Source organism: Onychomys torridus, chromosome 21 (assembly GCF_903995425.1).
Source record: "Onychomys torridus chromosome 21, mOncTor1.1, whole genome shotgun sequence".
NCBI classification, from domain to species: domain Eukaryota; kingdom Metazoa; phylum Chordata; class Mammalia; order Rodentia; family Cricetidae; genus Onychomys; species Onychomys torridus.
In genome coordinates, this window is record NC_050463.1 from 39,097,135 (window position 1) to 39,208,771 (window position 111,637).

The window sequence follows — 111,637 nt, forward strand, 5'->3', positions numbered from 1 at the left end:
AGGTTAAGCACTTGCTTCACAAGCCTGACGTCCTGAATTCGATCCCTAGAACCTAGGCAGAAAAGAGAACAGACTCCACAAAATTGTCTTCTGACCTACACACACACACACACACACACACAACATACACACAATAATAGTAAATACATTTAGAAAATAATAATAATAATGAGCTGGGCAGTGGTGGTGTATGCCTTTAATCCAGCACTTGGGAGGCAGAGGCAGGCAGATCTCTGTGAGTTTGAGGCCAGCCTGGGCTACAGAGTGAGTTCCAGGACAAGCTCCAAAGCTAAAAATGAATGAATGAAAGAAATAAAGGAAGGAAGGAAGAAAGAAAGGAAGAAAAGGAGAGAGCTGACTCCACAAAGATGCCCTCTGATCTTCACAGGCAGGCTGCAGTGTTGTGTCCACACAGGCTTCCCCATACAATATAAAGAAATGTAAAAAATATTTTAAAGAGAAAGTGAAATTATTGGGTGCTCAATAGAGAAACAAGCCCTCTTCTCTTGAGGGACTAGGGGCTTGACAGGCATCCAAGAGGCAGACAGACAGGGAGAGGGCTACAATGGCAAACTTCCATTTTCCTCACACTCCTGACTTGATACAAAGGCCTGAAGGCCTGGCAGCCTTTCTCTCTTACTAGCCTGACAGTTCAAGGCCAGATGTTCACCCCAAAGTTGTGGGCCCATCAGCCTCCCTGTCTTTATTCAAACTGACCGGCCCTGCATTAGAGAAGGAAGCCGCTCAAAGACCCTTAAAACCCCCAGCCCTCAGGCCAGGTAGTGGCTCTCTTCTTTCTCTGTCTCTCTCTCTCTCTCTCTCTCTCTCTCTCTCTATATATATATATATATATATATATATATATATATATATATATATATATATATATCAACTGGTTCTGTCTGCTGTGTGTAAGATTTTCCCTGCTGCTCCCTGTTGTACTCAAGATTTGTCCTGCTTTTTAACTCTTAACAGAGAAAATGAACCTCATCAATACCCCTTGATAGTGACTTATAACTTTGTCTCCCCCCCACCTTTTTTGTTTTGTTTTGTTTTCTGAGACAGGGTTTCTCTGTGTAGCTTTGGAGCCTGTCCTGGATCTCACTCTGTAGACCAGGCTGGCCTCGAACTCACAGAGATCTGCCTGCCTCTGCCTCCCAAGTGTGCTGTGGATATCGCTCTGTGTAAATAAAGTTCTGATTGGCCAGTGGCCAGGCAGGAAGTATAGGCGGGACAAGAGAGAAGAGAATTTTGGGAAGTAGAAGGCTGGGGGGAGACACCGCCAGCCGCCGCCATGAGAAGCAACATGTAAAGACACTGGTAAGCCACAAGCCATGTGGCAAAGTATAGATAAGCAGAAATGGGTTAATTTAAGATAGAAAAAGTAGATAACAAGAAGCCTGCCACAGCCATACAGTTTGTAAACAATGTAAGTTTCTGTGTGCTTTCTTGGTTGGGTCTGAGCGACTATGGGACTGGCAGGTAAGAGAGATTTGTCCTGACTGGGCCAGGCAGGAAACTCCAACTACACAAGTGCTGGGATTAAAAGGCGTGAGCCACCACCGCCCGGCTGCAGCAAGCATTGGTAACCCCTGACGCATGGCTCTGTCCTTCTTTCTTTTTCAGACAGGGACATGTGCAGCCCAGGCTAGCCTCCAACTTGCTATGTAGCTGAGACTGACCTTGAACTTCTGATTCTCCTGCCTCTACTTCTGGAGTATTGAGATTACACGCATGCTTCCATGCCAGGCTTATGGGGTGCTGAGAATCTAACCAGGCTTCATCCATGCTAGGAATGCACATAGCCCTCTTTACCCTCTCCTTTCTCTTTGATTCCATACAGTCCAAAAGTCACTGGGTGACACGCATGCACACAACTGGACATGTGCCGAGTGTGGTGGCGCATGCCTATAATCCCAGCACTTAGGAGGCAGAGGCAGATAGATCTCTGTGAGTTGAAGGCCAGCCCAATCTACATAGCAATTTCAGACCACGGAGAGATACATTCAAAGGTGCGTAAGGACCTGCATATAAGAGTATAGAGCTGTGACCAGAAGACAGACACCTAGATAGAACGGTCCTAAGATGTCTGTGCCCAGGTAATAGCAGGGGAGTGTCCCTGCTGGAGGGCAGTCTGGCCTGGGGTGTGGGAGTCAGAGTGGGTGAGGAGGAAGGCTTTTGCTCGTTGGGACAGCTCAGCAGAGAGTGAGAGTCCAGTAGTGTGTGAACGGCTTCAGCAGAGTGTGGGAGGCAATCCAGCATGAAATCTTGGAGCCTGACCAGAGCCTGGGGCAGCAGGAAGCAGCCAGGATGAAAGGGAAACTGTGTCGTCAGCAAAGCTCAGACACTGTGGCCGTGGAGGCTGGCTGCTTATCAGGACCAACATGAAGGTGATAAGAAAAGATGGAGACGCAGGCTATGTCTTCATCCCAAGGTGAAACAAACTGCCCAGCTCAGCATAACACAGTGTCCAGCACAGCCAGGAGGACCAAGACTATCCGGACCACAAAGTTGGCCCCATACCTGTCCATGTGGTCCAACACAACTGCAGTACCAGATGTGACATGTGATGGGGTGGTACTGGAGCCAATCGGAAATATGATGGATGCTCGGCAGGTCAATTTCCCTCCTCCCGAGTGTCCTGCTTTCTTTTCTTCTGTCCGTCTCAGAACCCTATGAAAGGCTGTCTCTGGCTGAGCAGAGGCAGGCTTCTGGGCATCCTTCAAGAGCCAGTGACTACAACAACGTAAGGGAGTCGGAACCAAGAGATGAACAGTGAAGTCGCTCATCTCGAAACCTTGATTCTCTGTCTGTCTGGCCCTGTCCTAGACCTCCTGTGTCAATGAATGGGTACGTGGTAGCTCAAACCAATTTCCAGAAAGAGAGGTTTTAGTACAAACTCCTACTATTTACTTTCTACCAGTGTTGGTGTAGAACTAATGGAAGAGGATTCTGGGCTTAAAAAATAAACTTCAAGCCGCCATTAAGATAGAAAGCCAGAATTCTCCCAAATGAGCATGTGTACAGAGATGTCATGTATGTGGGCTGGCAGGATGGCTCAGTGGGTGGAGGTGCTTGGGGTGGGGCCTGATGACCTGGAATGGATGTGCCGGAAGGAAGGCTAAGGCCTGCAGGTTGGTACAAGGAGAGATGCTTACACTGGGAGTGGTGGCTCAGACCTATAACCTCCAACCCTTTGGAGGCAGAAACAAGAGGAAAGACACAAGTTCAAGGCCAACCAGGGCTACATCATGAGTTCCAGGCTCGCTGGTGCTACACAGATAGATTCTGTCTCAAAGCAAACAACAGTCAAAAATACTGCTCATACCAAGCCAGGCGTGATGGGTGAAGGAACCGGCACAGGGATAGCAGAATTCAGAGAGAGCGCTACAGTGGATGAAGGATGAGGTCAGTGTAGACAAGGCCAGGACTAAGTCCACGGTGCACAGAGGAAGGATTTAACATGAGCATGTCACTCCAGTACAGAACCCATAATGTCAAAATGTCCTGTTGCAGGAGTATGAGGTACACAAGGCTAAAGAGCACTTGAAATGTGGTTCGGACAACTGGGAAATTGTATTTTTTCAAGTGTTTTTGTCAGAATATATTAATCATACATAATAATGGGTTTCATTATCATAGTTTCATATTTTATAATGATGTTTCATTCCTATTCATCTCTGTTACCATTGCTTGTCCCCTCCATTCCCACTGACCCCCTTTCTCTTCCCAGCTAGCCCACCTTTAAGTTTCGTGCCTTTTTAATGACCAAGTGAGCTTCCTTAGGGCTGCATATAGAAGTACTGATGAGGGTGTGTTTACAGGTGCAGGAGCACCTTACCAGATGCTACACCACTAAAGAAAACGTCTCTCCCTACCCCTATGAACCACTGACTTTGTATAAATATACAAGGAAGCATGGGCTCCCATGAAGCTCTCTCCCCTCCGTGTCAGGATGTTGATGGACCCAATCTGTGCAGATCTTGTGCAGGTAATCATCAATGTTGTGAGTTCAAGAGTACAACAACCAGACTGGAGAGATGGCTCAGTGGTTAAGAGTACCGACTGCTCTTCCAGAGGTCCTGAGTTCAATTCCCAGCAATCACATGGTGGCTCGTAACCACCTGTAATGAGATCTGGTGCCCTCTTCTGGCCTGCAGGGACACATGCAGACAGAGCACTGTATGCATAATAAATAAAGAGTACAACAACCCTGTCATGTTTGGAAGTCAACATTTCACACCACTTTCTTCTAGCTCTTACATTTCTCCTGCCTTTTCTTTCTCAGTGTTCCTTGAGCCTTGGAGGAGATTATGTAGATGATCCACTTATGGCTGATGGAGACGATCCAGTGGTCATTTATACTCAGCATGCTGACCTGTTATAGGTCTGACCCTGCAGTTACTGATGTCCATCCACTGCAGAGTGAAGCTTTTCCTAGGTTTTGTTTTTTTGTTTTTTGTTTTTTTTTAAGAAGGCAATATGATGAACACATCATATCCATTTAGCAAAACAACAGCACTAACTTCCTTATTAGGGTCTATGGCCTCCCAGCCTTTGCCAGTTTTACAGTACAAGATGTGAATTCTCAGCCGGGCGGTGGTGGCGCACACCTTTAGTCCCAGCACTTGGGAGGCAGAGGCAGGCGGATCTTTGTGAGTTCCAGGCCAGCCTGATCTACAGAGCGAGATCTAGGAAAGGTGCAAAGCTACAGAGAAAAACCCTGTCTCAAAAAAAAAAGTGAATTCTCTCCTGTGGAGCAGACTTTAAAGGGGGGGGGGGCACTTGGTTACTCCCATAACAGACTTGCCACTGTGGCACCAGCAGCTAAATCTTTTCTAGAGGATTGGTATTGTTGCATGCAGGGTCTGAAGTTGAATAAGATTGTTGACAATAATTCTTCTCCAGCAGCCTGCATAGCATCCCCTAGCACTATGAGGGCTGGATAACAAGGAGGACACTCCCATTCCAGTTCCAACTTTATTGTTTTATGTCCTGCGCCCAGTGGCACATGGTAACTTCAGCAACAGGGTCTCATAAGCCAGTTTTGATGAGCAATCAATCATGGTGGCAATTGCTTGTAAATTTTTTATTTTATTTTATTTTTTTTGGTTTTTTCGAGACAGGGTTTCTCTGTAGTTTTACGCCTTTCCTGGATCTTGCCACCACCACCCGGCTTACTTTTTAATTTTAATTAAAATATTTAAATAGGCACAAATGTCTAGTGCAGTAGTTCTCAACCTGTGGGTTGTGACCCCAAAGACCATCAGAAAACAGGTATTTACATTATGATTCATAACAGCTAAATGGCCGGGTGGTGGTGGCGCACACCTTTAGTCCCAGTACTCAGGAGGCAGAGGCAGGAGGATCTTTGTGAGTTCCAGGCCAGCCTGGTCTACAGAGCAAGACCCAGGAAAGGTGCAAAGCTACACAAGAAAACCCTGTCTCAAAAAACTAAAACCAAACCAAAACAAAAAACAGTAGCTAAATTACAGTTATGAAGTAGCAATGAAATAATGTTATGGTGGGGGTTACCACAACACCAGGAACTTTCCTAAAGGGTCACAGCGTTAGGAAGGTTGAGAACCACTTGTCTGGTGGCTACCATACTGGACAGTGAGTGCAGTTAAATAGAATTTGAGGTTACTGTTTGATTATTGGAATGCTGTGTAGGGTTTCTGTAATCTTCAAGTCTCTCCGACAATTCTAAGAATATTTTCAAGCAAAATAAATGAAATTATTTCTATAAATCAAATTTGCACAGCTCTTGAGTCCCATGTAGGCAAGTCAAATGTACTCAGCTGCTAAGTGTACTTTGTCTGGTGGTATCTGGAATAGGCAAAGGACATGTAAAATTGCCTCCAGACGGACATTAGTAGAGCACAGTGATGACCAGCTGCTAGCTGGCCATGTGTTGCTCATGTTGTGATGCTTCCCAGGGATCAGTCCCAATCTAAACCCTTCTACAAAGGCATTCCACAAACGCTCATGGATGGATGCTAGAAAATGTGGTCTTGTTCAATCCAGATCAGCACTCACGAGGTTTCCTAGTGCCTAAAACACAGAAAGGAGGAAGGAAGTGTGAGGAAAGTAATAAACAGACAGGAAATGAGGACAAGGAATGGAGCCAGTGGGAAAGGAAACCTCTTGAGTCAAGAAAACTGATTTCTAACGCTTCCCGGATGAGGGCTTATTACTGCATAAACAACCTGCAAACATGAAAGACCAAGGACTGGGAAGTCCTCTGTGATCCATAAACCCACAGGAAGACGGGATATGAGGTAGGTGGGTCCCAGTGCACATCAAAGCCTAGACCACAAAAAGAAACCTGGATGATAAACTGGGAGAGATGAGGACTTCCAGGAAAATCCCAGGAAAGGAGAGGGAGCTGGCTACTCAGGTTTCTTTCCAGTTTGTTTGTTTGTTTTAGTTTTTCAAGACAGGGATTCTCAATGGGCAATGGTGACACACTCCTTTAATCCCAGGACTCAGGAGGCAGAGGCAGGCGGATCTCTGGGAGTTCCAGCCCAGGTGGAACTATTCTATTCCATTGATTTTTCTGGCTTGTGTGTGTGTGTGTGTGTGTGTGTGTGTGTGTGTGTGTGTGTGTGTGTGTGTGTGTGATCATGAATGCGTGGAGAAAGAGAACAACTTGCATGAGCTGGTTCCTTCTTTAAATCATGTGGGTTCCATGGGTCAAGCTCAGGTCCTCAGGGTTGGTGGTAAGTGCCTTTACCCATTGAACCCACTTCACCAGTTTCTGTGCAGTCTTCTAGCTGTGGTAGGCTGAGGCGCGCTGGCTGTGGCTGCTCTGATGCTCTTCCTCCACTTATCCCGCCCAAATGTGACAGACTGCGTTTGCCCTCACAGGTCAGATTGTTGTCCTTCCTACTGGCTCACTTCGGACTCAGGGACCCTCAGAGTTTCTGGTACTGTGGGGAGTTCTGAGGGACATGAACATCTGGATATTCACACTCCAGTTTGTCAACTGCATGGTGCCAACCACGTTCACCCTGTGCTCCTCTGCCCTGCCCCTCTTTGTTGCTGTCCTGGTTCATGACTCTGCAGTGAGGGCACCTTGTGTCGTCCTCCTGGGACAGAGTCACTCAGGAAAATAGCAGCGTCTGTACCAAGAAGGCTGTCTCCAGTGTTTCCAAAGCTGCTGACTGGAGGCGCCGGAGGAGCTGGCCTCTCTTTAGAAATGCCCCTGATTTTGTGTATTATTTTACCACTTCAGTGCTGAAGCAACCCTGCTTGTAACACCCAAATGTCAGACCTCAGCAGCCTGTGACTGCCAAGTAAAGTCTCAAATGTAAAGCAGATGGAAAGCCTGCCTTGAAATAGCAGTGATAAAGCCCAAATCAGTCTCCTACCCCTCTCTGAGGTGGAGGTTCAGATCAATAATTCCTCCTTCAGGAACTTTGAGGCCCAGGATTTCCTTTTCCTCCCTCAAGCAGTTTCCCCGTTGGGGAATCTGAACCTCAGCCACACCCACAGAGCCAGACTGCAGACCCTTTATCCAGCCTTATACCTCCATCGGGTTCCCTCCAAAGTACCTGCAGGAATACACTCAGAAAAATCCAAGTCTTGTCCTTACACAAGCGAGGCCCCTGAAAACCTGTAAGATGAGAAACTCTTCTTTAGGTCTGAGAGCAAAGGCACCATATCTTAGCGCTTCTGTTGTGATAAAGCACCATGACTAAAACCAAGTTGGGGATATGCAGTCCATCACCAAAAGAAGTCCCGGCAGGAACTCAAGCAGGGCAGGAACCTGGAGGCAGGCGCTGATGCAGAGGTCACAGAGGTGTGTCCCCTGTTGACTTGCTCCCCATGGCTTGCTCAGTCTGACTTCTTATGACCCCAGGACCAGCAGCCCGAGGGTGGCACCATAGTGACTTGAGTCCTCCCACATTCATCACCAATCAAGAAAATGTCCCACAGGCTTGCCAACAGGCCAGTCTGGTGGGGGTGTTTTTTTCAGTTGAGGCTCCCTCTTCCAAAATGACTCTAACTAGTGTCAAGCTGACATAAAATTAGCCAGCACAGATCACTAGAGGTGACCTGAAGTCATTGTCTCTGCTTACTTTCTCTTGTGGAGACAATACCAGCCTTGCTAGGCTGTCATAACCAGAACTCAGGATGGGTTGAATGGACCAGGCAAGGGAGTGGCCAAATTCTGGAAATGAGATCATATCAGCCTTCGAGTGCTCTTAGCCTCACCCAGTTGTTTCAAATGTACATGCAAACCTTTACAGGTGATGTCACCTCTCCAGCCTCCAGGGAGCCATCACACAATTTCAGCTATTCCCAGTGGGTCCCATGCCTAAGGTGAGTGGTTTGAGCTGCCATGCTTCTAGGAATGTTCAGTGGATTCTCCTGTGGCCTCCAGTGAGACCTCTGCTACTCCCTATGCTGGTCCTGAGTGAGCACCAGGGTTAGTGGCTGGACTCCATTTCAAATGTCAACATGCTCACTGATAATATGCCCCTTGTTCATCTCTGCTGGAGGTCCCCTTCAACTACAATCCTGGCTGGCACCCCAAAATACCCTACCCCATAGAAACACATCTTGCTAGGCTGGAGACATGGCTCAATGGTTAAGAGTACTGACTGCAGCCAGGTGGTGGTAGCACACGCCTTTAATCCCAGCACTCGGGAGGAGAGGCAGGCTGATCTCTGAGTTCGAGGCCAGCCTGGGCTACAGAGTTCCAGGACTGGCTCCAAAGCTACACAGAGAAACCATGACTCAAAAAAACAACAACAAAAAAGTACAGACTGCTCTTCCAAAGGACTCAGGTTCAATTCCCAGCACCCACATGGCAGCTCACAACTGTCTCTAACTTCAGGATCTGACAACCTCACACAGACACACATGCAGGCAAAATACCAACGCAAATGAAATAAAAAAGTGAGTAAGTTGTTTTTTCAAATGGAAATATATCTTGTATCATTTTCTGCATTTCCACTTGAGAGAGTTTTCTTAGCTGTAGCAAGCCCCAAACCAGTGCTAGGGGAAGACTTTCGAGACATCAGTAGACAGAGGTCTCTGTCTAGAGAGCCCAGGGCAGTAGGTTCTGGATACATTGGTCAATCTGTCAAGGAGTTAGAAATAGTTGGGGGATGGGTGTGAGGGATTCCCATGGTGATGAGAAGTGATGGGAACCTACAAGGGCTGCTCGGATCTCCTTGGCTCCCCAACAGCCTTGAGGGCACAGAGAGGAAGGAGGTCTCTTTGCAGCTGCCTCCCGCCAAGGAAGAGAGGGGAAGACTGGAAACGCTCTTGAGCTGACAGGCACCCTTCCTGGGGACACCCGGGGAAGGTATCTCAGGAAGCTTCATCTCCCGAAACAGTCCTTATGTGGAGCTTGGTACACAGTAGCTATGCAGTAAACATCTGTGGAGTGGCGGACTCGAAAAGTAAGGTCTGCGCCATTGCCTGGCAAAATAGGCAGCAGCATCAACACTGTGTGTTGAAGGGTTGACTTCACAAGAAGTCTCAGCTTGTCCTGTTCGGTTGTTGCAGACTTCTTCAGGAGACAGAGTTTGGGAGTCCCCGTGAGTCTCTTGCCCAGCAAGACTCCCGGTCTTACCCTGTCACACGGATTCTGGTGACTAACTCTTAGTGCCTGCCCGCACTCCCCAAGCAGCATCTGGAACAGTTCAGGGCTTCATCTCTCCCCTAGCCCGGCCTCTCTTTCCCAAAGCAGCTCTCCTCTGTGGCTATGTGGTGAGATAGAAGCCAAGGCAAGCTTCTAGCCTCAGAGGGACAGAGGCCTGAAGCATATGTGCTGTAGAGGGTACAAGCTGTGTCACCAAAGCTCTTCGCCCAGAGAGAGTTAGGATGAGTAGATGCCTTCTTCTGACGCATTCATTCATCATTCATTCATTCCCTGATGTCCTGCGTTCAGTGCCGTCTGGAAGATGGAATACAACAAGGGAAGAAGAACATTTCCTCTGTTGTGGCGCTTCATTCTAGTGCTGGAACCGTGGAGGAGCCCCCAAACAGCTTGACCACACAGCAGCCATGAGTGGCAGGCAACACCCAGATGCAGGAAAAGCCTTAAGCTGATACCACTCAGGGATGAGGAAGTACCTGACATCCCAAACATTCCAGCCATTAGATAAGGCGGCCAGATGTCCCTGAGTCTAGCACACACCTGTTTTTGTTTAACAGATACCCCTAGACAATTGTCAGCCAATCAGGGTCCTGGACCCTGGAAATCCCCTCACACCAACCTCTGCTATGATAAAAAAAAAATCCATCCCACCTGAGCTTGGGGCTGTCTGCTCTCACCTTTGTGGCAAACAGACAGAGAGACCAAGCTCGGAGCTTGAAGAGAATAAAGGCTCTTTGTGGTCTGGGTAGTGGTCTTTTGAGGGTCCCCGTGATCTGGGTGTAACAGGAACAAAACAGTAAACAGATAAACAACATTTCAGGCAGTGATAAGTGCTGAAAAGTAAAACCCATTGTCTAATTAGACAATGGGTATGGGTTTAGACAATGGGTATGGAATGACAGAGAAGGATGTAAATAATGATGTGCAATCGAGGGAGGAGCATTCAGGGAAGGTATTTTAGACACAGTACATCTGAGCAGAACCCTAAGGAGTTGAGGAATAAATAGCATGTGGGTCTGGGAGGGAAGAGAGCCCGGGCCAAGGAAATACCCCACGGTTATTCTGAAGCAAGAGTTCCTGCTGTGTTTAAAGAGTAGCACACACCTGGTGTGGCTAAAGTCAGATAAGGGATTTGAGAAGGAGCAGGGCGCCAGATCATCAGGGCTGTGGTAGAGATTCTAGACTTCCTGCCAGTGACACCCAGAGCCATTAAAGGGTTCCAGGAGCACAAGTGAACTCCTTATATAAAAGGAGCACACTGAAAGCCAGACAGCCAAAGGCAGAACTGCATCGTCTCACTCATATGTGGAAACTAAGAACAAAAACAAGTCATCTCCCAGAGTAGAGAGTAGAGTAGTGGTTGCCAGAGGCTAGGAGAGAAAAATGTAGGAAGAGGTTGGTGTGGGCTCGTAGTGAGAAAATGAAGGGGCTAGATAGATGGTTCCGTGGTCAACAACACTTGTCCTTGCAGAGGACCCAAAGTTAAGTTCCCAGAACCTACTTGGAGGGTTTCTCTGTGTAGCTTTGGAGCCTGTCCTGGAACTCACTCTGTAGCCCAGGCTGACCTTGAACTCACAGAGATCTGCCTGCCTCTATCTCCCAAGTGCTGGGATCAAAGGCATGCACTGCCGCCTCCACCACCTCCGTCGCCACCACCACCACCACTACCCAGTGATATATGTTTTTTTAAAGAAAATTAAATCTATTGCATATTTCAAAACATCCAGAAGGAATTTGAATGTTATCACAAAGAACTGGCATATCTGAGGTGACAGATTTGATAAAAACCTTAGTTTGATCCTTATATGGTATATGGCTGTCTCAACGTATCACGTTGTATCCCACAAATAAATACTGTGTCAAACTAAAAAGAAAGTAAATGTTATATCCAAAATAAAAAGTCATTAGAAGAAATCCAAAGAAAACTTGGTATAAAAAAAGGGCTGTTGGAAAACATGGTAATGGCCAGAGAGATGAATCAGCAGGTCAAGGTGCCTGCTGCCAAGCCTGTCAGACTAAGCCCTACATGATAGAAGGTGAGAACCATCTCCTACCATTGTCCTCTGACCTCCACATATATATTACATGCATGGGTCCACACATATACAAACACACACACAAAAAAAATAAATGTACTTAAAAAATTCTTTTGAGATAAGGTGTCTTAGTTAGGGTTTTTATTGCTGTGAAGAGACACCATGGCCACAGCAACTCTTATTAAAAACCATTTAATTATTTAATTGCAGGTGGCTTACAGTTTCAGAGGTTTAGTCTACTATCATCATGACCAAACATGGTGGGGTCCAGGCAGACACGGTGCTGGAGAAGGAGCTGAGAGTTCTACATCTTGATCCACAGGCAGCAGAAGCAACTGTGTCACTGGGCATAGCTTGAGCACAGGTGACCTCAAAGCCCACCCCACAGTGACACACTTCCTCCAACAAGGCCACACCTACTCCAACAAGGCCATACCTCCTAATAGTGCCACAACCTATGGGGACTATTTTCTTTCAAACTACCACATAGGGTCTCACTCTGTAATAGTGGCTGGCCTGAAACTCACTATGTAGACCAGACTGGTCTTGAACTCACAGAGATGCACCTGCCTCTGATTAAAGGCCAGTGCTACCATAATACCAGCACTCATGAGGCAGAGGCAGGCAGATCTCCAGGACATCCAGAGCTATGTTAGGAGACCTGTCTCACAAAACAAAAAACAAAAACCCCCAAAACTGTAAAAAGAAAAAATATTTTAAAAAGTAAAAAATAAGTAAGTTAATTAATCAAAGGGAAAAGAAACTGGGTATGGTAGCTCATAGTATAAGAGCCTATACTCCTAGCACTTAGGAAGTGGAAGCAGGAGGGTTAGAGTTCAAGGTCATTTGAAGCTACATAAGGAGTTGGGAACCAGTTTGGGCTACCTAAGACCCTGTCTTAAGAAACACAAAAGAGTAAGACATGCTTCTGCTCACTGCCTGCTTCCCATCTGTCATACCATTGACAGCTTCTTCCATATTCTCCCATCATGATGCCATCCACCATGAAGTAACATGTCCAGGGAGGCCGGCAGGGAGGGCCAAGCTGTTTTCACATTTATCCTCCAAAACTGAGAGCTAAACAAACTTCCTTCTTTACAGATTACCCAGTTTGGACATTCTATGATAGTGAGAGAAAACAGACTGATAGTATGTTCTAGGAAGAGCTACTTTCTTTTCACCAATGCACAGGAAACCATGAATACTGAATCTGAACCTGCTGTCTAACCAGGAAGCTTTCAATATTACATATGTATTTTTCTAGTAAGGGTACATCTCTAGTTTAATGACAAAGCAAGAAAGCACGTGTTTTGAAAGTGTCTGTTCCTGATGGTGTAGAATATAGATGATAGCAGGTAGCTTTTCCTTGAAATCATCAACTACTTAATTCCTAAGCATATGACTCCCTGACTCACCTCCTCACAAGCTGAGAATCACCCCAATGGTATGCAATTATAATCTGGAAGTCACAAAAGTGTGGTACATCTGCAATGATATGGGGACTTTTGGTCAACTTTTGCTTCTGCCCTAGTGAGAGATATTAAATAAGGTCATGTGTAGTTAGAGTTTCCCTGCCTGGCCCAGTCAGGACAAATCTCTCTTACCCGCCAGTCCCACAGTTGCTCAGACCCAACCAAGAAAGCACACAGAAACTTATATTGCTTACAAACAGTATGGCTGTGGCAGGCTTCTTGTTATCTATTTCTTCTATCTTAAATTAACCCATTTTTGTTAGTCTATACTTTGCCACATGGCTTGTGGCTTACCAGTGTCTTTACATGTTGCTTCTCATGGCGGCAGCTGGTGGTGTCTCTCCCAGCCTTCTACTTCCCAGAATTCTCTTCTCTCTTGCCCCGCCTATACTTCCTGCCTAGCCACTGGCCAAACAGCATTTTATTTGTACAGAGAGATATCCACAGCACTCCCCCTTTTCTTTTTTTTGTAAGGAAGGTTTTAACTTTTACATAGTACAATTACATATAACAAAACAATTATCAAGCAAGAATTACAGTTACAATATTAAAGAAGATATCCTATCTATCTTATATTTATGAGTCTAAGGTCTTATATCTAATGTATCTTTTATCATAACTGAGGAAATTATAACTATCTAGTCTTCAACCACATCAAAGACCTCAGAAGGATATAATATTACCTGAGAACCGGGAGAAGGATGTAAGCATTTTTCAGGAGTCTTGCAAGAGTAGACAGAGACAGCTGGCAGTCTGGACAGTCACCTAATGTTCCTTTGTAAAGTTGGGGCATTTGTCTTCAGCCCACAGAGCTAGAGTATCTCGGTCACTTCTCTCAGTGTCCTGTAGAATGTCTGGCAGTTTCCCCTGTGAAGCAGGAACCTGAAGGACCATTTTGTCAAGCAAAGTTCAGTGGTCATCTTTCTATGGGTCCTGTATGTCCAGTTGATCGAGCAGTCCAGGCAAGAACAGTTTCTTGGCCAAATGGCTATTTTTGCAAGGTGAAGATAAACTCCATATGAAGTGTCTTCAATGCCCATCCTCCTCTCTGAAGTAAATTGGTGCTGCCAGGAGCAGACATGTCTCACTGTCCAGAAAGTCTAAATTTTAAAAGTATTTTAAATGCCATATTCTGTAGGTCTTAGAAGTATTTGAAGATTACCTATCTATTTGAAATATCTCTATGTATATCTAGAAGACTTAACTAACATGGCTACGAGTATGATTATCATAGATGACTAATTATTAATCTATTTTTAATTATCCATTTCAATTTAAAATGAGCTGTACAAACATAATACCTTAAACAGGAGTAGAAATATACACACAGTATAACAAAATTAACTTTAAGTTTGTATCAATAGACTAAAATCTATACCAATGTAAAACATTTTAAATGAGTTGTTGCTCTTTTAGAAGTAAGTTCATTAATCTACCCTTTCATCCTATTATATCTATATCATATCCCCCTTTCTTCTTTAGAGTTTCCCTGCCTGGCCCAGTCAGGACAAATCTCTCTTACCCGCCAGTCCCACAGTTGCTCAGACCCAACCAAGAAAGCACACAGAAACTTATATTGCTTACAAACAGTATGGCTGTGGCAGGCTTCTTGTTATCTATTTCTTCTATCTTAAATTAACCCATTTTTGTTAGTCTATACTTTGCCACATGGCTTGTGGCTTACCAGTGTCTTTACATGTTGCTTCTCATGGCGGCAGCTGGTGGTGTCTCTCCCAGCCTTCTACTTCCCAGAATTCTCTTCTCTCTTGCCCCGCCTATACTTCCTGCCTAGCCACTGGCCAAACAACATTTTATTTGTACAGAGAGATATCCACAACAGTCATGGATTTCCTGTGTCTAAAGTCTATCATTTATGTTTTAAGGTGAGGAAAGCTATGCTCAAATGTAGATGGTATATTCTGTATCACCAGCCAGCTCCCAAATAACCACACAGAGACTTATTATTAATTATAAATGCTCAGCTGATAGCTTAGGCTTATTTCTTAACTAGCTCTTACAACTTAAATTAATCCATTTCTATTAACTTACTTGCTGCCACGTGGTTCATGTCTTGTTACCTCATCTTGTACATGTTCTTCCTCCTCTGTGTCTGGCTGGCAACGCTGCCCTTCTTCATCCCAGAGAGCTCTCTACCTGTCTGCAAGTCCTGTTTAACCTCTTCCTGACTAGCTATTGGCCATTTAGCTCTTTATTAAACCAATGAGAACAACACATCTTCACAGTGTACAAAAACGATTGTTCCACAACACTCTATTGTGAAGAGGAGCAAGCATCTGCCCCTAAGAAACAATAGTAAGTTAAGAAAAGGTTTGAATGAAAAGTGTCCTCCACAGACTCATGTATTTGAACACTTGGTCCCCAGTTGGTGAATCTGTTGGGCAAGGCTATAGACCCTTTAGGAGGTACAGTCTTGGAGGAGGTACATCACTGGGAGGGTGGGCTTTGAGGGTTTATAGCCTCACCTTGCTTCCTGCTGGCTCTCTGATTTCTGTGTGATATGGAGATGTGTTATTTCAGCTTCCTGCTCCTCCTACTTGTTGCCCCCTCCATTATGGACTCTTCCTTTGGGAACGTAAACCAAAATAAACTCTTCCTTCTCCAAGTAGCTTTTAGTTATGGTGTTTCATCACAGCAACAAGAGTGACTAACTGAATAACCCACTCTATCCCTGTATATTTATACCCAGGAAATTCCCTCTGGCTTTTCCTCTAATCAAAAGACCTCTTCATCAAAGGGTACTACAACACACGTAATTACAACAGTGCCGGTCTTGTGCACAAACCTGCCATAGCTTATCTGAGCTAGGATAACTGTTCCCAGAACCCAAACACTGAGATCCAGATACATACAGCAATACTGCATATCATGGTGGAACAGTGGACAGTCAGTGTTTAGCTAACAGTGGAGGCATTTTTGTGGCTGAGGTTTTGGGCATAAGAGTGGAATTCAAGTTAGCCACCATCAGCCATGGGTATAAAGATGTGGTAGAACTACATCAGGATGGAAACAAAACGTTGGGAGAACTCCTGTACCTGACACTGACTGTTTCAGCTGGACAAGAAACATATTCAGTGTCTCTTCGGCTCATTCGATGACAGTGAGCGTTAAGGCATTTCTTCAATTTAGAAATGAAAATTTGGTATAAATCAAGACTCTGCCAACATAGGAAGGCTGACAAAACTAGGCTGTCTTGGAAAAGAGGGGAGCTTATGGTAGCGATGCATTGGCAGGCTGTGAGCTCTTGCTTTATTGCAGAATCAGAATCGGGTTCAAACATACCGAGATGCTATGAGGAGCTGCCTCAGCAAACATGGCAGATGTTACCCTAACCTGACATCTACCAGGCTACTCTTGGTTGGCAGAACACACCAAGGCCCATGGGAGTGGAACAGACCCATAACTGGGTGGCCTAGACGCTGACAAAGAGTGTTCAGAGGATTTCTATTGAGTGATCAGGAAATCTGTTCCCCAAGAATTCAACTTAGCACTGACTAAACTCTTATTCCCCATGGCCAGAGTTTCTTCAAGCTAACGAGAGATGCCTCTGTTACTGGAGATTTTGGAATATGAACCTGCACCCTGGCAGTCCTAACAAGCTAGATTCAACCACTCACCCTCAATTTGTCAATTAAAAAGACAAGTTGTAGTGAGAAGCATAGAAAGGAAACTCGTTCAATGTCATCATAGCTGGAGGAGGAAGAAATAAAGAGGAACAGTGACCCTAAGTCCATCCTCCAGGTATTGATGGGAGGTTCAGGTTTATAGGAGACAAATGGTATGCTTACATCAACAATTCTGGTAAAGGCATTGTCTTGGCCTCTGATCTAACCTGAAGGTGGTCTGACGAGATGCCAGACTATGAAATCTCTTCCAGCGAGACAAGTTCCTCCTCTGACTGGTACTAAGGCTCCAGCCTTTCCTTTGCCCTAGCACGAGATTGCTGGAGAAATTCCAATGTCTTGGGAGCCACTGTCTGTAGTCTGATAGCCAAAGAGAGAGAACCATATGGGTCTCTATTTAGAATTTGTTCCCTCCTCCAAGATGCTTACAGCTTTACTAAGTACTGTACTGCAACTGCAGACCTCACGGAAAGATATACTGGTCCAGATGAGTAACACAGCTTTCAAAAGTGTTTTACTTGGGGCTGATGAGATGCTTGTCACCAAACCACATGACCTAATTTTGGTTCCCAGAACCCACATGGAGGAAGAAGAAAACTGACACCCACGAGTCCTCAGACAGTCACGTGCCTACCCCTCAAATATAGGAATAAATGTAGGTTAGAAATATTTTAATTGCAATTTTTTTTTTGTTTTTGTTTGTTTTTTTTGTTTTGTTTTTTGAGACAGGGTTTCTCTGTGTAGCTTTGTGCTTTTCCTGGAACTCACTTGGTAGCCCAGGCTGGCCTCGAACTCACAGAAATCCGCCTGGCTCTGCCTCCCGAGTGCTGGGATTAAAGGCGTGTGCCACCAACGCCCGGCGGCAATATTTTTTTTAACAGCAAAAAGGTATATTAGATCTGCCTGTGGGGAACTTGACTGGCAAGAATATAGAATCCAGAAAACAGTGGCCCTTCTATTTGACTGATGGGCAGAAGGGCAGGAAGAACACATTACAGGACGACAAAGATCCCAACCTGAAAGGAGTACAGCCAGGCTGGGGATGTACTTACTTGGTGTGCAGAGTGCTTGGCTAGCATACACAAAGCCCTGGGCTCCTTCCCCAGCTCGTTGTTAACTGGGAGTGATGGTGCATATCTGTAATCCTAATACCAGGGAGATAAGGGCAGGAAGTTCAGGAGCTCAAGATTATCCTTAGCTACTAAGTGAGTTCCTGGACAGCCTGGAACACATGAGACCATCTCTCTAAATGAATAAATATACAAAATGCTTGTTTAAAGAAATCAAAGGAGGCCGGGCGGTGGTGGCGCACGCTTATAATCCCAGCACTTGGGAGGCAGAGGCAGGAGGATCTCTGTGAGTTCGAGGCCAGCCTGGTCTACAGAGCTAGTCCAGAACAAGCTCCAAAAGCTACAGAGAAACCCTGTCTTGAAAAACCAAAGGAGAAAAAAAAAAGAAAGATAGAAATCAAAGAAGGGTTGGGGACTTAACTCAATGGTAGAGCACTTGCCTAGCAAGGGCAAGGCTCTGGGTTCCGTCCTCAGCATTGGAAAAACAAAACAAAACAAAACAAAGAAGCCGGGTGGTGTGTGGGAGTCCATGGAGAGACCAGCTCCAACCTGCTCCCAACTTTTGAAGGGTTCTTAGGTGAAAGAGAGAGGAATGAGGAAATAGCAGATAGAAAGAGAGATCTAAACAATAAGAAGAAAGACAGGAATGCAGGATAGCTTTGGGAGTGCCTGGATCAATACCCACCAGCTTCGTCCTTTATTCAAAAGTGCTTTTTATAATATTGCCAAGGGGAGAGGTAAAAGACCTCCCCCTTGCAAGATCAAAGCACACTGTACAGCCCAGAATAGACCCTTTCAAACACCTGGTAACCATGCTCATGGCCAAATCATCCATTATGCAGCCTTGCTGGGTAAAGCAAACTCAGATTCTCTGACCAAGTAATTTGTCACTAGGAAGCCTCTGTGGACTCCCACAGACCCCCCTTCTTAATGATGTAAAGTGAGGGTAACAACTCTATTCAGATCTGAATCAGGTCCCCACAAGAGCTCTCAAGTAGCTGGATTACCATGGCATCACTCCAGCTCCCTTTGGCTGTCATACTTCCCAGTAAAGGAGCAGAGGATGACCAAGATAGATGGCCTTTTGGAATGGGTCTAAGATGTCTGTAACAGTCTTGGCTGCACCAAGCCTTTTTTTTTTTTAATCAATAAACTCCTGATACAACCACATCAAACCTAAGAACTCCTTAGCATCACCATTAACCTTAACAGGTTAACATAATTCTAGAATGAATATTACTATGCATAATTACAATTTTCACAAACTTACATCCAAAAGCAATGTCTCAGTAGAACTATGTACACTTTACAAACTTTAGCAAACATCCAAAAGCAGTTTCTTAATAGAATTATACAAAATATAGGGTACATCAACACAAGTTAACATTAATCCACTCAAGGAACAAGAAAAAAATTTTGTTTAAATTGAAGAGGCTGAGGAATATTAATTTCCCCTTTTCCTTATAATGTTTTAAGCTGCATCTTGAGCCTGGGTAGAAAAAAAAACAAAAACTTCTCTATTTCTACCAAACAGTTCCATTTTTTACACAAACAGTTCATGAGTCACCACAGTTAATAAAGCATGTATGCCTACACCAAACAATTCATAAGTCATCACAATTAATAAAGTCTATATGCATGAGTGAATTCAAAATTGCCCCACTGCCATTGAATCACTACTGTCCATCCCATTTCTTAAATCTGAAAAGTTCAAAAAGACAGTTCTGGTACAAGTCTTACTCGAAATCAGGGCCTGGCTTGTCAGCTGCCCTGAAGTCCTTCTATAGCAGTCCAAGTAATAATGACCCTGAAGCAAACAGCTCCAAATATAGGGTGGGGATATGACACAACTACTCTACTGTAAATTACTTTATATTAAACGTTCACCATATTCCTTGACCTAAAGCCTATATTCCTCAAACTAAACTTCACAAAACTTTTATGACTAACTTTAATAGAGAGAGAGAGAGAGAGAGAGGGAGGGAGAGAAACATAGACAGAGAGAGATACTTGCTGCAGCCTAACTTTAACTACTTTGCTTTATATTTACAATTTTACTCCCGAAGATTAGAATATCACTGCTTCCTTTAATTAATTAATTAATTAATTAATTAATTAATTAATTAAGGGCATGCCCCCTTAACCCATTGTGTTCCTTCTCTTTGTCCTCTGTATCTGAGTCCCATGTTCAGGACACCATCTGTGGGAGCCCGCTCCCACCTTTTGAAGGGTTCTTAGGTGGAGGAGAGAGGAATGAGGAAATATCAGATAGAAAGAGACTTAGCTGATGAGAATAAATACAGAAACACAGGCTTGCTTTGGGAGGACCTGGATCAATACCTGTCAGCCTTCTCCTTTATTCAGAAGGGCTTGTTACAACATGCAAAGGGGAGAGGCAAAAGATCTCCCCCTTGCAAGATCAAAGAACACTATACAGCCAAGTGCAGACCCTTCTAAACACCTGGTAACCACACCCGGGGCCACATCATCCATTATGCAGCCCTGCTGGGTAAAGCAAGCTCAGACTCTCTGACCCTGAGTAATTTGTCACTAGGAAGCCTATGTGGGCTCCCTCAGTGGTGGCAGTGGTGGCACACACCTTTAATCCCAGCACTTGGGAGGCAGAGGCAGGCTGATTTCTGAGTTCGAGGCCAGCCTGGTCTACATAGTGAGTTCCAGGACAGGCAAGGCTACACAGAGAAACCCTTCCTCAAACAAAGAAACAAACAAAAGCAACAACAACAAAAACAAACAAATAGAAGAGAAGAAACATATTCTAAGAACAAAGGTGCTCTGCACTAAAACATGTGCACAAATGTTTATTGTTAATAATAGACAAGGTAGAAACCACCAAAATATTCATTAGTTGATGAATGACTAAACAAGATGTGAAATATCCAATGCAATAGAATATTATTTTCCCAATGAAAGGAATGAGGTGCCTCTGACATGGACGAACCTTCAAAAACTCAAGTGAACCAAGCCAGTAACATGAAATCATTAATAACTGCATTTTAATAAAATACATAAGTCAGTGATCTATTTAGATGAAAAGTATTATAAACGGTGGTGTACAATTGTGATCCCAGAACTTTGGGGTGCTGAGGTAGGAAGATCCCAACTTTGAGACCTGTTGAACTACACAGTCTCAAGAAAAACTAAAGGAAGCCGCTCTTTAGTGGTTGCTCAGAAGTAGGAGGAGGGAGAGGTGAATGGTAGCATGAAGATTACACACTTTCTCTTTGAAGTGGTGAAAATATTCTAAAAATGGCTGTGGTAATGGGTACACACATTTGCAGACATAAACAAACAAACAAACAGCGAGGGGCTAGCTAGAGAGATGGCTGGGGGCTAAGAACACTGACTGCTCTTCCAAAGGACCTGGGCTTAATTCCTAGCATCCACACGCCAGTTCGCAGCTCTCTGGAACTCCAGTCGCAGTCCAGGGCACATGTGGCATACAGACATGCAAGCAAGCGAAATATCCACACACATAAAATAAATAACAATGTCAAAACGTGCAGAATAGTAAATGTTAAATGGATAAATTATAAAATATGTAAATTCTATCTCCATAATTCTGCTTCAAAATTAGAACTAACAAGGTTGTCTACAAATCTAAGTACCGAATAATATGCAGAAAAATTGTTAATAAGAGCATGGGGATATATATATATATATATATATATATATATATATATATATATATATATACTCACACACACATACATATAAGAAATTTATTTATTTATTTATTTATTTATTTATTTATTTATTTATTTATTTATTTATTTATTTATTTATTTATTTTGAGCTGAGGACCTAACCCAGGGCCTTGCGCTTGCTAGGCAAGCGCTCTACCACTGAGCTAAATCCCCAGCCCCTGGGGAAATACATTTTACTGAAGGCAAAATTAAATCTCATTTTCCAGGGCTGACGAGATGGCGTGACACTGAAGAGGGCTCATTACTTCCACAAAGCACCCTGGTTCGGCTCTCAGCACCAACACAACCATCTATAACTCTAGTTCCAGTGGATCTGACGTTTTTTGGCCTCCATGGGTTCCTGCATACATGTGGTGCACATAAACACGGACAAACACACATATAACTAAATAAATAGATTTTTAAAATTACATTTTCTGCAGATGCCTACACGAAAGAGACATTCAATACTATGATTTCAATATGATAAGTTCCAAAAGAGGATGTATAATCAAGTCATTGGTTATTGTATATTAATTGATTATTGGTAGTCACATTGATTATTTTACTTTTCTGTTCACCGTGGTGCTGGCTTCCATCGCCAGGGCCTCATGCATGTTGGGTAAGTACTCTTTCATTGAGCTTGATCTCCAGATCTTTTTTTGTTTGTTTGTTTTTTGAGACAGGGTTTCTCTGTCTAGTTTTGGTGCTCTGTAGACCAGGCTGGCCTCAAACTCACAGAGATCTGCCTGGCTCTGCCTCCCGAGTACTGGGATTAAAGGCGTGCGCCACCACCACCTTATTTATTTATTTATTTATTCATTCATTCATTCATTCATTCATTCATTTATTTATTTATTTAAAGACTATTTGAGACTAGGCCACTATGTAGCTCAGACTAGCCTTAAATTTATCATCTTCCTGTCTCAGGCTCTAAGGAATCTGGGATTACAAGTATGTATCACAACGCCCAGCTGCACACAAATGATTTTAACAGAGACAACTTAACACAGGAATTAGTTACACAGGCATCCAAGAAATGACAAACAGAACGGGTCAGTGAAGAAATGTAACAACTGCAGCAAATACCGACTCTCCTGGGGAAACAAAAGGAGGCGGACATTATCTGACCTGAGAACCTAGGAGGATGAATTCCATGTAATAGGCACAAGGATTCCTAAGGAAGGGATGGTCTGGATATTGCTGTAGCTCAGGATCTTGCAGATGTAACCCTGGGTCTGAGGTACTGCCTAGCCTCTGCTTAGTCTTAAGGAAGTACTCTGAGCTAGTTCTAGGAGTGTGCAAAGAAGTTGAAAACAGGAAGCTACTGCTGCAGCTGGGCTGCTGCTGTGTTGTTTGGGGGTCGTTCAGACAGAAGTTACATGCAAACAAGCAGCAGCAGCAGGCTTCTCTTTTCTCCTGGCTTCCAGCATCTCTTCAGCTACCTACCACCCTCAGAGCCTGACAGGTAGCGAGCGGCGAGCTCGCTGGTAAAGCTTGCATAATGGCAACTTCAACAGTGCAAGCTTAGAGCTGAGAGCCGAGGGACTCACCATCCATCAGAAGTGCCTTGATCACAACCACAGCACGAGATGAAAAGAATGAACTGCATAGCTGAGGAAGCCTGAAAAATCAAAACATTGCTGCAAGTCAACCATGCACCACAGCGTGGCTTGGCAATGACCACTTGCTAATTCACAAACTGAGCGGATGACCTGGAGGAAGGCTTGGTTTGATCAGAGTGAAATCAGAAGGCTGACGCAATTAGCAAGAAACTGATCTGCACAGAGGACAAAGGCGTTTACAATAACCAACTCCTGCCTTGTGTGGTGGTGCCTGTCGGTGATCCCAGAATTGAAGACGTGGAGGCAGGAGGATCAGGAGTTTAAGGCAAGCCTTGTCTATGAGTTGAGTTTGAGACCAGCCTGAGCTACAAGAGATCCTGCCCATAAACAAACAAATAAACAAACAGATAAATAAATAAATGTGAAAATAAAACATGAGTGAATGGACCAGTTTTGAATTTCTGGACATCTTTATAAAGGGCTTGTATTAGTAGTATTTAAATTCTTAATTTTATGTGTATGGGTGTTTGGCTTGCATGTATATCTGTGTGCCATCCCTGGTGTCTATAGGGTTTCTCTGTGTAGCCATGGCCATCTGGAACTCACTTTGTAGCCCAGGCTGGCCTTGAACTCAGAGATCCTCCTGCCTCTGCCTCCCAAATGCTGGGATTACAGGTGTGTGCCACTACCAGACGGTGAGGTACAGATTTTGAACCATCATCTGGGTGATGGGACTCAAACTCAGGTCCTCTGGAAAAGCAGCAAGTGTTTTTAACTGCTGAGTCATCTCCTCCATTCCTAGCTTGTCTTATTTTTATAAAGATAACAAAGTTATAAAATGAATTTACAAGACGCTTCACAAACAGTCCGGGGGGCATTTGCATAGGGAATATTAAGATGAAATTGTGTTCTAAGATGTAATCTGCCTAAGTTGATGTTCCTCAATTATAACTGCACATTATAACCACTGAGGAGCTTTTAAAAAATACCAAGGTCTAGGCTCCAGCCCAGACCCATTAAGCCAAAATCTCAGAAGTGGGACTTGGGAATTGATATGCGCTAAATGTTCCCTGAGGGATTGTGATGTGCCACTCTGGTCAAAAACCACTTGAGTCAACAGGTCACATGGATGCAAGGCACACGGCTGTAAAGTCGAGACACTCCATTCTGTCCTAGCTACAAAAGCAGTCACAACCAGAGCTAGGGAAGAAGGAAGAACAGACACTGAATGGGCGATGGGCGATAGCAGCCTGGCCCAAAGCCTGGCTTCCCTTGTTGTGATATAATGCCTGTCAGCAGGAACCAAGAAGGCAACATGTGTTTTTGTTTACATTCTGTGTGTGTGTGTGGGGGTGTGTGTGTGTGTGATATTTTGTTTGTACTCTAACAAAAAAAAAAAATTGCCTGAAGATCAGAGGACAGAGCTAGTCACTAGATGAAACATAGAGGCCAGACAGTGGTGGCACACACCTTTAATCCTAGCACTTGGGAGGCTGAGATCCATCTGGATCTCTGTGAGTTCAAGGCCATGCTGCCCCTACATGAGATTAATCCAGTTTAAAAGGCAAACTGAGCCAGACGGTGAAGGCACACACTCTTTAATCCCAGCACTTGGGATCTCATGCCTTTAATCCCAGCACTAGGAAGGTTGAGACAGGAAATGATATGGCTGGGCAGAGAAAGGCATATAAGGCGAGAGGAGACAGAACCCAGTCCTTTCGGCTGAGGACTCAGAGGCATTCAGTCTGAAGATTCGTGGAGACAGGATCTTCCCCTTTTCGGCTGAGGAGTTGGTGAGGTGAGAAGTGGCTGTGACTTGTTTCCTCTGATCTTTCAGCATTCACCCCAATATCTGGCTCTAGGTTTTTATTATAAGACCAATTAGGTTTCGAGCAACGTGTGGGCGGGGGTGGGGAAGACTTTCTTTCTCCTCCCCACCCATGCTGTGAGTTGGCACCTCATTGTATATTGCTGATTCCAAACGGATAAGGCACACCCCTTACAGAAGCCATTTCTAGTGAGCATGATGGAACTATTGTGATTAGCTTACTAATGCTTCTCAAACATTACTGTGCATAGGTATTGCTTGAGGATCCTTTTAAAATGCAGATTCTGATTCAGAAGGTCTGGCCACGGGCCAACTTTGGCATGTCTAACAAGCTCCCAGGTGATTAGAGAGGCTGGTTGAGGTGTCAATTACAATGTCCGTCTTAACTGCCAAGCACACGAGATGTTTATATTAGCTGAGGAATACATTCTTTCCTTGTAGGTAACTCTAAGGAGAAGCCAATTATAATCACAAGTGCTTAATGAGCATGGCAGATTGCAAAGCATATGTGAAGGCCCAAAATCAAGAAACAGCTCACTGTGCACCGAGAGATGGGCTAAGGCAGAGTCAGAACACTAAAGGGTGGCCTTTACTGTTCTTAAGAACACCAAACCATAAGAGATTCTCTCTGAAAAAGAACTCTTCTGAGTCCAACCAGTATGGGAAACACTGCGTTCTATATCTCTCACTTGGGTATTTACCATGGCTATTTTGATTTTCAAGATGCTGAGTTTTCCTGCAGTAAAGAAACCTTTCCTCAAATAGATAACAACTGGTTGGCAGGGCAGGGTGTATAATATAGGGGATGCAGTACAAAATGAAAACTAGGGGTTGCTCTTCCAAAAACCATTAAGATTTTGTAGATGGTGTCAAGAACCTTAGACCAACTGCAAAGACCTTCTAAGTGAGGCCTTGCCCTAAGGCTCAGAAAGCCAGTACTGCTCGTGAAGAAGTTAGGATTAAAGGGGCAATGACTAGAAAGCCTGTACATATTACAAACACAGACAATAACTATAATATAAATATGGGTTTGGGGTAAGACTCTTGGTTGCACAGAAACTCACTGGACCCAACTTCAGCAAGAAGGACAGGAGGAAGAGGAGCGGTAACAATAATAATTCATTATTAAGGTTTTTCCGCGCAAGTTTCTCAGACTCCAAGTGCTTAGGCAGTCAGCCAGGCACCAAAACAGGCCGAAGAGAAACTTCCACACTGCAGAGAAACACTGCCACAACTCTCTATTCAAGAGGTTCTCCATCTACATCCTCTTGTAAGCCAGTCTCCAAGAGACTTTCTAGGGGTGGGGAGTGTCTCTTTATCCCAACTCTATTTTCTAAGGAAGAGGCTCTGATGGTTCCATCTAATTTGACCTAGACTAAAGAGACCTTCGTTGAGCTGGACAGCGGTGGCACACGCCTCTAATCTCAGCACTCAGGAGGCATAGGCAGGCAGATCTCGGAGTTTGAGGTCAGCCTGGTCTAATAGTGAGTTCTAGGATAGCTAGGGTTACCCAGAGGAGGGGGGTTCAATAATCTAACTCTGTGTCCCAGTATCCTCTACAGTTGATTTGGAATGCACAAGGATATGTTTTTACATAGACAAGCAAAACATGTCCATCCCATAATAACTTAATTTGGGATGCAAATTTTTTTGACAGGGTATCACATGCAGTCCCAGTTGGCCTCAAATAGGAGACTTTCCTGCCTCAGCCTCCTGAGTGCTGAGTTTACAGATGTGGCCAACCTGCATAGCCTGGGGATATTTCTTTTCTTGCTTTCTTTCTTTTTAAACATAAAAACAGGTTATAATTCAAAAGTCCAGGGTTATTTTAAACAGTAAAATATGTTCTCTGTAGAAAATAGTAAAAATGATAACATTTCCCAATAAGCCCTTTTAAGCTAAATGATAGCTGAATTATACATATAAATATTGATTAGATTCTGGGATACAAAAGAAACCTAACTTCATCTGTTCAGAGAGCTATCTATGTTTTACTTAAGTTGTGTAAGTAAGATTCCTATTCACCTTCCCCTTCACTGTTTGATTTACAGCAGACATTTTCCTATAACCTATAATCTAAAAAAAATTTTAGCCTCTCCTCCTGAAAGTACGGCCAGCATTTTCTTTCATCAGCTTGATACAGTACAAATTCTTATCCTAATAGTGAAATGTTTCAGTAAAGCTTGCCCAGTCATCCTAGGGTCTAGCCTCCCTGGATCTGTGGGTTGCAGTCTGATTGTTCTTTGCTTTACATCTAGTATCCACTTATGAGTGAGTACATACCATGTTTGTCCTTCTGGGGTTGGGTTACCTCACTTAGGATGATATTTTCTAGTTCTATCCATTTGCCTGCAAATTTCATGCTGTCATTGTTTTTCTCTGCTGAGTAGTACTCCATTGAGTATATGTACCACATTTTCTTAATCCATTCTTCAGTTGACGAGCATCTAGGTTGTTTCCAGGTTTTGGCTATTACGAATAATGCTGCTATGAACATAGTTGAGCATGTATCTTTGTGGTATGATTGAGCATTCCTTGGGTATATGCCCAAGGGTGGTATGGCTGGTATGGCTGGGTCTTGAGGTAGATCAAATCCCAATTTTCTGAGGAACCGCCACACTGATTTCCACAGTGGTTTTATACTCCCACCAACATTGGAGAAGTGTTTCTTAATGGAGGGAGGGAGGGAGGGAGGGAGAGAAAGAGAGAGAGAGAGAGAGAGAGAGAGAGAGAGAGAGAGAGAGAATGTATTCTGGATGGACATGCTGCTGGAATGGACATCCAAGATGGGATGCCTGAAGTAGGGATCTGAGCACCATGAGTTGAACTGAATATGTGTGATGGATGGCAGTGAGAACTTATTGCACCAAATGAGACCAATGACGGGAAGGCTACCTGTCAAGTGGGGCTTGTATTAGTGGAGAGATGGGAAGGAACTGTCTGCAGCAGTATTTGGGGAGTTAAAAACCTCTGAGGCTTGGCGATTTAATTTATGTGGGGAGTGGAGGAAAGCAGGAAAAGTAGAAGTCATTTGGGAGTGTATTGATTATGAAATTGCTAACTGGAGACAAAGTAAGGGTCCAGGATAGGGTGCAGATAGAACTTCAGTTCTTAGCATGTTTGGGCACAAGACTGATACTCAAGTGGGAGCCTGGAACTTGGGCAGGAGGTGAAGACTTATATGGTGCTGAGATTTGGATGTATCTCCAAATGTTTATGGGTTGGATTTATTTATTTGTTTGTTTATATAGGGTTTCTCTGTGTTGCCTTGGTTGTCTCTAGACCATGCTGGCCTCAAACTCATAGAGATCCTAACTCATAGAATCCTTCCAAGTGCTGGGATTAAAGGTGTGTGCCACCACCGCCCAGCTTTGGGTTGGAATCTTAGAATCCAGTACAGTCGGGCAGTGGTGGCACACACCTTTAATCCCAACACTCGGAGGCAGAGCCAGGCCGATTTCTGTGAGTTTGAGGCCGGCCTGGTCTACAGAGCAAGTTCTAGGGCAGGCTCAAAAGCTACACAAAGGAGCCCTGTCTTGAAAAGCCAAAAAAAAAAAAAAAAAAAAAAAACCACCCAAAAAAACAAAACAAAAAAAAACCCAACAAAAACAATAAACCAAAACCAGTACAACAGTGTTGGAAAGTGGGAGCCTAATAAGAGGTGGGATTAAGGACTTGGGGAGATGGCTCAGTTGGTGAAATGCTTGCTGCAGGTGCAGGGCATTGTGGCAGCGCTAGGCAGGCAGAGACGGGATTCCTGCGACTCACTGGCCAGCCATGTCAAATTGTTGAGCTCCAAGCTCAGTGAGAGACAAGGTGGAGAGCGTTTAGGGAAGAAACCTATGTCCATCAACTTCTGGCCTCCAAGCGCCATGCACACACATGCGCACCTGCACAAACAAAAATATGAATGTACCTTTTTAAATAAGGTGGGATTAGTTTAAAGGGCCCCCCCTTCATGACTTAGTATCAATATTAAGGGAGTGGGTTATAAAAGGAAGCTCAGCCCTTCCTCTCCTGTTCTATTGTCCGTTTGCACCTCACCATGGGATTACACAGCACCAAGGATCTTGCCAGAGAGTGGTACTTTAGCATTGGACTTACTTCCTAGTCTGCAAAAGCTTACGAAACAAATTTCTTTATAAATTACCTCACTTGGTATTCTGTCAAAGCAACACAACACTAAGATAAATTTTAACCTGAGTCCGTTTTTTATAATGATAAAAATCCACACAGCTCCTGTGTTTAACAGGCACTAGGAGACATCACATGAACAAAACACACATAGTCCCTGGCCTGGTGGAGCTCACAGCTGCCCAGAGAAGACATTAAAATCGGGCAATTCCAAGGCCCTGGATATTTATGAAGTACAGAAATGTCAAAACCAGCGGTAAGCCCTTAAGAACCAGTCCCACACGTGCCCATGCTCTCCAAGAGAGCTGTGATAGGGAGTGGTCCCAATGACTGTGACCGAATCTTTGGAGTCATTGCTGTTCTCTGCAGATTTCAAGGAAGCCCATGCCTCACCGGGGCAGGTCTGGAGTCGGTCAACTGGCGACAAGAAAACATTTCGTCTGCTACTTAGATCAAGTTAGTTTCCTTTGTGCTTACACAGTATCCGGGTCTCATCACTTGCTGGGAGTCGGCAACACCTGCCCACTTCTGAGAAGTCACTAGGAGACTAGACAGTAGACAAGACATTTGCGGGCGTGCAGTTTTTCCCTCCTGCATCACCAACATCTGGATAAAAAGGGAGCTAAACGGCGGAACGGTAGGGGCCAGCATGCCGGAAGCGAAGCGCGAGACGGACCCCAAATTCGGGGGCGTGGGCAGCGAGCGGTGCTTGCGGGCACAAGGCAGTCGGAGGGAGAACAATGAGATCTCCGGGAGGGAGAAGAGGATGGATAAAACCTAGCCTCGAACAGAAAAAAGTCAGGCTTTTTTTTCTTTTCTTTTCTTTTCTTTTGCAAGATCCACCAGACGAGGCGTGGATCCGCCCCGGGGAGCAGGGCTCCACCGGGCGAGCGCGAAGCCCCAGCCCTGAACCTACAAGGCAAAACGCCGGGGAGGTGGGTGGGTGGGTGGGGAGTGAGTGCACGCCCGATGGCGGCCGCACGCGCGAAGAGGAGCGCCGCGCCAGTGCGCAGGCGCGCGCGGGGTGGGGGGTGGGGGGTGGCGGCGGGTGGGCGGGGCCTCGGCCGGCCGAGCGCGCGGCGCGCGGGGAGAGAAGCTGCTACGCACAGCCCGGGAGAGGCGCCGCGTCTGGGTGAGCGCGGCCCGCCCCCCCCTCCTCTCCGCCCCTTTTCTCCCGCAGTGCTTTGCGCGCGGCCGGTGGGCGGGGGAGGGAGGGGAGGGGAGGCGGCGGTGGCAGCCATGTTGTTGTGAGTCTCTGTGCCTCACCCTCGGTACTTCGGTGGTTCGGAGGAGGAGGGGGGGAGGAGAAGAAGGAGGTGGGGTGGGGGGGAGGGAGGTAGGAGGAGAAAGAAGACGTCGCCGCCACCGGAGGCGGAGGGGGAAGGACGGAAGGACGGACGGACGGACGGACGGACGGCCGACCGACCGAGAGCGTCGCCGCCGGTGCCCAACGGTCGGTGTCCCCGGCTGAGGCAGCGCGGCCGCGGCAGCAGCAGCAACAGCAGCAGCAGCCCTGTAAGTCAGCCCGTGCTTCAGCTCCGTCTGGTCCGTGGGGCGCCGCGGGGGGCCGGCCGGCCGGCTCCGGGCTTTGTGTGGCGGCGGCCTCCCCGGGAGCAGGCCTCCCTCGAGGCGGGAACAGGCCCAGGCCCGGGCCCCGGCCCGGCCCAGCCCGGCTGTGCGGCGGCGGCGGCAGCGGCGGCGGCGGCGGCTTTGCGGCCTGGGGCCCGGCTCGCACAATGCCGGGGGAGGGGAGCCGGAAGGGGGTGTGCGCCGGCGGGGGAGGGGGACGAGCCGCTCGCCGCTTTCCCGCTTCCTTCCCGCGCCCTGCGCCCTGCGCCCTGCGGCCGCCTGGCTAAGCTCGCTGGTCGGTCGGAGCCGACCGGCCCCGCTTCCCTCGCCGGCCTTAGTTAGGGACCAAAGAGAAAGCCGTGTGTGTAGGTCTGCCTTCCGGCCTCCGGCCAGCCGCTGGCTTCCCCGCCGTCTGGAAGCGGCAGCACGGTGGAGCTAAGAGGAAAGCGTGCGAGTTGGAAGTGGGTGAAGCGGGAAGGAGTGGTTTTAGGAAAACGAGTCTTGGGGTGGTGGGATGGGGTGGGTGGGGAGGTGGGGAGGGGTGGCGGGGGGTCGCGGGGGAGGGGTGCGGAGGGTGTGTTCCCCGAGGCCTTGCGGGCGTCCGGGAAAAACCTTGGCGTACCGACGGGGATGAGAAAGGACCTCATCAGGACTTGGGAGGATTCGACCTGTTCGGGTGCCTTAGTAAGGAACATGGTGGTTTTTTCTTTCTTTCCTTTTTTATTGTTAGAGGGACGTCTTTCGATGCTCGGGAGAATGTGTAACTTTCAAGCCGACTTGAAATATTTGAGCTCTAGTTTGGTGTGTGAACACGGTCCGATTTGGGGGGTCGGAGCGGGGGGGGGGGGAGTAAACTGTGCCTAGGTGGTGCCCAAACACGTGTAAAGTTAGTGCTTCTTTGCAGGAACACAGCCACAGAAACCCTGCTTTTCTTCACTCAGCCTTTTTATCCTGTAACACGTTTGAACTTTTGGGGAAGGGAATGGATTGCGGACATTTTATGTGCAAGAAGCCAAAATGTCTTGACAGTTCCTTCGGGTTTTAAGAAATCTGGACTGGAGGCAGAGGTTTTCTGTGAGGGTTTTGGGGGGGAATGATTTTAGATGCTTAACAGGATCTAATGCCCGGAAAGGATGCAGTGTGTTACGGAAGCATTCTAAGGAGTTACCTTGGCGTGTTAAAAGCTTGTTCATGGCTTAGATTCGTGACTCTTCACCATGTGACCGAGTGAATTGCAGGATGATATAGGATATTCTGGCCAGGAATCCTGTTTAAAAACACAAAGATGGATATTTTTAATTGGTTAATAATAAGCCTCTTGCTAGTCTAATATCTTGCTTTTTATAAATGAGTTACGTCATGTGAACAAATAGTTGACGGCATTATTATTTTTTTTTTTGCAATTTTCGGGGAAATTAAGTTTTGTAGTGCTGTCTTGGTGTTTTGGAGCACAGCACTTCCCCACGAAAAAGTTAAATAACTTTTTGTTTTTCAGAAACTTGCTGCAGTGTTGAGGGTTTTTGTTTTATCTTTCTTATTTTGTGTCCCAGTGTAGCCACTTTACCTTAAGTGGCTTTGCCGTGAGCACTATGAGCATTTTCAGACAATCTAAGCTGTTTAGTTTTTAATGAAATTTCTTTGTCTTGAGTCCAAAGTTCCTTTAGGTGGTTCAGTATTTAGTAAGATTTTAAAGTAACTTTTTCTTAAAAATTGTATTACATTTTTACTGAACTTTCTTCCCGTGTATTTTTGTTTGTGGCACGTCTGGAGGTCAGAGGACAGATGGTGGGTATCGCTTCTCTCTTCCCACCATGTGGATCCCAGGGATGGAACTCGGGTGGTTAGGCTGGAAGCAGGCCTCTACTGCCTTGCCTGCTGAAGATTTTAAAGTAACTTCTTAATAAGAGTACAAAAACGTGAATTTTCCCTGAACCTTTTAAACTTATTAATCTTTCTAGTGTTGAGATAATTTGTCTTTTAAGTATGTATTTACCCAAGTTATCAGAAATACTAAGCGATTTAGGCCAAGTGTGACATCCAGAACCAATCTTCTCATCAACCAAGACTGCCTCTGTGTGTGTGTGTGCATGTACTTGTGTAGACAATAGTGTTGTAGGAACTTGAGACCTTGTGCATACAAAGGTGAGTGCTCTACCACCCAGGTACATAGCCTGCCTCCTTTTTATGTATGCTGAGCATAGTAATTTGAAATGGAAGTTGGTTCGTGTATCTTGTCCCACAACATCTTCATGGCTAATTTAGAATTTCATTGGTTTCTAAAATGGAAATGTCTTGTATTTTTCGTATTTGTAAAGCCTATATTTATCTGAAATACAGTATTTGAATACTCAAATCTCACATGCTTTGTTTGACTTGACAATCATCCACAGCTTGACCATTTTACCAACAGGTTAATAAGATTGCACTTGCAGGTGGGTAAATTCGCTTGAGACATTAAATAGATATCTTATCTCATTTTTAAGAAGGCATAAAAACTGTCTGGCTTACACTTACTGACTTTTCTCCTTGTTTGTCTACTAGGTGAATTGTAAGAGGGAATTAAAAACAATGCTGAACCCATTCCTTTTTCCTGAGTGCCCGCCCCCTGCAGAGAATGTGTTCTACCTCAGGAGACCAACCAGGATAGACAGCTTCTTTCTTTTTTTTTCTTTTTTGGTTTTTGAGACAGGTTTCTGTGTGTAGCTTTGTGCCTTTCCTGGAACTCACTTGGTAGCCCAGGCTGGCCTTGAACTCACAGAGATCCGCCTGCCTCTGCCTCCTAAGTGCTGGGATTAAAGGTGTGCGCCACCACTGCCCGGCCATAGCTTCTTTCTATAGCAGAGGACAGTGGTTGTCTACTCTTTAGTAGTTGTTCAATGTTGCCTATGTGTTGGGTTAACTACGCCTTCCAGTGTAGCTTTATCAGTAATATTGTTGGATTACTATCAGTCTAACTTGCCTCCGTTCAGTAGGTTCTGAATGCTGGTGCTGTAGAAGAATGTTGAAACTATAATGGTCTGATAGTGCTATTTATATTGACAAGTCAATTTTTCAAAAATTATTTTGCTTTGTAGTTGAAACGTGATCTTAGGTGTATTTTCAAACCTTTCTAGTGCATGGAACACTAGAATTACATAGATAGGTGCATGGTGATTTTTCTTAATTCTTTTAGAAAATAGTATATATTTAGAGATGAGGTAATACTTTTTCTTTCAATAATTCAAGAGATTGAACTTATAAATGAGAATTTAGGATTTGCCTAGTTAACAAGTATCACCTTATAGAGAGTCATTTTAAATTTTAACAGAATTCTAGACACTTGTCTTCATTGACTTTTTTAAATGAGTAGTTTTTTTGTTTGTTTGTTTGTTTTTGGATGCTTGCCTGACTCCTTTTGAGTCTAAAGTGGCTTAAGAAATTAAAAGTGATTGGATTTTCAAGAATTTTGACAAAAGGATTTTTTTTTAAAGTTAGCCCCATTCTGCAAGTTTAGTCTCAATCCATGTCACTTATTTTCACTTTTCTTCTATTCTTTTGTGGAGGGATAAAAGACTTGAGTACTGAGAAACATCCAGATGTGTCCACCTGATGTGCCTGTCATACTAGCTGCCAACTACAGAAAAGTGAAGTAATTTCAAATGCAAAAAGGTGTCAGTATGTTTTAATTAACTGCAAGCGGGACAGGAAGAAACAAGATCATTATCACCTACTTTCTGGCAAAGTATGTGCTTGGGCTCTACACTGATCCCCCCACATTTGTTTCCTGGAAAGGATTTAGTGTACTTGGCTAGGTTCTAATATACTACAAGACCATCTACTCAGCACTGCGTATCAGACATGTCCAACTCTTGGCCCATCGCTGCATGCCATCAAGATTAGCTGTGGATGCTGCTGAACGTGAAACCCTAAACTCACTTAAAAACATTATGAAATACTTTTGTGTAGTTCTCAAGTATGAATTTCATAGATGACAATGTTGTGTCATCGTGTCAAAAGTTTGGATATCCTTGGAATAAAACCTTTAACTGAGTGCCAACAAATATATGACGTGTTGGGATTGGGAAAGTAGGAGAGTATTATTTCTATATTTATAGTCCTTAAGAAAAGCCTGGTTTCTGTTGTAGTTAATTTGCCAAGAGTAGGAAGTTCTTTTCTTTGTGTGTATGTTCGAGTGTTTGAGCACAGAAATGAATGTGCCACAGTACATGTGTGGAGATAGGAGGGTAACATTGGGTATGAGTCTTTCCACCTTGTTGCAGTTGGGGTCTCTTGTTTGCCATTGCATACAACAGGCTTGCTGGAGTTTTAGGGGTTTCTCTTGTTTTCATCTCCCACCCACCATAGGACCATTGGGGATCTGAACTCAGGTCCTTACTCTTAAGTGCTTTACTGACATCTTGTTTTTCCTTTGGCACCATTTCTGAAAGACAATTACTAGGGATAAATGAGTCTTAACTAAGGTACAGTTGGTTTTATTCAGACAATACAGCTAAGTGATATAGAGAGGCAGAGTGAATCTATCTATAGCCCTGTAACATGCAGTCAAGTTGTAAAGTAGAGAAACAATAGACTGAATTATATGATTTTTGTTATCAAAAAAATTAAATGCACCAGGTACTGATGGCGAGTGCCTTTAATCCTAGCACTAGGGAGGCAGAGGCAGACGTTACCTCAGGGTTCAAGAGTAGCGTAGTATGCAGGGCAAGTTGCAGGACAGCCGGGGTTACACAGAGAAACCCTCCCTGTCTCCAAAATAATAATAATTAGAATAATAATAAGATACAGGTAGGAACTACTTGAACTTCTCCATACTATTTTACATGTACTTTAAAAAAAAAAGATTTATTTATTATGTATACAGAAGAGGACACCAGATCTCATTGCAGATGGTTGTGAGCCACCATGTGGGTGCTGGGAATTGAACTCTGGACCTCCGGAAGAGCATTCAGAACTCTTAACCTCTGAGCCATCTCTTCAGCCCCTATCTGTACTTTTTGTTGTTTTGTTCGAGACAGGGTTTTGAGACAGCCTTGGCTATCATGGAACTCATTCTGTAGACCAGGCTGGCCTCTATCTCAGAGATCTACCTGCCTCTGCCTCTGAGTGCTTCGATTAAAGGCTTGTGCCACCACCGACTTTTATCTGTACTTTTGTGATTAAATAGAATATATTTTTGTAGTAAAATCTGAATCTTGAAGTTAGAAGTTAGTGGTCTAGGTTTTTCCTACAGATGTTCTCTTGTATTTGGGGGGTGGATGGGGTGGAGTGGGGTAGAAAGTAAGTGTAGGACTTTAACCTAGGTTGGTCTGGAACCTCCAGAGAGTATGACTTTGAATTTAAAATCTTGCCTCTGTCTATTAAGTGCTGGGATTACAGGTAAACTGCTATGCCTGGTTTGGACCTTTTAATTGAAGCACAATTGTAATTGATTGTCAGTGAATGGAGACTTCAGTGCTTTCATTTTAAATTGTGTCTTCTACACCAGCAAAAAAGGAGTATTAACATGATTTTTAAATGGTCTTATTAATAAAATCTCAGGGCCAGATAGTAGTGGGGTGATAGCTGAGAGATCAGAGAGAAAAAACAAGCCACAGCTAACCTCACCTCACCAACTTCTCAGCCTATCCTGTTTCCTCAAACTGGAAGCCTCTGAGTCCTCATCCCAGTGGATCTCAGCTGATCTGCTGCTAAAAGCTTAAAAGGCCTCTAGTTCCTTGTCCTCGGGCCTTATAAGTTTCTGCTTCCTGCCATCACTTACTGGGATTAAAGGCATGTCACCATGCCTGGCTGTTTCCAGTGTGGCCTTGAACTCAGAGATCCATGTGGATTAAAAGACTCCTTTTATTCAATTCAAAGATTTGTACAAACCATATATTTTATACTATTTCATGAACCATAATAACATTTAGAGCATTTTAACTGTTACAAAGTGGTTATAAGGTTACAAACCATAATGTTTATAATGTTAAATCAATATTTTATTTAGCCTATATGGAAAAGTTAGTATACATATAAAAACATTCTTTTCTTTTTTTTTTTGGTTTTTCAAGACAAGGTTTTTCTGTAGCTTTGTAGGCTGTCCTAGACTAGCTCTGTAGACCAGGCTGGCTTTGAACTCAACAGAGATCCACCTGCCTCTGCCTCCCGAGTGCTGGGATTACAGGCGTGTGCCACCACTGCCCGGCTCATTTTTCTTTTAAGTTGTCTTGATTATATTATTTTAACATTTACATAAAACATTATGATAGGAGATAGAGAGCTAGCTTAGTCAAGTGCCTGGTTTATAGGCATGAAGATCTGACTTTGGATTCCTGGACAGCCCATATAAAAAGCCAGGCATGGTCATGGATGTCTATGACTTCAGTTCTGGGGGTGGGTGGAAACAAGCTGATTACTGAAAGTCATTGATGAACTTCAAGTTAAGCTCTTGCCTTGTCTCAGTACATAAAGCTGGAATGCCAAGATACCTAATATCTGCCTCTGGCCTACTAACAAGTACATACAGCCCCCACACAACATAGTACATAGACAGAAAAGGCTGTGGTGGTATTGGGTTAAAGTCTATAGGATTCTCAGCCTTCAATGGGTGAACCGCATTGACTGAGATTAAGCCATGTGCTCAGAGCCTAGAAAAGTTACTGAGTGTGGGAGAACAATATGACTTAAACGTATTGAACAGGGAACTTATTTCAAAGAAGAGAGTAAGTAAGTAGTCTTTTTGAGCCTGGTAGTGTGACATCTGCCTGTAAGCCCAGTACTTTGAAAGTGGAGGCAGGAAGATCAGGAATTCAGGGTCATTATTGCCTACTAGGGAATTTGAAACCATCCTGGGTTTCATGAAACCATGTTTTGTCCTATCCCCCCAAACATACACAATGAAAATTTTAAAAGAAAAATCTTTTAAACTGCATATTTGGTATTTTTCTTGATATAATGAATGTTTATTAGTACATATAACTTTAATTTTAATGTTTTTTAAGAGTCGGTGGCCTTTTGTTACTGTTAAGTCATTTTTTTTTTCTGTTGAGTTTGGGTTGTTCAGTTAAGCACTACTGGGTAAATAGTTAATTCTGTTCTATTAATGCTGCTGTTTGTATGAGGCAAATTCCCAGAAGAGAAGCTTAGGTCTGAGGATTTTTATATTGATTTTTAAACAAAGTGGCTCATTGAGGTAGGCAATTAATACTCTAGGAGGCCCAAATGTTTCAGTTTTGTGGATTCATGTATTCTTGGTCTTTTTTGTTTTTTTTCGAGACAGGCATTCTCTGTAGCTTTGGAGGCTGTCCTGGAACTCGCTTTGTAGACCAGGCTGGCCTTGAACTCACAGAGATCCACCTGCCTCTGCCTCCTGAGTGTGCCACCACCGCCTGGCGCTTTTTTTTTGAGCTGAGGATCGAAACCAGGGCCTTGAGCTTGCTAGGCAAGCGCTCTACCACTGAGCTAAATCCCCAACCGTATTCTTGGTCTTGTGTTTCTTTTTGTTGTTTGTTTAGTTTTGAGGCAGAGTTTCTCTTTATCCCTGGCTGTTTTGGAACTTGCTCTGTAGACCAGGCTGGCCTTGAACTCAGAGATCCACCTGTCTCTGCCTCCCAACCACTGTGATTAAAGGCATGTGGCATCGCTGCCCGGCTATGTTTGGGACTAAAACAACTTTAATTGGAAACCTACGCTGTTTGATTCCTTCCCTCTTGAAGGATTTGCACATAAAGAGAGAGAACTGGTAGATAAGATGCTGTCCAGGTGACTTTTTTTTTTCTATTATCAGCTTGATACAGTACAAATTCTTATCCTAATAGTGAAATGTTTCAGTAAAGCTTGCCCAGTGATTGGACAAAACCAAAACTTACTATAAGCCACAATCATCCTAGGGTCTAGCCTCCCTGGTTCTGTGGGTTGCAGTCTGATTGTCCTTTGCTTTATATCTAGAATCCACTTATGAGTGAGTACATACCATGTTTGTCCTTCTGGGGTTGGGTTACCTCACTCAGGATGATATTTTCTAGTTCCATCCATTGGCCTGCAAATTTCATGTTGTCATTGTTTTTCTCTGCTGAGTAGTACTCCATTGAGTATGTGTACCACATTTTCTTAATCCATTCTTTAGTTGATGGGCATCTAGGTTGTTTCCAGGTTTTGGCTATTATGAATAATGCTGCTGTGAACATAGTTGAGCATGTATCTTTGTGGTGTGATTGAGCATTCCTTGGGTATATGCCCAAGAGTGGTATGGCTGGGTCTTGAGGTAGATCAATTCCCAATTTTCTGAGGAACCGCCATACTGATTTCCACAGTGGTTATACAAGTTTGCATTCCCACCAACAGTGGAGGAGAGTTCCCTTTGCTCCGCATCCTCTCCAACATTGACTGTCCTTAGTGTTTTTGATCATAGCCATTCTGACAGGTGTAAGGTGATAGCTCAGTCATTTTGATTTGCATTTCTCTGATTAAGGTTGTTGAGTATTTCTTTAAATGTCTTTCAGCCATTTGTGATTCTTCTTTTGAGAATTCTGTTTAGCTCTTTAGCCCATTTTTTAATTGGATTGTTCAGTATTTTGATGTCTAGTTTCTTGAGTTCTTTATATATTTTGACATTAATCCACGCACATATGACAAAGCAGCCAAAACTATACAATGGAAAAAAGAGTATTTTCAACAAATGATGTTGGCATAACTGGATGTCATTATGTAAAAGATTACAAATAGATCCATATCTGTCACCATGCACAAAACTCAAGTCCAAGTGGATCAAAGACCTCAACATAAATCCAATTACACTAAACTTAGTAGAAGAGAAAGTAGGAAGTAGTCTTGAATGCATTGGCACAGGGGATCACTATAACACCAGCAGCACAGACACTGAGCACAACAATTAATAAATGGGACCTCCTGAAATTGAGAAGCTTTTGTAGAGCAAAAGACACAGTCGGTAAGACAAAAAGAGAGCCTACAGAATGGGAAAAGATCTTCACCAACGATCTCCAGGTGACTTTTACAGTGTAAGCTAAAGATAAGGACAAAGATCTTTTTAAGAGAGTCAAGGGGTTGGGGATCTAGCTCAGTGGTAGAGCGCTTGCCTAGCCAGCGCAAGGCCCTGGGTTTGATCCTCAGCTCCAAAAAAAAAAAAAAAAAAGTCAGTTACCAACTTTGTTAGCATTCCATAGCTGTGCCAAATTAATGGAAAGATTTATTTACTTTCAGGGGTGTTTTATTCCATGATGGGTTGTTTCTTTGTTGCTGGACCTGTGGAGAGGCAGCAACTTCATGGTAGAGGAGTACCATTGACTGGCAACTTAGGAAGCTGAGCAGAATGGAGAGGGAAGGGACAGGAGAGGAAGTAAGTCCTTTAATAGGCACTTTTTGAGTTGCCTGCTTTTTCCATTAGGGTCCACATTTCTTTTTTTTATTATCTTTTTTTTTTTTCCCTTGAGACAGGGTTTCTCTGTAGCTTTGGCACCTTTCCTGGAACTCACTCTGTAGTCCAGGCTGGCCTCTTAACTCACAGAGATCCACCTGCCTCTGCCTCCTGAACGCTGGGATTAAAGGCGTGCACCATCTCGCCCAGGAAAAAAAGATTGTTCTGATTTTAGAACTTTTACCAGTGTCACACCTAACAAAATTTGTTTTCTCAAAGAAAGCATTTTGTATTTGGTTGGCTTGACTTATTGCTAGCCAGCTTTTCTTGTGTCTACCTTTTGCTTCTGGGCTTTTCCTTTTCTCTTCTGTATATCTTATTTTCACTCTTACTCCGTGACTGGCTGGCCCCTGGTGTCCTCTCCTTGTTCTCTTGCTCTTTCTTTTGCTCTTTTCTCCTTCCATTTATTCTTTCTGCCTGCTAGCCCCAACCTCCCTCCCTCCCTCCCTCCCTCTCTCTCTCCCTCTCTCTCTCTCTCTTCCCCTCTCTTACCTAGCTATTGGCTGTTCACCTTTATTAGACCATCACATTGGAAGCTAGCACTCATTGAAGTATGTTGATCTCTGTAGTATTTTTTTCCAAAATAAGCACTCTTTTGTTTCTCAAATAAAACAATTGCAAGAATGAATGCCTTATAATATGAAAGACCAATGACAAATACAATTCTTGGGTGGTTTTTTTTTTTTTAAAGTGGGTTTAATGTTCCCATTATTTGCATTTATGGAAATGTATGTTTTATTTTGCCTTCTTGAGGGTTTGGGCTCTGAGATGTAATCTTCAAGGAGCTATAACATTTTTATGTAGAAACATTTAATAGGTTTTTAATTCAGTGACAGTGGTGGACTAGAATAAAAACATTTAATTAGATGATTGGTGCTAATATCATTTTTGAAGGAGATTTGTGGTTTCTGGGTCAGTAATATGTAAGTAATGTCCCTTGTCTTCACATTTACTCTTTGTTCATCCAGCATTCTTTAACTCCCACAAATAGATGATGCAGCACACTTACGTTGCTTGTATGTCAGTATATTTAGATGCAGTGATACTTAGGCAGTGTTATACTGGTTCACTCTGGTTACGCACTGCACAGATTCAGAGTTTGTAGTCAATTAGACTAGGAAACTATCTGATGTTCACAACTGAGTCACCCAGCAAATATTAGGTAGGGTAGGCCCTGGCGGAATCTCTGTCACAAAGTGTAGTGCAGGGTTATCACAGTCTTCCTGCATTTTTATTTTATGTTTTACCTTTAAAGAAGCTTACAAAAACATGTGTTTGTGGGTAGGTGCACATGTTAGACACGTGGAAGTCAAACAATTTGGGAGTCATTTATTCTTCTACCATTTATGTTCTGGGGATCCTTGGCAGAAAATATCTTCACCCTCTGAACCATTTTCCTGGCCATTGTTTTTGGTGGTGAGTTAAGACAAAGCCTTAGGTAGCCCAGCCAGCCCTTGACCTGGTTGTGTAGCCAAGAATGACGACCTTGAATTCCTGATGCTTCTGCTTAAGTGCTGGGATTAGAGGCATATATATACCCTCTGACAAGCCCAGCTTCAAAAAGAAAACTTTTAAAAGACAGACCCGGGGGCTGGAGAGATAATGGCTTAGCAGTTAAGATCATTTGACTGCTCTTACAGGTCTGGAGTTCAATTCCCATCAATCACACATGGTGGCTCAACCATTTGTAGTGGGATCTGATTCCCTCGTGGTGTGTATGAAGACAGGGCACTCATACATACATATGTGAAAAAAGATAAGGTCTCACCTTGTATCCATGTTAGCCTGGGACCCACCATGTAATCCATGCTGGTCCTTGTCTTGCAAGCCCTCGTGCTTCAGACTCTCAGGTGTTGGAATTATAGGTATCAACCACCTTTTGTGACCTTTATCCCCCCTCTGTCCTTTTAGATTTGAAATCCTTTTATCTATTTTCAAGTTTTACTGACCCTTCTGTTACATAGTCTGTTAGTAATTGACATTGAAAGTTACTTTTCAGTTCTAGTATTTCCATTTGGTTGTTTTTCTGGTTTCTCTTGAAAATTTGTATTTATTATCTTTGTTTCTTTTTCAGTCCTTTGATAAAAAAGCAACTTCAAGGAGAAAGGTCCTCCTCCCCTCCCCCAAGACAAGGTTTCTTTGTGTAGCCCTTGCTGCCCTGGAACTTACTGTGTAGACCAGGCTGGCCTTGAACTCAGAGAGATCTGCCTGCCAAGTGCTAGGATCAAAGGCTTGTGACACTATGCCAGACTTGAGAAAGGATTTATAATTTAACTCAAAAGTGTATAGTATAGTCCACCATAGTACTAGAGGAGTCAAAGCATCAGAGTAAAGCAGCTGTTCTCATGATGCCCACAGTCAGGAAGCAGATAGAGATTCTAGTGCTTAGCTCCCTTCCTCCATTTTCTGTAGTTCAGGATCAAAGTCAGTCACACTTGAATTAATGCAATCAAGATAATCACCCATATATCTTCTCAGAGGTCCATTCTAGAGTCTGTCAAGTTGTCAATACTAATTATCAGATTCACTTAGCATGTTTTTTCTTCATCTTGCACAGTTGATAGATTAAGTTATCTTCTAATTCTGTCACGAGTTATCTTGATGTTGGTTGATTGTTATGTCAGAAACACAGAAAAGCATGTTTGTGTCTTTCCACAATGTCAGGCATTATTTAACAGTAAATTCACAGAGCATGAGGGCTTTTTAATGGCAGCAGTTTGCTTTCCTTGATAGCTCTGGCTAAGGTGAACACATTCTTTTATTACAATCTTATTAGCATTAATTGTCTATCCATATGTATGTATGTATGTATGTATGTATGTATGTATGTATGTATGTATGTTACAGAATAGCTGCCAAGGTTAAAGAGGCAAAGTTTGAAGGAAAGAGGCCTGAGAGGCCAAACATGATAGGATTGCCAGAGTCTGTTTATAAGTAAATAACCACAGTTGGAGAAACTGCTGGCTGCTAGTTGCAGTCAGGCTGCAAGGTCAGAGGGAGCTGCAGGAGTGTAAGGTAAACAAAGCTAAGGGCAGGATTGGGTCTAGATAAATGAACGGGCAGGTGAGTGAGTGGCAGGTCCAGACGGGTAGGCAGATGGCAGACCTTGTCAACAGAGGGGCAGAACCAAGCTGAAGACCCTAGGAAAATGGAGAGTTCTCTGCCTGTTGGTCTCCGCTCTCTCTCTCTCTCTCTGTCTCTCTGTCTCTCTCTCTCTCTCTCTCTCTCTCTCTCTCACACACACACACACACACACACACACACACACACACGTCATTGGGAGATTGCGATCACAGAACTAGGTGTTTGTTTCTTTATCGTGTCCAGGTGAGGCAGTTAGACAGACTCTTGTCTTGGTCTGATGTATTTTTGGCTTTGCCTTTCTTGATGTGGTTTTAATAAGCCCATATGCCCTTAATAGTTGGAATTACCCAGATAAATGTATCTGGTGTTACTCTCTCTACTCCTGGACTAAGTCATTTATTAGTTTGCCATGTGGGTGGTGCTGGACAGATGGTACCTTTTATGTGTCTGTCTAGGCACACAATGCCTCAAAATGGAGTCAAAAGCTGATTGTGGTGGAGCTGTGTGCATGGTCTCTCAGTACTTGGGAGGCAGATCTGAGTTTCAGGCCAGTGAGGGCTATACAGTCAAACCCTGTCTCTACAAACCAAAAGCTGTTTTTGTGATATAGAGTCTCTTAAGGTTAGGCACAGTGTGAAAACTGATTTTTGTTTGTTTTTCGAGACAGGGTTTTGCTGTGTAGCTTTGGAGCCTGTCCTGGAACTCACTCTATAGACCATATGACCTTGAACTCACAGATCCACCTGGCTCTGCCTCCTGGGGTTAAAGGCATGCGCCACAACCACCCGGCTCAAACACTGATTTTTTTAAAAAAACAATACAGAGCAACATAGGTTAGGGCACAGCCTGATTTCAGCACTTGTCTTTAATTGTTTTTTTCTTTTTCATGTTCTAGTTTTTTCATAGGCTTAATAGTATGGATTTCAGGCTTTATGCTTGATATATTGAGAATTAGATTCTGTTGTGGAAAATGTTGGATTTTATTTTGATGTAACTCAGTCTAAATTCCTATGATTTTTGTGGTCAGTGGCAGAAATCTGCTTAATTCTTATATCCTTAATTGGCCCTCTTGGAATCTGTTCTAGTTCAGGGTCATCTACATATGTATTTTAATTTAAATGCAGAGTTTGTGTTCTTTCTGTGATTCCTCCTCTTTTACAGCAGCTCTGGTTGCTCCAAACTGTTGTTATTTAGTTCTTTAGGGCTAAATGAGAGTGAGGTTTGCTGTAGGAGTTTCTAAGCCCATCTTGCTTATCTTTGGACAAAACCAGCAAGCAAAAGAAACTATTGGAAGGCAAAACAATAAAACTCTACTCTGGATCTTACTTTTGAGTGTAGGCTCTCAGCTTTTTTTTTTTTTTTTCCTATTACCTGTAAATAGTTTTGTTTTTGTTTTTTAGTCTGAAGTTAATAGTAGAAAGGTTTGGGTCTGATTGAAGTTGACTTCTTCCTTACTAGGAAACATGAGATCCACTAAACTGACAAGTAGAATCATGTTTGAGTTTATTTCTCTTTTCTGTAGTTTTTTTAAGTAATCATAGTAAAAGCTTATTGAATTAATGAGATAGAATGAAATATTCACTTAGTAAGAACTCTATGAATATAGTGTTTCTACCAAGTCAAAAAGCTTATTTGCTCTCTAGATCCATATGTTACTATTCTATTTTCGTAATTTGTCTATTTTGTGTGTGCTGGAGCATTTCATGTAGTGGGCTATCAGGAGGCCAGAAAGAGGATATTGGATCCTCTGGAGCTTCAGATCTAGGTGGTTGTGAGCTGCCTGATGCTGGTGCTGGGAACATTCAGTTCTCTGGTCCTCTAACTTTAACTGCTGGGCCATCTTTTCAGCCCCTGATGCTCTTTTACTAGCTGACTTGAGTGCTTGCCTACCTACCACTACTGTCTGATTTAGTACCCACAACAAATCTTTATGGCAGCTCTTCATATCAGAATATAGAGAAGAAACATCACTTTGTCCAAGAGTTCTACAACTACCTGATATCTGAAGTATAGTTTGTTTTATTTATATAATATCTGCTGCTTGGTTCTGGAAACCTAACTGGGGCAATGTGGGAGTAAAGAAACTACACATGCAGCCCACCTCTGTTGGTTCTAACGAAGGGCATCTACTAGAACTCTGGGAAGTTAGCCTGTTGATTATGTACAGCACAAGGAGGAAGGGTTAGCTAGCCTCCTAGGAGGTCTCTGTAGGGAAGCAGTCCTCTGAGAGGAGGAAGCTGTGGCTAGTTTGTGTCCATACTGACTGCTCAGTGGTAGTAAACACTGAAACTTGGACCAGAAGAAGCTTAGCTAGCCATTATCCTGGTTCTGAGGAATTGGGAGTCCATGACATTGCTGTGCCCGTGCCAGCAATACACATTGACTCAGGACCTCATCAGCTCCTCACAACTATTTAGTGGAGTCCTTTCCTTCCATCCTGTAGGTCCAGGTTTGGTGGCAGGCTTCTTCACCAGCTAAGATATCTCTTTGTAAGCCACATAAACGAGTTTGAGCTTTATCTTTAGGGATGAAAATACAGGAGTCACATGACCAGAGTGGTTTCAGAAAGATTATTTGGAGATTAGATTGCAGAATGGAAAGGTAAGAAGATTGCAGGGTTTTGGATAAAAGGTGATATTCTCAACTAGGGAGCTGGAAAACAGATTGAGAAGCAGGTAAGATTGCTTTAACTGGACTTGGTAAATGATGAAATTGGGTGTAAGAAAAGAAGTAAAGGAGAGCAAAATTGAAACTTTCTGTGGTCCATTCAAGGAAATAGAGAATGAGATAATTGGGAGCTTTTGGGGATCAGAGGTTTATTTATAAATAGAAATTTGGTGGGTGTGACATCCACCGCATCTAGATAACTTTAGAGATTGTTCACAGTACAGGACGGAAAAGGGTGCCACAGAACGACACGGAATGCTAAGATTTAAGAGATTGGGCTGCTGGTGGTGGGAATCCATGAAGCAGTAACTAGAATCCTAGGAAAGCAAACCTAATTATCATAGGCACAGGGTAAGACAGCAGCATTGCAGGAAGGAGTGTAGTTAGTGCTTGCTTTCAGTGAGTCAAACCCTAGAGGTTTTGGAGGAAGAGAATGGGGTGTGTGTGGGTGGGGTAGATAATAGGATTTTCCAATTGAATTTCAAAGCTGTAAGTTTGGAGAAGCTTTGCATGCTTTGTTTTTAATTCTTTAGTTTCTAGTTGGAGGAGGCAGGGGACCAATAACACATTGTCACATGAGAGAGTGATCAGCCCTTAAGAATGGAAGGGCTGGGCTGGAGAGATGGCTCAGAGGTTAAGAGCACCCACTGCTCTTCCAGAGGACTTGAGTTCAATTCCCAGCAACCACATGGTGGCTCACAACCACCTGTAATGAGATCTGGCGCCCTCTTCTGTATACATAATAAATAAATAAATCTTTAAAAAAAAAAAAAAAGCCAGAATGGAAGGGCTGAGAAGTGCTTTCTTGAGGAAACCACGACAAATACTGTAGTTAATTCACTGTAGATGAAATGTTTTCACTTGAAAAGTGAATCACTATTTAATTATTTTGCTAAATATTTACAATGAAAAAATTTTACATTGGATGAGATTTACAAATAAATGGTGAGAATTTTTCAAAAATCCTAACAATCTAAAGTAATATAAAACTATTGCACAGTAGTAATTATAACACTAAAAAGAGAAATGCTTTAATGCTTGAACTCCTTGGTTTTTTTTTAACTTTGTTTTCTATTGTTGCACAAGAACGTGTAGTGGTCTGTTGGTACACAGAATTATTTTAAACACTCTTATCCATTTCAGTGTAGTTTGATCTCATGTAATTTATTTGGGGAAACCTATTTTCATAGAAACATCTGTTCTTGTGTGTTTTGGAATGCAGCAGTGTTAGTTAATACCCATACAATATAATTAATGCTTTGTTAAAATTCCTGCTAACTTTCAGTTTTTGTTATTTACCAGGTTTGATCTGTGGATGAAATGAATCATGATTTTCAAGCTCTTGCATTAGAATCTCGGGGAATGGGAGAGGTAAGAACTCATCAATACTAAAAACTTAGTTTAATTTTAATCTTTGAATCATTTAAGTTTAGTTTTTAAACCATAAATGTTGGAAATAGTAGTTACAGTTTTCACACATACAGGTTTTTTTTTTTTTTTTTTTTTAAACCCTTGAAATTATGTACTTGTGTAGTTGTGATTATTATTTTTTTTTTGGTTGCTTATTTTGTAACTTATATCCAGTAAGTAATTATTAGCGTGCTTATTTGTGTTGAGGTGATTTTGATTGGCTTGGTTAAATAATGTCTTAATATTTTGGTAATGAACCGTATAATTAGAATTAGCTCTGTTCAAAAGAATAAATCCTATTCTGCCATTTTATATATGTATGCTGTTTGCTTTAGCTATGCTTGATTGTTACTGTCCTTTCCCCCCAAATCTCTCTTGTTCACCGAAGATATTTGCTTAATAAACTTCTAATCCTGTACAAGACTCGACTGAAAACACAATATCTAGTGTCCCATTGCTGTCTGCATTAGAATTAATTACTTCCTCCTCTGACTTCTCATTTAGTTCTTTAAAATATTTTCATTGTGTTACTGATTACAGTTTGTTTTGTATTTGTCTCCTATAAATTGCTAGCTTTGAATGCTTAGCATATTAGGTACTCTACAATTTTGAATGGATGTTATCTTTTCTATTAATCTGTGGTTTTCTTTGGGTCACCCAGTTAACCATACCATTATGTATTTTAAGGCATCTAAAATACTTAGTTTTCCATATTCCTATTGAAGTTTAGAAAACTTTGATAAAAACTCTTGTGGACATATCTTTGTTGTTCTATATTACACATTCAAGTATGGACTTTGATAATAGAAAATAACAGTAAACAGACCTAAGATGTATAATTAATTGCTTGCTCCTGGAGATTATTTTACTTTAGTAGATTAGAGACCTTCATGAGACTCACTCCATCCAATGCTGTGCTCTTCAGATGCAGAAAGAGAGTCCAGTCACTCCTTTGGGCCACAAGAGGGCACCCTGCAGCTAGCTAACCCTCCCTTTCTTCAGAACAGCGTTTTCCAAAGAGTTTGTCATTTTCAGAGGACTGATTTAAGGGTGAGTTAAGGTGCTTAAGCTAAGTATTGCCAAAATAAATTTGTTAGTTCAGTACATAAGGTAAATTCTAATCTGGGCCCTAAGAAAAATTTGAGAGAGGGAATACTTTTTTGCTCTTAAAAGAAAGCCTATATCTTGTAGCATAATGGCTGTTGAGGCATTATTTACACTCTAGTAGACCAAACAGACAGTTGAAAGGGCTTTTTTGTTTTTTACCTGCCATTTGTTTTCTTTGGTTTTTAGAAAGTAGAATAGCATATCTTAGCAGCAGGTCTGCGGGCACTGTAGAACATGGCTGTCATTCTAGCATTTGTGGGCCAAGGCAGTCAAGTCTTGAGCTCAAGGCAAGTTTAGGTAGGAAGGCCCTATCTTAAAATATTTAGAGTAGCCTGGCGGTGGTATATGCCTTTAATCCCAGCACTTGGGAGTCAAGGGCAGGTGGGTTTCAGTGAGTTCAAGGCCAGCCTGCTCTACAGAGCAAGTTCCAGGACAGGCAAGACTGTTAAACAGCGGAACTCTGTCTCAAAAAACCAATATATAAATAAAATAATGCATTCCTGAAGTGTTTCTGTCTTCTGTCTGTGACAGACTTGAACTTGATTTTTGTAAGAGTGAATGAGAACCCTACATTAATTCTAGGTTCAGTTCTTGCATGTGTATTAGAGATTTATGTACAAATTGACTCTTCTATTTGAAAATAACATTTGATAAAGCTAAATATACCTTTGGTTAAAAATTATGGTCAGAAGCAGTGGTTGAATAGACAAGATTTTGGTAGGTTAGTTGGGTTGAATAGTTAACTAAGCTGAATCCATTCTTTATTAGTAGACACATTAGATGGGCACAGCCAGAGTGCTGAAGGGCCTTAATTTCCTGCTGTCAGTGATCTTCACCCAGTAAAAATACAATTTTAAATAAGCAGGCTTTGCCTTTTTTTTTTTAAGCAGTTTACCAATTAATGTTGCTACCTCTAAGAGACAGCTAAGCAACCTGCTCAAGTCTCTGTCTCTGGGCTCTCTCCCACAACCTTTCTGTCTCTCCTCATCTCACAGCAGCAGGGAACCTTCGGGATTTCCTTCTTTGCCTGTCTCTCTCTCACCAGTCCTCTCCTCCTTTACTGACAGGTGAGGTGCTTGTTTGTTTTATTCCAGAATTCATTCGTTGGAATAAATTAAAGCGGCCTGTACTCTCTGCTCTTGAATTGTCTAAAGTTGCTGTTGGGTTGTTCTTGTATTGTTAAAAATATGTGTATCCTCCCCTCCCCCCATTCTTTCCTTTTAAAGATAAAGTTTTGCTTATTGGGTCTGAACTGTTATAAATCTCTAATGTATGGAGAATTGTGTTCACTTACAGGATTCATTTTAAATGTACCTTTTTTTTATATTTCTTGATGGGTTTATTGAGCTATCATCAGGAGGTCATTCACCCAAAGATAGGAGGTGGTTCACCAAAGAGAGAAACGAATCTGTATTTATCTATTCGTAAACTCACTCTTTTCCCTCTCAGTACCATGCTTTTGTCAAAAGACCCGCTGGTTTCCATTGTATCATGTGGCTTACAACAAATATGGGTCGTAGGAAGGGGTATTTGACCTTATTAGCGTGTATAGAGATGTAGTATTTTAATCAAGTATACTGAGAGGCACATGCCTATTAACTGTTACCAGTTTGTTAGGGTGCATATAGCTGGCTCTTGTTTAATTTTCAAATAACAGAATGAGGGGACCTTGCCCAAAATTTTTTGAGGAAACCAAAATTTAACTTAAGATTACTGAGCTAATGAGTTTTACTTGGGGGGCAGTTTCATAACTTAGTGTGGTAAATAAATTCTCCTATTTTGAGACAGTAATTTAGGAAAATATTGTGTTTTAAAGTTTAAAATTTGTGTTTTAAAATTTCAAGTAGAGAGAGCTTGGCATGGTAATGAACACCTTTACTACTAGCACTCGGGAGGCAGAGAGAGGCAGGTGGGTCTTTGTGCGTTGATGGCCTGCCACTCTACATAGTGAGTTCAGCTAGCTAAAACTACAAAATAAGATCCTGTCTTAAAACAAAATCTTATGTAGAAAATGTATTGGAGAGACTGAAGAAACCTCTTTTTGCAAAAGTACCTAACTAAGCTATACAATTAATGCTGAATTCTTTGAAAACAGAATTAAGACTTAACTCAAAAAGCTCTTACTTATCTGCGTTATTACGGATAAATGGAATCAAACAGCTTTACTGTCCAGACATATTGGCACATGCCTTAAATCCCAGCAATCAGGAGGTAAGAGTCAGGGGTATCTCTTGAGTTCGAAGCCAGCGTGGATTGATTGCATGGCGCCAGGACTACACCGAGACCCTGTTTCAAAAAATAAAAACCTGTGAAGAAAATCAGCTATTTCAGATAGTGTTTAGAGGATTGCAGTATATTTATAAAATCACTGTCTCAACTATTCTTAGTTAAGAATATCAGTGATCTTAAACTTTTGATTTGCCTAGTAATGTTAATACTGAAAATTCTTAAATACTTACGAATTACACTAAGTAATTCTATAGTAGTTAAATGTAAAGAGAAAAACCTTACAACAAAACCAAAGGATTTAAATCCCAGTGGTGCTCTTTACAAGCTGCATGTGTAAACCTTTGGCATTTGAACTTCTGGCTGTGTTTCCTTATGCAGAAAGACTACATTAGACAACTATTCTTAGTTAATAAGTAGGGTTTCATCTCTCTGAAATACTTAAACTAACACAAGAAAGAAGAAATGAAATGACTAGAGACAAAAAAAATCTTGGTAATGAGATACAGTTCTTTGTATCTAATTAAATGACTTATACTTTGGCTATGAAAGGTTCCTAGTATTACTCATAGGTGCTAGGTGATGCATTAAGCAGTCTCTTGGTCTTTCATTGTAGTCTCAATCTCATAACAGGTTTATTATATTTTCTTTACAAATAAAAAATTGAAAAGCTGAAAATTGTTACTATCTTTTATTTACAGAAAAGATTAAAGACTAGGAAAACACCATTTTAGGGCTTTAGGAAATTACATCGTGGTTTCTTCTTTGTTGCTGTTCTCTACAATTTCATCTTTGTGTGTGTGTGTGAACTTACTTGTATTATAAGTAGAGTGATCTTATGCCTTCATTTTTTTCCTGAGTAGTTCAGTTATGATCTGTTGTCCTAACATCCTTTTCTTGAAAGTATCTGAGTTCAGAGATAAGCTGTATGAACTAAAACTTACCAATGTTAGTTGGCTAACTTGAGATTTTTGCTCAACAGTTTACAGAAGAAAAGTGTGATGCATAAGTATGCCTCAAATGCTGGAGCAGGAATTTGGTTGATTTGTTTATGAGGCAGTATGGACAGGGTTCTTACTTCTTCACAGTGAGAGGGCAAGCCGTAAAATCTTTCTGGAGGAAAAAAATTCTGTCAGTCATATCTGAGTTTTGAGGTTGGAGACAAGAAACATTGAGTGTCCCAACCATGGTGTAGACTCAGAGGTTTGTGAGTTAGGGAGTGATAATAGGTTAAATAGTTTTTAGATTTTAAGGTTTCTTAGCCTTGTTTTCTATAATATCAATCCCTGTTTACACTTAGAATTCCTGGAGACTGTCTCTTTGTCTCAAGTCATTTAACCTCCATTTTCTCCATTTCTGTTGAACTTTTTGTCCTTGAGTAGTTACCCTCTCCTTGGTTTTATCCATTTTAACCTCTGGGGCACAAGCTAGGAAGAGTACTTCAATCACTGTTTAAATTGTCACAGAAGATGTTCTTTAAGGAGCGTGGCAGATGGCTGAGGCGGTGAGATGGTTTGCTTTGCAAGCCTGAAAACCTGAGTTCAAATTCATGTCGCCCATGTAAAAAGCCATGATTGCCTATAACTCTAGACTTGGGCAGATCTCAGTAGCTCCCTCTGGGCCAGCCTAGCCAAAAAGGTGAGCTTTCAGTGTGGCGACAGACCGTGTCTCAAGGCAAAAAGGCAGAGAGCCATAGACAAAGACACATCTTGTTTTGGCCTCCGAACACACTGATGTGTATGCACTGCATACATCATACACACACTCAACTAAAAATACTTTAAAAAAAAAAAGTATTTCTAGAGTATACTGAAGATTTTTAGTAGAAGTATTAATTTTAACTAAATTATTTCCTTGCATATCCAGTACCTTATACAGGTTTGCAAAATAAATATAGTTTTTCTTAGCACTGATGGCCACAATTGGCATTGGATATTTGACAAGGGTTTTTCCCAACTACTTAAGCAATGCATTTTCTAGACATTTTATTTTTTGTAATGCTGAGGATGGACCCAGCGTCTTGTATGGTCAGCGGGTGCTGCTTTACCACTGCTCATCCCTAGTCCTGTACTCCGCAGGTGAAGCAGTGGGCCAGGAAGGCACTCGGATATTATCTCATAGAGTGGACTAGTCTTCTCAGTAGAACAACTCTCTCAGAAGATAAGTGCTTCAGCTGCTTCTGTTACTGCTTCTGGTGGTTATTTATCTTATTTCAGTATATAAAATAGGATGTTTTATACTTACTGGAGTCTTTATCAGCAGAGATTGTTCTTTAAAATGTCAATATTTTAATCAAGACATGTCATTTAGAAAGATCCTAACTTGTAAAAGCTGGACTTAAAAAAGGTTGGTTTCTTTAAAATTATACACTTTTATTTTATAAAAGATCTGTAGTGCATGCTTTTAATCCTAGCACTGGGGGGAGGCAGAGGCAGTTGGATGTCTGTAAGTTCAAGACCAGCCTGGTCTAGAAATGAGTTTCAGGACAGCCAGGGCTGTTCTACAGAAAAACCCTGTCTCAGGAAAAAACAAAAAATCCGTAAATTAGGGACATGTTCTTCTCCATTCAACACTGCTTCTCAGTTTGATTACTAACACTCATTTATTGTGTAAATTTTTATGCATTTTCCACTGTTTGTAATCAGCTCCTTTTGATCTTCTAAAATGTCTTCTGAGAGGCATTTATTTCTCAACTCTTTTCGGCCAGTACCCTCTTTCAGTCAGTTCTTACTGTCTTGGCTCTGTTGTGATTTCCTTAAACTAGTTTCCTTGCTTCTAGTTGCCCCATTCTGTCAGTTTTACAACTTGAACTGCCTTCCAAAACCTCCTGTTGATCTTGCTAACCTGTCTTGATTTCCTGTTCCTTTAGTAAAACTTTGAGTTTCCTTAAAATACCTTTAAGTGGGTCCTCATGATCAACCTGATGAGATTTACCAGTGTCAAATTTGGATCTTATATCTTCTATATGTATATATAACACTGTATTTTCTTAAGTTTTGCTTTTGTTCATGATTTCATGTTTCATTTATGCTTACTGTATTTCTCACCTTGCAACTCACCCCTCCTGAAAATACACACTACATTGTCTTTCAGACCCTAAATCGGGTATTTTACTGAGTTATGTTTTATTTCATTGTGTTTGTAAGTTCTCTGAAGATGAGGTCACCATGCCTTTAAAGAGGCAAACACAGGTAACTAGTATGATCAATGTAGTACTAGAAGTATATACAGGTCTGATTATTATGAGTGCTGAATAACTTGGCATTTAATAGGATGAATAATGTCTTATGAATGCTTACTTAAATGCCAAATGTGTGTCTAAGAAAACAAATCTGTTCAAGCAAACATAATTCTGCTTCAGGGATAGAGAGAGTAAGTTAATGGTCCTACTGACTGTAATGTTCACATGTTACCATGTAGAGTAGAGCATAAGATCATAAGATTACCTCAAAAATACTGTTAGGGATTTTCTTTCTGTGTATTCTGTTATTCACGCTTTCTGATTTGGGCTTGACATACCAGTGCTATTTAAGAGCTAGTAAGAGTTGTGAAGTTCACTGCTGGTGAATAACTGAAGAACCAACCACACCACCCCCACCCCAAAAAAAACCTTTGTATTCTGGAAGTTTGAGAGCTTGTTCAATGGCAGCTTTTAGAAGTGAAAGAAAATTTTTAATAATTTCTTTGGGCATTTTTATTATCTTTAACAGGAAATTTAGTGAGTCTTTTTTTTTTTTTTGAGCTGAGGATCAAACCCAGGGCCTTGTGCTTGCTAGGCAAGCGCTCTACCACTGAGCTAAATCCCCAACCCGTAAGTCTTTTAAAGAGAGTTATATATGAAGAAAATCATGAGGCGGCTGGAGAAATGGCTTAGTGATTAAAAGCACTTGTTGCTCTTTCAGAGAACCTGGGCTCGGTTCTTAGCATCCACATGGTGGCTCACAGCCATCTATAACTCCAGTCTAAGGGGATCTGATACCCTCCTCTGACCTCCTTGGGCACTAAGCACCCATGTGGTATGCGTGCATACATACAGGCAAAAGTCACACAAAGTGAATAAGTCTAATAAAAATTTAAAAAGAAAGAAAATCAGGATATAACAGATGTTTGAAACTAGTAATAAAGTTAAAGACCTAGAATTATCAGAGCCAGTGCATAATTGAGGAGTTACTTTGCTTTTCAGTGAGACAGCTTGGAAAACAGAGTACTTGAAGGCTAACATGTACATATGAGTAAGTTTGCAGTTCCTTATATACTTATTCTTTGTAAATTGTATGGCATTATAAAAGGTTTGTTTGTTGTTGTTGTTTTTTTTCCTTTCAAATAGCTTTTGCCTACCAAAAAGTTTTGGGAACCTGATGATTCAACAAAAGATGGACAAAAAGGCATATTTCTTGCGGATGATGAATGGAGAGAGACTGCATGGGGAACTTCTCGTAAGTTACTGGTGTTTGGGTGAAAATTAGGAATAAGTTCAGTGTGTTTTTTTTTTAAAACCCTACCTATCCTTAAACAGTTTAGGGGGAAAATCTGTGATACCTTTGTTGAAGCTTACAGTTCAGATTTCTTTTCTTTCTTTCTTTCTCCTTTCCTTTCCTTTCCCCTTCCCCTTCCCCTTCCTCCCCTTTCTTTTTCTTTTTCTTTTCTTTTTTTCCGAGATGGGATTTCTCTGTGTAGCCATGGCTCTCATAGACCAGGCTGGCCTTGAACTGAAGAGATCCACTCCCTCTGCCTCTGCAGTGCTGGGATTAAAGACCACCATGGTCTGGCTTTAGTTTCGAATTCTTTCTTTCTTTCTTTCTCTCTCTCTCTCTCTCTCTCTCTCTCTCTCTCTCTTTCTAAGATTTATTTATTTACTATGTATACAGAAGAGGGCGCTAGATCTCATTACAGATGGTTGTAAGCCACCATGTGGTTGCTGGGAATTGAACTCAGGACCTCTGGGAGAGCAGTCGATGCTCTTAACCTCTGAGCCATCTCTCCAGTCCCCAGTTTAGATTTCTTAACAGTTGTTAGCTCTTACCTGACAATACACTTTATGGATTAGATAGATGCATTTACCACATGATTTTAATAACCTTTTTGTTTCTTTTTGTTTTCTGAATTAACTCTCATGTTAAAATTCTGAAAACTACCAAACTAGAAGATACACTAACTTACTAGGATTTTCTGTCTTAAATTTTTATTGAGTGACAGTGACTGACTTTATCTTACTACACCTTAGTCTAGCATTATAAAACATTTGGCACGTTCAGAAATCATGTAAATTGGTAATACAGACCCAGACCTAGAAGCAGAACAGGTAGAAATCCTTTAGATTACCATTAAGTAGTGAAGAGTGTAGCTGAAGTTCCTGTGTCCCACCCAGTTTGCAGCCGCTCAGACCCAAGGAAACACACAGAGGCTTATATTAATTAAAACTTCTCATCCATTAGCCTCAGGCTTTCCACTAACTAGCTCTTACACTTAAACTCAGCCCATTTCTGTGATTCTATATGTCGCCACATTTTCTGTGGCTTTACCACTACATGCTGCTCCTGGACAGTGGGCTGGCATCTCCTGACTCAGCCTGCCTCTTCCCAGAATTTTCCTTGTCTGCTTATCCCGCCTATACTTGCTGTCTTGCTACTGGCCAATCAATGTTTTATTAAACCAGTGTACAAAAGCATTATTCCACACCAGAGGAGAAAGTTAGACCTAAGAAACTGATTTATTTTTGTTTTTGTTTTGTTTTGTTTTTTCAACATAGGGTTTCTCTGCATGTAGCTTTGAGGCCTGTCCTGGAATTCACTCTGTAGACCAGGCTGGCCTTGAATTCACAGATCTGCCTGCCTCTGCCTCCCAAGTGCTGGGATTAAAGGCGTGTGCCACCACCGCCCAGCCTAGACCTAAGAAACTTTTAAGGGAAAGGAACTTGGCATGTAAAAATTATAACCTGTAGAAGTCACAGTATTTATAAATTTTAAAACATACTTTGACCTTTTTTATTAAAATGTTTGTGATAAATCAAGCTTGAGGGTTATATAGGTAAATAGGTTTACAGATATTTTCTCTTTTTATTGCTGAGTGTAGTATAGCTACACAAAATGAACAAAGTAAAAACAATCAAATGCCTAACCATATATTTTACAAATTACATTTCTTTTTGGGGGGTTGAGTAAGAATAGGCACTGTGTGTGTGGGTGTGTGGGTGTGTGGGCATAGGCCAGAGAATACCTTCCAGGAATCAGTTCATTGATGATGGACCCTGGGGGTTAAACCCAGATGATGAGGCTTAGTGCAGGCGCCTTCACCTACTGACTTACCTTGCTTTTCCAACCTTAACATTTTTTGAGAATGAATTAACAGATGTGTTTTTTCCTATAAAATATTTATTTAACATGTTTTTGCCTACGGGTGTGTATGTGTACCACGTGTGTGCCTGGTGCCCAGGACATCAGAAAAAGGCATTAGGCTCCTTGAAACTAGAATTATGATTGTTTGTGAGCTGCCTGTGGGTTCTATTAACTGAACCTGGGGACTTTGCTCCAGCCCAAGATCCTTTTGCTTTTTAATTAATTAAAATTTTTTTAAAATAGGTGTTTTGTCATCCAGATTAATAAGCTATGTTAAGAGATTTAAATTTTATGGTTTAAAGCTTTTTTTCTTTTTTTTCTGTTTTTGGTTTTTGAGACAGGGTTTCTCTGTGTAGCTTTGCGCCTTTCCTGGATCTCACGCTGTAGACAAGCTGGCCTCGAACTCACAAAGATCTGTCTGGCTCCGCCTCCCGAGTGCTGGGATTAAAGGTGTGCACCACCACTGCCCCGTCAGTTTAAAGCTTTTTGTTACATGTAAAGTAAATACTCCAGAGTTAAGATCCTAAAGGTAAGGGAGTTGAAGAAAATTCATAGATCAAAAATTTTATTAGCAGCTAAGTTTTGGCTTATATTTTTATAAGATTACAATATTAGAAATTTTCTTTGTTCAGCCAATATAAGACAGCTAATGTGCCAGATTTGGTGATTAGAAAGATAAGATTCACACCCTTGAATGTTTTTCTTGTAGTATAATTGAGCTATCTTAGAATAAATGCACAGTTTAAAACATGAAATTTGTGCTGGGGCTCACATTCCCTGTAAGTAGCATATCCTTTACTTAAGAGAACAGTTGTTTAATAACTTGATTGGAAAAGTGGAATGTTGTGATGGAGACAAGCAGAACTCTGAGATAAGGCCATTTGTGAGAACCCATCTAATAAAAAGCAAAGCACAACTTGAAGGGGTGCAGGCTGGGCAAATGGTTAAGAGCCTGTGCCGATTTTGTAGGGAACCTGAGTTTGGTTGTTAGCATCCACATCAGGTGGCTTACTACTGCCAGTAGCTCCAGCTTCTAGGGATGTGGCTTCTTCTTCTCATCTTTGTAGGCATTTCACTAATGTGTGTTTGCTACACACTCATAAAGTTTAAAATAAAAAGAATTTTTTTAATTGAATGGATAATTACTAGGTTACATTTTTTAAATGAGTGACAGAAAATATAAGTTTTATAATGGAGGTCAGTTCATGAGTCTTTCTTCCTCCTAACTTTAGCTGTGTAGGTAAAATTTTAATGAGTATTAGTTTCACTAGAAATCATGAGGAAATTTGAAATAAGTGGAATTTTGTTTACTTGACAAGTATATATTGAATGACAGAAATATTCAAGGCCAGCCTAGTTCACATACTGAGTTCTATACTCATCAAAAGACTACACACTGAGATCCTGTATCCAAAAAAGAAAGAAAATTCTTGGACCAGTGAGATGGGCCAAAGCACTTACTGCACAAGCCTGGGGACATGAGTTGTATCCCCAGAAGTCATGTCAGAGTGGAAGGAGAGAACAGTCCCAATTGTCCTCTGACTTCTGAGTATGTTCCATGGCATATGTAAACTGTATACATAGTAATAGTTAATTTTTCCATTGCTGTGAGAGGCTTAATCATATGTATTACTTCCTTGAGGCTAAAGTAGCATGATAGTTACATTCTCTTAGCATATTTGGAGCATGCTGATTTCTGTAACCAAAGGACTCTCCTCCTTCATTGTCTCACTTTGTAAGTTTATTCTTCATGTACAAGTTAAATATGTCCTTTTGGATTCACCTTAAGACTGGGAAGAATCAATTCCCCATGCTTTTTATTCCTGTAATATTCTGGATTATTTTAGGGACTTTATCCTTTTATGTTTGTTCTCTATTAAATATAACCCTGGGTTGGCCTGGAACTCACTGTATAGTAGAGATTAACCTTGAAATTCTGATAGTCATGCTTCTACTTCCAAGTGCTGGGGTCACAGGTGTGCACTGCTATGTCCATCTTATACGATGTTAAAGACCCAACTCAGTCTTAGGCATGCTAGGCAATCACTGCCAGTTAAGCTACATCCCCAGACTCTACTTATTCTTTTTTGAGGGTGAGGATTGTATGCTGGCTAGTTTTATGTCAACATGACACAAAGAGGGAACTTCAGTTGAGAAAATGTCTCCATAAGATCCAGCTGTAGAACATTTCCTTAATTAGTGATTGATGGGGGAGGGTCCATCCCACAGTGGGTGGTGCCATCTCTGGGCTGGTGGTCCCGAGTTCTATAAGAAAGCAGGCTGAGCAAGCCTCAAGAGCAAAACAGTAAGCAGCACTCCTCCATTGCCTCTGCATCAGCTCCTGTGCTCATGTTCCTGCCCTCACTGCTTTTGATGATATATTGTTACATGGAACTGGGAGTGAAATGAACCCTTTCCTCCCCAAATTGCCTTTGGTTGCGATTTTTCATCCCAGCAGTAGTAATTCTAAAATAGTAATTCTAGCTAAGGCAGGTTGTCTTGTTTGTTCTTGGGTTCCTTCCCCATTGTATCATGCCTATCATGATTCACAGTATACTAGTATTTAAACTATGAGGGTGATTGATTAAAGGAAAAGATGTAATGACAAATCTCTTATGGATACAAGTGGGAAGTAGAAGAACCTTATTTGAATGCTGCCTCTAATTTGTTGATTGTATTTAAATTATGCTAGGACTCAGATGTTAAAAATTGCCTTTTGTTTTCAATAGGCATGTTAGAGGTATAATTTTCTAAAATAAAAGAAACTAGAAAGTATTTATCTGATACTTGGGTTTTTCATCATGAACATAAAATTCTAGGATTTGGTTTTCTAATCAAATTGGTATTTGTTATGTTAATAACTGTTCTGGTCTGTGTGATATATAACTGAGCATGAGAACTGTGATCTCTTTTTTCTGTTCGTCTAGGTTTTATTCCTAATGGTTTAATACTTAAAAACAACTCGGCCATCAGAGTCATTTTTCTGCCTTATTGATTTTTTTTTTTTTTTTTTTTTTTGGTTTGACTCTTCTTTGTATAAGCTCTCATCACTAAATAAAACTCATGTAATGGTGGGAGAAACAACTTCACAAAGTTGTCTTCTGATGTCCCGTCTGTATTTTAAGAAACATACTGGTTCAGCTGGTAAAGACACTTTCCACAAGCTTGACAACCTGAGTTCAATCTTTGGTACCCATGTCAAGGTGGAAGGAGGGAACTGTCTTCAAATAATTATCCTCTGACTTACTCACACATGCATGTGCACACATATATGCACATACATACACAAATAATAAAATGTATTATTTGAAAAAAACATGTTCCAGTTATTCAGAATGAAAAGCTGCTTATAACAAAAATATTACACTAAAGGAAATACTGACTTTTCTTAAATTGATGTCTTACTTTATATAACTACATTTTTCTTAGCTTAAAAGTAAAACTATATTGTGTTTTTCTTTCGCAACAGATCATTCAATGTCCCAGCCTATTATGGTACAGAGAAGATCTGGACAGAGTTTTCATGGAAACAGTGAAGTAAATGCAATTCTTTCTCCGCGCTCAGAAAGTGGAGGCCTTGGTGTGAGCATGGTAGAATATGTATTAAGTTCCTCTCCTGCTGATAAATTGGATTCTCGATTTAGGAAGGGAACTTTTGTAAGTATTTTGAACAAAGGTTTATTTAGTATTTTCTTTTTGGTTTCATCCTTGTATCTTTACTTGCCTGTGTTTGTCGCAAAGGGTCATTTTCAGTGACTTTGTTCGCTCTGTGGTATTTTGCTTTTTTATTTCTTCCTCTTGATATAAGATCTTACTGAATCACTTTGGCTAGCCTGGAACTCACTATGTAGACTAGGCTGACCTCAAACTCATGGTGGTTGTCATACCTCAGTCTCTCATGTCCTGGCATTACAGATAAGGGCCACACTGCTTCCAGCTTAATTAGTTTATCTTTCTGTCCATAGAACTGAAAGAAACTTTAATGCTATTTGTTCTTTGTTTTCTTCACTTAGTTCACAAAATACAAGAAATTTTAGAATAATTGCAAGTATTTACATTTTAACTGTGTTAACAAAAGTAAATCATATTTTAAAACTTTGCAAAGGTAAAATTGCTTGTTCTTGGTAGTATTTCATCTATAACTAAATCAGATCATGTATGAATTAAATATTGAATCTAATTTGTGGTGTTACTGCTTTTCCTATACCGCTATAGTTAAGGTAGACTTAGCCCTTCTGTTATAAATGTCAGGTTGTACTCAGTTTTTTGGCCTTTGCTAAATTAATTCACTTAAAAAAAAATAAATGGTTGTTTTTATCACTACATGCGCTACAGGGTAGTTTTAGGCCACCTTTTGGTGCCCTTTTTTGTGTGTGTTCTATTAAGTATTGGGAATCAAACAGATTCTTTTTCCTCAGGGTACTAGAGATGCTGAAACAGATGGACCTGAGAAAGGAGATCAAAAAGGCAAGGCTTCTCCATTTGAGGAGGACCAAAACAGAGATCTTAAACAAGATGAGGAGGACTCTAAAATAAATGGCAGAGGTTTGCCAAATGGAATGGATGCCGATTGCAAAGATTTTAAGTAAGATTTATAACTTTTTCAAGAAGAAAAAAATACCTCTTTTAGGAGTTATTGCAGTTAGTTGATGTGATTGATTTAGATGGTTTTCCAATTTAGGGTTACTTTATTTCCTTTGTACCTTGTGTTAATCTGTATGATTTTTTTTCCATAAAATTAATGATCATAAATCATTGAAAATCTTCAAAATAGTATCAAAAATAGGGTGTTATGTTGGAAGGGTAATGTTAAAAACTGTGATTACTTTTTGTCTATTATGAACTAAGTTAGAACTTTTTTTGTTAATTAGTGAATTATAGTTTAATATGATTTTCCCCCCCTTCTTTCAAATTGTGCTTGAGTACCTACCAGTAGGATTTTTCTCCTGTATTGTTGTATTAACTGCCATTTGATTTTTTTTTTCATCTTGGATATATGAGGCAAAATTAGGAATCAGTGGTTTTTCAGAGTATATGAAGAGTATTTATTAGAATTGGGCTAATACATAATTGTTTCTTCAAATAGGAAATAGTTGGCTTTTAAGCTTTGAATTCTTGAAGTTTGTTATTGTTTCTAGCAGTTAAATAACACATTTTCATTTAGCTGTTGGTTTTTAGATTAAGCACTGCTCACTTACCTGTATGCTAGAAAGTTGATGCTTTAGGCTGACCCCTGCAGCTTCTAGCAGTAGTTGAGCTTTACCTCACAGACCACAGAATTTTAGAGAACAGCATAGTTACTTCGTGAATTTTATATTCCTGCACTTACTGCCTTCATGTAACAAAGCAGAGCAATAGCCTGTTAAAAATGCCATTTTCTTCTGTTCTTCATGCAAGAAAGCATCCAAAACCGGTAAACCTCTTTTGATAAAGACATTTAATGTTCTTTATTTAGAACCTTTTACTGATTGTGCCTTTCTGCTGTTGCTGAAGTTTTAGTGAAGGACAGGCATTTAAAACTCAGTTGACTATATTTATAATTGAAGTGTTAATATACCATTAACTATAGCAAGAAAATAGCACCACTGATAGCACTATATTTGCTTTTTGTTCTCTGATTTTGCTGTATTGAGTCATTTTGTGTGAAATGTTGTTTCTCCTTTTAAATATTAATATGAGCCAGACAGTGGTGGCACACACCTTTAATCCCAGCACTCAGGAGACAGAGTCAGGCGGATGAGTTCAAGGCCAGCCTGGTGTACATAATGAGTTTCAGAACAGCCAGGGCTACACAAAGAAACCCTGTCTTGAAAAACAGACAAACACCAAAAATATTAATATGAACTACTTTATTAGTATATTTTGTTCCATTAAGTTTTTATATATGTTCGAAATTACTAATTAAATAAGAAGTATTGGGCTGGAGAGATGGCTCAGAGGTTAAAAGCACCGACTGCTATTCTGGAGGTCCTCAGTTCAATTCTCAGCAACCATATGGTGGCTCATAACCATCTGTAATGAGATCTGGCGCCCTCTTCTGTATACATAATAAATAAATAAACCTTGAAAAAAAAAGAATATTTTAAAAAATTAAAAATAAAAAGAAGTATTACTACTTGACATGTAAAAATGCTTCAGAAGAATAGCTGTGGGTTTATGGTCTCTTTCTACTTTTCCACAAAATTTATAGTAATCCATATATCATGAGTATATACATTACTGAAATAATGAATGTTTAGGGCCATTCCACTTTTTCTAATTGGCTGATTTGAAAGAAATGCGGTTTTGTTGTTTTCCCCTTATGTTTCAAGTGGGGGGAAAACTGTTAAACTGTTGTTCCCATGCAAATTAGGTTTGGCTAAAGGTGAAATTTGAAATACAATATTGCAAAGACAGTGATTGACTTGAAAGCAGCATAAATGTTTAAATGCCCAGCGAACTGTTCTTTAATTAAGAATTACTTTGTAAACTACTCTGTATATGCTAGCAAATTTAGGCCAGTGTGGAACACTTCAAATTAGGGGCTTGTTAGGATTGATGGAACAGCTGGCATTAAGGCAAGTAAAACACTCATTACCACTAAACTTAGGTGCTTGTGCTTTGAGTGTACTGTGAATGCATAGATCCTTAAAGCAGTATTCTTGGAGTAAGGCTCCTGTATAAAATAGGTACAAAAGAAAGAGATAGATTGTAATTTAGGATTAAACATAATATAAAAAGAATGTTAGAAACATGAAGGATGTTGATACAAAGGGAAATCGGTGCTAAAATTTTAATCCAATATTAATGGTTTTCTTGAGGGAAATTAAAGGAGAAGCCATAGTAGGATAGAGAAATGTTGAGTTTTATTTTGTTTATATAGAATTTTTTGTGTACATTGTATACTTTAAGTTTTGAAAAACTTCTACATTTACATTTCTTTTTGATTGTTTAAACAAACAACTTGACCTAGTAAGGATGGTCTTTGGGTAGCTGTTCTACAAGGCTCTCAAGGAGGCTGGCTGGTTGATAGGCTGCTGCTTGCTTGCTTCTCATTCTTTCGTTCTTTTAGTTATAGTTGAGGCTTCTTTCAGTCATGAAAACCATAACCATGATGTCTGGTCAGTTTTTTGTTGGGTAGATTTTTATTTTGAGTCTTACCATATTTGTTATTTGTCTATTTTTTTACTTATTTTTGCCTATGATTTTAGACAAAAGTTTCAGATAGTATAGTCCTAAGTTGTAATAATGGAAGACTTTTCTTACCTGTGTATTTATCTTACCTGTATGATTGAGTTATATGATACACTATTCAAGTTGAGCAAGTAACAATATTAAAAATACCAAAACTATGTCAACTCTTAAGTAGTTATTAAATAGGAAAAAAACATGAGAAATGGAATGGTTGATGACTCAGAAAACCTTTATTCTTCATATTTTGGGGGACCATTTGTTTTTTGTTTTTTTTACTTTATCATCTTACCCTTTGATTTGCTACTTTTACCCATAGTGCTTTTCTATCTTCTTTGTTTAGCCGTACTCCTGGAAGTCGTCAAGCCTCTCCAACTGAAGTAGTTGAGCGCCTTGGCCCCAGTAGTAATCCCCCAGAAGGATTGGGTCCTCTTCCCAATCCCACAGCTAATAAACCACTTGTTGAAGAATTTTCAAATCCTGAAACTCAGAATCTGGATGCCATGGACCAAGTTGGTCTGGATTCCTTACAGTTTGACTATCCTGGTAATCAGGTACCCATGGACTCTTCAGGAGCTACTGTAGGCCTTTTTGACTACAGTTCTCAGCAGCAGGTAAAGTATGCTTTTTTTATAGGAATCTTTTAACATATAGGTAATATGAAGTGTTATGAATCGTTAACATCAAAACATAGGGGTTTTGACAGTGTTTATTAAAATATCGTTATGGTTAAGAAAGATCTTCAAATAACTTTAAAATATTCACAACTTTCTAATAAGAGTTGGGGTTGGTATTAATTTTGGTGTTAATATTTGTATTAAATGTTTTCCCTGATAGCTCTTTCAGAGGACTAATGCACTAACAGTTCAGCAGTTAACTGCAGCTCAACAGCAGCAGTATGCATTAGCAGCAGCTCAGCAGCCACATATAGGTAAGTTTATTAATTACCTTTTTTCATTTCTTGATTTGGTGACACTTTGTTAATTTTAAAACACTTAAAGTTCATAGTAGTAGATTGAGTAATGGAGGGAATTTTTTTTTGTTTGGTTTTTTGAGACAGGGTTTCTCTGTAGCTTTTTGAAGCCTGTTCTGGACTAGCTCTGTAGACCAGGCTGGCCTCGAACTCACAGAGATCCACCTGCCTCTGCTTCCCGAGTGCTGGGATTACAGGCTTGCGCCACCACCTCCCGGCTTTAATTTTTATTTATTTATTTTTCATCATTGGTTAAATATCTCTTAATTTAGGCCTGCAAAATTGTTGGGTGAAGGCATTTGTCACAATACCTGACCCGAATTTAATCTTAATCCCCAGGAGAAGGAAGAGCACTAACTCCTACAGATTGTTCTCTGACTTCAACATGTGGTATGGTGTGCGCGTGCACACACACACATTTTAAAATTTGAGAATCTAAATTTAATAAAAGCTCTTAGTTTTTATTTTTTCTCAGTGGGTAATTGAGAATTAAATGTCCAGAAACAAAACATTGTTATTTATATTTACTATCCTATCAGAGTATTTATTTTTAGAATTATTCAAAAACAGGAATCCTAAGGAATTTTCTTTGAAATAGTTAACTTTTTTGACACCTAGTTCTAACTAATGTGAATTAACTCAATTGTATATTTATTATTGATAAAATTTAGTCTTGGGTGCATGTTTTGTCTGTATTAGGCTTAGGTTTGTCTTTGTTGCTTGTTTTTCCTACCAAGTACACATCTTCACTGTTTATTAATATAGATAAATCTTGCTAATAGCTGTTTCGTTTTTCCTTTCTCCGCTTTGAGTCTGACCCTTTTTCCTTAAATGGAGTGAGAGTTTAAGTGCAATATATTTTTGGGATATTTTTAAGGGTAATTATAGATTTGTGAAGTTTCAACTAGTATAGAGATTTCCCTCATACCCTTCTATTTAGTTTTCTTCTAATCCTCCTTAAATAATTGTACATTAGCTGGGTGGTAATGTGGCATGCCTTTAATCCCAGGCAGAGGCTGGCGATCTTGGTGAGTTCAAGGTCAACCTGGTCTACAGAGTGAGTTCTAGGGGAGTCAGGGCGGCACAGAGAAACCGTGTTTCAAAACAGGGAAAAATAATTATAGTGCTTTAAAACGAGCAATATGACATTGATACGGTGCATATATTGTTTTGTATAATTTTATCACTCTAGATTTGTCTAACTTGTCCATCTGATTTTGGATAAATTTGATTTGTTGTTTAGTTGGGAGTCTCAGGTGGTTTTTGTTGTTTTGTTTGTTTGGTGCTGGGAATTGAATTTAGAGCCTTCCATGTGATCCCTAGGTATCTCACACTGAGCTGGATATCCAGCCCACTAGTGCTCTGTAAGGACTGGCTTGTTTCTCTTCCCTCAAATGTGTGGTCCTGTGTTAGTGCTGCTAAGGCTTCCTAGGGATTTTACTTCGGGTTTTTACAAGGATAAATGCATTTATAGTTTTTTCCTAATTGCAGTATCTATTCTGGCCTTGTTTCTTTCTCTGGGCCTCCTTTATTCATGTTTACTCATGTGTTTATTAATTCAATCACTCTCTTACTGTTGAAAAATGTACTGATCATGAAACCTAACAGGTTTTGAGGCTTTATGGTATGTTTTTAAAATTTTACAGACTGTTGCTCTTTGGATTTTTTAAAGTTTTTGAAGGGTTCTGTTTGAACTTCGGAATCGTCTAATCTGTTTCCACAATATGAGATTGGATTTTAAAAATATACATAGGAAAGTTAACATGGCATAAATTACCCTTATTAATTAGTGCAAACTGTCATTCTTTTGTTCAAATCTAGTGATCATGGGGTGCAGCTCAACTCAGTGGGTAAAGTGCTTATCCTAGGTTTGATTCCCATGGTTTCTTTTCTTTTAAAAAAATTTCAATGTTTGTCTTTCTTTAGGTGTAGTGGGTCAGTTAGTGTGGGCATGTGCTTGTAAATGCCCTTGGAGCACATAAAAGGGTATCAGTTTCCCTGGAGCTGGTGTAGTATAGTTGTGTTACCTGATGTGGTACTGGAAAGAGAAATGTATCCTGTACAGGATCAGCAAACATTTAACTGCTAAGCTAATCTATACAGTCCTTGATCCTCAATTCTAAGGGTCATTTATATATAAGTGACATCAGTCTCTTGTGTTTTGCAGTTGTCAAGTTTTGTCTCAGCTAGTTACTCCACTGAAGTAGCATGAAAGTTGTCATAAGTTATACATAATAAGGATTATGGTTTTTAATATAACTCGAGGGTTCCTAAGTTAGCATTTCTTGTTTTGCATGTTCATTTTTTTTCAAACATCTAGAAATTATAGAACAGCTGTTTGGTTTTGTTTTAATAAGTAGCTGGCTAGACTTGTCTAGGCCTATATAAAAGTAGGTTAGAAATAAGTATTAGATGCAACTTTTTTTAAAACAAATAGACTCTATACATAGAGAACAGATGTTTGTAGATGAATTTCTGAATGGTCTTACACCCCTATATTTGTTTTGTACTTAGTAGAGATCAGGGAAATAGGAATAGCCACCAGCCAGCCTTTCCTCACCAGCTCTGCAGCTTCTAAATGCAAGCTACTTTTCCTGTCTTACCCGTGCCTTTATTGCCTTGCTGTTCTGCCCTCTCATTGGCAATCTTAGCCCAGCTGCCTCACTTCCTTGTCACTGCCTGTTTGTACAGACCTCCCGGTCTCTATGGTTGGTACTGGGATTAAAGGTGTGTGTCACCATATTTGGCTCTGTTTTCTAGTATGGCCTTGAACACACAGAGACCCTTTCTGCTTGCTAAGGGATCAAATTAAGGGCGTGGGCTACCACTGCCTGACTTCTATGCTTACTCAAAAATGGCTTCCTATTTCCTCAGATTTCCAGGCAAACTTTATCAAAGCACAAATAAAATATCACCATACTTGGAAGTTTTATTTTTTACGTTGGTCTCAGAAAAATGAAAGTAGGAAATTAGTAAAGCTAAAGTGTAAAATGCAGACTTGCTCAACTATTTTTTTTTTGTTCGTTTTTCTTTTGTTTTTGTTTTTTTTTTAAGATTTTTTTTTTTTCTTTCTTTCTTTCTGGGACTTTTTGGTTTTTCGAGATAGGGTTTCTCTGTAGCTTTGGAGCCTGTTCTGGACTATCTCTGTAGACCAGGCTGGCCTCAAACTCACAGAGATCCACCTGCCTCTGCCTCCCGAGTGCTGGGATTACAGGTGTGCGCCACCACTGCCCGGCTTTTTTTTTTTTAAATTTCCTGGGCTGAGGACTGAACTCAGGGCCTTGTGCTTGCTAGGCAAGCGCTCTACCACTGAGCTAAATCCCCAACCCTTTTAAGATTTACTTATGTATACATTGTTCTGTCTGAATATATGCATGCAGGCCAGAAGAGGGCACCGGATCTCATTACAGATGGTTGTGAGCTACCCAAGTGGTTGCTGAGAATTGCACTCAGAACCTCTGGAAGAGCTGCAGGTGCTCTTAACCTCTGAGCCATCTCTCCAGCCCTGTTTTTGGTTTTTTGAGACAGGGTTTCTCTGAGTAATTTTGGTTCCTGTCCTCTTTGTTGGTCTGTAGACCAGGCTGGTCTCGAACTCACAGAAATCCACCTGCTTCTGTCGCTGAGCACTGGGATTAAAGGCGTGCTCAACTATATTAAATTTTGCTCAACTATATTAAAATAGTTATTATTTATGGTGATTAAAAGTATAGTATTTGGTCTAGGAAATACAAGTATGTCAGATAAGAATACTTATAAATAGGCATGTGCTTGTGTGTCTTACCTTTTGTTTGTTTGTTTTTGTTTTGTTTTGTGGGGTTTTTTTTTTTTTTTTTTGGAGCTGAGCATCGAACCCAGGCCCTAGCGCTCTACCACTTAGCTAAATCCCCAACCCAAGTTATATAATCTTAACAAATCATTTCTTGTGTACTGTGTTACATGGAGGAGTGAGGGCTTAAACTTGGGTTTGCTAGGCTTGGCAGTAGGTACATTTACCCACTGAGATATCTTGACACTCAATCTAACTTGCTAAGTAACCAAGGGTGACCCTGACTACTGGCCCACTTGCCTCCACTTACCAGTGCTAAAATAGACATATGCCACCATGCCAGATACCAATTATAATCCTTGCAATGAGTAAAAATGCTTATTTGAAAATAGCCTGAGAATAATTGAGTCTCCTTTTTTCTTGGATTGAAAATTTTAATTAAAAAGTAAGATTTATGAAATATGGTGCATTTTGCCAGAATTTTAACTGTCTGCTTTTGCTTATTTTAGTGTTTTACTGATCAGATTGATTACAGAATGTGATAGGTTCCTCTTTTGGCAAGTTCAATTTCCTTTTTAGTGGTTTGAGTAAAGCACCAATGCTTGTATATAATTTTCTATTCCTATAATATTTAAATCCAGAATAGATGAACCAGGGAGAACCTAATTTTTTTAGACTTTATTATTGTCTGTGTCACATACATGTGTGTTTACATGAGTGCCTAAGGAGGCCAGAGAAGTATACTCCTCAGCTGAAGTGAAATGCAGTTGTGAGATGCCTGATGTAGACTCTGGGAGCTGAACTTGGGTCCTTTGTAAAAAACAGTTTGTATTCGAGCATCCAGCCCCAACCAGAGAGGAATCTTGGAACCTTTGACCCAGGGCAGAGTTGAGCATGTGACTCTGACCAAATGAGGTTAAGTATAAGAATATTCCTGAACCTGCATTTTAATTGATTTCTTTGAAAAAAGCTGTTTTTAAAGAAAATGGCTATGTTGCATCTGGGCATGAAATTGTGTGGCTCGCAGCCTATATGTTTTTTTGATTTGTTTTTTCAAGACAGGGTTTCTCTGTAGTTTTGGAGCCTGTTCTGAAGCTCGCTTTGTAGCCCAGGCTGGCCTCGAGCTCACAGAGATCTGCCTGGCTCTGCCTCCCAAATGCTGGGATTAAAGGCATGCACCACCACTGCTTGTCTGCAGCCTATATCTTTAAAAATTAGGCCTCTTATGAAAGTAATAGAAAAATTGAGCATAATAAAATACAAGTGCATTGGAATTTTACAAGGGTAATCCTAAGTACAGGAGCCTGGATATGTGGTGTGTGTGTGGGTGTGGGTGTGTGTGTTAGTGTTATACTATTTATATGTAGACTTTACATTCTTCTGAAATATATCTTTAAAATTTGAAACTAGTAGTGTTTATGAGCAGTTTCAGAATCTCTTTAGAATTATTCTAAAACCTAGCCGGGCATAGTGGGGCACACCTTTAATCCCAGCCCTTGGCAGGCAGATCTCTGTGAGTTCAATGCTAGCCTGGTGTACATAGAGGGAGTTTTGGGATAGCCAGGACTATGTGGAGAAAACCTGTCTCAAAAACAAAACAAAAACAACCAAACAAACCAACAACGTAACACCCATCATCACCATTATTCATCATTATCTAAAGTTGGGTCTCTATTGATAAAAATACCAAATATACTTAATTTTTTTTTTATCATTTTTGTATTTTACTTAATCTGTATGGACTTATATTAAATTCGGAAATAAACTTAAAGTCAGAAATAGACTTAAAATCCTTTTTGGTTTTTTTCAAGACAGAGTCTCTGTAGCCTTGAAACCTGTCCTGGAACTTGCTCTGTAGATCAGGCTGGCTTCGAACTCAGAGATCTGCTTGTCTCTGTCTCCTGAGTGCTGGGATTAAAAGTGTTAGATTCCTTGTTTCCACATTAACTTGAGGACAAAGTCCAGACTACTTAGGAAGAGCCTGGAAGCTCTTGATGGATCTTGTGGGTATAGTTCCAGCTCTACTTAATTTTACTCTGTAAGTTGTTTATTTCACCATCCTCTCACAGAGTTTGTTAGATACCACTTTTCTCTGTGCTAATAAAACACATTCGATTATATTTTCATTGGTAAGTTACTTATTTTCCTGTCATTCTTCACTGAATTCCTAGCTCAAGTGTGCTAAAAGTTTGAGAAACAACTACTGAATAATAATAGATCTAGATTCAAACACTTACTGTTTATTTGAGGCAGGGTTCCTCTGTATAGCCCTGATGGTCCTGGAACTCACTATATAGACCAGGCTGGCTTTGAAATCAGAGATCTTCCTGCTCTGCCACCACTGTCTGGCTACTGTGTATTTATTAACTGACACTATACAATCATTTCATACTTTAATATCACTTCATTTCATGTTTGAATATCTGTAACGGCCCTATAAAACAGCTGGTGTTACCTGTTCTGTAAATGGGGTTATTCAGTAACAAATTGAACCCTTATACATGGTCCCACTCCAGATTCAGAATAGAAATGTTTTTACCTAGTGAAGAAACACTTTACATTTTATTTATTATTTCTCACCCTTTTAAATATAGCTGGTGTATTCTCAGCAGGCCTTGCTCCAGCTGCATTTGTGCCAAATCCATATATTATTAGTGCTGCTCCTCCAGGGACCGACCCGTATACTGCAGCAGGATTGGCTGCAGCAGCAACATTAGCAGGTAACTTGTTGTTCATCATTGTTACTTGTTATGAATTTAGTTTTAACCTTGATGTAAGTTTTATTTTTGTCTGAGTAAGTTGGCGTTCCTCTGAGAAACTACTATATTGTCAGTAATAAACTGAAATTTGCAGGGAGTTAGTTTGTTTTTCAACTATACTAGTACAGAGCAGCAGCATGGCTGCAATAACTTTCATCTCTGTATATAGTTGGTTTATATTTGTAGTTTGTAGCTTAGAAATCCTAATGTGTGGACCATACATCTTCATTTAAATAACTGATCCCAATACTCCAAAACAAAGTGACATTATTTTTCAGATAGTAATCTAGCAGTAGGTGAAACTCTTGAAAACAATGCATATCTGAAAGTTTCTTAAGCATTACAAGCAAACTGGGGTTCAGGGGGTGTGGAAGACAATTTACTGAATGTTGTTCCTTCTAGCCAAAGCTGCATTAATTGCTTACTTAGTTAAGAGAAACTTACTAGCTAGTCAGGTGCAGTCTTACTGACAGAACAGTTTGCTGGTCTTGTGTGAAGTCATTGGGGGAAGTTTGATTTTAGGTTGAATTGTCTACAGATACAGAAATGAGTTCAGTCTGTAAGCATGCTTTATATTGATTTATAGAGGCAAGAATGTGTTGTTGTCATTCTTGGGTTCACTTGCATGAGTCTGCTGGTGGACTTGGTACTTCTGCATTTCAGAGATAATCTTCTTTCATGCAGTGATTGTCACCACTTAGTACTCAGGACTATTATTGAACAGTCCATCTTTTTGTGGATATTGATAGTTTTCAAACTTAAGACATTGCTTTAAAAAATTAGAGAAAAAAAAGCTAATTTCAAATTCTTATTTGCTGTCTAGTTGAGACTAGACTGAAAAAAATCTGTACCATGTGATTCTATAAGGATGTGCAGTTTTCTGGTGCCATTTAACTGAATATTAGTATGTTAATGTTAGTAGATGTGTGTGTGTGTGTGTGTGTGTGTGTGTGTGTGTGTGTGTGTGTGTGTGTGTGTGTATACATTTACCTATGGGACAGAAACGTCAAGAGATCATTTAGTACATGCTGCACAGATAATTTAGGTCTTTTAGCACTGTGAGTGTTCAGTAGAAATGTAATATAAGCCAGAAAATACAGCTCACCAATTTTTCAGATGGCCATAATATAATATAAAAGTAAAGGAACAGATAAAAGTAATATTCTCACATTCTTCACTATAGGTTGTGTTTAAATCACTATTATTAGAAATATATTTTGCCTTTATAAGAGATTTTCATTTTAGTAATTTGGTCTTTTATGCTGAGCTTTATTTTCTTCTAAAGTAGGTGAGTTTGGCTTTTTAAAGTAAACAAGTTAATTGTCCTAATTTGATTTGACATAATAGGACATTTGTTGTTGTCTGTTGCAAATCAGGACATTGACTCATTCATTACCTTTTTGGTGGACTCATCTTTTGTTCTATATAATCTATATCATCAAATTTCAAGTAGAGCTGAAACAGTTCATTTACATTTTCTTAGTTTGCTTTCTTCTTTTTTGGTTTTTCAAGACAGGGTCTCTGTGTATTCTTGGCTGTACTAGAACTCACTGTGTAGACCAAGCTGGCCTTGAACTCACAGAGACCGATCTGCTGCTGCCTCCCAAGTGCTGGGGTTAAAGGTGTGCACCACTACTGCCAGACCTAGTTTGTTTCCTTTACCCTTATTTTCTTTCCTTGAATCCTAGTTCTTGTCCTGACTACCAGTCTCATTTTCCTGACCACGTCAATACTGATATCTTGTTTGTTTTCATATGATTCTCAGTTGCTTGTAAGGAGGGTGACTAATTGTGTTTCAAATTGGAAAAATGTCTTTAAAGGTTTACAGTTCAAATATTGTTTCTGGTAAGCTTGTTCACTAGTTTTTTTTTACAAAGTAAAAATTACTAATTTTTAAATCACCAAAAAAAAAAAATACTCTTTTTCAACTAATGAATTGTCTTTAAGAAGCATTACAGTTTTATGGTATCTAATGTAGTGCCATTTTATGTGTCTATACTAGATGCATACATTGGTAGTTAATACATGTGAATATTTAAGTGTGTCGTTTCATTGGTAACCTTGAGTTTTGCTTCAAGTCATTTAGTAAGACCACTGCTGTTATGAATGTTCTAGTCTTTGACAATTAGAAAGTACTAAGCTGGGTATGGAGATAAGTACTTGCAAAATTGAGGCAGGACATTATGAGTTTGAGACCAGTTGGCTACAAACTAAGTCTGTTCAATTTAACAGCAACAACAAACAAACAAACAAAAAAACCCCACAAGCCCATACCAGAATGCTGCTATTATGTCTTAATAGAATCAGAAAACGTGTGGAGTAGCAAGTGTGGGTGAGTAGAAAGATTATAAGGATATGGTCAGCTCCTAAGTCTTAGGCTTGTCTCCTTTTATAATTTAATAATAACTGATCTCGTATATAAAATCTAGTGACTTTTTTTTCTTTTGGTGGGGCATGTGGGGTTTAGGTCCAGCAGTGGTTCCACCTCAGTATTACGGTGTTCCATGGGGGGTCTATCCAGCCAATTTATTTCAGCAACAAGCTGCGGCTGCGGCAAACACCACAGCCAACCAGCAAGCAGCATCACAAGCTCAGCCTGGACAGCAGCAGGTAGGCCTCTCCATGAAATAATAACCCGAGAAGTCTATAAATATTCTGAGTGTGTCTGTTCCCTCAGTAGATAGCATGGTACTTAGTATATAGTTGATACATAACTACTTACTGACTTCTGATTTTATATTCTGATCATCGTTATTTTGCTTTCTTCAAATGTCTAGAAATTTTTAAAATTTAATTTCATCACTGTTATTGCGGGACAGTAGTGGCCCCTTTAGTTCCATCACTCAGGAGGCAGAGGCAGACAGATCTGTGTGAGTTCGAAGCCACCCAGGTCTACAGAGCAAGTTCCAGGACAGCCAAACAAACAAACAGAATCCAAAAAGAGTTGCTAGTAAATAAATGTCTCTACTCTCCATCACTGGGAAGCTGAGGCATGAAGATCATGAATCTGTGGCCAGCCCATCATGAATAAATAATGAGAAATAACAAAATATACATTATGGATGTCCATATTAAAGAGCTTGCTCCTTTAATATCTTCCGATGTTGAAGTAGTTACATAATGCCATTTTGATTAGTAAAAGAAGACAAATTTAAATGCTCTACATTTTCAAACAAAGTTTTTGTTAGAGTTTTTGACAGGTTCTTGCTATATAGCCATGGAAGGCCTCAGACTTAAAAGAGATCCTCCTATCTCTGCCTCCAGAGATTATCTTATTTCAGGCCCTTTCAGAAATTATCATAGTAAACACAATGTAAACACATTGATAAATATGAAAACTCTGACTCCATATTTCTTACTTCTACAAAAGCAATTTAATAAATACCTTGTTGCTTGCATGGTAGCTAGTTTTTGCCATGCATTTTCTTTAATTTTTTTAAATGATAGAGATGCTCTATAGAAGCTATCATTTAGCTCATTCATTGTATATCATATATCATTTAATAATTTCTTATAACCTATATCTTTGGCCAGATATATGTTGCAGGAGAGGGGAGAAGGGGGAGAGAGAGAGGGAGAGAGAAATTAGATTGACTCCACTCTGCCCTGAATTATTTGGATATTTGTAAAATATATTATTAATTTCATCATGATTATGTTGCTTTATATTTTTCACACTGAGATTTCATGTTGAGATAAGCTAATGTTCTCTGGAATCTAAAATTTAGAGGGTTTTTATTGTTGTTTTGGTCTGGTTTTGTTTTGTTTGCGTGGTTTTTTGGGTTTTTTTGAGATGGGCATTACAATCTCAAAGATGAATCATAATTTCTTCCTTTACACTTATCATGTCTCAGTTTTCAGCCTTGGAAAATAATTGTAATAAATAAGATTTAGCCATTTCCTCTTTAGTCAGATCTTTAATATATATATATATATATATATATATATATATATATATATATATGTCTTAGTAAGTTATAAATATTAGAAGTGACTTTTGCCCAAAGATGTAGAACCTCCATGTTTCTTTATAGATAGTTAATAGTTAAGAACTAGTAGTGGTGGGTTTCTTTGTTTGTTTTTTTATAAAAATCATAAATTTTCATGATGGATTTATATTTCATTCTTCAACGAATATCTAAAATCCACTTGTGATATGTACACGGTTGTCTGAGATGAATTTGTTATTCTATTGCTTTAAGAGAGTCATTTGTCCTTTCTAGGTTCTTCGTGCTGGAGCAGGTCAGCGTCCTATTACTCCCAGTCAGGGCCAGCAAGGGCAGCAAGCAGAATCACTTGCAGCAGCTGCAGCTGCAAATCCAACTTTGGCTTTTGGTCAGGGTCTTGCTGCAGGCATGCCAGGTATATAAGTAGTTTGGGGAGTTGGTTTTTGCTTGATTGAGTGGTTGGTGGAGGTGGGGGACAGAGCTCAAGATTGAAAATGTTAAGTGAGGAGTGACGAACTCAGAATCTTGGAAGCTTTGCCTACTTGGTAATACATTATTTAAAACTCAGATCCAGATACTAATACTTGAAATCAAATGTTTTTGTTTTGTGACACCCAGTAGTGGGAATGACAAGAGTATATCAGAATTCTCAATACAGCTACTTTCTTTTTTATTGTGATGTGAACCATGGTGTCTTTTTCACCTCAATTAGTATAACCTCTCACATTCTAAGAGGCCCTTCTCCCAGCTGATTCTAGATTGACAAGTTGACAACTAAAATTGATGGTATCACATGTAGTTATCCAATATCAGGGAAATTAATCTTTCACAAAAAGCCGTAAGGAGGAGCTGGGAAGATGGCTTGGTGTTTAAGAGAGCAGGTTGTCCTTTAAAGGTCTCTGGTTTGACTCCCAGAACTCATGGTGTTTCACTACCATGTAATTTGAGTTCTAGGACGTCCAACATCCTTTGCTGGCATCTGCTGGCACTAGGCAGGCATGCAAGCCAATACCTGTACACATTTTAAGAGTGAAAGAGCAATCTGTAGAATCTCATGTTAATAAACTGGGAATTGTGGACTGAATAAATTTGCATTTTTATGTCCGTCTTTGCTGTAAATAGTAGGTCTATTACAGATATAATAATACAGCTCCTTTTTTCCCCCATATAGTTCACATCTATTCTCAACAGATATAAGAATCCAGTCACCTTTTTTTTTCTTTTCATCCAGGCTCCAGTAGTTCATCTTTCCTTCTTTCCTGCCCTAACAGAGATTTTTGTCCTTAGACCTTGTTGTTTACAGGATGTCTAGAATGAAAGAGAATCAGATGATCCATTCCTCTTCTCATGATTGATCCTCTGTGGTTTCCTTCTTTTCTGAGTAAAGTCTTAAGTCCCTACAGTAGCCTCTTAGGATCTGTGTCCTCTACTTGCTCGGTTGGCTAACTCTCCATTCCCTTACCTGGTTTCAGAGTTATTAGAGGCTTACTCTCTGTTCCACTGTTGGGAGAACACATCTTATGGAAATCTTTTTGGCTTGTCCTCTAGATTTCTTTGGCATTTTTGTCATATGACACGAGAAATTTTTTTTACCTATACCTTAAAATCGTTGACCTCTTTGTCACTAGCTAGTGCTACTAATATATTCTGTCTTTTGTTTCTTTCTCTTCAGTACTTAAAACTCTTGGGAATATTCTTTCACTTTTTAAAAGGCTTTATTTGTTGCCTATTATTATTTTTATTACCTGTGTATGCAACTCCTTGCAACAAGAGTAACAAACATCTCTGAGTCCCCCAACCTGGGTTCTGAGATCTGACCTTGCTTCTTCTAATAGAGCAGCTTGTACTTCCAGCTACTGAGCCTTCTCTCCTGTCTCTTTTCTAGTTACTGTTTATTCTGCTCTTGGTGGAAGAAAAGAATTTCCTTGGGAACAAAGATGTTTCTTTTAATCATTCCTCCTACCTGATGTAATGGTAGTTACTTGATAATTGGTCAGGTGCATAAGTGTGTGGACAGTACGTTCGGAATGAGATAGAGGAAGAAAAACATGACCCAAGGAAACAACAGTACACCCTATGGTGATAAGCAACATGTGGCCCTTGGAGAATTTGAAACATCCTTATTTCCAGAACATGTTTTGGTTTTCATTTTAAACCTTTTGGAAAGTTTGAGGAGGGCTGTGGTAGCAAATTGGTTATTAAAAGATAGCAAGCTTAAAATTATAAAGATGAGCCGGGCGGTTGTGGTGCACGCCTTTAATTCCCAGCACCTGGGAGGCAGAGCCAGGCGGATCTCTGAGTTTGAGGCCAGAGATCCAGGACAGGTCTACACAGAGAAACCCTGTCTTGAAAAACTGGGGAAAATTTTTTTCCAGTTGGACAGGAGTAGTGGTGATCAAAAAAAGAATGGGTAATTTTGAGAGATTGACAAGTCTTACAGGAAATGACTGTGTAAATTGCTATTGGACTTTACATACATCATTTAAGTATAAGTTAATGTTTTTTTCTACAGAGTATTTGTAACCCCGTACCCAAGTGGGGTATCTTTTTAAAAATTTCTTCATTTAATTGAGGTGTGAGTACAAGTGTGTAGAGGTCAGAAGACAACTTCCACCAATTGTAGTTACAAGATAGAGCTCAGGTCATTGGCTTGGCACCTTTATTTACTTGCTGAGACATCTTGCTAGCTGGACCATAATGCTTTTCAGTGGGAGTACTCTTTCAGTCTTGAATTTAGCATCGTTGTGTGTGCCAGAGAGAACTATTGGCTGACATCTACATCTTGAGATGTGAAAGTGTTGGTCTTAATGGTAAAGTGTTTATCCCAGCAGAGTTCATTAGCATGAACTGAATTTGTCTTTGTTTGAAGCCTCTTAGTTATTTGTTTCTGCATGATTGAGATAAAATACAGTTCAGAACTCTATGCTCGTGTAATTTTGTTTGTTCTGTGTTTTTAAAACTAAGTGCATGAAAGGTTGTTGATAAATTTTTCACAGATAATTGTCAGGCTCTTGTTACTGTGTAAGGCAAGTCTTCCTCAGTCTCAGTTCTATGAGAGAATTAAACCTTTTTGCCCCAAATTATCTTGTTAATCATGGTTAATATTTCTCCATTGCTAGAGCAGTACTTATTATGTGCTGTCCTTGGGCAGATTAACAAAATGGTCACATGAGTGATTTTTGTGTGTTTTGGTTCAGAGGAAGCATTCCCTTAGGAGAAGCTGCTTAGAGGTGAATTTCACTTTCCTGTATTTTTGAGTTATGTGAAAATGTTACCTGCCCCATCCACAAGGCTACAATAAAACTAATGCCTGTATGGAATCTTCACAAGTAGACTTTTAGTGATTTTAAGGTATCTTTTCAGATTATATTTAAGAATATTTCTTAGTTTTTTTTTCATGGGTGGGGGGCGGGTGTTGAGACAGGGTCTCTCTCTATATGTAGCTATGGCTGTCCTAGACTAGGCTGGTGTCTGAACTCACAAAACTTTTAAAAATATATTTATTTTTATTATATGTATGAGTGATTTTCCAACACGGATGTTTTGGATCCCTTAAAATTGCTCATAAGCTGCCATGTTGGTTTTAGGAACTGAACCCATGTTCTTTGCAACAGTAGTGAGTGTTTTTAGCCCCTGAGCCATATTTCCAGCTCTCATATTTTAAGATCTTAAAGCTTGCAAGTGAAATTCTAAGGGAATATTGATAATGAAGCACTTGGTCTAGAATTTACATGATAAGCTTTTTTATAGACTCACCCGTGTCTTTCAAGCCACTCTCTTTGTAACTGACTATATGGTGATAGTTTTCTAATATTGATTTGTTGGTAGTCTATAGCTTCTGTTTTAAGGTCAGTAACTCTGTCCATAATGTGTAAGTAAAAGACATTGCTGATAAAACTACTTGTGAGAATGTTTACCTGTGTTTTTCAGTGGTTAGCATTCAAAAGTTTGGTAGTAATGGTATGAAACAGTTGACAGAACACAAGTACAGAGGAAAGTAAATATCCATGTTTTCTGCAGTAAAGTGTTTTCATTAACAAATCCTCATTTTGATGTTATCTAGGCTATCAAGTACTAGCTCCAACTGCCTATTATGATCAGACTGGTGCCTTAGTGGTTGGCCCTGGAGCAAGAACTGGCCTTGGAGCTCCAGTACGGTTAATGGCTCCAACACCTGTCTTAATTAGTTCAGCAGCAGCACAGGCTGGTGAGTATAACATTTTTAGAGATGATATTTTTCTGGAGTTCAATTTTTTTTTTAATTAAATGTGTATATTTAAATATTCTTCTCTGGGTAGTTTTAAGAAGTATCTGAAATTTATTTTGCAGCAGCAGCAGCAGCTGGGGGAACTGCAAATAGTCTTACAGGCAACACAAATGGTCTGTTTCGGCCAATTGGCACTCAGCCACCACAGCAGCCACAGCAGCAGCAGCCAAGCTCTAACCTGCAGTCTAATTCATTTTATGGGAGCAGCTCTTTGACTAACAGCTCCCAGAGCAGCTCTTTATTTTCCCACGGGCCTGGCCAACCTGGAAGTGCATCTCTTGGCTTTGGAAGTGGTAGCTCTTTGGGAGCTGCTATAGGCTCAGCCCTCAGTGGATTTGGCTCATCAGGTAAGTTTGTTTTAAAAACAAGTGTACTTTGCTAAGTGTACCTGAGGTATTTGAGTTTTTAATATAAAGACAAGCAGTAATAAGATAGTATATGAGGGATAGGAATAAAGTGTGGGGCTTTTAGTTTAATTTCACAGAATTCCTGTCAATCTTTCAAGCATTTACAAATGTTTAGCTTAGTTTAGCTGCCCATCCTCCCCTGCCCTCCCCCCCAGCTTAAGAATTTAATACTCTAAATTTTGCTCATCACTGGCTCTTCCTTATTTCTCCATGGTGTTGGAGAAGGCAGATATGTTGCCACCTAAAATATGGATAACTTAAATACAAAAATACTCATTATTGAGTGGTGCATTCTTACTAGGTTGGGTAGCTGATTATGATTTTCTCTAGTTGCCATAACATCTAAATAATTGTTGAAACACTCTAAACAATTCCTTAAGAAACAACCAATATACATGAATAATTTAGCCTTTTTCATTGTAGTTAATCTAGTAGATTGTGTCTACTTAGCTTAAGAAATCATAATTTTAAAACACCTTCACAATAGGTAAGAACAGCTTACCCTAATTATGTTGATATAATTGGTGGCCTTCAAGAGGGCACAAATACGAATTTGGACTTCAAGGAATTTTTTTATACTCTAAAGTCCTTAACATTTATATTTAATAACTCTAAAATCCTTAATACTCATTTTCCATCTATTTTTACAGTTCATAGTCTTTTCTGATGTGGAAAATGACAACACTGGGTCTTTGGGTGTAGCTCAGTTGGTGTAGAGTGCTTGTCTAGCATGCACAACACCCTAGGTTTGATCTCTAACACAGCATACTGTGGATGTGGTGATACAGGTTCATAATTTCAGTACTTGAGAGGTAGAGATGTCAGAAGTTCAGGGTCATATTTTGTTACATAGTGAACTTGAGACCAACCTAGCTACGTGAGGCCCTGTTCCCCTCACAGAAAAGAAAGAAAATGACAAGACTAATGCAGTGCTAATTATCAGTACTTGCCATTTTTCTGATATCTTCTGAACTTTTAATATTATTCATCTTTGTAGTAGAAATGACCTAGAACAACTATAAAATTGTGGGAAGTAAAAGGCACCTTAAGTACCAAAGAAATATAATGCCATACTTGCCTACAAAATTTTCTAAATAATGAGCACAACTTGAGCAAATCTGGCTTGGAGATTGTATTCACTTGGGTTGGTTTTTTTTTGTTTGTTTGTTTTTGTTTTGTTTTTTTCCTTTTATGTGTATGGGTGTTGCGCCTGCATGTATGTCTTTGCACCACGTGTGTGCAGTGCCCTCAGAGGCCAGAAGAGGGTGTCGGACCTCTGGGCCTGGAGTTAGAGTTGATTGTGAGCCACCACATGGATGCTGGGTTTCCTCTGGAAGAGCAGCCAGTGCTCTTAGACACTGAACCAACTCTACTGCCCAATCCTTTAAATTTTCTGCTTATTTCATTCCTTTGGAGTTGATTATCTTAATGTCCAAGTGACGCATTCCTGTGAGACTTATTCTTTGATTCTAACCCAGTTGAGATATTATCTCCAAAGAATCCTAAACACTCTAAGAAAAACTGAGAGAACATACAGCTTAAAATAGATGTCCTGGACACAACACATAGTTTATAAACTATAGATGTCGTCCCTTATTATCCTTGGGAGTGGGAGAGGGGGACAGCTTTGATAAACTCCATATTCCTTTCTCTAATACATGTTACTGATGCTCTAGTGCAGATTCCTGAGTCATCTACTCAGTTCTTTCAGATTCCCATTTGTCTTAGTGAGGAATTTCCCCTTATTTTAAGACACTGGTCTCAGAACTAACCTTCATGCCTCTCACTTTATTCTGATGCCTTGTCCGGGAAATAGCCATTTTACTTGCTTTTAGGAACAGTAAGACTAGCACATAGCTCAGCATTGGAACAGTTGTCTAGCATGCATTAGGCCCTGGGTTCAATTCCCCGCACCATGTAAAAGTGAAATTTTAAATTAATTAAAAATAGGAGGCCTTACACTTGACACCTGTAACTGCCTCAAGTTTCATCTTTACCATTTTTTTTGACATTCTGTGAGAGTCCATTCAAGTGCTATACATATGTATTATTAAAACAAATCTGTTACTACCATGTCACACGATTTCATACTTCAGTGGAATCTAAAATACATAGTTGTTTTTACATAGATTTTTCTTACCATTATGATAGTTTTATTGTTGAACAGTATTAAGTACTTCAATTTATAATACAGTTGTCCAGGGAGTGGTAGCCACTGTAATGTAACAGTTAAATCATCCTTTCCATGACCTGTTATTTCTAGAGTGATATTTTAGTTGAAAGTTTGTGATGTAATATTTCATGCATAGTTGATGAATGAGTAATGATTCCAGCATTTGTCTAGCTTCTAAGTATTTTAAGTATATTTTGTTTGTCAATGTTGCGGGAAAATTACATACAGAGCTAAATTTAAAGTGCTTTATGTTCTGAAGTAATTTGACTTTTAAAAAAATTACTCTTTTAAACATTTTTTTAAAAATACTTCCTTTTGGAGGAATATATTGCTTGTATCATAACCAGTGTCTTTTGGTTATTTGGCAACGGAATGATAATGCTGCTGCTCTTAGGAGAGAGCTAGTGTCTTTTTCCTAATCAGATAAATTGATTACTAAAATGGTTACGTTAGATAAATACAACATGTAATAAATGTTTCAAGCAATCACTTTGACAGTGTCCTTTTAAATTTCATATTTGATAATAGTATATATTGACAATTTTTTCCAACATCGAGACAAAAAGATTTATTATATATTAAGGCTTAATTTAGATTTACTATTAAAGTGCATATAGCTTCCTTGCAGATTCTAATTCTCACATGTAAGGTCTTAAAATGTGAACTTTTCCATAAGTCATGGCCAGGGTTTTAGAAACTGCATTGGATATTACAAAAGTCAAATGTTGCATTATCTTGCGTGGTGCAGTGTCATAACTCCCCCCCCCCCCCCCCCCCTTTTTTTCTGTGTAGGTATTTGATTTTTGACCCAAAAAAAACGAGGGTAATCAGGGTTCCTCTCTGTGTTATAAGCTCAACTTGGTTTGCTTATTTGTGTTCTCTAAATTGTTTTCTTTAGTACGTACCATGTATGACCTCCTTATATATGACTTGGGATATAAAAACCAAGATTTAATAGACTTTACAATTCCTTGAAAATTGCCATATTGGTCCGAATATAGAGCTTGTCCTTATAAAACTTTATTTGTCACATTAAGAAATATTACATGAAATTCTTCACTATATTAAAAGTCTTTGGTTAAAAGAGATTAATACTTCAAAATAAAAATGTTCTGACCCAGTTTAGAGATAGGAATTTGGGGCATCCCTTTTACATTCTCAGTAAAGGATTTGACTATCCACACGCATGCTCCTTTTATAGCCAGTTCTTGGATTGTTCTTCTGCGCATGCATTCCTATCTAGCTCAGGGGTGGGGGACTTTACAACTTGAATAAGGAGCTCAGGAGGCCAGTGCTAGAATCTTTAAAAAAATGCGGGGTCCTTGGGGGTAAGAAGGAAAAGCTTATCTTTGGTTTGATATAATAAAGACAGGCATTAATTTTCCAAGAGAAACTTTAGTGTTCGGGAGTTTTGTTTAACAAATTATATGAACAATACTGAAAAGTTATCTTCTGCTTGTATTTCACAACCAACCAGTAATATTCGGGCCAATATGGACTTAAAGGGCTTCATTTGAACACAGCTGAATTTCAAATCAGATATGACTGGTGAGGGAAATTTATGAATATTCCATATTAATATGATTGGGGGCATTGAGTTGAAATCTTAAGAAACAGGTTCCAGACATTAGGATAATACCAAAGTAAACCTTATTTGAATTTAATCTTTACCATGTCCTGAAACAGATAACTTTGCAATTTAGAGTTTATAAATCATACCAGGGTATTAAAGCACAGTAATCATGTGTTGGTGGTAAATATGTGTGAAATAATGAAACATACAACTGCTCTGTTAAGGATTTGCTTATTTATTTATTTGGGTGCATTTATACCCTTCTATGATTACTAAGTTGGTATATATAGTTATCACAGTAATTATCTTCTCCATAATGTTTCTAAAAATAATTATTGTGATCACTTCTATTATTGCCCAGCAAGAGTTGGGGATAGGTTTTATTCAGTTAACACTGTGTGTAATTAGGGTTTTTTTTATTTCTTCTTCAGTTGGCAGTTCTGCAAGTAGTAGTGCCACAAGGAGAGAGTCTCTATCTACTAGCTCTGACTTGTACAAAAGATCTAGTAGCAGCCTAGCACCCATAGGGCAACCATTTTACAATAGTCTGGGATTTTCCTCCTCTCCAAGTCCAATAGGCATGCCTCTGCCAAGCCAAACTCCAGGACATTCACTTACGCCACCGCCATCACTTTCATCACATGGATCCTCATCCAGTTTGCATTTAGGTAAAAAACAACCCAAAACCCTTTTTATTTGTATGTATACATGTATGTGTGTTTGTGTGTGTGTTTTAATATATGTAAAATATTGAATGTTGGATAAAACATGCCAAATTGCTTTTGCTTTTAGATACTAGCCTTTTGAAAAAGTTCTACTTTCCTGAAATTCAAAGTGAGGGTCTAATGTACAGTACAGTAAGGTAAAGACCCTCTTTTGTATCTTATGTTCTTTTTATGACATACAGCGGTGTGTTTTTCATGTCTGTGCTTTTGATTTGTGTGTTTTAGAGTATCTGAAAAGTCAGCTATTTATACATGATAGTGAAAGAAATTTTTACTATCAAAAGTTTTTGCACACTGTAAGAAAACACTAATTATATAATAATGGTATATAAATAGTTTAGTGCAGTGTTGGCCATTTTACCAAAAGGTTATATCAGAAAATATCAGTTAATGTGTGTGCATCAGAGAAGTTAATGGACTTCTCTTTTGAATATGCTAAAGGACAAAAAGAAATGTTTTCAGCATGTTGTATTCCTAAAGGTGAAACATTTAGAACTTTTATTTCTGTCTCTAGTTAAAAATTATCCTCACCTCCAGATTATTAAATTGATGGTTACCCTTTATTCCTCCCTAGGAAGCATTTGTCCATACAGAGAATAGTATTTTTTTGAGGGATTTTTAAAAATATTTTAGACATTACAGGCTGTATAGTGAATCCCTATCTCATCAAAAAAAATCAGCTATTAAATTTAGGCTTCAAATTTTGGTAATTTATTTTAAAGTACAACTGAAATTAAAGGATTCTGTTGTTGGCTTTATGTGCTTGAAAAGATTTTAAAAAGCTTGTGAATTTTCTTAAAGTAACATTATTATTATAAACAGACTATATAAATTAGTAATTCTTGTTTACTCTCCGCAATATATGGATATAGAACTTTTTCCTCAAGTTCATTTGATAGACTAAATGTCCAAATAAAAAAGGTATTTGTTGGCAGTGGTCATCATTTTAATTTATGTTATTACATGGTGAGCTAGGTTTCTTTATTAAAAGACTCTGATCCTACACCCCAAATTCTGAAATTTTGCTCTTTGGAAGATTTGTTCTTTTGAATGTGTTGAATATGTACCAGTTAGTTTATTCAGAAAGAGTCCTGAGGGCTGCCTTGCAGCACTACAGTAGCAAACTTGTCTAGAGTATAGATAGCCTCAGCCTCCATTATCAACTGTCTTTGTCACAAGAGCGGCTCGGTTTCTTCTGTTGTTACCAGACTCTCCACTATAAGACATGCATTCGAACCGTGTGCAAACGTTTGGAACACAAGAACCATAAAAGTGCCAGGCATGGTGGTGCACACCTTTAATCCCAGACAGAGGCAGGTCTCTGAGTTTCAGGCCAGCCTGGTCTACAGAGCCAAGTTTTGGGCAGCCAGAGAAACCCTGTCTTGAATAATCAAAACCAAAACAGAAAGAAAGCCATAAAAAGAGATGTATAGCAATAGTTTTGTGTTTGTTAAAATTATATTTGTTGTGTCCTGTCATCTTTTCATAGGTAAGTTTCAGATTAGGTTCTGTTTAACTGTTGTTACTGCTTGTGTTTGTTCACTGAGAGCCTGTATAAATGGACTCATTCTATATAGCTTGCTAAAAAAGTGAGTAGACGTGATGACTTTAGGTGTCTGTAATTATACTACAATCTGGATGTGTGTTTCTCCTTTTTAGACAGTAAAAAAATCTGGCTGAATTACTTAGAGAAGGAATTGTAGTCAGTTGCAGGAAATACTTAACATCTAAGCAACCATCCTGTGTTACAGCCAGTGTTGTTGTCCCCAGACCTTCAACTGGAAATCAGATACTCAAGCTCACTTCTGATGGCAGTTAGTAATTACCGGTCCCATTTCTTCTGCAAGCTCCCCATTTTCTAGTTCTAGTCATGTGACAGACAGTGATTTTTAACAAGATTATCCCTGGCCGACTTGAAAGTAATTCAGATTACATGAATTTGCTCTTTATATCCTTTAAATGAAAATAATCTAGTCCATACTTTCTTACTATTGGATCATGAAGCAAAGCTTCTATGCTTTGTGACATAAAAAGAATTATATTGAAACACATTGTTGCTCTTAGGGCCTGGCTGACAGAATTTGCTGCATAAACAAAGCTGACCTCAAATTAATGATGATCTTTCTGCCTTTGCTACCTCAGTGATATAGAAAGTGATTTTGAATTCTGTATCATTGAATTAGATTTCTGTGTAAGTCAATATCAAGATTGCTGATACATAAAATACTTTATGGAAGTAGAATTTGTATATTTGCTTTTATAAATCCTTTTTCTCAGCTCCTATAGGATTATCTGAGGACATGCTTTATATCGCCACTACTGCGGAGACTAAGGCAGGGATGGCAGTAAATTTAAGGTTGTTAGCCAGGGCACTTAGCAAGACCTCTGTTTCAAAGAGAAGGAGCAGATCCTCCTGCCTTACCAGGATTGATGAAGTTAATTATAGATTCTTCTTGGATGAGAGTGGAAGTAGTAAACATACACCTGTTAAATGGATCCCAAGTTCTTGATGAGACATTAGCTTTAAAACTCAGCTCTCCTTTTGGTCCTGCTAGCTGTTTAAAGTCCACAAAAAGTGCCAAAAAAGCAACAGTCTCTGTTTCTAAAAGAAATTTTTTTCCAAAGAGTAAATATGTAATCAGCATGTATCATGAAAATTGCTAGAGTCACTTTTATTGGACACCTATTTTAGTTCCTAAGTTTTGAATTTTTTTAAATAAAAATCTTATATTTAGAACTTGTAAGTTTTTTGGTAATATATTGAACTTAGAAGAATGAAAAATAGTCTTAGCCTTCCAATATGTAATATAAAATCGGCTTTACTTTTCCTAAAGTACTGTAGCAACAACATTGTTATAACTTAATTTCTTATTGACTGATTTTCTTGGGTGACTGAAATATCTCTATAGTTATTTCGTTTGAGTCATGGTCCAAATACAGAGCCTTTTTAAAGTTTGTCTTTTCATTTAGAGTTGTTTTTTTCTTGTTTCCATTCATTTTTAAGAAATTGTCCTGTTGAAATTTCTCACATTCTTGAGTTTACTGATTGCTTCCCTATGGTGGCAGAAAACATATGTTTTCTTGTCAGTGTTCCTGTAAATGGAATTCTATCTAGAACTTTGGTTAGGTAGTAAGTGGGCTTGTTTGGCAAGATGGGTCTGGGTGCTTTCTGTTCTGTTGGACTAGCAAGATACATCAGATTGTCTCGTTTTTGTGAAATTGTTAGCCTAGTTGATGTAATGTTTTAGCAACTTTATGACCATTGCCTAAAATACTTATTCAGACAAAAGCAAAACAAAAATTTGCTGGGCGGTGGTATCACACGCCTTTAATCCTAGCACTTGGTAGGCAGAGGCGGGTAGATCTCAGTGAGTTGGAGGACAGCCAGGACTGTTACACAAAGAAACCCTGTCTTGACCAAAAAAATAAATATATATTTCTTCAGAAGTTACAAAATGTTGTAACTATAAATTCACTATTGATGAATTTACTTTATAACTTCTGGGTTACTCTGAAAGGCCATTCTTATAGCAGTTAGGATAATGTGTCATACTTTTATTTTCTAACTTTCAAAATAATTACTTGATGTCTAGTTTTGAGCCAAAAGTTATACTATGTTTGGCCCCCTCAGATAAATTCTGTGTCATTACTTTTTAGGAGAGGAAAAGAGAATATTGTTTTATATATATAGCCAGGCTAACCTCAAACTCACTATACAAGCCCAGACTAGCCTTGAATTTGTAATCTTTCTACCTTGAAAGTGCTAGCATTCTAGGTATGAACTACATACCTGTTGAGGTTTAGTTAAAATTCTGCTTCAGGGTCAGCACTGAGTAGTGAGTTATTTTCTGGTGTTACGTGTACGTGAACAGTCTTTTACTTGCAATTGTTTAATCACACCTATGTGAAACGGGCATTTTAGTTGAGGATGCATGTTCCGCACCTTGCATTATAATACAAGGGCATCGTGCACTCTTGTTTTTCACTTTAGTAGTCAATTAGTTATATGAACTGGTCAGTATTAAACAGACTTTGTGATTGTTAATTTTGTCCAACTGTATGGTAATTTAAGTGTTGTAGGCAAATGTAAGATAGGCTAGGCTATGCTGCTTAGTTGGTTAGGTTTTGTGGGCATTGTAAATTTGTCAGCTTATAGTGGGCTTATTGGAATGTGATAGCCTAGGTTAAGGAACATTTGTGCTCGACTCTTCATGAGGAACACTGGGTATTTACAATGTTATTTTACTCTTTTTGGAGCTAGTCAAGTATTGCCTGCCTTCTTGTATCTCCCCTTTAATAGACTTAAAATATGTTAATGGTTTCTAATTTGTCCCAATACTTATGTTCTTAATATTTAGATTAGTTTGGGGCTTCTTAGGTATAAAGCACCATTTTGTGTCTTTCCTTGGTTTTGGTAGACGTAATGCCTTCTCAAAAATGTGCGCCTTCTACCCCCATGGAAAAAAAATATTAAGATGTATAGTATGAGCCTTGAACTCAGTGGAATTAGTTGATTGAAAGATGGCTATGAATTGTGACGATTCATTAATGTCAAGGAAGTAAATAGGAGTACATTCATTCTGGATTAAACATTTTTAGAACTCATCTTTTCTCCTAATCAGAATATTTTGTGTTAAAAATGGATTACTACTAAGACCTTTTTTTTCCTGTGTAGTAGTATTTGCTAAAATTTCTGACTTTGACAGATTTGTTCAACTGCTCCTCTTAGAGAGGATGTATAAGAGTGAACAGATGGCAAGTTGATTGTTAGGCTATGTCCCATTTTTGTGTTTTATCTGTGATTGTTAAAAGCAAAGAACCAATAAGAACTTTTTCAAGTGTTAACTGAGTAGCATTAGTCATTTTTCCCTAATACCCCTTCATGTTCATCATTTCATTCTTAGTGTTAACATAGACTGGCTCAATGCTATCCGTATAAAGTGAAAACATTAAAAAGTAAATGAGCCCAGAAGACTCAGACTAATAACTGAAAGAATTGAGGCCAGCATACAGTTCTGACCTTTGATATTACTCCTTTTCTATTACGCTGTTACATGAGGAATGGAATGATTTTTTAAATGTATTTTAACTAGCCTTTCAAGAAGTAATGTTTACATTATCCTTAGGATTTTTGTTTCCTTAGGAAGGCTTATTGTATAACATTATCAGACTTAAATTCCTTTCTCAGTTTAGTTATTCTTGAGGGTTAAATAAAGAAATTCTAAAATTGTGTTTTATGGGACAATTTATAATTGGCTTTCTGCATAAAATTTTGTTTTGTTTTTATAACGGGATTCTCACTGTGTGATTCTAGCTGGCCTGGCACTGACTGTGTAGACCAAGCTGGCCTGGAATTCACAGAGATGAATTCTGTCTCTTCCTTCTTCATTGCTGGGATTAAAGGCGTGTGCTTCCATACCTGGCTGCAGATAAATTTTTACTGGTTTTGGTGGTGCTGGTTTTAAGACAGAATGATTTAATTTTTACTCTTATGATTTTGTTCATTATGCTTACTATTAGTTATTTTTTTCACAATTATAACCAGATAACCGACCAGAAGCAGTAAAGGAACAAGTTGATTTTGACTTGTGGTTTGAGGGTACAGTCCATTATAGCAGGAAGTTGTGCATCAGGATAGTGAGGTAACGGTTGGTTACATTGTATATGGAGTTAGGATTTATAGAGACATGACTAGTAATGCTCATTCATTCTGGGAACCGTGGGTGTGGGATGGTGTGGTCCACATTCAGGGATGGTTTTCCTCAGATAAACCACCGTGGAAACACCCTCGCAGGTGAGCCTTGAGGTCTGTTTCCTGTTTATTCTAAATCCAGTCAAATTGACAGTGAAAATTAGCCATGAACCCTTTAAGCATATCTGTAACTTTGTGGTTCTAATGTTTGTGAGGGTTTTCTCCAGTTTACTTAGTTTAAATGATTCTAGATTTAAGACAGAATACTTGGTTGATCATACACTTTTGGCACTAGATCACTTGAGGCCTAAGTTTAAATTTGTACAATTTGGACTTCTTGTCTAAAACTTGAATCTTTGAGCACTCAAACGTCTCCTGTTACTTGGAACATTTTCATTCAAGTTTTCAGCCTGAGCATACTCAGCATTGAATTCTACACAAATACTTACTTGAAGTCCTGAGCATTTCAGATGAGGATGTAGCAGGAATCTTAACAGGTCTAATTAATAAGATCAAATCTGAGGCCAGTTATTGGGGTGAACGCTGGAAGATCAGAGAAGCAGAACAAGCTACAGCTTCCTCACCATGCCAGTTCCTCAGCTGGTCTTGTTTCCTCAGACTGCAGGCTTATGTATCCTCATCCAGAATGGATCTCAGCTGAACTACTGCTAGAAGCCTAAAAGCTTAACCAGCCAAATGCTTAACTCTCTGGTGCCTGGTTTTCACGCCTTATATATCTTTCTCTTTCTGCCCCCACTCCCTGGGATTGAAGACTGGATTTCTGGGATTAAAGGCGTGTGTCACCATGCCTATCTGTTTCTAAAGTGGCCTTGAACTCAGAGATGCGGCTAGCTGTGCCTCCCAAGTGCTGGGATTAAAGGCGTGCGCCACCACCGCCCAACTTCTGCTATGGCTTGTTCTGACCCATTTTCTAGCCACCATTTTTGGCTTTGTTCTAGTGGCTGTCTGTTCTCTGACCCCAGATAAATTTATTAGGGTGCACAATATTGTGGGGAACACAATACCACCTCATGAGGAACACTGTTGCCCTAGACTTCATGAGGTGAAGAGATTGCAAATAAGTGCCCAGCTGCAGAGGCTGCACTTTGATAACACATACCCAGAAGTTACTATATGAAAAGAGGTATCATGCAGAAAGAAGCAGTTTGTGGTTACAGTTTGACTCGATTGGCACACTTGATTTTTAACTCAAGGATCCATTGTGTGTACACATAATCCTTTAATTGTGTCGCTGTTGTCTCCTTCATGCAGTTTTTCCTTTTCCCTATATTCCATTGACTGAACTGTATGTGCCATCCCATTTTTAAATGGAGGAGATGATTTATGGGATGGGAGATAGAAAATTAAGTCTAAAAGAAAATTAAGTCTAAATTTTTATGTTTTAAAATTCATGCCCACTGCTAGAATATTTTGTAGATGAGAGCTTTTGCTCATATTTATTTACTTGATTTTCCAGCTTCACTGACTTTAATTGATCGTTTACTGTCATTTTATTATTTGCCCATTGTCCGTCTTCCCATTTCATTTTCATACTGTAGTTCGAAAGCCTGAGAGCATTGTAAAGGTACTCACGAATGACTTCATTTAGTGTCATTCACTTTTTTTCAAGTTTTTAAAAGAAATATTTTTAATTGACAATCATTGGAAAAGTGTAATCAAGAATCCATGAGGCAGTCTTGAAGTACACTTAAGAACTGCATAGTGCTAGATAGACCTTACACAGTTGCAGTGACTAGACTTCTGACATTGGCATGGAGCACCCAGAGATAGATGTGCTCATTTCATCTATTAGGACTGTAGTTGCTACTCTAATGCATGAAAAAGGTGATCTTATCACTGAGTTGGACTGGAGTAATTGCATGTCTGAAAGGGGCAGTGAGCTTTAAGTTTTGTTTCACTCACTCAAGTAGATAGACATACACCATTTTTAAATGAAATGATTAATTTTCAGTCATAAAATCAAGAACAGAAATTTTGATTATGTCTATATGGTTTATTCAGATATTTCAAAGGATTCTTTTATTTCTTTTTAATATCTATGCAAATAAATTAAAAGGATCTTATTTTACAATTTTAGAATCTTAGACTTTATTTCATTATTTATATTTTGTTTTGTTTTTTGTTGTTTTTTTTCGAGACAAGGTTTCTCTGTGTAGTTTTGGGGCTTGCTCTGGAACTCACTCTGTAGATCAGGCTGGCGTAGAACTCACAGGGATCCGCCTGGCTCTGCCTCCCGAGTGCTGGGATTAAAGGCGTGGGCCAATGCCGACGCATAAATGTCTATGTCTTTTAAAAAAATACTGTAAATAGAATGTAAATAACGAGTTTTACTCATAATTACTAAGATGATGTGATATACTCTAGCTGAGAAACACCACAACCTCTCTTCTCTATCATCAAGTTTGTATGTTTGTGGTGCTCTTACATTATTTTATTAAATAATTTAGTTCTACAAGAAGGTAGTAATTCTCTGCAGTAGAAACAATAATTTTCCTTTGTAGTTCATACTAAGTTTTTTGTTGGCAGGTTTATGGTTAGAGTTTTTAGGTTTATTTTTCCCAGTACATCACAGGTTAGAAAGCCCAGACCTTTTTATAACTTTAAGAGTTTGCAAACAACGCTGGACGGTGGTGGCACACTCCTTTAAAAATCCCAGCACTTGGAAGCAGAGCCAGGTGGATCTCGAGGCCAGCCTGGTCTACACAGCGAGATCCAGGACAGGCACCAAAGCTACACAGAGAAACTCTGTCTCGAAAAACCAAAAAGAAAAAAGAAAAAAAAAGTTAGCAGACTCAGTTAAGCAGACTGGTACACTCCTGTGATCCCAGCATTTTGAAGACTGAGGCAGGAAGATTTGTAAGTTCAGTACCAACCTGAGCAACAGTTTGTGGTAGCAGATTGACTCTCAACAAGTTGTGGATTTCAGGTTTTCATTTTTTTATTGGGCATGTATATAACTATTGTACCATTAAAAACTTATTTTTTTTTTATAGTTAATGAGGTTTTTGCTTTTATTTTTAAAAGATTTTTCTAGCAGTGATGGTGCGCGCCTTTAATCCCAGCACTTGGGAGGAAGAAACAGGCAGATCTCTTGAGTTCCGGGCCAGCCTGGTCTACAGAGCAAGTTCCAGGACAGGCTCCAAAGCTACATACACAGAGAAACCCTGTCTCAGACTAAACAAAAAAAGATTTTTCTAAGTTTGGTACATCTTTCACAATAACTTTCTAGTAGAGTTCTTTACCACTTAATAACAGCAAGGGAGAAAATAAATGTGCTTGTGTGTGTTCATGGTACAATTTATATTTATAACTTAAAGAACAGATTTTGATACTGCTAGCAGTCATGGCTTAAGAGAAATAACCTTGCTTCTATATAATTCATAACTTCAATCAAGAAAGGCTGCTGAGTTGCTGGAGAGATGGCTCAGCACTTAAGAGCACATAAGTGTGCTTGGTGAGGACTGAAATTCAGTACTCAGTGTCCTTCTCACTGTCATATGTCACTTTGGTTCTAGGGGATAGATACCTTCTCATCTCTGAGGGCACCGGGGTATATATGATACACATACATACACGCAGGAAAACACACTCATTTAAAAAGAAATATAGATACACCTCAGTGGTCTTTTCACAATGGCAAAAAGTATTAGAGAAAAGCCAAATGAAGCCAGAAAGGATGAAGTAACCTTTGTCCTTTTGTCCATGGCAATTAATTAGTAGAAATTTACCTTGCTGATTTTTGGATGGAGATGAGAAAAGGAGTTTTCGGAGTATTCTTGTCCTCATTGATCTAGAAAGGAGGTAGTTTTCATGAAAGAAATCCAAGCAGTTTTGAAACCAGACAATCATTCTCTTTTGATAGAATAATGGAGATGGAACTGTATGTTTTTGAGGGAAATGATACACCAGTCTGAATACTAAGTGAATCATATGTTAAAACCTGGTCTGTTTAAAATAGTCTGAATATAGGGGGTTTAAGTAAAGAATCATAGACAATAGAATACCAGAAGCTTCTGTGTGAAAGAACTTCTGTTCTGCAGTTACCCAGTGTCTCTACATATTCTCACAAACTTATACATTTAATGTGACATACTTGCTATATTGTGCTTTTAAATAATAGCCTATCAAGATGGCATCAAACTTCTTACTATCATCACTTCAGTATCTAAATATGTAGTCCTTAAAATAAAATTAAGGGGCTGGAGAGATGGCTCAGAGGTTAAGAGCACCGACTGCTCTTCCAGAGGTCCTGAGTTCAATTCCCAGCACCCACATGGTGGCTCACAACCATCTGTAGTGAGATCTGGTGCCCTCTTCTGGCCTGCAGTCATACATACTGTATACATAACATAACAATAAATAAATAAATAAATAAATAAATAAATAAATAAATAAATAAATCTTTAAAAAAATAAATTAAATTAAAAAAATTCTTTGTAGTTTGAGAGATGGCTCAGAAGCACTGGCTGTTCCTCCAGAGGACCTGGGTTCAATTCCCAGGACCCACATTGACAGCTCACAACTGTCTGTAAATACAGTTCTGGGGATCCAACACCCTCACGCAGACAAAACACCAGTGCACATGGAATAAAATTAAATAAATTTAAACATATAGTCATTGTCTTTTTCTCCAACAAAATGCTTATGTATCTATGCTTAAATATATAATTATTGGTAATAGTTAGAACATTTTTATATGGTTTATACCCTATATAGTGTCAGTAATTTTCATTCTTTTTTTGTTCTTGTTTTGTTGTTGTTGTTGTTTGTTTTTGAGACAGAGTTTCTTTGTGTAACTTTGCGCCTTTCCTGGAACTCACTCGGTAGCCCAGGCTGGCCTCAAACTCACAAAGTTCTGCCTGCCTCTGTCAGTAATTTTCTAAGTTTACATATTACAAATGATATTAAATGTTTTCTTTGAAATGTAGCAGAGCATTTCTGAAAACTTAAGTTGTTTATTCAGCACAACTAATTAGTAGTTACACTTTCTTGATTAAGTTATTAGGTTCTTAGGCTTATGTTAACACAAAATGACATTTGTGTCAAATGATGACATTGTGTTACATGTCATCGTTACAGTGAAACACCATAAAGCAATGTTGTCAGTGCAGAGGAACATAAAAAGATATGAACTTTAGTGTATGTACATACAAGGGTTTTTTTTTTGTTTGGTTGGTTTGGTTTTTCGAAACAGGGTTTCTTTGTAGCTTTGGAGCCTGTCCTGGAACTCACTCTGTAGCCCAGGCTAGCCTGGAACTCACAGAGATCCACCTGCCTCTGCCTCCCGAGTGCTGGGATTACAGGCGTGCGCTACCACTACCTGGCCAAGGTTTTTAAATATGAGGAAAGAGTGAAAAACAGTACATCTGAGTCATACTAACCTGAGAAATCCTGTGTTATTGCATCTTCAATGAATTGAAGTGACATTCCTATGTCTTACTGTCCTTCCGCCTTTCACACCAAGGTAGGTACATGTAGTCTATGTTTAAGCATGCTAGTACTCAGTGTTCTAGTCAGTGGATGAACACCTAGGTGACTCAGAGAACAGGAATGAATTTTCTATTTCTGAAGACTAGAAGTCTAAAACAAATGCAGATCTGGTCATACACTGAAGGTTCTGGAGGTAGCTTTTTCCTTATCCTCTTTGAGTTTCTGGTAGATGATACCAGTTTTCTCTTTTCTGTGGCTTGAAGATACAGAACTCCAGTCTGCCACCATCAAGTCAATACATGACTGTCTCCATAAGGATCTCTTAGAGCAGTGGTTCTCAACCTTCTTAACACTGCAATCCTTTAATCCAGTTTCTCATGTTGTGCTGACCCTCAAACCATAAAATTATTTTTATTGCTACTTTATAACTGTAATTTTGCTACTGTTAGAAATCGTGGTGCTGGAGAGATGGCTCAGTGGTTAAGAGCACTGACTGCTCTTCTAGAGGTTCTGATTTCAATTCCCAGCAACCACATGGTGGCCCATAGCCACCTGCAATGAGATTTTAAACTTAAAACTGTCTCAACTAGAGAAAAAATAAGGTCCACTGAGATGGCTCAGCAGGTAAAGATACTCAACATGGAACAAGCCTGGCAACTAGACTTGAGTTTCTAGGATACATAGAAGATGAAAGAAGAAAACACACAGAGTTTTAAAGAAAACAAGGAATAGGGTTGATAAGGATAGGCTCAAGACAGATTAGGAATTGCTATTCCAGATTGAGTGGGAGGTGAATGGTAATTCAAACTAGCCAGATGTGTTTTGCTTGGTTGCTGCAAACAAGAAGTCATTAGACTTCTCAGAGAAATTGGAATTGTCATGAATGAAATTGAAGGATAATGTCAAGTGGCATGTCACTTTGCTGTCAGATTCTAGACTGAAGTGACAGTACTGAGTCCTGGTCTGCTTGTTCTACACACCCACTCATAGACAGTTGTTTTAAAACTAGTGAGAAGGGGTTGGGGATTTAGCTCAGTGGTAGAGTGCTTGCCTAGCAAGTGCAAGGCCCTGGGTTTGGTCTTCAGCTCAAAAACAACAACAACAACAACAAACTAGTAAGAGAGGTCTCGTGAATAGGATCTGTCACCCTCTCACATAGCAGGTGGCCCAAACGCAGTGGCAGCAGAAGCACAAATAAGGGTGACCAATTTGTTTGCTTGTTCTAAAATAATTTTGGAATAGTTGGGGGTCTTATAGAGAAACAGGGCAGTTATTTATTTGTTAATCTCAAATTATTATTCGTTTAGATTGTCTAAATGTTAGAATTTTACTACATTTATTTTATCACCAAAAAGTAGTATCTTTTCAAACTCAATTTAGCATTATTAACTAAAGAAAGGTCATGTCGAGAATTGGCTTTGGGGAGCAAATAGAATAGCATCAAGGAATGTCTATTACAGAGACATTACTGATAGGTAGTGGTAACATAAAATAGGTATTGCCACATAAAATCACCATGGCAATTTCGTGTTGACATTCATTAGTGCATTAAGGGTAAGTTTAGACCCCACTAACAGCAAAGGTAAGCAGTGGTAAAAAGAGTGTATGTATGTACAATTAGAGGGTGTAAAAGTAGCTAATGAGTATAGTTTTTGTAGAAGTCATGCTAATTGCCTGTGCTATGTAAGGAACACTTGGTAGAATGCTTGGCTGGCATACACAAAGGCTTAGGATTTGCTCTCATCACCATATAAACCAGGTGTGGTAATGTATTTCTGTAATCTTCAGAAGTGACAGCAAGAGGATCAGAAGGAGTTCAAGGGACTCAAGGCAGGGATGCATGTGACCCTGTCTCAAAAGTAAAGAGGCCTAGGCCTATAGGAGGACTTAGTCAGTAAGGTGCACCCCAGGATCCGCATGATGGAATGAGAGAACTGACTTCTGTTGTCTCACCTCCACACAAGCACCTCATTCCACCCCCAAAGAAATGTCAAATAACTAAATAATGTGCTTGTAATCGGTCATTCGTGCAATTATATGAACAGATAACAAGAACTAGAAGGGTTGGCAGTAGTGATGAAACCTGAACAAAATTTGAAATACTGAACTTTATAACACTGAGAGTTTCAGCTGTGACTACAAAGATAATTAGAACTGAAGTAGAATTTGGCTAAATTATACACACTTTAAATAGAATTGTTCTAGAAAGAAACTTTAGGCATTATATATGTTACATAAAATGTCTATGAGCTAGAAAGATGGTTCAGCAATTAGCACATAATCCTTTTGCAGAGGACCCAAATTCGCTTCTGGCTTTGAGTGGCATACAACTGACTACCTATTATTACAGCTATAGAGCAGTGATTCTCAACCTTCCTAACACTGTGACCCTTAAGAGTTAGTTACTCATGTTGTGACCCCCCCCAACCATAAAATTACTTTCTTTGCTACTGTTGAGTCATAATGTAGATATCTGATATGCGACCCCCAAAGGGGTTCAATCTACAGGTTGAGAACTGCTGTTCTAGGGGGCTTTGACATTAGTCCTCTAAGGGAACCACCACCTGGGTGCATGCACCCACATATGTGTATATACTTTAAAAATATCAAATCTTTTTCCCCCTAAGATTCAGGTTGTGATTGAGTAAGTATGTTAGACATCAGTTATCTAGCATGTAGTTTGATGTAGTTTGATACTTAAGGGTGAATGATTCAAATAAATGTTTACTATACTGTAGAGGGTAGGAAGTTCACAGAAAGAAAATTAAGTTAGGGTAGTTGCTAGAGGTAGAGGGATAAAGAGTGCCATTCACACTGCAGTATTAACTTCCTGTTCCCGAGCCTTTTCATGCCTTTAGAAAAGGCAACCTCTTCCTCCGACTTTGCACTGGTATTGGGGTCTCTCTACACTGTGGCCTGGGCTGACTCTGTAGCACTACTGTATGTATTGTACAGTTGGTATTAGAGAAGGCTGATGGTGGATATTTTGTAGCTGCTAAATCTGAATTTTATAGTTGTCTTTACATTTTCCTGTTTTAAAAGGACACTGTCAAGTACTTTAGCTACTATTCAGAATAGAAACAATTTCCTCATATTTAAGTTTGTTTCTGTTACTGCCTTTTATTTTCTTGTATGGAATAAACGTATGTTGGAGGCTTGTGGTTATGATTCTAGGAGTGACTGTTATTCATTACTACTTTTCCTTATCTACAGGATCATAGCATTTTATGGGAAATATCTGTAATGAAACATTGTCAAGTTTCAAAAAAGTATACTATGGGTTTATTAAAAGTTTCAGACTTGTCTTTACATAGAAGTATATTTATTTGAAAATACATTTCTAATATGTTCCCCAAAGGTACAGATTTACATCTCAGTGTTATTCCATTATACCATAAATGAGTCTTTTTTTCCTGTGGTGTTGGATAGAACTCAGGGCCTTGAGTATGCTAGGCAAACACTACCACCGAGCTACATCCTGAGACTGCAAATGAATTTTGAATCATTTCCATGGCTCCATATTTGCATTTTACTAGGTAACTATAACGTACTTGGTAATATAGTTGAAAGCTTTGTTGAAGCTTATTGACTCAATTTAAATTGTAACTTATCTGTGGAATAACTTGTCAAATATATTTGCTGACCACAGCTGCTTTGTTGTAGGAGGACTGACAAATGGTAGTGGTCGCTATATCTCTGCAGCACCTGGAGCAGAAGCAAAGTATCGAAGTGCCTCAAGCACTTCCAGTCTGTTTAGCTCCAGCAGCCAGCTCTTTCCTCCTTCTCGGCTCCGCTATAATAGATCTGATATCATGCCTTCCGGCCGCAGTAGGTTATTGGAAGATTTCAGGAACAACCGCTTCCCCAACCTTCAGCTCAGAGACCTGATTGGACATATAGTTGAGTTTTCTCAAGACCAGCATGGCTCCAGGTAGGTGCTTATGGTTTCTCACACATCTAAGTGTTTATCTCCCTCGGCTATATGGTAAGACTCTTGTCTGTCTATCTTTCCTCCCTTTCTTTTCCTTCTTCCTTCTTTTTTTTTTTTTTTCCTTAAAGGAAAAGGTAAGGGTTGTTAATTTTGCGGACTGAAGTGACATGTGCCTGAGGCTGCCCTAAGCTACATAGTGATTTTTAGGGCAGCCTGGGCTGTATGGTATTGCAAGATCCTTTTACACACACACACACACACACACACACACACACACACACACACAACTTTAGAAAGATTGTTTTTAGCTTATTTATTATCTTGGGACTTAATTTTTTTCCCTTACAGGTTCATACAGCAGAAGCTCGAGAGAGCCACTCCAGCCGAGCGACAGATGGTATTTCATGAAATTCTACAGGCAGCCTATCAGTTAATGACAGATGTTTTTGGAAACTATGTTATACAGAAGTTTTTTGAGGTAAGTGCATTCATATTTATATGCTCGTTCAGTTTTGCTAGCAAATAGCTCTAAAGTTGGGCAGTATTAATTTTCAGTAAAAATGAACTAAGATCAGATATTTGAAAATCATATGTCCAGGGCTAGTACAGTACTTGTCCTGCGTGCATAAAGACCTGAATTTGGGCCCCAAGTGCCCACATAAGTAGCTAGTCATGTCAGTGAGTGTCTATAATCCCAGCACTGGGGGACCATAGACAGGATCCCTGTGGCTTTTGGTGAGGCTGCTTGCCTGACTCACCAATGTTCAGGTTTAGTGACACACAGACTGTGTCTCAAAAAGGCTAAAGTAGTGCTAGACAGATGGCTCCTTAGTTTAAGAGTACTTCTTTGATTAGGGCTTGGTTCGCCAGCACCTATATAGTGAGACCCACAACCACTTGTGACTTCAATTCCAGGGACTTTGACAACTCCCTCTGAGGGCACACACATACACCTTTTTAAAAATAAATTTAAAAGGAAAAGAGGACAGATAAGCCAGGCATTGGTGCACATAGCTTTAGGTTGCACACATAGCTCTAGCACTCAAGAGGCAGAAGCAGGTGAATCTCCAGGCCAGACAGGGGGCTACATAGTGAGACCATGTGTGGTAGGGGTGATTGTGTAAAATAAAAAGATAAAAACAAGTTCATTTTAATGTAACTCAATACTCCACAAAAAGTGACTACTACAACTGTTTCTTGAGTCTTAGATTTACTATAGTTACAAAGTGCAGCAGATGGTATGTTGGTCAAGTTTAGCAAAGTACTTTCATACTTACTTGTTACTGTCTTTCAGTTTGGAAGTTTGGACCAGAAATTAGCCCTGGCTACTCGTATTCGTGGTCATGTTCTACCATTAGCCTTGCAGATGTATGGCTGCCGTGTTATTCAGAAAGCATTGGAGTCTATTTCTTCTGATCAGCAGGTAATTGTAAGTTGAGATACAAGTTTTGTAATATTTAAAGTTGAATTTCTTTTTATCTCACAATCTGGAGAAAAAAAAAATGACCTAACAATTTCTACTAGAAGACTTGAAGATCTTTTCATAAAATATGTCTAGAACAGTCTTTGATGTGTTACCCATTCACTGCTGTTCCTTCCATGGATTACCAAGTGATGTGTCTTTGCAGTCGCCTACCTTCTTCCTTTTTTTTTTTTTTTTTTTTTTTTTTTCCTCGAGACAGGGTTTCTCTGTGTAGCTTTGGAGCCTGTCCTGGAACTCGCTTTGTAGACCAGGCTGGCCTCAAACTCAGAGATCCACCTGCCTCTGCCTCCCGAGTGCTGGGATTAAAGGCGTGAGCTCCACCGCCTGGCACCTACCTTCTTACCTGCAGTTTCAGCATGCATTTCACTGTTTCCAGTTTATTTGGGGTCTACCCAGTATTTCTATTGTACGAATTTTAAGCAACAGTCTCGTATTCTAGTTAGTAAATATATGCGTGCGTGTGTGTGTGTGTGTGTGTGTGTGTGTGTGTGTGTGTGTATACACTTTTTTTAAAAAAACAAAAAACAAAAAACCAAGATTCACTTCTTTGGGGCTGGAAAGAGCACATGCTGCTCTACTAGAGGACCCAAATTCAGTTCAGACCCAAGCACACATGCCGTAATCTCACATAGATACACACAAAAATTTTTAAAATAATAATTAAAAAATTGTCTTAGAAAAAAGATTTACTTGATTTTAAGGAAGAGTGAGAGAGAGAGAGAGAGTGTGTGTGTGTGTTTGTGTGTTTGTGTTGAATAATGAGTATTTTAATAAAAGACCAATGCAATTCCTGTTACATTCAATGGGCCTCCTGGTAAGTTATGAATATAATCTTTAGTAGACGATAGTATTGAGAGCTATGAGAATGAATGTTAATTTACCAGATTTTTAAATGTATACTATGTGACACACTAATTGGTTAGCAGGTTCTTGTGTCATCTTAAGTTACCTTTCACCATGAAATTATTTTATGTGTTTATATAACGGGAAACGATAAACAAAATAGCTTTTTTCCTAACTTCATCTTAATCATTTAGACTATTAGACAGTAAAAGTAAATTCTGTAGGTTTCAAAACAGAAGGAAGACGCTGTCTTAAGTTTTCCATGTCTGTGATACAAACACCATGACCAGGGCTGGAGAGATGGATCCGAGGGTAAGCACACTGGTTGTTCTTCCAGAGGTCCTGAGTTCATTCCCAGCAGCCATATGATGGCTCACAACCACGTATGAGATCTGGTGCCCTCTTACATCCTACAGATGTACATGCAGACAGAACACTGTATACATAGTAAGCAACGTCAGGACCTGGAGGCAGGAGCTGGTTAAGAGGCAATGGAGGGTGCTGCTTACTGGCTTGCTCTCCATGGCTTACTAAGCCTCTTTTCTTATAGCACCCACTCAAGACTACCAGCCCAGGGCTGACACCAACACAATCATCTGGGCCCTTCCACATCAATAGCTAAGAAAGTTCACCACAGGCTTTCCATGGCCAGTCTGGAAGGGGCAGTTTGTCACTTGAGGTTCCTCTTCCACAATGATTCTAGTTTGTGTCAAAGTTGAGATAAAACTAGCCAGCAAGGAGGAGGTGGGTAAATGTGTAAGGCACGCATGCGTGTATGTGTGTGTGTGTACATTTTAATCACAAAATTTAAAATCTGGAAGAAAACTCATTATTCCTGTGGAAGAAATTCTTAGTTTTAGAATTATTGAAATGTGGCACAGTAGAGAAAGCCAATATATTTGATTACTCAAAGCTTTACGTGGGTCATAGATATCAAAAGTAGCATAGTCTCTGCATGGCTGTGCCTTTGGTATTTGGAAATAAAAGGGACTGATACTATTTTAACGAGAACTGGTTAATAAACAAGAAAAATTCCCATCAGTAATGACAGTTATTGATAACAGATGAAACACAGATAACCTACTGTCCCATGTTTTACTGTTTTATGCACTTCGATAAACTCATACAGACATTAATTATGATTCCTTAGGAATAAAGGATGGAGGTGTTAAATAGGTCACAAAAATAAAAATTTTAGAAGTGTTTACTAGCCTGGGTAGTGGTGATGATACACACCTTTAATCATAGTAGAGGTAGAGGCAGGTGAATCTCTGTGAGTTCAAGACTATCCAGGTCTATAGATTGAGTTTGAGGACAGCCAAGACTACACAGAGAACCCTTTCTCAAAAAAACAGAACAAAACAAAAAAGTATAGATATCCATTTTAAAAGAATGCAGGAACCGTGTACACAGTAAAAATTGTAGTTTATATGTGACAAGTTCACCATCCCTGGGTTTTGTCAGCGTATATCATTAACATTGCTATCCATGATTTGCTTTAATAATTTTCATTTTGAATGGTTTCTAAATTCTCATACACTAAAACAAAACCAGAAAATACTTTCGGGTATTTTTGTTGTTGTTGTTGATACTTTTAACTTTGTTCCATGTGAATATTTTTAACTCTACTGGGTGTTCTGGTGAGATAACTTTTTAAATGACTTTTTTGCAGAGTGAGATGGTAAAGGAGCTAGATGGCCATGTGCTCAAATGTGTGAAAGACCAGAATGGAAACCATGTTGTACAGAAATGTATTGAATGTGTTCAGCCACAGTCACTGCAGTTCATCATTGATGCTTTCAAAGGACAAGTAAGATTGATTTCGCCAGTCGTTTCCTTAGCATAGCGTGTTATGATTGGAATTTAGCATTCTTTTAAGTACAGGGTTATACCTGGTGCTTTCGTTAAGCATTGTGAATGTAAGGGAGACTGGAGAGATGGCTCTGGTTAAGAGCACTGTCTGCTCTTCCAGAAGACCTGGGTTCAATTCTTAGCACCCAAGTGGCAGCTCACAACTGTCTGTAATTCCAGTTAAAGGGGATCTCATACCCTCATACAGACATACGTGTAGGCAAGATACTGATGTACATTAAATAAATAAATGATTTTGGGGGGAATGGTGAGTATAAGTTGGGTGCAGTTGTACATCCCTGTAACCCCAGCATTTGGGTTACGGCAGCAAGGCCATTTGAAAGTTCAGTATCATTCTCAGTTAGGTATCATGTCTGAGCCAGCTAGGCTGTGAGAACTGTTTATAAAAAAGGAATGTACTTTACAATGTCTGCCTCCTTAGTAAACTCATCAGGTAGAAGTAGTTAAGTGTTTTCCATAATCCCTAAGAGAAAGGGAAGAGCAGGGAAAAGACATGGAACTATATTTATACAAGCAAAATAACTAGCAACTAGTACCAAAAACAGAACGGTGAAAACCCCAGGCACACTGCTAGGCTGCCTCTTTCCCAAATCCATTCATTTCCACTACTATCCACCCTTGATCCTGTGTCTAGGTTTCCTCCTGAAGATTGAGCCCAGGCCTTACACATGCTAGGCAACTGAGCTACATATTCTGCCCATTAGATTCCTTTTTGATCAAAATTATCTTATGCTATGTAGGTGGCTCAGCAAGTCAAAGGGAAATGCTGTCAAGCCTGATGACCTGAATTTGACTCCCCAGATCCCACACTGAGGGAAAACAGACCAAGTTGGCCTCTGACCTCTATATATGTGTTGGGGAATGCTCAGGTTGTGATCATGTTAAACATGGATCCACCACTAGGCTAGTTTAGGTGACTGTGTTATCTGTCATCTGTCAGTGTCATACAGTGATTCAGAAATAACAGAAAATGTACATTTCCATCCTTTTATTTACCTCAAGGTGTTTGTGCTTTCAACCCATCCTTATGGCTGCAGAGTCATTCAGCGTATCCTAGAGCACTGCACTGCAGAGCAGACCTTACCCATCTTAGAAGAACTTCACCAACACACAGAGCAGTTGGTACAGGTCAGTGTCACCAAAGAATTGGAAGTGTTTGTGGGTTTGGATTTGATTTTTGTTTTTTGTAGGGGTTTTTTTTGTTTTTTTTTTTTTTTTGAGTTATGTAATTTGTTAAACTATGAAAATAAGAGGCAAAGGAAGTTTATTGTATTCTTTCAATTCTTAATGATGGGAAGTAATTTTTAAATGCTTGTTACAGGATCAGTATGGCAATTATGTTATTCAGCATGTACTGGAACATGGTCGACCTGAAGACAAGAGCAAAATTGTTTCTGAAATCAGAGGAAAGGTGTTAGCCCTGAGTCAACACAAATTTGCCAGGTATTGCAACAGTCGGTTCTTCCAGCTCCTGTTTGTAGTAGGCCTGTAGTTAAATTTATAAGTGTAAAGTTGTGGGGTACCATTTCTGTTTTAAAGTCATTACAGAACTAGAAATTTTATCCCTTGTCTTCTGTTATCTAGTACATTGGAGCAAATTGAAAAGTCAAGAATATTTTTACTATAAAGAAAAAAATCATAACAAAGTTTCTGTGTGTGCTTTTAATTTTTAGCAATGTAGTAGAAAAGTGTGTTACTCATGCCTCCCGTGCTGAGAGAGCTTTACTGATTGACGAAGTTTGCTGTCAGAATGATGGTCCTCACAGTGCCTTATACACCATGATGAAGGATCAGTATGCCAATTACGTGGTTCAGAAGATGATTGATATGGCCGAACCTGCTCAGAGAAAGATAATCATGCACAAGGTAATGTGCACAGTTCTGTGAAAAGTTACAGTCACTTCTCCCTGTGTTTGTAGAGTATCTGGCAGTCTTCCTTGAAGCAGGGTCCTGAAGGACCATTTCGCCTTGTTTTGGCAAAATTTAGTGGTCATTTTTCTATGGGTCCTGGATGTTCACTCTTTATAACATACTGTCAAGCAGTCCGCGCAAGAGCAGTTCTTTGCCCAGCAGGCCATTTTGTGCAAAGAAGATGATAAACTCCATATGGAGTGTCTTCAATGCCCATCTTTCTCTTTGAAGTAAATCGGTGCTGCCAGGAGCAGACCTATCTCACTGTACCGAAAGTCTTAAGTTTTTAAAACATTCTAAATGCCATATTCTTTGAAGTGTCTGAAGATTACCTAACATCTTTATATATCTAAAAAACTTAACTAACATGAGTATAAGTTTGATTATCCTAGATGACTATTAATCTGTATTTTTAATTATATATTACAATTTTAAATGAGCTGCATAAACATAATACCTTTAACAAGAGTAGAAATATACATACAGTATAACAAAATTAACTTTAAATTTGTAATAAGCTAAAATCTATAGCAACATAAACCATTTTAAACAAGGTCTTTTAAAGTAGATTCAATAAACCCTTTCATCCTATCATATCTATAATATCCACCTTTCTTCTTTAGAAAGATACTGCATTTATAATAAACCCCCTTTAAAAAAATAAACATTTATTAAAAAGGTTTATTTATCACATATACAGTGTTCTGTATGCATGCTAGAAGAGGGTACCAGATCTCATACATGGTTGTGAGCTACCATGTGGTTGCTGGGAATTGAACTCTGGGTTTTCTGGAAGAGCAGCCAGTGTCCTTAACCCCTGAGCCATCTCTCTAGCTTCACTGAGGTTTTTTTTTCTTTTTTCTTTCTTTTCTTTCTTTTCTTTTTTAAACGGCATTAGATTTTCCCATTAAGGGAGCTGCTCTCCTAGAGGACAATTTTAATTCCGGCACCCTCACGGTGCCTCACAAGCATCTGTTACTCCAGTTCCAGAGTATCTGGTACCGCACGCACGCACGCACGCACGCACGCACATCAAATAAATTAAATCCTTTTCAAAACAGAATTTTTAAAATCACTAATTCTGCTGGCAAAGTGGCTCATAAAGGTAGAGTTGTTTGCTGCCAGGTCTTTTGACCTGTATTGGATATTCTGGGCTCCAAATATGATGTCCTTTGAAGTATGCCATGATGCACAAAGTGTAATTTGTGTTTGGGGTTTTGTTGTATTTTAGATTCATGTATTTTATGTGTATGTGTTGCCTGCATGTATGTATATATACCACATGTGTACCTTGTGCCCATGGTGGGGCATCAGATCCCTTGGAACTGGAATTTTAGGTATTTGTGAATTGCCATGTGGCTGCTGGGATTTAAACTTACTTCCTCTACAAGAACAAGTGCTCTTAACCACTGAGCCTTCTCTCCAGCCCATGAAATTTTTAAAAATTTAATTAATTAAAATGTCATTAATTCCCATAAGAAAAATGTAATCTTAAAAAGAGCTTAGTTGTAGAAGCCTATAATTCCTGCTCAGGAGGCCAGTATGGAAGGATTGCAAGTTTGATGCTAGCCTGCATAACTAAGAATCAACAAAAACAAAACAGAAAAAATAGGTTAATGCTGTCTCTGACTTGATTGCTTTAGTAAACATGAGGCAACATCTCACTCTTAAAATCTTTCCTTTTATCAAGAGGAAATAATCTCAAGATCCCTTCATGCTCTGTATTTGGACAGCACCATTGCCAGTCCATGGTAGTTAACAAACAGCAGCTCTAAATTATAGCACTGAGATTCTAAAAATTCATCCTTCAAATTAATGTGTTTTTGTTTTTTGTTTGTTTGGGGTTTTTTTTTTGTTTGTTTTTTGTTTTTGCCTTGTGGACTCTCATAAAGATTTTAACCTTAATATTTTAATGTATAGTACTTATTGAGCCCACAGTGTGTGTGTGGGGGGTATTTTTTCTTTTTTTTTTTCTTTTCTTTTCTTTTCTTTTCTTTTCTTTTCTTTTCTTTTCTTTTCTTTTCTTTTCTGGTTTTTCAAGACAGGGTTTCTCTGTGTAGCTTTGCGCCTTTCCTGGGACTTACTTGGTAGCCTGCCCTCAAACTCAAAGAGATCCTCCTGGCTCTGCCTCCCGAGTGCTGGGATTTAAGGCAAGATGGCTCAGGTACTTGCCACCAAGCCTGAAGACCTTGAATTTAATCCCCAGAGCCCACATGGTAGAAGTAGAGAACACTCTCAAGTTGTCTCCTGACCTCCATATACTGAACTGGCATGTCCACATCACATAAGAAAATGAATTAAAAAACAGAAACTATAATAGCTTAGGTTTTTGTTGTTTTGTTTTAAATAAGATTCTTTGTTTTTCAGATTCGACCTCATATTACTACTCTTCGCAAATATACGTATGGGAAGCATATACTGGCCAAGTTGGAAAAATATTATTTGAAAAACAGCCCAGATCTAGGGCCTATTGGAGGACCACCAAATGGGATGCTGTAAGGGAAAGGAGAAGGTTCAACCATGTTTAAAGAATGGGTTTTCTTTGTGAATTATCAAAACACAATTCAACTATGAATCTTTGATTTTTTTTTTTTAAGCAAAACTATTTATTGACTTTCTTCATCCATTTGTAAATTTTTAAGGTTCTTGTGTATATTTAGGGGGAGGGGTGGTGAATTATAAATTATATTCAACCCTGAGTGGAGACCTATCAGATTGGATTTCTGGTGAAGCACAGAATGCCTGTATATGATAGAACTGTATCCCCCCCCCCCAAAAAAAAAGAAACAAAAAAAAAGGAAAAAAAGTTGTCACATATTTTGTAAATTTATACCTTGTAAAGTCACAAAAAAAATAGTTTTTAAAGGGAAAAGTACAGTATTTTAATAAACTGGCTTGCAGTCTGGTAGGTCTACAACCCCATAGCACAACAGGTTTATATAGATGTACATAGAATTATAGTTCTTATTTTTTTCCTTTATGTGAAGCCTTTTATAACAGATTAACAATCAACTGCATAAATATTATTAATATTTTAAAAAGAAAGTTAAGTTGTATTTTGGTAATTCACAAACTATCATGCAAAGAAAAACTCAAAAACAGACAAGAATAAAATGATTTGAGATAACATTATTTACAGTGGATGTGGTTTTAATAAAATTACTGCCCTATAATGTCCCTGGCAATGTACAGAAGAATTGTATATACTTACTGTAATGAGTTAGAAAAAGAAATCATGGTGGCACTTCCATTCAGTTAAAACTGCATTGAATGAAAAGTTAAATTTCACACTAACTTTTCAGTTTGGTTTGCAACAAGAACGGATGGAGATTTGTATTTTGTTCTAATTCTAGAATTAAAGACTGTTGAGGAAGTGTCGTTTTATTCTGCGTTTTCATAGTAGATACATAAATAGGAACCCGATAGAGGTGAGAGAGGCCACTGAGAAGTGAACTGATAGCTCAGCATTTAGCATGATTGCATATTCAGAGAGCTTTTTTTTTTCTTCCTATAAATAAACACATTGTGTGTAGGGGGTAGATGTAAGTTTACAATTTGAAAGCAGATCTTGTTTCAGTGTTTGTTATGAAAGCCTTGCTAATTTCGTAGTAACTTTCCTTGGTTGTACAGGTGTACATTTGTAAACCTTCATGCTGTAAATGGAATCTGTTTTATCTCTTTGGGAAGGAAACATTTGCATTTTAGTGTACATTTACATCCCTGCCCTCTTTAACATGGCAGTATAGTGTTGTATAATGTAAATTTATTTCTCCAAATTGAGAGTGATTTTTAAAAAATTTTTTATCTTTATATGGTTTCAGAAGTATGAACCAGCTTTCTTTTTTTTATTGTGGAAAACATTTTGTTTTATAACATAGTTGTTGACTCTGTTGATAATGGACATGCTAGGATCTGGATCACTTTCAATTGAAGTCAGGGTATTGTGCATAGTAAATAGAAAGTATTGGACTGAGATTTGATTACCACAGAGGCCAATGCTTTTCCATCTTTAAATGTGATGTGACTTTTTTCTTTGTACAGAAGAGTACTGTATTTTTGAATAGCCTATTCCCAAGTAAGAGCAAATCTGTATGATAACATTTTTTCCTCTGGACATAAGACATTATAACAGTAACATGATGTACATTTACAAGCGGCCTTATGTACATTTCCCAACAATCTTTTTAAGGCAAAATTGTGACCATATGTGTATAATTAAAATCGTTTTTAATCCTTTGCCTATGAAAATATTTTGGAAAAAATTGCTTTGTATATTCAGTTTCTGAAAGATAAAGAAAGTGCTTTGTATTTTGTTGAAGTCAGTATTTTGTATAAACATTTATGTTGACCCATTTATGTTCAGTGCTGAAAACTGAAATGAACATGCTATTCTGTCAGATAAATTGTAGAAGGGATTTTTTACTAGAGGTCTGCAGAAAAAAAGCAATCAGAGCACAATGTTGAGTAGAAAGGTCTATCCTTTTGTTACTCAGATCATGAACCTTCAAGTTTGGCATCAACTTTGGGGTGCCAGGAGTCTTTGATGTTGATGTTGAGTTACTCTAGTTTTCTAACCCGACATTCCTTGGTGAGGCCATTAAACCCAGCCACTTGTCACCATCCTCAGTCACACTGGCTCATCAGCATGTCCCTGTCACAGTAGCAATATTTTCTCCCGTGTAGAGAGGCACTCTGCCTCCTTTTCTCACTTTATTTTGCCAGCCTCAGAGTGTCTTGACCCTGGATTGAACATTTCTCTCCCTCATCAGCCCATGGTTTCAGGGTCAAAGCTGCCGATTTGAGATTAGCAGCTCTTCCTGGTTCCCCTCCACCCCTATTTTTGGATGCTCGGGCAGCTGTCACTCAGTTCAGTAAGTGGCAAGTCCTAGAGAAAGTTACTTGGAACTGAATCCTCCTCTAGCAGTCCTGATTCATACTTCCCAGTGCTGACAACCCAGTCCTCCTGATATTTTTAGGCATATTCTATAAAAATACTTCGTTTAGAAATTTTATGATCTGCCAGTTTTGTTGCCCACCCTGATTCTACCTTCTAGTATGTTGGCATGGAACTTTAGAAAAATCGACATTTCAGAATAAAGAAATCTGATTGGGCAGAAACCGCTTAGGCTTTACTCTTGAGTGTCTCCTTTTGATATAGATTGTTTCTGGACCAGTTTGTGTAAGTCCTGGCTCTTATTGGTTCATATGAAATGTTATCTTCACTTCTTTGTATATTATGTATAAATTAGAAAATGAAACGTGTGAATAACATTGTATGAAATAAACCTGGTCTTGTGTTTTTCTCTAGATACAATATCCCTCTGTATCTCAGTTACAATCTTGATTGCCTGCTTAAGTCACTTAACTTCACACAAACATGTGGCTTCCTTTCCACATAAATTCAAGACAATGTTCTAGGAAAATGCCTGTTGGGTTCAAACCTGAATTTGATAATTACCTTATTATTTTCAGACTTTGTCAATTTGGCTAAGTCAACAGCCTGGGTGCCCTGGTGGGCACCTAGATTATTGATTGTAGGAATTGAAAATATATAGGGCTTAGGGTTTTTTGTTTGTTTGTTTTAAGATGTATTTATGTATTTTGTGTAAGTGCTGTATCTGCGTATAGATCTGCCCACCGGAAGAGGGCATCAGATCCCATTATAGATGGATGTGAGCCACCATGTGGTTGCTGGGAATTAAATTCAGGACCTTAACCACTGAGCCATCCTCTAGTCCCAGGGCTTGATTCTTAATGGAGACAGGCTGTTTTATTTTTGTGTTACTCTGATAGCTGCCGGGTAGGGTGCAATAACTGG

At 39.6% G+C, this 111,637-nt stretch overlaps 1 protein-coding gene across 4 annotated transcripts; it reads left to right on the top strand.

Moving 5' to 3' along the window:
* The first annotated feature begins 30,402 nt into the window (after window positions 1-30,402).
* Pum2 (pumilio RNA binding family member 2) lies at window positions 30,403-108,602 on the top strand. 4 transcript variants are annotated; one of them, XM_036170594.1, is made up of 21 exons: window positions 30,403-30,581; window positions 47,101-47,169; window positions 54,869-54,977; window positions 60,346-60,533; window positions 61,295-61,461; window positions 64,390-64,660; window positions 64,884-64,977; window positions 71,380-71,505; window positions 74,012-74,154; window positions 75,768-75,906; window positions 79,555-79,698; window positions 79,824-80,105; window positions 84,343-84,579; window positions 99,443-99,710; window positions 100,059-100,188; window positions 101,005-101,133; window positions 103,709-103,846; window positions 104,911-105,036; window positions 105,230-105,351; window positions 105,582-105,774; window positions 108,187-108,602. In XM_036170594.1, the coding sequence occupies exons 2-21, from the start codon at window positions 47,119-47,121 to the stop codon at window positions 108,316-108,318; spliced, it is 3,189 nt and encodes a 1,062-aa protein (XP_036026487.1). In that variant the 5' UTR covers window positions 30,403-30,581; window positions 47,101-47,118; the 3' UTR covers window positions 108,319-108,602. The 4 variants fall into 4 exon arrangements, with proteins under 4 accessions (XP_036026487.1, XP_036026486.1, XP_036026488.1 ...); XM_036170593.1 differs by having other exon boundaries at window positions 30,404-30,581; window positions 79,821-80,105; XM_036170595.1 differs by lacking the exon at window positions 84,343-84,579 and having other exon boundaries at window positions 30,404-30,581; window positions 79,821-80,105.
* Window positions 108,603-111,637: the final 3,035 nt, after the last annotated feature.

Excerpts from the sequence above, each read along its gene's own strand:
- Pum2 (XM_036170593.1), top strand. The coding sequence starts at position 47,119 with ATGAATCATGATTTTCAAGCTCTTGCATTAGAATCTCGGGGAATGGGA. Across the intron at positions 74,155-75,767 it reads CTCAGCCTGGACAGCAGCAG|GTTCTTCGTGCTGGAGCAGG; the intron begins GTAGGCCTCTCC and ends TGTCCTTTCTAG. Across the intron at positions 103,847-104,910 it reads TTGATGCTTTCAAAGGACAA|GTGTTTGTGCTTTCAACCCA; the intron begins GTAAGATTGATT and ends ATTTACCTCAAG.